The sequence below is a fragment of the Mirounga leonina genome, unplaced genomic scaffold (genome assembly GCF_011800145.1).
Source record: "Mirounga leonina isolate KUSES-001 unplaced genomic scaffold, KU_Mleo_1.0 Mir_174, whole genome shotgun sequence".
NCBI classification, from domain to species: domain Eukaryota; kingdom Metazoa; phylum Chordata; class Mammalia; order Carnivora; family Phocidae; genus Mirounga; species Mirounga leonina.
The window spans coordinates 2040159-2184337 of record NW_023270451.1 but is presented as its reverse complement, the minus strand read 5'-3'; the positions used below and the strand labels follow the sequence as shown (position 1 = coordinate 2184337).

At 43.7% G+C, this 144179-nt stretch overlaps 1 protein-coding gene, 2 long non-coding RNA genes and 1 pseudogene across 5 annotated transcripts; 1 reads left to right on the top strand and 3 right to left on the bottom strand.

The window, feature by feature from the left end:
* The first annotated feature begins 26750 nt into the window (after window positions 1-26750).
* Window positions 26751-60123, top strand: PIK3CG (phosphatidylinositol-4,5-bisphosphate 3-kinase catalytic subunit gamma). 3 transcript variants are annotated; one of them, XM_035020367.1, is made up of 11 exons: window positions 26751-26912; window positions 29217-31223; window positions 34156-34221; window positions 34328-34553; window positions 35996-36099; window positions 39922-40068; window positions 41830-41920; window positions 43123-43253; window positions 44239-44350; window positions 45556-45731; window positions 58854-60123. In XM_035020367.1, the coding sequence occupies exons 2-11, from the start codon at window positions 29229-29231 to the stop codon at window positions 59130-59132; spliced, it is 3327 nt and encodes a 1108-aa protein (XP_034876258.1). In that variant the 5' UTR covers window positions 26751-26912; window positions 29217-29228; the 3' UTR covers window positions 59133-60123. The 3 variants fall into 3 exon arrangements, with proteins under 3 accessions (XP_034876258.1, XP_034876260.1, XP_034876259.1); XM_035020369.1 differs by having other exon boundaries at window positions 26754-26912; window positions 45574-45731; XM_035020368.1 differs by lacking the exon at window positions 26751-26912 and adding an exon at window positions 26933-27108.
* LOC118020628 lies at window positions 44027-89366 on the bottom strand. The gene is made up of 3 exons (XR_004681966.1): window positions 89183-89366; window positions 88359-88494; window positions 44027-44052 (listed from the first exon to the last, which is right to left on the bottom strand). It is a non-coding gene; the product is annotated as an uncharacterized LOC118020628 (long non-coding RNA).
* On the bottom strand, window positions 77868-87725 carry LOC118020627. The gene is made up of 3 exons (XR_004681965.1): window positions 87629-87725; window positions 81156-81207; window positions 77868-78090 (listed from the first exon to the last, which is right to left on the bottom strand). It is a non-coding gene; the product is annotated as an uncharacterized LOC118020627 (long non-coding RNA).
* A 41579-nt stretch (window positions 89367-130945) lies between the features above and the next one.
* Window positions 130946-144179, bottom strand: part of LOC118020626 — a 38151-nt pseudogene continuing 24917 nt past the window's right edge.

The following is a 144179-nucleotide window of genomic DNA, read 5'->3' as shown; positions in this document are numbered from 1 at the left end:
ATATTGGCAACACTTATATACTGGCCCTTAGGAATATCTATCTAGTAATATTAGCCAGTTCATGTTACTCTTAAATTATATACATGCAGGTTTGGGTGTGACATTCATAAAACATGATGCTATTTTTTTTTTAAAGATTTTATTTATTTATTTATTTGAGACAGAGAGAATGAGAGAGAGCACATGAGAGGGGTTAGGGTCAGAGGGAGAAGCAGACTCCTCGCTGAGCAGGGAGCCCGATGCGGGACTCGATCCCGGGACTCCAGGATCATGACCTGAGCCGAAGGCAGTCGCTTAACCAACTGAGCCACCCAGGCGCCCATGATGCTATTTTTTAATACTGCTGCATGACTCTAGATATTGCTTTAGGAGACTCATAACTCACAATTATGTGTGACAGTCACTTGTATGACACAGAATGTGATATTGTGTGAACTTTCGGCCCCCCCCAACCAAAAAGTATTTCAAAAGAGTAGACTGTGACCGTAAAGAACTTTTAACAATACCTTCGACAATTTATTTCACTTCTATTTTTTTCACGTGTACAATCAAATGGCGCCCTCAAGGTGTGCCTGCAACCACCTGAGAGTTCCAAGACCCTTTCCAGAGACCCACAACTTCCAATTTATTTTCATAATAATGCAAAAATATTACTCTTTTCACTGTGCTAACATTGGCCCAGATGGCGCAGGAGCAGTGATGGATATGACTGCTGGGGCCTTAGCACAAATCAACTGATGGCAGGAAATAGTAGTAATCGCTACTGAGCACCCAGGTGGCTCAGTCAGTTAAGCGTCTGCCTTCAGCTCAGGTCATGATCTCAGGATCCTGGGATGGAGCCCCACATCGGGCTCCCTGCTCAGTGGGGAGCCTGCTTCTCCCGCTGCCTGCCCCTCCCCCGCTGCTTATGTTCTCGCTCTCTCTGTCAAATAAATTTTAAAAATATTTTTAAAAAGAGGGGTGCCTGGCTGGCTCAGTTGGTAGAGCTTGTGACTCTTGATCTTGAGGTTGTGAGTTCAAGCCCCATGTTGAGTGCAGAGATTACTTAAAAATAAAATATAAAAAAAAGGGGGGGGTGCCTGGGTGGCTCAGTCCGTTAAGTGGCTGCTTTCGGCTCAGGTCATGATCCTGGGGTCTTAGGATCGAGCCCCACATCCAGCTCCCTGCTCAGCGGAGAGCCTGTTTCTCCCTCTCCATCTGCCTGTTACTCTGCCTACCTGTGCTCTCTCTCTCTGTCTCTCTCTCTGTCAAATAAATAAATAAAATCTTTAAAAAAAAAAAAAGAACACAGGCAGACCTCAGACCACCACAATAAAGGCAATATCATAATAAAGTGAGTCAAATGAATTTCTTAGTGCATATAAAATTTATGCTATTAAGTGTGCAATAGCATTATGTTTAAAAGAACCAGGTACATAGCGTAATTTAGAAATCCTTTATTGCTAAGAAATGCTAAACATCATCTGAGCTTTCGGGAGTCGTCATCTTTTTGCTGGTGGAGGGTCTTGCCTCGGTGTGGATGGCTGCTGACTGATCGGGGTGGCGGTGGCTGGAGGCTGGGGTGGCTATGGCAAGTTCTTAAAGTAAGACAACAGTGAAATTTGTCACATTGGCTGACTCTTCCTTTCAAGAAGGATTTCTCTGTAGCATGCGATGCTCTTCGATAGCGTTTCACCCACAATAGAACTCCTTTCAACATTGGAGTCCATCCTCTCAAACCCTGCCACTGCTTTATCCACCAGATTTCTGCCATATGCTCAACCCTTTGCTGTCATTCCCACAGTCTTCTCAGCATCTTCTCCAGGAGAGAGTCCATCTCAGGAAACCACTTTCTTTGCTCTTCCAGCAGGAGCGACTCCTCCTCTGTTCAAGTTCTATCATGAGACTGTAACAGTTCAGCCACGTCTTCGGGCTCCACTTCTCACCCTAGTTCTCTGGCTGTTCCACCCTCCTGCAGTTCCTTCCTCCGCTGAAGCCTTGAACCCCTCAAAGTTTTCCATGAGGGTTGGAATCAACTTCTTCCAAACTCCTGTGAATGTTGATATTATGCTTCTTCCCATAAATCATGAATGTTCTTAATGGAATCTAGGCTGGTGAATCCTCTCCAGAAGGTTTTCAATTGACTTTACTCAGATCCATCAGAAGAATCACTATCTATGGCAGCCATAGCCTTATGAAAAGTTATTTCTTAAACAAGAAGACTATAAAGTTGAAATTACTCTTTGATCCATGGACTTCAGAATGGATGTTGTGTTGGCAGCATGAGAACAACATTAATCTCATTGTCCATCTCCATCAGAGCTCTTGGGTGACCGGGTACATTGTCAATGAGCAGTCATATTTTGAAAGGATTTTTTTTCCTGAACAGTAGATCTCAACAGTCAATAGGCAAATATTCAGTAAACCATGTTGTAACGAGGTGTACTGTAATCCAGGCTTTGTTGCTAGAGCACAAGCAGAGTAGATTTAGCATCATTCTTAAGGGTTCTAGGATTTTCAGAATGGTAAATGAGCACTAATTTCAACTTACAGTCACCAACTACATTAGCCCCTAACAGAAGAGTCAGCCTGTCCTTCGAAGCTTTAAAGCCAGGCGCTGACTTCTCTCTCATAATGAAAGTGCTAGATGACATCTTCTTCCAACAGAAGTCTACTTCATCTACACTGAATATCTGTTGTGTATGTAGCCACCTTCATTCATGATCTCAGCTAGACCTTCTGGAATAACTTCCTGCCGCTTCTACATCAGCATCTGCTGTGTCACTTTGCACTTTTATATCATGGAGATGGCTTCTTTCCTTAAACCTCTTGAACCACCTCTGCTGGCTTCAAACATTTCTTCTGCGCTTCCTCACCCCTCTCAGCCTTCACAGAATTTAAGAGAATTAAGGTCCTGCCTTGGATTAGGCTCTGGCTCAAGGGAATGTTGCGGCTGGTGTGATCTTCTATCCAGACTGCTAAAACGTTCTCCAGGTCAGCAACAAAGCTGTTTCTCTTTCTTAACATTCATGTACTCACTAGCATAGCACTTTTAATGTCCTTCAAGAACTATTCCTTTGCATTTGCAACTTGGCTAACTGTTTGGTGCAAGAGGCCTAGCTTTTGGTCTATCTTGTCTTTGGACATGCCTTCCTCACTAAGCTTAATCATTTCTAGCTTTTGACTAAGAGACATGTGACACTTCCTTTCACCTAAACACTTAGAGGACATTGTCAGGTTATTAATTGGCCTGATTTCAATACTGTTGTGACTCAGGGAATAGGGAGGCCCAAGAAGAGGGAGAGAGATGAGGAACAGTCTGCAGAGTAGTCAGAACACATACATTTATCAGTTCCGAACTCCATCTTATATGGGCGCAGTTCGTGGTGCCCCAAAACAACTACAACAGTAACATCAAACATCACTGATCAAGGATCACCACAACAAATATAATAATAATGAAAAAGTCTGAAATAGTATGAGAATTACCAAAATGTGGTACAGAGACACGAAGTGAGCAGATGCTGTTGGAAAATGGCACCCATAAACTTGCTCCATGCACGGTTGCCACACTTACCACAATGAATTTCCCCACGGCTCTGTTGAATATAAAGAACCGTATCTGTTCTGAAATGGTGGTGAAAATATTAAGCCCTGGTGCCATTAAAAATTTCCTTAATATTAGATTATCCTCAATTTTTACAAAGAGTAGAGAAACAAACAGTAACAATTCCTAAGTCTTTTTTCTTTTTTTTTTTTTTTTTAAAGAATTTATTTATTTATTTGACAGAGAGAGACACAGCCTGAGAGGGAACACAAGCAGGGGAGTGGGAGAGGGAGAAGCAGGCTTCCCGCGGAGCAAGGAGCCCGATATGGGACTCGATCCCAGGACCCTGGGATCATGACCTGAGCCGAAGGCAGACGCTTAACGACTGAGCCACCCAGGCGCCCCTAAGTCTTTTTTCTAACACAGTGCAGAAAAAAAGCAAAGGTCCCAGGCTATGGGACTGCACCAGACCTTACCTGCCCATCCTGATAGCATAGACGGCTGGGCTTATAAACTGGTAGAGTGGGCCTTGAGGACCCAGGAGGGCCCTTTTAGCCCCTTTTCCCTTGCCACACCTTCAGGCCTAAAATTCCAAGACTAGAGATTGATTGGCTTAACGTTAAAATAAGAATCCCCCTGAGAGAGGTGAAACATTTGAGTTCTTCTGTCCTTTGTAACTAGTGCAACTGAGTTTATTGGCTTCTCTCCCAAAGACGTGGGGCCTAGGAACCTTCAAGAGGGTGCCTTTGCTCCCTCTGCCTGGATATCCCGAGCAGTTTCACTCTGGGGTCCTGTTGCCTCCCCACACACTTCCAGGAAGCTGAGTCTAGGCCCTTGTACTCTGTGCACCCACTTCTCTCTTCCCACCAAGCACTGGGGTTGGGAAGAAATGGGAGGCTGTATTTTTAGTCTAGGGTTAAGTCTTCCCTGCTATTATTTCTGACCTAGACAAGTTGTCTTTCCCACAATCCACTTCATAATCTACTCATAAAGTTATGGGAACAAGATCAAGAATTTTCGTTCTCAGGGCCCCTGGGTGGCTCAGTCGGTTAAGCGCCTGCCTTTGACTCAGATCATGATCTCAGGGTCCAGGAATTGAGCCCCGCATTGGGCTCCCTGCTCAGCAGGGAGTCTGCTTCTCCCCCTCTCTCTCTCCCTCTTTCTCTCTCTCTGCCCCTCCCCCCACTCATACACACACTCTTTCAAATAAATAAAATCTTAAAAAAAAAAAAAAGAATTTTTGTTCTCTTGTCTTCTATATCCTTTCCCTGAAGCAATGGGCACAAAACAAAAAATCCATAATAATATGCTCTATGATGTCATAATTCATCCATAATATGACTGCCATGAACTCCAGTCCTCTACCTAGCCCCCATTTTCAAACAAGGAGAGGTTAATTGTGGCAGCCTCCTAGGAGGGGCTGAGGAATGACATGGAAGTAAGAGCAAGGCTGAATGGGAAGATGGCAGGCAACCCCAGATCAGAGAGCAGGCGGGAAAGTTGACTTCCACCAACAAACCTGGAAATTTCTGCCATCACCATTGTAGTCCCAGAAGTCCTAGCCAGGAACAGGACTCAGAATGGCCCCCACTGATAGGTCAGCTGTAGTGAACTGCTACCATCAGGATGTATAGGCAGTCCCATGGAATTCCTGATGAGCTAGCCATGCAGACTTACCCCAGGTATTTTACTAGTCATGAAATAACCCAACCCCACAGTCTGTTACTGATGTTTTTAGCTCCTGCTTTTCCTATTCTTTGTGGATATTCACTGTAGATATTACTGATCCTGCCTCACTGGGGAAAGGGAAAGGAAAGATACAGGAATAAAATAAATAAATAAATAAATAAATAAATAAATAAATAAATAAATATATTTATCTCAAGTAATATCCTACTGCAAAGGATGTAGGGTGTCAAGTAGCATTAGGTCACTCAGCTACTACATGGATGTATACCGAGCATTACTTTGGAGTTAGACTCAGCAGAACCTGAGGTTGGTTGGATACAGTTTATGAGAAGCAGGAAGTATCAAAAGAACCCCCAGGTTTCTGGCTTGTGCATCTGGGCAGATGGTGGTGTCATTTAGTGAAATAGGGAGCACAGGAAAAGAGGGGGTTTCAGCTGGGAGGATGATATGTTCCACTTTGGACCATTGGTTTTGAGATGCCTGTGGGCCATCTTAGCAGATTTCGAGGACACAGTGGCAAATCAGAAGAGGAAGCAGCCAGCTGTGTCCGGAGTGGCAAACGGGGCCATCCTGTGTTCTCTGCAACCAGGGGGAGGCCTCTTAAAGACAGGCCTGGCTGACTGGTAATTAAGTACATCAGAGTGAAGGCATACATCTCCATTAGAGTGGCTGCAGGCCATTAACACCCTCTGCAGCACTCTTTACTTAATGCTACTCTCAAACAAATAGCACATCTGGCAAGTTAATGCCAATTCCATGGCCATTAGTGTCTGCAAATCAAAACTTGTCTCTCAGTAACATGCAGAGTGAAACAAAATGGCATTCAAAGGGACTAAGTGATTATTCCATGCTAAGTGATGCTATTCATGAACCTCATAAAGTGTCTGCTTGTCATTGTTCTTTAACCAACCCACCTTGCTCAATCCATAATCTGAAACCCTGGGTGAGGTTTGCCAGTGTCACATTCCAGGGGAAATCACAGAAACAATTTAGCAGGATGCTGATTAATAAACTCTTGGCAACATATTGTCTATCACATCAACAGCAATTGCCCCCAGGTGACACAGGGCTTGACCAAAAAAATCTTTTTCCCGAAACTGAAACCCAGCGTAAGCTGAAAAATATTTTGATCCCCTTTATAAGACAGGGATACCAGTCTGTCTGTGTTGCAAACTAACCTAAGCTAATTTGATCATTCAACAGATTGTCAGATTAGAAGTAAGTAAGGCTGTCACTCTACAAACTCACTACCAGGTGGATGATACAACAGAAATCTCAAACCCAATGTTGCCACACATATGAATTTAGGAGCAAATCAGGAGCAAAACCTGGCTACCCTAAGAGATCCTGGGATCGAGCCCTGCATCGGCCTCCCTGCTCGGTGGGGAGTCTGCTTCTCCCTCTGCCCCTCCCCCTGCTTGTGCTCTCTCACTCTCTCTCAAATAAATAAATAAAATCTTTTTAAATTTTTTAAAAAATAAAACACTAGTGCTAACCTTCTTGGAATGTGGATTCCCAGTTAGAGGGCTCAAAGTGTTAATTAAGCAACCCTACCCAAAATGTGTATTCTTGATTAAAGCATCTCAAAATGTTAGTTTAAGGCCCTAGGATTTAGATTAATGTTAACTTACATCCATATATATATCATATACTGAAATTTTTTGAGAGAGAGAGAGTGCAAGCGAGGAGGGGCAGGGGGAGTGGGAGAGAGAGAGAGAACCCCAAGCAGGCTCCATGCCCAGCATGGAACCCAATGTAGGGCTCGATCCCATGACCCTGAGACCATGACCCAAGCAGAAATCAAGAGTCTGACACCCAACCGACTGAGCTACCCAGGCGCCCCTCACATACTGAAATATTTTAAAGTAAAAATCAAACATAAAACCAAAACTCATAGCATGGGCTATGTTCCAATTATCTTTTACTATGTAACAAACCATCTCAAAACTTAATAGAATCTACTGTCGAGCATCGTGATTACAGTTAATAATACTGTATTACATACTTGAAAGTCACTAAGGGAGTAGATCTTAAATGTTTTCACCACAAAAAAAAGTAATGGTAATCATGCAGTGTGATAAATGTGTTAGCTAACAGCTCCGGTCGTGACCATTTTGCCACACCTCAGTGTACCAAATCAACATGTTGTGCGCTATAACCTTACACAATATCATATATCAGTTATAGCTCAGGGGGAAAAAACTTTAATAAAGTAAAACAACACTAATCGTCATCTATTTTGTTCACAAATCTACAATTTGGTCATGGCCAGTTGGAGGCAGTCCACAGGAACAACAGGAAGGGGAGTCAGGTCTAGAACCACAGGAAGGCTTCTTGACTCACCTATCTGGTACCTGGGCTGGGAAGACTCAAACATGGGCTCAGCTGGTGCCTTCAGTCTGAGGATCTATAAGTGGCCTCTCCACTTATCAATGTTTTGGGCTTCTGACAGAATGGTGGCGGGGTTTCCAGAGGGAGCATCCCCAGAGTGAGTGTTACAAGAGAACCAGAGAACACAGCCTTTTCAGATCTCTGCTCAGAAATCACACAGCCTCACTTCCACAATGTTCTGTGGTGACAAGCCACTCCCGACTCAAGGGAGCAGAATGAGACCTCACCTCTAGAAGGGCAGTGGTTGATCACACTGCAGAAGAGCATGGGGGTGGGAGATGGTGGTGCGGCCAACCATCTGAAAAAGCAATCTGCCACAGGCTAGGACTAAAAAATGAATAATATGTGGTCCCTGGGTCTTTATCCTGAAAGAACTCATAATTTAATTGTGGAAACAGAAATATAAACTAATAATTACAATACAAGATGGCAGTAGATCAGGGATCAGCAAACTGTAACTTGCCTCCTGTTTTGTAAATAAATTTTCTTGGAACATAGCCATGCTTATTCATTTACATATTGTCTATGGCTGCTTTCATGCTACGATGACAGAGCCGAGTAGTTATGACAGACACCATATGGCCCACAAAGCCTAAAATATTTACTTTCCAGTCCATTAGAGAAAAAGTTTGCTAACCCCTACAATAGAGTCTAGTAAAAAAAAAAAAAAAGCTTTGGCAGTGTTGAAGAGAGGAAAATTAACTTTTTATAGGAATTTCAAAGATATGGAAAAGGTAAAATTTAGACTGAATTTTATTCAATGACTTATTCCTATTTGCCTTGTCTGAGAGAAGATTTAGGGTGGTTGACAAGGATGTGGAAAGGATAAACCAGGCGTTCTCCCAGCAGTGGTGTTGGAGAAGGGAACTTCCAGGCAAAAGGAGTGACACACATACAACATGTCTAAGGAAATAAAAGGGTGGTCTGTTCAGAGAACTATAAAGAATCCAGTGCAGTGGACCATGTGGTGGACGCTCCAGGGCCAGAAAGGAGTGAGAGGTCATGTGAGACCAAGAAATATGAAGTCTGGAGCCCGAAAACTCTCAGGAGACCATGATGAAGACTGGACCCGGACAGAGCCAGTAGGAACACAGAAGGAGGGTTATGTCCAGACACTCATGGGGATCATTCCCTCACTTACTCAGCTGTCTCTTCGTTTGTGACCTCATCAGAGATGTCTTCTCTAATCAATGTATCTAAAATGGCAACTCCCTTCTATTAACCTGTGTTCCCTTACCTTACTTTATTTTTTTTCCTAGCAATTAATACCAGCTACCATTATGCACTTATTTGTCTGTTTCCCCCAACCAATATAAGTTTCAAGAGCATAGTCTTTATCTGTTTTTTTGTTGCCATTACCCCAGTGTCAGGCAGCAATAGACTAATTTGTTGAATGAGACTAATTTGTTGAATGAATGAATGAACAAATGAACGAACGACCAAACAACTAGGAAAATATCAAAGAGCAGAGTGACCATAATTCAGAAACAAACTGGATGTGGGAGGTGGGAAGTGGGAAGGGGAAAACATGAGGGTCACTCCAAGATTTCTAGTTCAGTTGGCTAGGTAGATGTTGATGCCATCAACTAAGGGAAGTAGGACAGGTGTCAGGGGGAATGAGGCATTGGGTGAGGAGACTGCAAGTTTGGTTTTAGACCGTTGAGGTTAAGGTGCCTCATAAAACCATTCAGAGTAACTATTAAGTTGGCAGCTGGGAATATGGGTATTAAGTTTAGGAGAAAGGAACCGAGCGTGAAGATCTGAGATCACCTGAGTATAGGTGATAGGTGATACCATGGCAGGATATGAGATTTAAAAAAAAAAAAAAAAGGCAAAAAGAAGAAGAGAGCTGGTGACTGTATTTGGGAAGAGAAAACATCCTTTAAGAGGTTGGTGGAGAGGGGCGCCTGGGTGGCTCAGTCGGTTAAGCATCTGCCTTTGGCTCAGGTCATGATCCCAGGGTCCTAGGATCGAGCCCCATATTGGGCTCCCTGCTCCCTCCTTCTCTCTCTCCCTCTGCTGTTCCCCCTGCTTGTTCTCTCTCTCTCTCTCTCTCTCTGTCAAATAGATAAATAAAATCTTAAAAAAAAAAAAAAGAGTTTGGTGGAGAAAAAGGAACCAAGGAGACTTAGGGGACAGTCAAAGAAGAGAACCAGAGGAGTTAGTACCAGGTGAGCCAAGAGAGCACATTTTCAAGAAAGAGAATGGCCAACAAATTCAGATGCAACAGAAGGCTTGTGATAGAAGGACCAGGGAGGGGATACCCAAGGAGATCCAAAATGTTCCCATGGTGACTCTTCCTGTTGGACATTTTTCTCATTTAGAGATTAAATTTCTCCTGCTACCCTCAGAGAAATAAGATTCATCGATCTAGAGACCAAAATTCTACTTTTGGTCTGCAGTTGACAGCCTATGTTGTCTCTGTGACCAGGTAAATAAATCCCTGGTAAAGGGAATGTTAATCTAAATCATGTTAATAATACCACAACTCCAACTACATGGGCTAATCATCAGGGTGTCCACTCACTGGCTAATGAACTCCTGTCTTGGGTAATTAAAAAAACAATATGGAGTCATCATTTTGAGTATGAATCACAGCCACGAATAGATTTGCTTCAGTCATTAAGTGAAGTAAACAAGGCATTGCAAGGGAGCCAGCAGTGAATTCTTGGTGAAAGGTGGTAATTTCCTCTCTGAATCTCAACCTATGTTTTTATTTACTTTCCTCTTGCTCTTTCAGATCCACTCTCACCTCAATATGACATCTATTCTCCCCACCCCCCAAAACTGTTTTCTCCACATCATGACCAAACACTTCCTGATGAAGTCCAATGATCTGTCCAGCACCTTCATCTGCTGCTTCTTACCTGGTTGGTCACCAGCCACTTTTACCCTCTCTTGGAAGGCTCTCATCCTTTGGTTTCTCTGCTATCAGGTTCTCCTGGTTCTTCTATTTCTCTATGTATTTCTTCTTATTTCTTTGAATGGCTGGATTTCCTCCTTCTGCCCCTAAACCGTAGTTGTCTCCTAAAATCCAGTCTTCATTCTTCCAGCCTTCTACTACACTCATCCCTGTCTCCTCCAATTCTCTGTCCTCCTTCTGCTTTCTAGCTGGTCATATAGTTTATATTTCCTGTGATTGTCATCAATACATGGAACATCAGCATATGTAGTTATATACAAAATATTACCTACAGTGTATTGGTAAGAGTGCTGCCTGTTTAAGACAGTGGCCAGTTCAGGTCATCTTTTTTTTTTTTTTTAAGATTTTATTTATTTCTTTGAGAGAGAGTGAGAGAGAGCATGAGCTGGGGGAGAGGCAGATGGAAAGGGAGAAGCAGGCTCCCCACTAAGCAAGGAACCCTATGTGGGGCGTGATCCCAAGGACCCTGAGATCATGACCTGAGCTGAAGGCAGACACTTAACTGACTGAGCCACCCAGGCGCCCCTAAGGTCATCTTTTTATATTAAAGTCATAGATGATATTCTGACTTATGATATAAACAAAGCATTTTGAGACAGAATATCCTCTCATCTGAGGATGAGATTGGGCAGAGTTTAATTCAAACTGGGGACTAGACTAGTTCAATTAAGAAAACACTGACTCAGAGGGAAAATTATATTAAAATTAAATAACTTTATGTGCAGAATAACAAAAGGTGTCATATAAGTTTGCTGTCGTGAATTATTGTTTCCTGGACAGTGTGTTTCAGAGGCTCTCTATTGCCTGTCATATAAAAACCAAACTAAGAATCTGGGCTTCACATTCTTCAATTATGAAATGGCCATGCTGGTCTTGAAGAGTGGTTTTCAAAATTTTGAGCAGTCCAAAACATAAACCAGATTAAAGTAGAGCCATCAGATGAAAGCATTCACAAGAACCAGATCCTACCAACTCCCACCATGCCCCTTCCCCCTGCCCAGCAGCCTCCACAAATAAATCACTGACGTGGAAGATCTCCAAGTTTCTTCCTTGCTGCTTGGATTCTCTCCTGAACTTAGACTTCAATGTCCTCGATTAAATGGTCTTGCCTTCCTTTACCAAACTCAGTTTTCTCCATTCCCTCTCAGGGTTCAGGATACAGACCCAAATGCCCATAGACAAGGTGGAAATTGAGGCAATCCAGAAGTCCATCCCTCATCTAAAGGGCTTACCAGTCCAGAGTTGCCAGATCTTCCCATTTGTCCGAAGAATCTAGAAATCTGACTCTTCCTTTTAAAATCTAGAGATTTTTAAAATGTTGGTAGCTATGATGGTTAATATATGTGTCAACTTGCTAGGTTATGGTCCCCCATTGTTTAGTCAAACAGTAGTCTAGGTTTTGCCGTTAAGCTATTTTGTACATGTGGTTAACATCCACAATCAGTTGATTTGAAGCAAAGGAGATTACCTTCTATAATATGGGAGGGCCTCACTCAATCACTTGAAGGCCTTAACAGCAAAAAAACTGAGATTTTCTGGAGAAGAGTGAGGGATCCTATCTCAAAAATGTAAATAGAGGGGCGCCTGGGTGGCTCAGTTGGTTAAGCGACTGCCTTCAGCTCAGGTTATGATCCTGGAGTCCCGGGATCGAGTCCCGCATCGGGCTCCCTGCTCAGCAGGGAGTCTGCTTCTCCCTCTGATCCTCCTCCCTCTCATGTTCTTTCTCTCTCAAATAAATAAATAAAATCTTTAAAAAAAAATGTAAATAGAAATCCTATTTGAATTTCCAGTCAGCCAGCCAGCTCCAGAGATTTCAGACTTCACACACACACACACACACACACACACACACACACACACACGCTTGGTTCTGTTTCTCTGAAGAACCTTGACAGATAAAGTAGCTAACTCAAACTTTTGTGAATCTCTGTAGGCCAAACAAAAGACATGCACGAACCCAGACTGTACTGACAAACCACCAGTATGTGGCCTCAGTGCCATGCCATCCAGCCCATCTTCTTGGGAACCCCTATTTTTATGCACACCTGGTCATGGTTACCACTGAGCCCTTTCCCCACCAGGAAAGCCTTCCCCATTTTACATTCCCAGTCAAATCCAATGCTACCCAAAGGCACTACGCTCAAGGCTCTTCTCTTTCAGGAAGATTCTATAATAATTTGATGCCATGATGATCTTTATGCATTACTTTTAATTCCATCTACATTTAATGTTCATAGATAGAATGTGCTATGTGATGCCATCTTTGCGACTTTTTAAATTGCTCTCAAAACATTATTCACCTTGTCTCTCAAGAACTAATAAAGGTCTCACCTTTAGTGATTGTTTCCCATCATTCAACAACTTGTACCAAAATCAAATTGCTCTAGAAATTAGAAAACATGATGAGCTCCAGTCTCAGCTCCATCACAAGTTAAGGGCATTATCTTGGAAAGGTCTCCAGGCATCTCTGTGAAGGAGGATAAAACTAATTAATGGCTAAAATTTACCCACTGCTCACCATAATCCAGTACTATGAGCTTTAAGTGCTTTGATCCATTTAATCCTTAAAATTATATGAGGTAGGTACTATTGTATAGAATAAACTAAGACACAGAAATATAAAGCAATTTGCCCAAGGCTAGCTTGCAAGCAATGGAACCAGCATTTGGACACAAGCAGCCTGGTTCCTTAGCCCACATTCCTAACCCCTACACTAAGGAGACTCAAAATACATATTGCATAATTCCCAGCAGCTCTAAAATTCTATGATTTTACTTCTAAGATCATCTTCACTCAGTATGCTCTTTATTATAAGACACAATAAGGACTCACTAAATGTTTGTTAAAATGAGTCAACTACTTTTCAGTTAATTTCAGTTTTATTACCATGATGCGGGTCAGGTTGTATGAGTGTGGGGGACTAGGTTCGACTGAGCTCATAAGTCACCAGTAATAGGTTCTGATCATAAGGACTGATTTGGCCATCAAATGCCCCATCTACACTTCATCCTATTCTTAAGACTTATAAGTCCCATGAGGTTAGATTATACTGAACATCATTTGTTTCCTGCAAAGCAAGATGAACAGATATCTCCAGAATTAGTTTGTAAGGCAAGCCCTTACCCAAAGAAAATGAAAACACTAATTCAAAAAGATGTATGCACTTCTATGTTCACTGCAGAATTATTTACAATAGTCAAGATATGGAAATAAGCCAAGTCTCCATAGATAGATAAATGGATAAAGAAGATGTGGTGTACTGGAATATTACTCAGCCATAAAAAAAGGATGAGACCTTGCCATTTGCAACAATGTGGATGGATCTAGAGGGTATAATGCTAAGGGAAATAAGTCAGGCAAAGGCAAATACAATATGATATCACCCATGTATGGAATTTAAGAAACAAAGTAAACAACAAACAAAGAAAAAGGAAGAAAACAAACCAGACTCTTAAATATGGAGAACAAACTGGTAGTTGCCAGAGGGGAGGTGGGTAAGGGGATGGGTGATAAATAAGGGAAATTAAGAGTACACTTACCACGTTGAGCACTGAGTAATGTACAGAATTATTGAATCATTATACTGTATACCTGAAACTAATATAACACTGCATGTTAATAATAGTTAATAATACTTCAATTTTTTAAAATAAGTAAATAAATTTTTTTTAAATTTTCAATCAGTGGCACACCTGGGTGGCTCAGTCAGTTGGGCATCTGACTCTCGATTTCAGCTCAGGTCATAATCTCAGGGTCGTGAGGTCAAGTACTGCATCGGGCTCTGTGCTCAGCCTGGAATCTGCTTGAGATTCTCTCTCTCTCCCCCTCTGCCCCCACCACTCACACTCTCTAAATAAAGAAACAAACAAACAAATAAAATCTTTAAAAAAATAAATAAATAGGAGTGCCTGGGTGGCTCAGTCGGTGAAGCATCTGCCTTCGGCTCAGGTCATGATCTCAGGGTCCTGGGATCGAGTCCCGCATCAAGCTCCCTGCTCCGCGGGGCATCTGCTTCTCCCTCTGCCCCTCCCCCCGCTCATGCTCTCTCGCTCTCTCACTCTCAAATAAATAAAAATCTGTTAAATAAATATATAAATAAAAATCTTCAATCAGCCAAAAAAAAAAAAAGTACATCACATGCTATGACTGATCATAGAGTTGAGGTCAAAATAGGCAGTTCCAGCTGGTGGCACAACCACAGAATAAGAGTTAACTATTTGCCAACAGGGCCAGAAACAATGACCTTAAACAATGGGAGTTAAGCTGGTTATAGCAGATGCTGTCAATAATCCACTCATGTCCCCTTGGCCCAACACCACCTGCCCCAACCAGGTCTTCAGGAAATGGTTCCCACAATACCAACAGCTTCCAGCCTCAAGCACCTGTGTCTCTCTGCCGAAGGACATGCTCGGGCCAAGCCTAACAAGGACCAGAAGTGTGGAAGGATTTATGTGGCCAGGAGCAGCCCCCGACCAATGAAGGGTAAGTAATCAACTTTCTCACCCGTCAGTAGGATGTTCCTGGGGCTGCTACACAATTTTTTTTTGGGGGGGGGGAGCATCCCAAAGGGATTGAGCCCCTGTGCCCACAGTGGTTATCAAAATAGCCTTTGTTGATCTTCCCCCACTCGCTATCTCTCCATCTAATTCTATCACTATGCTTCCCGGGATCATTTCCCAAATAAACTCCTGGCACCCAAATCCTTGTCTGTTTGGAGGCTGTTGTTGTGGAGGAACATAAACTAAGACACCAAACCTTCCATTCCCAGTTTGTTCACTCCTACATCTCAGTTTCTAAAGCTGCGATCTTCAAATCAGCATGGCAGCATACTTCCCAGAGCAGCCATGTAATGGTCAGTGCTTTGAGTCTGCCATTTGGGAAAACCACAAAACTGTGCATGATGATGCTTTGTAAGACCGTGTAAGTATACATGTATACACGTGCACAGAGAGAAGCAGCAAAATAATGTGGGTCAGCATTTCCCAAAACATATTCCAGGGAACGGTATTTTAATAAATTTTGCTAGAAAAATCATCTTAATGTCAAATTAAATTTTTTAATGTCAAATTAAAGGATAGAGAGGTATATTGTACGTACCATGATTCTGTTGTGCAACACAAAAATGTGTCTATTTGCTATAACTGAATCCTCTTGTCCTTGAGCTTCTACTCTCACCAACAGGGAAAAACCAAACTTGCCAATTTTTAAAAGTCTGTCAGTCTTGTCATTTCTAGAAAGTCACTTCTGGGGGCGCCTGGGTGGCACAGTAGGTTAAGCGGCCAACTCCTGGTTTTGGCTCAGGTCGTGATCTCAGGGTTGTGAGATCGAGCCCCGTGTTGGGATCCCCGCTCAGCGCAGAGTCTGCTTGAGATTCTCTCTACTTCTGCGCCTCCCCTCCACGGTCTCTCTCTCTCTCTCTTTAAAGAAAACAAAAGAAAAGAAAAAAGTCTCTTTGGGGTACATATTTAGTTAACTCAAAGTTCAAACTTTCTATCAGAAGTTTCTCTCCCTCCAAGGATCTCACCATCTCACATCCTAAGGTGGTTTAGGGGCTCAGAGGCACGTGCACAAACCTCATGGCCAGGAAAGGATGGAGAAAACACACTGCCCTCTGGGGGGTCCCCTATGGTCTTGGCCGAGCTGGACCCAGCTGCCCACCAGAATTAACTGGAGAGATTAAATGCAGATTCCCAAGTCCTCTCTCTGGATGTTTTGATTCAGGGAGAATGGAGTGAAACCAAAAAGCTATGTTTTTGACAAGTTTCCCAGAGGGTTCCGACATAGCCAGAGCAAAGCCTGGCATTTGGGAAATGCTAGGGTAGCCTGTCCCATTGCCCCCCGAGTTTTGAGCTTCCTGCCATACTATAAAATAGGAAAGACTTACAACCTGTTGTCTCACACTGATGTGTATGATTTAGCACTGTCATCATCTTTATTCATCATGAGGCATGTTGGGGCAGAGGATATAAGCTTTCCTTGTGCATGTTGGCACCGGTGGTAAACATACTGATACTGTAATTTAAATATGGTAATCATAGCATTTTAAAAGCAGAACTGAGGAAATGAAAGGAGAAAAAGATCCTTTGGTATGAATTCCAGTTATTTCAATACCATTAAGAAGGAATAAGTTCTGGGTTGTCTAAGTGGCTCAGTCAGTTAAATGTCTTTGCTCTTGTGTTTGGTTCCGGTCATGATCTCAGGGACCAGATATAGAGCCCGGGCTCTGTGTTCAGCTGGGAGTCTGCTTGGCAATTTCTCTCTCCCTCTGCCCCTCTCCCCGCTGCTCACATGCAGGCTTACACGCATGTGCACACACTCACTCTCTCTCTCTCTCTCCCTAAGATCAATTTTTAAATCCTTTTTTAAAAAGTCATCAGTTCTAAGAAAAGCCACACAAAATCCCTGAGGGGAAAGAGAGACAGTTTTATGAACAAAGACCAAAAAAAAACTATGTATAATTTACTTAATAAAATCTACATCTAAAACTGAAAATTACATCTCATTTAAAAACTGCTGGAGAAAGAAGTTAGATGTTATTTTTCTATAATTGTGTACTTTAAAAACATCAGATAAAGTGCTGTTTCTGTGGTATTCTTTATGATAGAGAAGTTTATAGCATTACTTTTGAAGTATTTTTAAGTTGGGTATTGTATCTTAATGAATACATAGGACTGGTCTATACCACCTAAAGTTGATATCAACAAAATCTTTCACCCAAAGCAGCTTTGCATTTCAAATTCCCTAGAGTGAAATTTAACCTTCCAAAATCTGATCCAGAATATTATGTCAGCCGGCTTTTTCAAGGAGAATCTTTCCCTGACATAGCAGTCAAAACATGCTAGGCTGGATTTTGGTTATAAACAACTGCAAGATTTCAGTAGGTTCACCCACCAAAGTGCATTTCCTGCCCATATGAGTGCTCATCGTGAGTGAACTAGGTAGCTCTGCTGGTCCCAGCCTTTGAAGGGCCGTGTTGACAAGGCTGCATCTCAACACATACTCATGTGCTTCCAAGTTTTCCACAGCAGAGGGGAGGAAACATGACAGCCTGTGACACAATTCTGCTCACCTTTCATTGGCCAAAGCAAATCACTGATCATCTTAACTTCAAAGAGGGTGGGAGAATATTGTCTGACCACCCGCCTTCTAGGAGAACTGGAGAATTTGTCACTAGCCCTACTGACTATCACCATGGCTTTGCTTCTTACTCCTCTGGACATTGGCACCAGATAACAATCCACACTATCTATCCCTCTGTTTTGGACTCATATTATCAATCCAACGAACTTACATTATCAATCCAACAACAAAATATTTCATCCTTTTAGACCCATCATATTAAAAGCAAAATCTCCTTTTTTCTTAAAACCAGCATCCCTAGTATATCACAAATAGAGCCACAGTACGTAGGTACATTTTAAAAAAAGAGAAGTTGGTAGCCCCGCTGTGGCAGAGATGACTAGTTGTTCACCAGAGATGATGACCTTCACCATCACTACCAGTGGGTGGTCACTGGTGAGTTGCAACAGAGGCTATATTTCTCAGACCCCTGCAATAGGCGTAGTTACATGACTCAGTTCTGGTCAATGAAATGTAGATGGAAGTGTCATTTCCCACTTTCAGGCCCAGCCCATAAAAATCTCCTGCGCCATATGCCTTTCTCAATTTCTGGCTGGATGCTGATGCCTGCGGCAATCTAGAAAGCCACATGTTGGAGATAGTAGAGCCTCTGTCATCCTGGTCTCCAAAGGACCACGTGACCCAGACCTTCCCTCAATCCCCTACCCTGCTGATGATACATATAAACATTTTACTATAAATAGTTTTATTTTTTAAGTTTATAAAAATAAACTTGGATTATGATAGATAAACTTTAAGATGGGGTAGTATAATAATTGACAAAATACTCTAAAAGTGTGATTTAAGAAATGGTTTGGTTGGCCTCGACAAGGACAAGATCAACTAATGTAATTCCTTAGCTATTTAGGCATCTCTCTCCAGAGATGCATATTCTCTGGATAACTGCACCGCCTGATTAGAAGAGAACGTTCCAGCAAATGCAGGAAGAACTGCACTATTCTCCACGGTCCCGGGAAGGCTACAGAGGGGGCAGCCAGTTTTATAAAGGTTTTATAAAAGCCTTTACTTATCTCTGATCTCCACATGGAGAGGAGATATAATCACAACATCAGTGATGGTCTAACGCTGATGGGCCACATTCTAGTGTCTCATGACAGAAATAATTCATAACACATGAACTTAGATACATGATACTACTTAAATTTTATCAGGCTCCTCAAAGCCCTATCAACGCTACTATGTTGCTGCAAACGAATGCTCTGTTTCTTTTCCCCTGGGGGGCACACAGAGAGGCTGTATCCCGCAGCCGCCCTTGCGGGTTAGGTGGGCCACGTGACAGAATTCTGACCAATGAAGTGATGGTACAAGAGACGTGAGCCCTTCTCGGACCCATTGGAGGCCTCAAGGCCTCGCAAGGGGAGAGCGGAACCTCTAGTGGGCAGGAGCTGGTTCCTGAATGAATGCTCAGAACAGCACGGTCCCCACCCAGCCAGCTCGGGACTATCACGAGAGAGAGCAATAAACCACGGAGATCTCGTTACGCAGTTAGCACAGTTAGCAGACCCTCCTGAATACATTAGGACTGTTGCCTTTGCCCCAGAGAACCCCGCGCAAGGTTAAAACTAAAGGGGACGGTATGTCGAGTATACCTCAATAAAGCTGTTAATTTTAAAAAGAAAGTCCAGGGGTCCCTAGTGATGTATTCCAACCCCGCCTCTACTCCCACCCCCCACCCCGTTGAGTTTGGCTCTTCCTACTTGTTTCACAACTCCTACAGAATGCTTCTTGCTGCGGCTGTCAGGAATACCCAGACTTGGCCACAGCCCACCCTCTCTTGGCCTCTTCTTGCATTCTAGGGTACTTAAGGAAATTTCAGTCTTCTGAACTTCGCCTGCCCATACTATGCCCTCTGCTAGAATGCTCTGCCCCCCTCACCTCTGCCTGCCCAACTCCACCCGTGCTCCCTGCCACCCCTACTGAGGCCTTCCCTCTGGAAGGCTCAGATGGGAAAGACAGCTCTGAACTCCTACAGCCCTTTCTCTGGACGGCTCTGAGGGTTCACCTATGCCCCCCGCCCCCACCTCATCTATGTGTGATGACAATAGGTAGACATCTCTGCCCTGCTAAGGGGCAAGCTCCTTGCAGACAGGGACTCCATCTGTCAGCACACGGATGATATTCAATAATAAACGTTAAACAGGGCGCCTGGGTGGCTCAGTCGGTTAAGCGACTGCCTTCGGCTCAGGTCATGATCCTGGAGTCCCTGGATCGAGTCCCTGGATCGAGTCCCTGGATCGAGTCCCGCATCGGGCTCCCTGCTCGGCAGGGAGTCTGCTTCTCCCTCTGACCCTCCCCCCTCTCATGTGCTCTCTCTCATTCTCTCTCTCAAATAAATAAATAAAATCTTTTTAAAAAATAAATAAATAAATAATACTAATAAACGTTAAACGAATGCATGCTTCGTGAGAAGCAGACATGATGGTCCAGCACCCTCCCCCACCCGGAACACCCAGATTTACAAGGCAAGGCAGAGGAGGCAGAGAGAAAAAGAAGAAAAACCCTCTTAGTTAAGGACGTACGAAAAGTTGCTTAAATGGCAGACATTTTTAAAATAAAAATGCCTTTAGGTAAACACTATTTTTGATCTATATTGATGTATAACACACACACAGAAAAGTGACCATCGAGGGCTTGATGAATATTCAACAAAGTGGTCACCCCATGCAGCCCGCACGTCATCAAGAAACAGAGTGTTCTCAGCAATCCAGAAGCCCCTCCCCCCTGTCAGTAAAAACTATTTTTAAAGAAAAGGAAGGAAGGGGAGGGGGGCAGGCATCCACTTAAAAAGAAAATTAGAAACACTGCGACAGGCAGGGGGCGGGGGCAACTCACGCCCTCGCGGACACACGCCCATGGGGCTTTTCCGGGCCCCGCGGAAAATTCTCACGGGGTTAAACAGCCCCACCAAATGGGTAATCGCAGAGCCAGCGGGCCGAGCTTTGTAAGCGAAGAGGATTTCTCCTGGGCACCCAGACGGAGCGAGGCCGCGGGGTCCGCTCAGCCCGGGCGCCCAGCGGGGAACCGAGCGCGGAGGGGCGCCCGGGAGGCGGGCAGGTGGCGCCGAGCCCCAGGTCCCGTCCTCCGCCCAGGAGGGCGGTGGGTGCAGGGCGGTGGCCTCGCTGTGTCCCCAGCCGGGGAGGGCTTGGCTCAGGGTCAGCGCTCCGACCCCACTACACACACACACACACACACACACACACACCCTGCACTCCTGTGCTCTTTTTCTGAACCTGGAGAGGCAGGGCATCCTTTGGGCTTCCTTCCAATGGGATGTGCCTCCGCCAGACTCCAGGCAGAGAACCCTGGGCTTTGGAAGGAACAAAGTCCCATATAAAGGCCTGAGAAGCAGCTTCTGTTATAACGTCACTCCAGGCCTCGACCAGTGCTCTGAGAACAGGCTCCATTCAAGCCTGTCTACCAACTCTCTACTATGTGCTGGAACAGGGAAATCAGAAACCATCTTTGGTTTCGTTGCAGTTTTGTCTCTGTCGGGATCTTGGTATGAGATAGAGACAGGCACATGATGAGAGAGTAGATAGGTGTGTAGGTAGTTAGATAAAAATTCTAGACTATGCAGGGAATTCTGCAGGTAAGGTCCCAGAGCTGTGGCTGGGCATCTATGATATGGGGGGATTTCTTGTTTATGGGTGGTACAGGCAGTTTGGGGTCTTATATTTCAGTTCCTTATATTAAGAGAACAACAAAGAGAACTAATAAATTGGATCAGGCAGAAGGGCTATAAAGGGGATATTTCTAAAGCATTATATAGTTCCTTATAATCTTAAACTTAATTCTTCCCACCTTCCACAGTCTGCACACCATTTTCCTCCTGTATTTCCTGTTCTGAAGTTTCCAGAGGAGGCAAACTGCAGGGCTTTGGGTTACATGGTTAGATGGGAGGGAGGGGGTGCCTGAGTTTTGGTTGATCTGGGAGATTTCAGGAGGATCACCCAATATTCCTGTTGCTTCCTGTAAGTGCAAGGGAATCCACTGATTTTCTTTTTTTTTTTTTTTTTAAGATTTTATTTATTTATTTGTCAGAGAGAGAGAGAGAGCACAAGCAGGGGGAGCGGCAGGCAGAGGAGAAGCAGACTCCCCACTGAGCAAGAAGCCCCACATGAGACTCAATTCCAGAACCCTGGGATCATGACTGAGCTGGAGGCAGACGCTTAGCGACTGAGCCACCCAGGCGCCCCTCCACTGATTTTCAAAACAGATATTCTATACAAACTATCCATTCCACAAATATTTATCAAGGCCCTTGCTTTGCATGGGCCAAGCACTGTGTTAGGCCCTGGGGAATCCGGTGATGAGCAGAGCAGTCACTGTCCCCGAGGAATCCCAGTCTGATGGAGGAGACACCCCAGTAAAAGAGCTATCCTCCCCTGGAAGAAGCACTAGGACAACTGTACTTCCCAGCTGTGGGATCCAGGGCAAGTCACCTAACTTCTCTGTGCATTGTTTTCATTATCTGTGAATGAGGATAATAGGAGTGCCACTCCTTGGCAAGTTATGAGGATTAAATAAAGTAATGTATTTAAAGTGCTTGGAACAATATAAGTCACATAGAAAGTGCAATGGGAGAGTTTGTTCTTGTGAGTGGTGATAGTATTGTTATTCTTGGAATGGTTACTGATGGAGACAAAACTTCCCTCACCCCGTGCTTTCCCAAACCAGAAGGCCTTCCCCAAGGAGGTTAGGCAAATGGAGTATTGAAGAAGAGGAGTCGGTCAAATGGCTGAGGGGCCCAGGGAATGGGGGAAGGGGAAAGGAGAGAAGACTAAGGGGAGAAGATGGAGCAGAAAGAGGAGCCTACGGAGGCACAGAGGTGCGGACAGCACGGAGAGTGGGAGAGTAGAAAGCGGTTTCATTCAAACTCACAGAGGTGATTTAGAAGATAAGGCATCAAGTTAAGGTTAGACCATAAGGGACAAATCACAAAGGGTCTGGTGCATCATGCTAAGGAACTGGAGTTTTACAAAACCAATTCACAGAAAAATCTGTTCTAGAAATGTGTGAAATGCTTACTCAGCTGTATCAGCAAAAGTGCCCTCCGTGACTGATTACTGATAATAAGAATGGAAAATGCATGGAAGGGCCCACAGGTACCTGGCTCTGCCTGTAGATCCTTGGGTTTGTGTTGACTGTGATGATTTCCTGTAGCTTCTTTTCTCTAACCCTGGAGTGGCTCCCCTCTACCCACACGGCATGGTGGTAATAGCCTACCACCCTAATGGCATTCGAGGCTCTGACAAACTCTTCTGCCGTCCTTCCCAGCACCCTTTTGTCAGAGGCCTGACATTTTGTTCTGGAGTCCACACTTCTCTGCCATCCAGGAACTCAGCAGAGAAAATCCTGATTAGTTGAAATCACTCATGTACTTCTACCCCCTTTCCCAGTGATGGGCTGAGGGATAGGTGTGCACTTGCCACAGTTCTGGCCAGAGACAAGAGGGAACCCAGGTAGCTTCTGGGAAAGTTCTCTCTCTGAAAAAGCAATGCAGAAGCAGGCATACCTCTTCTTCTTCTTCTGTATGTGGTGTTGGCTGAGTGACATCTGGAATTGTATGTCCTCTAGAACATCCAATGTCTTGCATAGTATAGTTCAATAAGTTTATGTTCCATTGAAACATGAAGATTTTTTTTTTTAAGATTTTATTTATTTATTTGACAGAGAGAGACACAGCGAGAGAGGGAACACAAGTACGGGGAGTGGGAGAGCGAGAAGCAGGCTTCCTGCTGAGCAGGGAGCCCGATGCGGGACTCGATCCCAGGACCCTGGGATCATGACCTGAGCCGAAGGCAGACGCTTAACCGACTGAGCCACCCAGGTGCCCCGAAACATGAAGATTTAGAACGACTTCCTGTGAGACAATTAGGGTGGTTGTTATCCCTTTGGTAGATTGGGAAGCTGAGAGAGATGAATGAGCAAATATTAGGTCCAGAGAATAAGCAGAAATAAACCTAGGTCTCAGGATTGCTAGTGTTTCTACAATACCGGGATGCTTCTCTTTCATCTATGGGCCAAAAAATTTCACAAAGATTGGGATTTGTGCCCAGACAACAAAGCAAGGTATCAAAGTAAAGTAAATTGCTGGATTAAAATGACTTTTGCATTTTTGTTCACATTGGATAAGCCATTGGAAGCTAAACTAAGACATACGAAAAGAGGGGTTCTAGTGCTTTTTCAAGTCAAAGATATACCCAGATGTCTCCATCAGATAGCTGCCCCAACCAGGAACAACAACCAATAACAGAGCTTGCCAATGAGTGTGCCCCGAAAGCACTGGGGCCCTTGGGGAGGCAGGCACTGTCTCATGGTTTGAGGAGCCTCTTCACTTGACCTTGGTGGCACAATCAGTTTGAGCTTCTATCACCAAGTACTATAGGCTGGATGGCTTATAAACAACCAACATGTATTTCTCAATCTTGCGAAGGCAAGACATCCAAGATCAGGGTACCCGATGGTCAGGTTCCAGTTAGGGCCCTCTTCCAGGCTGCCATAGTCTCGTGTGTCCTCATACAGCGGAAAGGGGGCCAGAGAGCTCCGTGGGGTTCCTTTTACAAAGGCACAAATCCCCAAAGGCCCCCACCTAATACTACTACATTGGGGGTTAAGATTTCCATATCTGAATCGGCTGGGGGACACAAAGAGTCAGTCCATGTACCCGGTGCGCCATACAAATGTTACTATTCACGGGTGCCAGGACATGAAATACATTTGGGAAGCACATGCCAGTCTTCCCATGTCTTTCCCCGAATCTCCGTATCTCCCACTGCTGTCTTTCATAAACACTCCATTTCAGCAAACTGATCTGCTCACTGTCCCCCAAATACTTTGAGGCTTGGAAACCTTCCCCTCTGATTCCTCCTCCTACCTTAAATCCTAGGCCTTCCTCTGCATATTAAATTTTTTTTTAAATTCCACCCAAAGTGATCTCCTCCCTCAAACTGTTGTATTTTTGTAAAAAACATTATATAATGGAATCTGACCTATATGTACTATCATATTGTACATCTTAGCTTTGCTTCTGCACATCTCATCTCTCCAACTAGACCATAAATAATCTCTCTGAAGGCTATCACAATGAGCTTTCCTCATAGCAAATGATTCATTTTTAATCTGTTTATTGACCACTGACAGATCTTACTGGGTCATTTTCTCATCTGTCCTACCTTGTCATTCCTGCAATGGTTGAAAGTGTATGTCATGTATGTCTACTGATAATAAAACATGGTGCTAGATGCATGGAGATCCACAGAAGGGAGGGTGGAGAAGAAAAGAGAAACATATCAATAAAGCAGGTAAATGATGAAGCCTAGAGGTCTTCTAACTGAGGATGAAAGAGGCCCTAACTAGTAAAGGCTTCTTCTGCATGGAAGAAGTATCCACAGAAAGGAAGGAGACATTGACCATTACTTCTGCCTTGGAACGCTTATGACATATAGTCAAATTTTAGTGGCTATATTAGGATTTGGGGAAGGGCAGGGTAGTTTTAATCTCAAACCACCAATAAAGCCTGAACTGTTTGCAAGTTTAGTCATAGAACAGACAATATTTGCATAATTGGACTTAGCTGAGTAGTTCCTTCAGCAGCAAGGAGACCCAAGAGCCAGCGTCTAGCACTTCAGAATAACTAATGCGTATGTATGGGCAGTGCAGGGTGGGGAGGTGATCAGGTTGGGATGTGGCCCCCTGAGTGTGTCTGAGCCAGGGCTAGGAAGGGATCTGTTGAATGGTTTGGGAACAGAGCTGGCCAAGCTCATGGCCCCTCTATGGTCAGCTCATCTGCCCCCATTAGCCTCCCTTCAACACGCTGGGGTAAGCACAGCTTGGCCAACTCCTCCAGATGGTTCCTTGGCCCCTCATTCAGAATCAACCAGGAGGGCCAGCTCTGAGGCTTCTAAATCTGCCAGCCTCCTAAGGGAGTATTCCTAAATAGGAATATACTTTGGGAAGCTGATGAGGCCCCTCTAAATATTTGGGAGGCAGTCTTCGAATCAAATGGTTCGCCTGCTGCTGCCAAGGATTATAGGTCCCATTTGACTGTCAAAACTATTTGCAAAAAGTTAAGACCCAAGGGCTCTATGGGAAAGGAGATCGATCAGATCAACAAAAATTTATCTTGTCAGAGTAATTCAGAGAACCTATCAAATATATACCTCTAAGAAAGCTGTCAGCACCATGCTAACCTGTTCTTCCTTGGGCTCAGCTGGGGTCCAGGAGAGCCCAGATTGGGGGTGAACTCTAGTACAGGAAACCCTGGGCCGGAGGGGAGGGGACACTGGTTGAGGATCTGAGTGGGTTTGGGGGTTCCAGAAGGAATTGAGGTCACCTGGAAAATACAGAACTACTCTAAAAATTATTTAGGATGGCTTTTCTATAGATTCTCTACTCCCATGGGACTCCAGCCATCTCTCAGTGACAGTCTATCTGATGGTAAGACAGTGCTCAGCTCCCCAATTCTCCCATGACACCAAGGAACCTTCTATTTTTTCTGCAGCCAATCATTGCTCACAGTAAGTCTCCCCCTACAATACACATGGACATACCAGTGATATTTTGGACCCTCAATGCTCTGAAAATATAGAGAAATGTCTCAGCAAGGTAAAGAAGCAAGCTCCCAGACCTTGTCTTTGAAAATATTCAGCGTGGTAACTCAGGTCCCTGGATCACTAGGTTTCTCTCCCCCCATCCCTCAGTTACAGCGTATGAACAAGGGTTCATCTGAATTACCGTGGAAAAAAAAATTAATTCACTGAGCTTTGCAGGACTAATGGGTTTAATTTGGCTCTTAAAAATCTTCCTACCAGGCTGTTTGTCTAATATTGTGGCTGTTAGGCCTTTTCTTCTCAGAACTGTCTAGAAAGAACTATCTATTTCTGTCTCGCGTGTTTATGTCTCATGAGTGTGTATTTTAATTTGTTTCAGCCTCTCCCCTTCTAAAAAATTCATTCAAAGAGGAGAATATATGTATGGTAAACATTGTTCACTCTCGTGCTTCACTCTGGGCTATAACAGGAAATGCATTTCTGACACTTTTAAAATGAGCAATCACACGTATAATCAACTTGGTTAAAACTTCCTTCCTGGTAACTGCAACACTTCCTCTGCATCTGGATATGCAGGGAGACCCAGAAAAGCGGAAGAGTTTAGAGGCACACTGGGTAGATTCGAATTTGTTTTGTTTTCGAAAATTAAACAAATGATCCTTCAGCATCATCACCTCCGCTGCTTTATCAGGTATTACTTCCTTCTATTTTTTGCCCTTTTGTTGGGTCTGACTCGGACTAGTGACACTTCCGTCTCGGCTAGAATATTTTTATCTGGAACGGCTGTCGGTTCTTGAGATGATACCACCACTGAATGTCTCCTTGTCATTGTCTAGTCCAACCTAGACGTGTGGATATCCGCAAGGCTCTGGCAAAACCTTTTGCAGGTGCATCTGTCCTTTTTTGTTGTTTTGTTTTTGTTTGGGAGGAAGGGGGAGGGCAAGGGGCTTGTGCCAACCGGGCTTCACGCTCTTACAAGTGCATGCTTAGTGCCTACCGTGCCTAAAGTGTTTCTGACGCCTTCTCTTAAGAGAAGAGAGCTTCGTAGCCTCAGCCATGAAGGAGAGCAGTGAGTATTTAGCCAGACCGTTTTCTTCTGCGTTTTGTATCTTGTGAGATTGTTTGGTATCACAGAGGCAGAAGTGATTGCTGTGTATTTGTCTTTTGCCTCAACTTGGACCTATTTTATTTCAACTTGGTGTCAATATAAATGTATCTTATGGTTCTCTTCTTTGGCAGTTAATCTATAATGTAGCCACAGAGCAAACAGTGAATTAAAAGCTGCAAGAGGTAGTCCTTTGGGACAGTTGATTTCATGTCTCTACTAAATATAACTTCATCATATTTGAAGAGAGGGAATGTTGACTTTAAAAGTAAATTGAGGTCAAGATTTGAATAGAAGTTTGGATCTAATGAAACTTGTCTTGCTCTCCTTTTTGGTATATATCAAATGGTCTGCTATTTCTTAAGGAAATAAGCAGTTATGAGTCTCACTAACATTAGTCATTTAAGAGAGTAAATGATATTTTCTGAAACATTAATTTTTGTTTTGATATTTGATTCTTATTTAGAATATAACTTACAATGCCATGATACTAAGTATGAAAATCAAAACCCTCCTTTGTATTTCAATTTTAATATTTTCAGTATTTATTTGAAGTGTTTCCTATTGCATTCTGTCACATTTATACTGAAATGTTTTGTGAAGGGTAGGTACTTATTAAAGATCTAGGAAAAGAGGGGCGCCTGGGTGGCTCAGTCGTTAAGCGTCTGCCTTCGGCTCAGGTCATGATCCCAGGGTCCTGGGATCGAGCCCTGTATCGGGCTCCCTGCTCAGCGGGAAGCCTGCTTCTCTCTCTCTCCCACTCCCCCTGCTTGTGTTCCCTCTCTCGCTGTGTCTCTCTCTGTCAAATAAATAAATAAAATCTTTAAAGATTTAGGAAAAGAGTGAACTGATGAGAATAAATTTGTGAATTCTCATTATAGAGATGAAAATATGAGGGCAAAAAAGAAGTTAAATTATCTCTTGGGGTCCAAATAGCAGGTCACCGGAGTCCAGAAATCCTTCCTTCCATCCTGTGGCTTCTCCACTATGGAAGGCAGAGCAGATGGAATGAATTGGTGCAAAATTAAACATCTGAACATTCCTACCAGAAGAGCACAGCCTTGGGGGACTCTCCTAAGATACTGCTTTAGTGGAGCAAACACATTTCACAATTCAAAAACTTAAATACCTGCAAATGTTCTTGCTTTGCAACTTCACCCATTCTGATGGTTTTGAATATTATCAATGAAATTACTACCTTTCCTAACTAGAAAGGGAAAAAATGAAAAGAAAAAGACAGACAGGAAGTTGGCTAGGGAGTAGACACCTGATCCAGACAGCTTGAAAATCAAGAATGTGCAGCGTGGTTGAGTGAGGTGTCTGGATCCCAAGGAGAAGTGTCAGACTGAACAAAGGTGAAACAAGTCAAAGACCTGTTTTCAAAGTGGGGGGTTTCAGCATCTCACACTGCGCCTTGTAAATTAGAATTCAGCCCTTTAAGTGGATGATTTTACTCCTCTATCCATTTCAGTATGCTTAAGAACAACAGTTACCACCTGGAGCCATTGTAACATGTCAGGGACCGTGCGAGATGAGTGCTTTACATCTCTCTCTTTTTAATTAAATTTTCAGACGTAATGAAAGTACACAATAAATGAACTCCCATATACCTATCGCCCATACTGAACAAGGATATTACCTTATCTAATCCTCACCTCCACCCTCTGAGGTATTCCTAACCCCAACTGACAGGTGGGAAACAGACGCAGAGATCATTTAACTAGCTCAAGGCAGCCAGGTGCTAAGTGGCGGGATCAGGATTCATGGGCCCCGATTCCAAAACCCCCCGTATCTTCGTGCGCACATCATTGCCATTCCTCGCCCTTCTCCTTCTGCCACCTCGTGGAAAAATGTAAACAGAAAGTGCCTTCCCTGTGTCTGCGCTCCCAGGTCACGTCGGGCATGGAGCTGGAGCATTATGAACAGCCCGTGGTTCTGAGAGAGGACAACGGCCGCCGGCGCCGGAGGATGAAGCCGCGCAGCTCCGCGGCCAGCCTGTCCTCCATGGAGCTCATCCCCATCGAGTTCGTGCTGCCCACCAGCCAGCGCAACAGCAAGACCCCCGAGACGGCGCTGCTGCACGTGGCCGGCCACGGCAACGTGGAGCAGATGAAGGCCCAGGTGTGGCTGCGCGCGCTGGAGACGAGCGCGGCGGCGGACTTCTACCACCGGCTCGGCCCGGACCACTTCCTCCTGCTCTACCAGAAGAAGGGCCAGTGGTACGAGATCTACGACAAGCACCAGGTGGTGCAGACCCTGGACTGCCTGCGCTACTGGCAGGTGCTGCACCGCAGCCCGGGCCAGATCCACGTGGTGCAGCGGCACGCGCCCTCCGAGGAGACGCTGGCCTTCCAGCGGCAGCTCACCGCCCTGATCGGCTACGACGTCACCGACGTCAGCAACGTGCACGACAACGAGCTCGAGTTCACGCGCCGCCGCCTGGTCACGCCGCGCATGGTCGAGGTGGCCGGCCGCGACCCCAAGCTCTACGCCATGCACCCGTGGGTGACCTCCAAGCCCCTCCCCGAGTACCTGCTGAAGAAGATCACCAACAACTGCATCTTCATCATCATTCACCGCAGCACCACCAGCCAGACCATCAAGGTCTCGGCCGACGACACCCCAGGCACCATCCTCCAGAGCTTCTTCGCCAAGATGGCCAAGAAGAAGTCTCTGATGGATATCCCCGAGAGCCAAAGCGAACAGGATTTTGTGCTGCGCGTCTGCGGCCGGGACGAGTACCTGGTAGGTGAAACGCCCATCAAAAACTTCCAGTGGGTGAGGCATTGCCTCAAGAACGGAGAGGAGATTCACCTGGTGCTGGACTCGCCTCCAGACCCAGCCCTGGACGAGGTGAGGAAAGAAGAATGGCCACTGGTGGACGACTGCACGGGAGTCACTGGCTACCACGAGCAGCTGACCATCCACGGGAAGGACCACGAGAGCGTGTTCACCGTGTCCCTGTGGGACTGCGACCGGAAGTTCAGGGTCAAAATCAGAGGCATTGATATCCCTGTCCTGCCCCGGAACGCCGACCTCACGGTTTTTGTGGAGGCAAACATCCAGCACGGGCAGCAGGTCCTTTGCCAGAGGAGAACCAGCCCCAAACCCTTCACGGAGGAGGTGCTCTGGAATGTGTGGCTTGAGTTCAGTATCAAAATCAAAGACTTACCCAGAGGGGCTCTACTGAACCTCCAGATCTACTGCAGCAAAGCTCCAGCGCTGTCTGGCAAGGCCTCTGCAGAGACTCCCGGTTCCGAGTCCAAAGGCAAAGCTCAGCTTCTCTATTACGTGAACCTGCTGCTGATAGACCACCGGTTCCTGCTGCGCCACGGGGAGTACGTGCTCCACATGTGGCAGATCTCCGGAAAGGGGGAGGACCAAGGGAGCTTCAGTGCGGACAAGCTCACGTCGGCAACCAACCCAGACAAGGAGAACTCCATGTCCATCTCCATTCTTCTGGACAACTACTGTCACCCAATCGCCTTGCCTAAGCATCGGCCCACCCCTGACCCCGAAGGGGACCGGGTGCGAGCGGAAATGCCCAACCAGCTTCGGAAGCAACTGGAAGCGATCATAGCCACTGATCCACTTAACCCTCTCACCGCAGAGGACAAAGAATTGCTCTGGCATTTTAGATATGAAAGTCTTAAGCATCCAAAGGCCTATCCTAAGCTGTTTAGCTCCGTAAAATGGGGACAGCAAGAAATTGTAGCCAAAACATACCAACTGTTAGCCAGACGGGAGGTCTGGGACCAAAGTGCTTTGGATGTTGGGTTAACGATGCAACTCCTGGACTGCAACTTTTCCGACGAAAACGTAAGAGCCATCGCAGTTCAGAAACTGGAGAGCTTGGAGGATGACGATGTCCTGCATTACCTGCTGCAGCTGGTCCAGGTAGGGATGCTGCTATGCTCCACAGAGCACTCTCCTCAAAGGGTTTATTTGGGTGTATGCGGGCACCCCATCCAGTTGTCATCAAATGCCCTTTGTCCCTGGCGTCACAATCAGTCACAGTAGATCTGATGAAGCCATGTCAAAAAATAGTGAACTGTCCCATTTACTTTTTTACTCTCTTGGAGGGGTTGCCAATAAGCATTTTGAAGACCTAAGTAATTTTGCTTTTTAGGAAAACTGGCCCTACAGGAGTACTTTGTTCTCATTTACTGTATGAGTGACGGATCCGATTTATTGACTGGCTCCCTTGTGCCCAGACTCTGAGACTCCAAGTGATTTGCATGCTTTTCTTGTATTCTCACATTGAACTCTCCCAACAACTAGGATGGAGGTCAAATTAACATTTGCATTTTATGTGTAAGGACACAGGGGCACGGAGAGTCTAAGTAGCGTGCTTCAGGTCACATATTGGGAAAGAATCAGACCAGAAATCCAAACCAGGAGGTCTGACTCCAAGCCTTACTCTTTTCACTGCCTCCAATATCCTGCATCAACCCCGTGTCAGGATAGTGTGTCCTAGAGAAAAAAGGTCAGCCTCTCTGATCACGCTCATCACCATCCATCGAATAACATCTCCTCTCTGGGTGGCACCTCGAAAGCCCCTCTCATCAGACAGGTCTGGTCCAGGATTTCCACTCGGGGTTCTCACATCTTTCCCTGTAGTCCAGAGGGGCTCAGCGATTTGACTGCGCTTTACCTAGGAAGTTGGAAAAAAGGAGGCATGGTTCGACACACCACGGCAGTTCCCAGGTGGTATTGTGCTGCTTAAGAAGGAAGAGGAAGTAAAGGAATTGGAAGAGAAATGTTTATTTTAGAGGGCAGCCATGTCCCTTTATTAATTCAACAACACGTACTGAGTGTTTCCCCCGTTCTGGATGCTAGATACAGAGTGGTGATCACAAGCGAGCCAGTCTCTGCCCGCCTGCCCCCTTATAGCTTGCGGTGCAGTGGAGGAGATTGACAGCAAATGCATACACATACAAACAGATCTTTAATACCAAATTGTGCACATGCTTTGGGGGAAAACTGCAGTATTGTGAGAAAATAGGCAGGAGTCCTGGGGATACTTAATTTAGCTGGAGGAAACCAGGGACAGTTTTGAGTTAAGTGACGTTTGACCCGAGAGCCCGGGCTAAGTGTTAGAGACTAAACGGCCAAATCATTGCTATCGTTAGAGGAAGGCCCCGGAGTTTTCTGAGGAGCATTTTGGATATTCTCAACTTCAACTCTGAATCTTCACCTTCTCATTAGGCAGATACTTGAAACATGACACTCGACCTTTGCTTTCATCTATTAAATGTACCTAATATTTTTCTCTGCCGCTTAATTCAGATACTGACATAACACAAATGATAATTAATGAAATTTAATTCACTGATGAATTATTTTTCATTGTCATTTTCACAAGTCAATTTTGCAGAATTGGAAAATGAATAGCATTCTTCTTGGAACTGTTTTAAATGAAAGAGGTCAATAAGTAACACTAACATTGAATTTGTGGTCGTAAATTTGAGAAAGAGTCGTCATTTGTAAAACTATTTGAGACATTTTCAGATATGGCAGAATGACTCATTCCTGATGAAAATGGTCTCCTGGTTGAGATCTGCATTGTGTTTACAGAAGTGAAACACGAATAAGGTTGAAAAGACTCACGTTCGGGGTAGAAACTTACAACTGATTCTGAAGTCAGTACCGTGGCTACATAACCACATTTTCAGAATTCAGACCTTCACGGCAGCTACAGATACCTACTGGCCCACACCCATGAGAAGCATCTTTGACGGCATGGGGATAAGAGAGAGATTATCACTCAGTCTTGATCATTTCCAAACTGGAAAACCAGAGTAGAACTGGAAATTGTACCAAGAATCCCACAAGCCTGCAAACATAAAGTGGAGTGGGAATTTCTTTGGTTCCTTGGGGAAAAAAAGATAGGCCACTTCTATTTGTAAAGGAATACTCTCTAAGAGTATTTCTAATTTCATGTTAAGCCTCTCGTTATGCATACACATGATACCCACCCTCTAACTTTTTGTACACATCTTATTTGCTAGTCTTGCGGCTGTTAAAATGATGAGCTATTGCAGACTTACTGTAAATACAGAGAATGGTATAACAAATATTCATACACCCACCATTCTTAATTATTTTTTCCACTTTATTGGTGCTTTTCCTTCAGTCTTAGAGCTGTCTGCCACCTGAGTCAATATCTCTGTGATAGCCAAGGCATGTGAAAACTATGAAACCTGAAGGAGCATCTAAAATCAGAGACTTTTCAGACAAAAAGCTCTGTCTACACTGCAACATGGCAGGGGGTAGTGATCACTCTGTGTGGACAGTCCAGGCCTGCTATTTACTTGCAGGAAGGGCCCGTGAGGCAGCTTGATGACTTGACAGTGAGATGCCAAACAAACAGCTTGAGCAAAAGGGGAGCAATAGGATATTTAGGATCTTCACATCTAACAAATACTTTTCTCCTTATATGTACTGTTGTCTCCGCTGTCCATTTTCTTTCCAACAACCTCTTTTCCATTCCACTTTTGTGGATTTGTTATAGCCATCCCCGTGTGTCCTGTCTGTCCTTCCAGTAAATCAAGTAAGCCCTTAATGGGAGCTAAAGCCTTACCGCTTCACCTTTGAAATTATCAAAAGCACATAACGGTGAGTCAAGGGTTCTGGCTTCTAATCCCAGGCCCTAAGCAAGTGATTCACTCTGGCCCCAAGTGTCCTCGAAAAGAAGGGGTTGACTTGAGTGACTGGTAAGATTCTCATCACCCTCGCCCTGAAAGACCCAGGAAGGCAGACCATTTCCCCTCCATTCCCTTTTAACACAGAATGCAATTCTACAAGTGCCCATGTGTTCTTCCCTCAGGCTGTGAAATTTGAACCATATCATGACAGCGCCCTGGCCCGATTTCTGCTGAAGCGAGGCTTAAGAGTAAGTCCTTCCACCTTGATCATAGTGGGGCATTTCAAAAGTTAGCGAGAATTGACTGCCAGAGCATGAGTCGCAATAATTTCATCCTTCTCGTTCCCACCCTCAGAACAAAAGAATTGGTCATTTCTTGTTTTGGTTCTTGAGAAGCGAGATAGCCCAGTCCAGGCACCATCAGCAGAGGTTTGCCGTGATCCTGGAAGCCTATCTGAGGGGCTGCGGCACGGCCATGCTACACGACTTCACCCAACAAGTTCAAGTGATCGAGATGCTGCAGAAGGTCACCATTGATATTAAATCGCTCTCTGCTGAAAAGTATGATGTCAGTTCCCAAGGTACAGTGGCTGTGTTCTCGGGATTCCCTTTCCAAAGGCCTTCATTTCCAAATGCCATCATCCCTGTGATTCTTCTCCTTCAGGAAGGCAAGTCGCACCTTCCGAAAGGGAGCCCCAAGGACACATTTTTTAATCCTCTGTCTCTGTGGAGTAAGCAAATTTAAAGCTCTCCTTTTACACATTCATATTTTTTTGAACTATACACATATACGTGCTAATGATGAATTTATAATAGTCATTAAACTCTTTGAAAAATTAAAAAAGCATTATGCCGATGTAAGATGTATTAAGAACAATTGCATGCATGTACACAAAGATTAGATCTTTGCAAATATTTACCTGTTTCCTCCCTTTCAATATATGTGTGTAATTTTCAAATTTTCAGTCTTTTAAAGAAATGAATTATTGAGAAGCTAATTAAAAATTGGTGTGTAGGTATATTTATATATATATATTTATATATGTCAGTGTACTTGTATACATACGTAGATACCTCCTCTCTGAAGTCATTTCCAATATGATCTTCTTATCCCTAAGAAATCCTGCTCCCGCCCCTGCCCCTAGGAAAATTAATCACTCTTTCTCTGTATTCCCATAGGTTTGGGTTGATACTGTATTAAATTGTAGTTATTAACATGTCTTTCTGGTCTGGTAAACTGCATGAGCCTTGAAACTAGGGGATATTTCTTATTCATTTTTGTGTACCTAGACCCAGCACTATGGCCCCTAATGGACACACTCTAACATACTCAGCCAGTATTTTAAACGTTTAAATATTCTGAATTTCCACCTTTTCCCTTTCTTTTCCAATACACCCATAGTGCGCTCTCCTAAAAAATAATAATGGTAATAATCATTTACTTTTATTTGCTTTGTATAAAAGAAAGGGAAACACTTGCCCTGGCCTCCAGTATGGTATCCAGGAAGTCATTTTTAACCTACATATTTTGCCTTAGAATTTAGAATTCTGAAGAACTCTTGAATTTTGAGGCTATCATGTTGTCTTCACATAACCTAACTTCCTCTCTTGAAAAGAATTTACAGAACCCTAACCGAATGGCATTTAATACGGTCTTCAAATGTCTGTTCCCCAAACCACATTGGCAGTTGAGATTTTCACACTGGAATGATAACTACAGTGTTCATTCCTTAGCCTTACCCTCAAAATTCCCTCCCCTACCTGACTGGCTTGGGATTCCACGGACACAACGCACCCCCACGCTTCTATCCTCTGCTGTCTCATGCGTCATGGCTGTATTGCTTACAGTAAGCCTGACTTATCATGCCACCTCTTACGTTAGTTCCTCAAAGACAGAACCCTCCCCCTGCTCCACACCAAATGGATGGAATGTTATGAAGAAATGTGACCTCAGGAAATGTTCTAGATAATGTCGGTGACTTCTCGAATTCACGTAACTTTTGTGTGCTTTCGACAATTACAGTTATTTCACAACTTAAGCAAAAGCTCGAAAACCTGCAGAATTCGAATCTCCCAAAAAGCTTTAGAGTGCCGTATGACCCTGGACTGAAGGCAGGAGCATTGGTGGTAGGTATCACGCTGAGGTCTCCAGGTGGTCTTTGTGTCTTGGAGCTGTCTGTGCGTGCTTTACAGGGTCCCGTGGGTCAAAGCTAACATGTATAGAGAGACAGAGAAGCTGGAAAGTCCCCGAGAGGGCTCCTATCCAGGATTTCTCTTAAGCGCTAGCTGCTCAAAGCCTCCACACCAGGCAATCTCCCAACCACTTGGTTTTAAATCAGCTCTCTTAATGAATCATTCACGTACAATAAAATTTGTTCATTCTAAGTATACAGTGCAATGAGTTTTGACAAATCATATAACCACCACCACAACCAGGATAGAGAACATTTCCAAGGAGATGTCATAGGAAAGGCACATTTCTTTCATGTGCTTTGCAATTAGTCCTTCCCTCCTTCCATCCCCCGTCCTGGACAACAGATCTCCCTCTGTCACGTTATTGTGCTTCTCCTAGAATTTCATGAAATGGAGTCATACGGTATGTGGTTTTTGTATCTGGATTCTTTTCCTTAGCATAGTGCTTTTGAGATCCATCCACGTCGCTGTGTGTGTCAGCAGGCTGTTCCTTTTTTTTTAATGACTGAGTGGTATTCCCCTATGTGGATATACTACTATTTGTCTTCCATTCACCTTTTGAGTAAATAATTAACAGCGAGCTAGTGGAGTCATGTATAATTTTATAAGACACTGCCAAACTGTTTTTCCAAAGTGACTGTACCATTTTATATTCCCACCAGCAGTGTATGTGAGTTCCAACTGTCCCACATCCTCATCAACACTATTACCAATCTTTAATTTTAGCCATTCCAGTGGTGAAGTGGTTTCTCACTGTTGCTTTTACTTGCGTATCTCTAATGATGTTGAGTATCTTCTCATGTGCTTTTTTTTTTTTTTTTGAGAAGTTTCTGTTCTCATCTTTCATTCATATTTAATGTGGGCTGCCTTCTTATTTTTGAGTTATTTTTATATTCTGGATACAAATCCTTTATGCTTTCTCAGGTATACATTTTACAAATACCAGTCCATGGCTTGCCTTTTCATTTTCTTAGTAGTGTATTTCAAAGAGCAGAGGGCTTAATTTTGATTAAGCCCAACTTATCATTTTTTTTATAGTTTGTTTTTTTGTGTGTGTCCTACGATACATTTGCTTTATCCAGTAATTCTCACCCAGGGCTGACACCCCCCAATACACACACACACACACACACACACACGTGGTAATGTCTGGAGCTATTTTTTATTGTCACAACTGGGACAATGCTACTGACATCTAGTGGGTAGAGACCAGGGATGCTGCTAAATATCCTACAATGCACAGAACAGCCCCCCAACAACAATAAATGATCTAGCCCAAACTGTCAACAGTGCCGAAGTTGAGGAATACTGCCTCATTCAATGCGACAAATACTTTTCCTAGAAGTTTTATGGTTTTCACTTTTATATGTAAGTCCTTGATCCATTTTGAGTTAATTTTTGTGTACAATGAGATCAGGTGTGGGTTTTTTAGAATTGAATATCCAACTTTTCTGGCACCATCTGTTGAAGACTAACCTTTTCCTGTTGAAATACCTTGGCCCTTTCGTCAGGTATCAACTGACCATATATGTGAGTGAGTCTATATCAAGATTCTCTAGTGCACTTCATTGATCTAAATATCTAGCCTTGGGGCGTCCAGGTGCCTTAATTGGTTGAGCTTCCGACTCTTGATTTCGGCTCAGGTCATGATCTCTGGGTCGTGAGATCAAGACCCACATTGAGCTCTGCACTCAGTGGGGAGCCTGGGATTCTCTCTCTCCCTCTTCCTCTGTCCCTCCTCTCGCTCACTCTAAACTAAATAAATTAACCTTCTAAATAAAATAGATAGATATCCTTACATTAATACCACATGCTCTGGGTTACATTCAGATGATAAACCACTTCATGTTTGCATAAGAATCTTACAACAATATACTTCCATTACCCTCCTCCCATCCTTTGTACAATTTTTATCACGCCTGTAACTCCCACATGTTATAAACCCAATAATAATAATCATCATTATATTGCTTTAAACAGTTAAGAATAGATTTAGCAGATTTAAGAGATTAAACTTTTTTTAAAGATTTTTATTTAGGGCGCCTGGGTGGCTCAGTTGGTTAAGCGACTGCCTTCGGCTCAGGTCATGAGCCTGGAGTCCCCGGGATCGAGTCCCGCATCGGGCTCCCTGCTCCGCAGGGAGTCTGCTTCTCCCTCTGACCCTCCTCCCTCTCATGCTCTCTGTCTCTCATTCTCTCTCTCTCAAATAAATAAATAAAATCTTTAAAAAAAAAAAAAGATTTTATTTATTTGACAGAGAGAGAGCGCGAGAGAAGGAACACAAGCAGGGGGAGTGGGAGAGGGAGAAGCAGGCCTCCCGTGGAGCAGGGAGCCCGATGTGGGACTCGATCCCAGTACCCTGGGATCATGACCTGCGCCGAGGGCAGATGCTTAACGACTGAGCCACCCAGGTACCCCAAACATTCTTTATATTTACCCACACACTTAACACATTTGGAACTCTTTCTTTGTATCAGTTTGTGTGTCCATCTGGCATCCTTTTCCTTCAGCCTTAAATATTTCTTATAGTGCAAGTCTTCTGGCTAGAAATTCTTTCAGCTGTTGTTTGTCTGAGAAACCTTTTTATTCCACCTTCATTTTTGAAAGATGTTTCCCCTGGATATTGAATTCTAGGGTGATTTTTTTTCTCTCTTTCAGTAGCATTTTCTTCTGGTCTGCCTATTTTCTGACAATAAGTCTCCTGTCATTCTTTTTTTTTTTTTTTTAAAGATTTTATTTATTTATTTGAGAGAGAGAGAGAGAGAAACAGCATGAGAGGGGATAGGGTCAGAGGGAGAAGCAGGCTCCCCGCCGAGCCGGGAGCCCGATGTGGGACTCGATCCCAGGACTCCAGGATCATGACCTGAGCCGAAGGCAGACGCTTAACCATCTGAGCCACCCAGGCGCCCAGTCTCCTGTCATTCTTATCTTGGATTTCTGTACATGTCTTTTTTCCCCGGGCTGCTTTTAGGATTTTCTTTTTAGCACTGTGGTTTCTAGCAAATTGATTATGATGGACCTTGGTATGGTTTTCTTTATGTTTTGTCTACTAGCATGTGTTGAGCTTGGATAAACGTCAGAGTTGCTCTGTATTGATAGGCATGTGGGAGTACCAGGGCCCTGTAGGAGGGGGGTGTGCCGAGGATGGGACCTGCCATTGCCTCTTTTTTTTTTTTAATTTTTTTATTATGTTAATCCCCATACATTACATCATTAGTTTTAGATGAAGTGTTCCATGATTCATTGTTTGCATATAACACCCAGTGCTCCATGCAGAACGTGCCCTCCTTAATACCCATCACCAGGCTAACCCATCCCCCCACCCCCCTCCCCTCTAGAACCCTCAGTTTGTTTCTCAGAGTCCATTGTCTCTCATGGTTTGTCTCCCCCTCCAATTCCCCCCCTTCATTCTTCCCCTCCTGCTATCTTCTTCTTCTTCTTCCCTTTTTTTTTTTTTTTTTAACATATAATGTATTATTCGTTTCAGAGGCACATTGCCTCTTGGCACCTCCACAGACTCTTAGATTTCCCCGGAACACAGTTTGAGAACCCTTGCTTTTGGGTGTTGTGACTTGCTCTCATAGAGCATTTCCAGATTTGGTAGGAACACTTTGTGTATTTTCACCCAAATCATTAAACATCATTTTCCAGCTAGGACTTTGTACTGGTTGTTTGTAGTGATGCTTTGCAAGAGGATTTGTGTCTCCGCATTATGCATTCATTATATGTAGGAGCCATGTGACCGTTTCCTTACAGATTGAAAAATGTAAAGTGATGGCCTCCAAGAAAAAGCCCCTGTGGCTTGAGTTTAAATGTGCTGATCCTACAGCCCTATCCAATGAAACGATTGGAATTATCTTTAAACATGGTGACGATCTGCGCCAAGACATGCTGATTTTACAGGTATGCTACCGTTAAGGAATTTTTTGTTCAATTACCTGAAAAAATAATTCCATGTTAGACCGAAAAAAAATGTCTCCTACGGATTCTGTTCCCATTCTCCTACTCCGTCCACACACGGTGATCAAAGATTCCGTAACAGAGAGTTTTCACGGGGGGGAACGTGGCTGTGGACTATGAGATGTGCAATTAGTGAGCATCCCAGTTCTGTCTGTCCATGAGAAGATGCACAGCCAGATAGGTCTCCCTCCCCTAACCCCTCTTGTACACACCCCATTCCTAATAACATAAAATATAGACGTATTTGGCCCCCTGGCATCCACTTTATTTGGATTTATAGACATAGCTGTGCACCCACAGGTGCTCTCCTTAGATACATCACTTTGATATACATCCATATCCACAAACTCAAGTGAAGGATTTGACAGGAAGGAGAGAGAAGATGAACAGGCAGGTGATTTCAGAAATCGTGCAGTTAAGTAGAAAGAGTGAATGGATTACTAGAGCAGAAGGTGGATGGTAATCAATGTTCATCATCTTCCATATTCTCTAACATTTCTGGATCAACTTTAGCTTTGCAAACTGGTGTAGTAAATCTCCATATTCCAGCTCACCACTGTAGAAGTAACATAATTTCTCATCTTTTGTGTGGTTTATTTAAAATAGGCAAGCCTTGGGGCGCCTGGGTGGCTCAGTCGTTAAGCATCTGCCTTCGGCTCAGATCAAGATCCCAGATCCTGGGATCGAGCCCCGCATCAGGCTCCCTGCTCTGCCTGCTTCTCCCTCTCCCACTCCCCCTGCTTGTGTTCCCTCTCTTGCTGTGTCTCTCTCTGTCAAATAAATAAAAATCTTAAAAAAAAATAAAATAGGCAAACCTCATTGATTTAAATGTGGCCTATTTAAAAACTGGTCGTGTTTTCCATTCTTTCCATTTCTGCTTGTACTTATTTCTAATATGGAAACAATAATACCTTTTGCTCTCTTTTCAAGAATCCTATGTTTATTGTCCCAGAAGTATTAAAAAGAAAGAAAGGAAAAGAAATCCTTCAAACCTTTTGAAGGTTTATGGCACTTCCCATAAATCTGTAGACTCCTTTGAATTATCCAAAGACAAGAGCTTCAGAAATGCAAAGCATCACTGTGCATCACTGTGTCCTTCCTCTCACTTTGCAGGGAGGTTTGCACTTGCCTTTTATGTACTTGTTTTGATGCTGAGGCACACTTCTTGGCAGGTGAGGGCAAGTTACAAAAGCTCATGAAGCCTTAGTCTCTCCACCTGCAGAATGGGAATGATAATCCTACTCACAGGATAGGGTAAATGCAAAGGATCGACATAAAACAGACTCAGTAAAGTAGCCAGCATTCTCATCACTGTTAGTGTGGCCTTGGGTTAACCCAAGAGTGCCTTATGGGTTTAAACTCATAAGAACGTCAGAGTGGAACATTTTTTGTTGTGGTGATAAAATACACATAACTGGAGTAGAACCTCTGAACAGCTGAAACGTGATTACCACCTCTCCCCGCACTAAGTCCATTCATCTTCTTCCCCAGAGTACATCTCAGGGACCAAACTTAAGAGGCTCCCAAGGAATGGGAACTTCAGAGCACCCCACTGATAAATAAAGTACAGCTGTTACTTACAGAGTGTACGTTAACGTACATATTTCACGTTTCCAGTTAAGATTGTCGGGTTTTTTAAAGGAGAAGAAAAATACATTAAATATGTATTTCTAATGGAAACATTTTTTTGTGTCCGATGTCTAGATTCTACGAATCATGGAATCCATTTGGGAGACTGAATCTTTGGATCTGTGCCTCCTGCCATATGGTTGCATTTCAACTGGGGACAAAATAGGTATGTGGTCACCTCGGGAGGTGAATGTACTGCTCAGCTCGCTTTAAAGGATCCTAAGCCCTTTAGTGCAAGCATTTAATACCTGGAAAATTACAAACATAATCCATATAAAAAGGAAGGCAGTGTTCCAAGGCTGGTGCATGTGTCTCTGTGGATCTGTTGAAAATATACAAATGTGGGATTCCAATCCTGTGACTATACATGGCAATGATTTTAGTAAGAACTCATTCCCTCCTCTCTACTTCTCCACGTCTAAACTGTAGCTTGTTTCACTGCACATTAAACTTCTGTCTCACAAATAACATTTAAAAATAGATGGTAAGATCTGTCACTTATTTCAATATCTTAGAATTCACATTATTGAAGCGATTATATACTCGACTCTTAGGTGCTTTTATAGACATTTAACATTTTTGTTTCCACCACAGATATTTTTATTTGAGCTTCTGATCTGAGAACTGTATAAAACCACTTCCATTTGACCCTTTGATTAAAAAAAGGAAAAGGCACAGTTTGCCAAGCACCTATGCTCAGCACATACATGCTTTTACTTACTACTTTTTCTTTAATATTTTTATTTATTTGACAGAGAGAGACACAGTGAGAGAGGGAACACAAATGGGGGGCGGGGGGGCGGAGAGAGAGAAGCAGGCTCCCCGTGGAGCAGGGAACCCGATGTGGGGCTCGATCCCAGGACCCTGTGATCATGACCTGAGCTGAAGGCAGACACTTAATGACTGAGCCACCCAGGTGCCCCTACTTACTACCTTTTAAAACCAACCTTTCGGGGCGCCTGGGTGGCTCAGTTGGTTAAGCAACTGCCTTCGGCTCAGGTCATGATCCTGGAGTCCCGGGATCGAGTCCCACGTCAGGCTCCCTGCTCAGCAGGGAGTCTGCTTCTCCCTCTGACCCTCCCCTCCTCCCTCTCATGCTCTCTGTCTCTCATTCTCTCTCTCGCAAATAAATAAAATCTTAAAAAAAAAAAAAAAAAAAAAAAAAACCTTTCATCTTTTCATTCAGGGATACTGAAAGCATGTCCCACCAAACTTCCTCCATCCTCCTCTTCTTTCTCTCCCTCCTAAGAAAACCAACAGCACAAACCTGGACAACAGCCCCCTCCCATCAACAGTGACACAGCCATTCACCCTCTGGGTCAGGCATGAGGCCCCAATTTACATCAGATTCTGTGCCTCCTCCCATAGGCATGATCGAGATCGTGAAAGATGCCACGACAATTGCTAAAATACAGCAAAGCACAGTGGGCAACACGGGCGCATTCAAAGATGAGGTCCTGAATCACTGGCTCAAAGAAAAATGCCCTATTGAAGAAAAGGTGAGCTCCTGCTTTTCCCAGTGCCAAAGGCTCCTTACACGCTCGTCATTTATGTAGCAGTGACAGGTTCACGTTTTCAAAGGATCTACCCGTGTCATGCCTCCTGATGTTGGGTGAAACCTTTTCCTTGTGAGGCCGCGGGGGTTTTAAGTGCCTTCCTGGGGGACACGGCAGATCTGTGTAAAACGCAGGCGCTCCGTTCAGAATGCTGTGAGCATTTGTTTCTCCTTTGATGATCAGGCATGCTTGGCATAAAATTTGGCTCTATGAAATAATGTGTTGGTAGTTTTTAGGATAGTCCATTTTTGTTGTTCAGTAGAAAAATGTAGTCACCGTGTACCTCCCTACCTGGGAAATGCCACCTATCCTATCAGCAAATTGCTAATTAACTGCCCCCCCCCATCTAAACGGTGAATTATGGATGCGGCAAATGTCAGTTCCAGCATCCTTCTGAAGGACATATGCTGCATCCTTCAAGCTGCGTGCTTGGGCTGTTTGGCTGTCGTTTCAAGTTCTGCTGCACAGGATTAGCACTTCTCATTTGCATGGTTAGCAGCCTTTTGGGGAGGAAATATAATTAGCAGCATTTATTAGCCTGCTATACATGTGGATTTGTGAACCTGTGCATACTTGAAGCGGTCACAAGCAAAACATATGTTCACTGATGAAGGAGAAACAATTATGGGTTCTGTGGTGTTGTCGGCAAGCGATGCATGGAGCGGAAATGAACCCTTTGATCAACTGTTGCTCTTTGACTTTTGTTTCCTCCGCCTGCTCTTGTGAGTCACTGACTCTTCACCTAAAACATAAGGAGAACGATGAGAAAGTCGGCACCCAGTAGATAGAACGTGAATGAAATCAGGCACAACCCACCTGCTCTCTGAAAATGGTTCCCAGACGGTGCCTTTTTGGAAGTCGTCTGTACTTGACTTGGGCTGTTCTTTGTAGTTAGAACACAACTGATATTCGGACGCCTTCTAATTAGTTTCAGGCAGCCGTGGAGAGATTTGTTTATTCCTGCGCTGGCTACTGTGTGGCCACCTTTGTTCTTGGAATAGGCGACAGGCACAACGACAATATTATGATCACAGAGACAGGTGAGTTTATTTATTATTGTTTTTTACTGTGGTAAAATATATATAACAAAATGTACCACTTTGGTTTTAAGTGTAGTTAAATGGCTTTAAATGCTCACATTGCCATGCCGCCATCACCACCATCCCCCAGAACTTTCTCACCTTCCCCAACTCAAACACTGTCCCCACTGAACTAGCACTAACCCCCCTTTCCCCTTCCCTCTGCACAGAGTGATATTTACACAGGGTTCAAGGTGGGAGCACACATCTAGAAGTCATTACTGGGCAGGGACATAGACGCTGTGATCACCCGAGAGAGGACCCGGGAGAGAATAATGGAAGAAGATGCCAAAAATGAGACTTCACAAGGAAAAGCCAGAGAGCAGCTAGAAAGTTGGGTAGGGGCATATGCCAGAAGCTGGTGAAGGCGGGTGTGGTCAGTGGCGTCCGACGCGGCAGAGAAGTGACGACAAGGACTCCCAGATGTCCTTACATCGGAAACGCTCTGCCTTCCTAACCTACCCCCCATCACTAGTTCACTGACCGCCCCGACAGTGGTCAGTACTGGCTACCGTGCCAAGAAAGGTTTCTCTAAGAAATCTGGACCAACTGAGGAGTAGAGCCTGGAAAAAGCACCAGACTGGGATGAATTGCTTACTCTCTGTGAGAGCAAAAGACGCCAAGTATTTATGGACCATACGTGTGATATGGGCTATCTAAACAGGAGATGATGGTAATCATGGTGGTAATAGTGACAGGGGTGGAAATGGAGTCAAAGGGGATTCAAAAGGTTTATTTCTATGGCGCCACTCAAAAGTAAAATGTGAGTGCCCTTCCCCCAAGCAGCGCCAACCATCCGTGTATCCTGAGTCACATAAAGGGCGTAAGAGAGTCCCGGGCATAATGATGACAGATTAGCCAGAGCGTCTGGACTTAACAGTTCTAAGAATAATTCTGAGACGAGTCGAGAATTTTCTTTTAATGGCATTTGGCTGTCATTTAAAGAACACCAGAAGGATATCAAAAACACACTTGGTTCAAAGAGCGCTTTGTGGTTCCACTACACACACCTGCTAAGCTGAAAAATATCACAAGCTGATAAAACAGGGTAAAAATAGCTCTCGCACCCAAGATAGCTCATTTTCAGGCATCTTAAAAAAAATATTTCAGGAAATAAACAAACCAAAGTGTTGTTACAAGTGATTGGGCCACTATAATGATGTCAGGCATTTTCTCCTCCGAAGGAAACCTGTTTCATATTGACTTTGGACACATTCTTGGGAATTACAAAAGTTTCCTGGGCATTAATAAAGAGAGAGTGCCGTTTGTGCTAACCCCAGACTTCCTGTTTGTGATGGGAACTTCTGGAAAGAAGACAAGCCTGTACTTCCAGAAATTTCAGGTAATTGGCCTCCTGCTTCCTGGCCTCCGGGAACACCAACCAGAGGGTGCCTGCCGGGCACAGGAGCCCCCCCACCTCCGGCTCCACTGAGGCTTTGCTGCCCACCCTCCCTGGCAGACACCCTCGGTCCTCCCTGTTTCCTCCGTTCCATCCCCAAGTGCAAAATGCCACTCCTCTGTCACCTCCCACCTCAAACCAAATGGCAAGCGAAATGAAAGCATTCCGTAATCAGTGGGACAGGCAGATACAGGACACTGGGATGGTCCCTGTACTGAAGAGGGGCCTGACCGAGGAGTGCCTCCAAATACTTCTTTCTCTAGTCAAGCCAGGGCCTAGAACAACCAAATTTTACCTGTTCCTTTCAGGACGCTCAGACAGGTGGGAGCTTCTCTTGGTGTTTGCTACAGGTGTGTCCTTATCAAATTACCGGCAGAGGGCATGGTGGCAGCACCACTGGACTCTTGTCTCCCGTGTGTGAAGGACAGTCCCTGCTCTCATTTGAAATCCTGTCAACATGTCTGCAGGTGGTAAAACCAGCTCTGACACGACCTGCTTACCAGCCCACGAGCTCTGACATGGGCAGCCCATCTCCCCGGGGGGCTCACGTCCTCCTTTCTTTTTCATTCCTTCCTGGTCTCCATCCACTTTTGACTACCAAATATTTCAAACACCCGAGGAGTAAAATTTTCACACTTGCAAATTTAATAACTGTGAATGAATAGAACTGAAAATTACTACCTAATTGCCACATACAATACCTACATGGTACCCCTACAAACACGAAACAGATCAGTGGAGGCGAAGAGTGAGCACTTGATCTGTACCTGCGCCTTGGGTCCCCATTAAGGACTCCCCCCACCCTGTCCCCCAGCCTTAGGGCCTCTTCAGCACACTTTGGTTTGCAATTAGCGTTTCAGAAACAAATCTTTTTTCCGGAGTCTCTTCTTGAGTCGCCCGTGATCCTTGGGAGGTGGCCCGGGCCCTGCAATTCAGTGCAACAGGAACTGGGAGATGTGTATCGTTTTGAAAGCTGTCTGTTCTTGTTTGTTCTCCTGGCTGATTTCGATTTGATTACAGGACTTAATCCTCCCACGGTTCCGGGAGTGTTATCAGAGAAACTGATATCTCTGGGGCCAGATGGTCTTAGGATTTTTGGGGTGTGTGTGTGTGTTTCTGTGTAAACTCAACTGGGTTTCAGACTACTTCCAGGGATTTGACACATTTCAGTCCTGTTTTTCTTTAAAGTTAAAAATCACATATTTTGACAACTTCCTGGAAGAGAAAAATGGTTCAAAAAAAAAAAACCTGAAGAACTTTACCATTTAAAGAAGAGGGGGACCCTCAGTTCTCTCCCAGAGGAGGGGGTTCATCCGCATAGCCTCATGCATAGCAGCAGTCGTGCCATTGGGAGTCGGGCATGCAGGAGTCCGTCCTCACCGACAGGCTTTCCTGCTGTCTCTGTGTGTGTTCTCTTTCTCTCGCTCAGTGGTTTTCCCCAGAATGACTGCCCATCTCTCCTGTTCCTGTAGACCCCCACAGGGCCCATGCCACCCCTAAAATCCCAGCAGTATTTCCCCCTTTACTCTTCTTTGTTGTTAAGCTTCAAAATATTCTTTAATGAAGATTTGGACGTGGGAGGCCACGTCCCTGTCCCAGGCAGCTTCGACCCAAAGCAACGACCCTCTGCAGGGAGCCTTTGCACTATTCTCTCCGTCTGGGACCATTGCTCTGTCCTTTGTGACCAAAGCTTCTTTCCCAAACCGCTGAGACCTCCCTCACCAAAGTGACCTCTAGGCAGTGTGCACTGCTAAAAACACACCTTCGTGAATTTTACTGTACTTACGTGTCTGGGTTCTAGAGTACAGGCCTGCAGTTTCAGTATCTGTGAATATATGGACTTTGAGCCTTAAGCCCAGATCCAGAACAGCACTGTGGCTGAAGGATGGGCTTTGGAGCAGGCAAATAGCTTGATCCTGGCTCGCTACTCAATATCTCTGCATGTGATACAAAGTACTCATCTGTTCAGAACCTTGGATCCCTCTTCTGTAAAAAATGGCAACAGGAAGACCTCCTTCATGTGGTATTTTTCAGGATTATCTGAACAGAATAGGTAGGATGCTCATCCTAGTGCCTAGAGCACAGCCGAAATCCAATACCCAATGGCCTCCGTTGTCACGTATATGGCAATGGGTCTTCGAACTTTGAAAACTTTTAAGTTGAGAAGCCCTCTTAGAAATGAGAGCACAGGGCGCCTGGGTGGCTCAGATGGTTGAGCGTCTGCCTTCGGCTCAGGTCATGATCTCAGGGTCCTGGGATCGAGTCCCGCATCAGGCTTCCTGCTCCTTGGGAGCCTGCTTCTCCCTCTGCCTCTCTCTCTCTCTCTCTGTCTCTCATGAATAAATAAATAAAATCATTAAAAAAAAAAAAATGAGAGCACAACAGGGCGCCTGGGTGGCTCAGTCGTTAAGCGTCTGCCTTCGGCTCAGGTCATGATCCCAGGGTCCTGGAATCGAGACCCACGGGCTCCCTGCTCAGCGGGAAACCTGCTTCTCCCTCTCCCACTCCCCCTGCTTGTGTTCCCTCTCTCGCTGTGTCTCTCTCTGTCAAATAAATAAATAAAATCTTTAAAAAAAAAAAATGAGAGCACAACAGCAATATACAAGCAATATACAAAGCATAAAAAAGTAGAGGTGTTCTGGTGAAAGAGCAAGGGGAGGGGGTCCAAGCTCTGCTTGCCCCGCCATCCTGCCCCCTTGTCTGCCCCCCCGCCCCGATACTATCCCCACGCTCCTCACTCACAACAGGAAAAAAGCTGACCACATACCCATGTGTGTATACAATTATACATATACAGGCTTTCTAAAGTTTCATCCTGACAAAGATGAGTAGCAGGTTTTTCATCATTTGACTCAGACCTTGTGACAATTTTTTTTTAACATACTACCAAGCCTTCCAGAAGTTTTCCTGTTTCTTAGTTTTATGTTCCTTTTTTGAGATGAAAAGTCCTTCAAGCTCTGGGAGTATGTTTCTAAACTCTCTAAATAGCGCCACAGGATCTTGTATAATAAAGCTGCCATTTTTAAGTAGGCTGGGAAATGTTGTATATATTTACATTTTGAATCAAAGGTGTCCTCATTTCCAGCAGACCGCTAATTTGGAATGATAAGGTTAATTAATGCACGCAGCACATTTGAATAACCTGTTAGGGAGGGTGAAGAAAAGCTGACCCACTTTTCATTAAGGGTGAGGTGAGCCTTCTCCACAAAGACATGAAAACATACCCAACTCCTGGCCAAAGGCTCAAAGGCTGGAAACTGAAAGAGGAAGGCACTGCTTTATCTCCCCTCTTCCTTTTTTCCAAAATACTTGTTAAGCCCAGGACCATCTTAATAAATTATTTCCAAATGGGGTCGACTTTAGGAGCAAGCTGTAATCAGACAAAAAGGCACAAAACCAAGGCATGCTTACTATTTGAAACCAAGAACATCCGTTAGCCTTCAGAGCAGCATCCTGGACACCAGGTGCTAAACAGAAACATGTCGATGATGATTTTGATAAATAACGTCTCCTTTGAAAAATCTCTCCCTTACCAAAAGAGTGAAAAGACAAAACCATATTTTACCCACTGACAATTGATTTTAGAACCACTGTGCTTTAAATTTCACTAAATGGTTTTAGAACCTCTATGACATACAAACACATATCATTAGCAAAGGAAATTTGGCTCCCCCTTTTTTTAATCTAAGAACGTGGGGCTTTTTCCTAATTTTAAAAGCAGTAAATGTGTTTTAAGTCAGTAAAATATTAAAAATATCAGGAAGATACTAAAAACCCACCTTCCAAAAATAATACTGTTAACATTTGAGTGTTTTTCCTTCATTCTATTATTTGGCCTTTGAGAAGGTTGTAAATTAATCAGGATTTGGTTAAAAACTGAACTGAAGCAATAGATACAGTGTTACCCCCTATAAACTGTTCAGTGGCTTCTCACCTCACTTTGAAGCAAACTCGAGTATCTAAGCTTGCCCTACAAGGCTCCACTCAGGGGGCCCCTGCCCTCTCCAGCCGGACCCCATGGCACTCTCCCCACACTCTCTCACTCGGTCAAGGCCATGGTGGCCTTCTTCCTGGAACACCCTTCAGGTCTCCGCTTCCATGTCATTCCTCCGAGCAGTCTCCTACGTGGGGGCCCTGGCGTTATCCTTTGCTCCCCCTGCACCTGGGACAGCATATCACTGTCCGTGCAAGTCTGTGGCAGTTGCGCCACTTCTGACCTGAATCCCTCCTGTGGGGCCTGAGGCATAGTGAGCGCTCAGTAGGTCGTGGAGGAGAGAGGGCAGAGAGGAGGGGAGAGGGTGGAGGGGCAGTTCCTGCCTGTCCTTGGCACACAGTAGGCACTGAGCAAATGTATGTTGCATAAAGCGAAAGAAACCAGGGAAGCCAAATAACACCTTCCCGGGCACATCTATGCAAAACAGGTGGCTCGATGAGCACACTTAAAAGGCATTTGCCCCAGATGTCACTCTTTTTTTTTTTTTAAAGATTTTATTTATGTATTTGACAAGAGAGAGAGACACAGCGAGAGAGGGAACACAAGCAGGGGGGAGAGGGAGAGGGAGAAGCAGGCTTCCTGACGAGCAGGGAGCCTGATGCGGGGCTCGATCCCAGGACCCCGGGATCACGACCTGAGCCAAAGGCAGACGCTTAATGACTGAGCCACCCAGGCGCCCCTAGATGTCACTCTTAAGCGTTTTATAGGAGAGAGTTCTGGCACCCATTCGTTGTGCTACTTTAACCTCGGGGGCCAGCTTTACCAGGCCCCACCTGGGGTCCACCACTGGCAGTGCGGGCCCCATGCCGGGGAGGCTCAGCCCCGCGCCCGCTCTCCGAGCGGAGTCCTAACTTGGGTTGTTAAGAACCGTCTCCGCTGTCATCTTGCTCTCATCTTGGATCCCAGGTTCTTTCAACTATTTCTGCCTCAGTTTCTCCAGCAGGGCCCTGCTTGTTAACCTGCCTCTAGGACCGGGGCCCTGCTTCCTCCTGCCATTTGCCTTGCTGGAACCTCAAGTACTATCCTAACGCCCGCCACAGGGACCCTAGCGTCTGACACTTCTGAGGACTGCGGCCCCCTCCCCGGTATTCCCCACTCCTGCCCTCTGACCGCCCTTCCTCATGCTGGTAACCCTGCGTTCGTCTACACTGAGAACTCGCTGTACTTACCACCTGCCCGGCTGCACGCTCTCAGCCTCCTGCTCCGTCCTCTGGTAGTCATCAGGCCCTGTTTTTCCGTATCCAAGAGAGCACACTAGTTCAACACACACGTACTATCTGCTACATGTCAGGCACTGGGCCAGGCCCGCAGAAGGCTCAGGACTGGGCTCGCAAGATGCCTTTACGGTTGAGTCCCCCTCCGGGGTGACGTTCCCTAATCCACCCTCCTCTTAAAGCAATGACTCTTGCCAAAATGGCCTGCTGCGCATTCAGCATTGATTCATCCTGGGTTTGCAGACTAGCTACAGTGTGCCAGACTCTGTGCTGGGCCCGGGTGACAAGGAGCAGAGAGGCACAGCCCCAGCACACGGCGGGAGGCGAGCGCGTGCATGCGGGCGTGCACGAATGAACACACACACACACACACACTCACACAGAGCTTTGTTCCAAGGATTTCAAAAGTGGTTTGCAGACCGAGCCATGATTCCTGCCCTGAGGGTTAGTTAGAAAGGGACTGGGAATGAAGGATTCTTATCGGGCATTGATGGATAAGATCAGTTCCATTCTGCGAGGCAGATACAGGGAGGGAAGGAACATCCAGGCAAAAAGAGTAACATTAGCCAGGGCATGAAGTCAGTATTTAGTATCAGTATTTAGGAACAAAAAGTACAGTTACCCAGTATGGATGGAACACAGGTATAGCTGGGAATGTGTGGTGAAATTTGGGTCAAGGAAGGAAAACTGCATCCAGTTTGAGGCAATGCAAGGGCTGGATGGGGGGGAGGGGCGGGTAGAGAGCAAGCAAAGGAGTCGTTTGGAGCTCAATTGATGAAACACAAATGACTGTAATAGAGGCCTATTATAGGTCAACAGGGAGATGACAAGTTTATGTGTTGAACTGTCCATAAAACACTGAGTTGAGAAAGGATTCCCTCTTGGGATCTGCACCCTGGACCACTAACACGGTCAAGCTCCCCCGCCTCTCTCCAGGCCCGAATCAGATGCTCAGGACTGTACTATCCACTGGGAGATAGCCTCAGAGAAGGGTCCAGCATCTGTCATCTGTAGGCGCTGGAATCCACTGGTGTGGAATCTGCCCCAGACACAGCCTCGGAAGATGGCCTTGAATTGGACTGATGTGTTAATCCGCCAGCACGCAGGGTCACTCAGTGCCTAAGATATTGGACCCCTTTGACTGTTAAACATCAAGAATAACTTCCCAATTGGCATCTTCTCTCAATGTTTAGTTTCTTGTAGAGAATTGTTTTGTCTCCCCAAAGAGTATCACTGAGGGTGTTTGTTATTCCCTATGTTTCAAAAGGTGTACTCTTTATGGAGATCCTCTTGCGAAATCGCTATTAGGTCATAGTCTCTAGAAAGTCTGTGTTTCTCCTAAACAAATAGTTTCTTAAAATCCTCTGAACACTGGATGAAGTAAGGGGTTTGATTTTCCTTTTGGTTACAGATATATTTAAGATCGTCCATAGCAAGTATATAGTGTTTGTGAAGTATAAGCGTTGAACTGGTCTTTGTCCCAAACCCACTGTGATCATTTCCTTTGTCCTTCCTTTCCTTTTTCTACCCACTTCAGATTAATGTTATTTTGACTTCTGGGTACCCATATAATTCACCTTCAGTCCTTTCTGGAACAGGCTAGAATACACACACATACCCCTACAGACAGTCCATTTAGAATACCTGACTAATGAAGGACAGTGTAATTGTAACCTGTAGGTTTCTAAGAAGTTTCTAAGTACTTGAGAACATGGCAACACAGCCCTTCCCCTGGTAGACAGAGCTGGTCTGAGAATCATTTTTAAGAGGTCCTTAGAGAGAAGGTTCCTAATTCAAACACAACAAATGCACAGCCAAGTGTCAGACACACTCTTCCTTTAGATTTACCAGAAAATGCTTCCTCCTGCATTATTAGGTCTGCTAACTGGTGTCTCTCGGTTTTGCCAAAATAACTTCTAAAGGCATCGCCTAAACCAATTCATTGATTTTTTTTTTTAATACAAAATAAAACCCTCTCTGACAGAAATACTATTTCTCTCCACTGCCTCCTTCCTCTAGCAGACGGAGGCAGCCTTACTACTTAGAAAAAGTCAGTGGGTGCGGACACTGCTTTTCATTGATGAATCTTTGGGAGTTTTTCTCCTTTCTCCCTCTCGGCCCTGGGGTTCCTGTTTTGTAGTCCTGGGGTTACTTCCTCATTTTTGTCGATATGTGTGTGCAGTAATATTTCACTTCCACTTGTTTCTAGATGAGAATGGAGGAGTTTGGTTTAAGAAAAAGTAGGCCTATTCCCTATGACCTTGGACAGTCTGAAGTAGCCAGAGCTCATTGGTGGCTAAGAAATTAGTAGACTGGGGCCCCTGGGTGGCTGAGTCGGTTAAGGCCTTTGGCTCAGGTCATGATCTCGGGGTCCTGGGATGGAGTCCCATTCACTTCTCCCTCTGCCTCTGCCCTTCCCCCCTGCTCGTGCTTGCACTCACTCCCGCTCTCTGTCCTGTCTCTCAAATAAATAAAATCTTTAAAAAAAAAAAAAAAAGGAAGAAATTAGTAGACTGTATATAGAAAGCTTTCTGTTTAATGAACTACTTTCGGCCCAGTTAACGAAACAAGTTTTGACCCTGAAATGGTAATGAATTCCTTGGTTCCCAAGACTTACAGGAGTGGTAGCTTTGTGAAGACAAGCCTTTCCTTTGGTACTAGATGCTATAATTAAGGCATTTGAATCAACTATGCAATTAAGAGCTGATGTGCTGTGTAGGCTCAATCTATTTATTAACTACTCCTGGTAGCGTTCCGGCTAACAGTAACAATATTTCAGCGTTCCCAGCATTCACGCTCATTAACAAGTACATTGCACTGAGTTCCTGAAATCGGATTCTTCCTTTACCCCTTCTTCTCCACTCCATATCATACAGCCTTCCCCAGGCAGCTGAGAAGGAGAGGAAGAGGATGTTTGAGGTCAGTGCCAGGCAGTCCTGGCAGAAGGGAAAATTCTGCTGCTCCAGCCAGTCACTTCTGTGTTCTGTGATTCCCCCTGAGCTCCCCAAGCCACATCCTCAGTCCCTCAAACCACAGGCCTCCGGCCCAACGCAGCATAGCCAGGGTGCTCTCACATACACCCTGTGGCTGAGTACCAAGGGCAGAAATGAAACTTCTGGGGCTTGAGGGGGCGGAGAACCACCTGCAGATGCAGCCAGGCCACTATCCGCTTCCAACTTGCTCCCCACCTCCGCATCGAGACGTGTATGTTCAATAATGCAACTTTGCATTCTATTAATAATCATTGCCAACCACTCACACGGCACTTGAATCTCACCACCACCCTATGAAACGGGTCTTATTCTTCTTCTTATTCTACAGATGAGGAAACTGAGCTCCAGAGAGGTTAAGTGATTTCTCCGATGACAAGCAGCTTGTCCATAATAAAGCCAAGAGCTGAATGCAGGCAGCGAAGTGTGACTGCACTTCTCACCCCGACTCCGTACTGTCGCTGAGCCAAAGAGAATTACATCTCTAATGAAGGCTCCAAGTCTGCGCTGCCAGTCGGAATTTACACATTGTGCCTGACTGGTATGGGGTGTGCAATTTGAGGATGAAATTTCTTCCTCACAGACATGACCCTTCACACACAGTGAAAATCAGAACTGAATAACCTCAAGCCTTAGGTAGATGAGATGTCCTGAGAGAGGGAGAGAGACAGAGACACAGGACAGTTCTTTTCCTTTAATACATTTCCGTGTGCTACAGTGATGAGTGAATCCATGGGTTCCACTTAAAAATATACACTGAGCACCTACGGATTGGTATTAAAATACCTTGGCCCCAGATTCATTTTCCTTCTCAAAAATTTTCTATTAAAGAGTTTGACCACACAGTGAGCTCAGACAGCAAGGGGTGTGCCTGGAGCCCCCAGTGCACAGAAGGCTAGAAAATAATCAGAAATCAGAATGCACTCTAATTCAAAATCAAAAGGCATCTCCATCTATGCCCTTGTGAGAATCGTGTGAGCTGACCAATTAATGAGCCAGTTGCCCCACGGTGAGGTCTGCCCTTGTGTAATTACCAAGAAATGAGAGCGACTTTGGTGGGTCCTCTGGATGAGCAAAAGGTAATGATTTCCGGCCATAAGTGGAGTCATTAAGGATGTAAGAGCCCGAATGCACTGGGGCCACGGCAGGAACAGCCCAGGCTTTTGGGTCTGGAAGTCTCCAGCTCCAGGGCAAGTAGGCAGAGAGGAGATACAGAGCGATCTCCCCTCCAGGCAGGGAAAGGAGATACGATCTCTTATTGAACGCTCACCATGTGCCGGCCCCAGGGCCAGGCATTTTATATATATTGTCTCGCTTAATGTCAGAATAGTCCATGGGCTTTTCTACTTGCACAGGGTGATGCGTCCATGGTCCAGCCTTGCCGTACAGAATAACACAGGCATAACCACCATTACTGCGACTCTCAGCCGGCCACGTGCAACTGATACAGACAAGATTATCCAAAAGCAAAAAGGAAACTCACTACCTCAACATTTGGCCTGTTAACCTTATAGTCTTTTTTCTCTATAAATATTTTGTGTTCGTTTACCAACATGGGCTTACGCTACATGTGTTGTTTGATGCCCACTTTTTAACTCAGACAGTTACACAGTCATTCCATATTCCTGTCCAATCTCACTCCAGCAGTTAGAAAGCACTTGGCTGGAGGGACTCTCATTAATCCTTTTTATCAACCCCAACTTGTAGGATATCCAGGTTACCTTCAAGGTCCTGCATTTTTAAACAACGTTCTGCTGAATATTCTTGTAGACCAAGTACTGCAAAAATGACCCAATTTTTTTTAAAGGTGAATTTCTAGCATGGAAATTGCCGGGTAAAAGGATATAGACATTTTTAAAATCCAGTTTATTGAGGCATAATTCACCTACAGCAGAACTGGGCCTTTTTGCGTGTACATTTCCTTGAGTTTTGATGAAAGGCATTGGTCACGCAATGAAGTTCTAGAACACTTATTAGTAACTTAAAGCTTTTGATGCATGTTATCAAATTGTCCACTAGTAAAATTATACCTATTCCCACCTTCTGTCAGCCCATGAAAAGTGAGCATTGGATATTATTCTTTTAAAAAAAAAAATTAAGATTTTCCAATTTGGTAGGTGAATGTTTCCATCTCGTTTCGTTACATTTATTTGTTTACTAATGAGGTAATGTATTTTTTCATGTTTATTCTCTGTTTTTATGTCTTATAGTGTGAATTCGCATTTATATCCTTGGCTTATAGGTCTAGCCAACTATTTATCCACTCTTTCTTACTGATTTGTAAGAGCTATTGAGGGCCGGTAATGGAAGAGTGATTTGTCGTGTTACAAATGTTTTCTCTTGCTGTTTATCTCTTCTATTGTTGTTTATAGCTATTTCTTCCCCCTCAGTAATGTTTCCATAATCTCTCCACCTTTGCCTTATAGCTTGCACCTTGGAAAGTGATCTTCATAAAGGCCTTTCCCACTCTACGATTATTTAAATGTTTGCCAATTTCCTAGGAAAGAAATTGACGTAAAGGCAGAGTAAGACAAAAGATGAAAGGTAGCGTATTTAATCTTTAAAGCATCGGGAATTTATTTTCACGTATTACACAGGGTAAGCTTTATTTGTCCCCCAAATGATGAGCTGATTGTACCAACCCCATTTATCCAATAACAGATCTTCTCCTAATTGGAGAAGTCACCGTTGTTATACCCTACATGTGGCATGTAGTCAGATCCGTGTGCTGAACTTTCCATTCTCATCTACAAAATGTGTTATCTTTTTTGGGGGGGGGGCGGTAAGAGTAGGTACTGTTTCCCACAGTTTCAAATACTGTATGTAGTTTTATAATATGTTTTAGTATCTCACATGCCAAGCACTGTTTTTCATTACTGTCCTTGTTCAAAATGTTCTCTCGGGCCCTAATGATTCCAGACAAACTTAAAACCATATCTGGGTTTAAATATCCAATAGGAATTTTTGTTGAAATTTCATCATAGATGAACTTAAGAAGAATTTGCATCTTTATAATAGTCTTCTCTCCAAGGATCATGCTATATCACTCCACATGTTCAAGTTTTCACTTACATTTCTCAGTAAATTTTTACATGTTTAAAAAACGGGCTCTGCAGGGTTTGTGTATGTATTTATCCCAGGAATCATGGGGTGTTTTGTTGCCATTATTCACAGCATCTGTCTTTTCACTATACGTTCTAACTGGTGGCTCTGATTTATAGCATCCTATGTATTAATTTTATAAAAAGCTAGTTTAATGAAAACTAGTTACTATCGTATTTTTGTTTTTTCCCCTCGGTGTTCCAGGAGACAGTGAAGTTATTTGTAAATACTAACAATCAGGGCGCCTGGGTGGCTCAGTCAGTTAATCATCTGCCTTCGGCTCAGGTCATGATCCCAGGGTCCTGGGATTGAGCCCTGCATCGGGCTCCCTGCTCAGCAGGGAGCCTGCTTCTCCCTCACCCTCTGCTTGCTGCTTTGCCTACTTTTGCTCTCCCCCTCTCTCTGTCAAATAAATAAATAAAATCTTTAAAATAAATAAATACTAACAATTTTACCTTTTACATTTTAGTTACATATTAAGTAACATGTTAATTTTAAGAAATCAGAAGCGGAGGCACCTGGCTGGCTCAAGTCAGTAGAGCATACAATTCTCGATCTTGGGGCTGTGAGTTTGAGCCCCATGCTGGGTATAAAGATTACTTAAAAATAAAATCTTAAAAAAAATAATCAGAAGTGGGTTTTCATACAGTACCTTATGATGATCTGTCCTTGCAATTTTGGAATAAACTCTGGTGATAGTGTATTATTCTCTTAGTATTTTACTCCGTATTTTATTTGAAATATTTATATCTGTAATCATTTTTTTAAAGATTTTATTTATTTATTTGACAGAGAGAGAAAGAGAGCATAAGCAGAGGGAGCAGTAGGAGAGGGAGAAGCAGGCTTCCCACCGAGCAGGGAGCCCGATGCAGGACTTGATCCCAGGACCCTGGGATCATGACCTGAGCCGAAGGACAGACCCTTAACCATCTGAGCCACCCAGGCACCCCTATATCTGTAATCATTAACTTCAGTTTTCTTTAACACGCAATCTTTGCCAAGTTACGATATTAGGGTTGGGTTGTTCTCATGCTGTAAAATTGTGAACCTTGAAATTTCTTCTATGCTTTGGGACCATTTAATTAGCATAAGCATGCCTTGCTTCCTAAGTGGACTTACTCACCTGTATCATCTGCTCAAAGGCTTTTGGAAGAGGCACCAGCCAAAGCATTTGCTTAAAGCTCTCTGTCTCACTCAGTATTCAGAATTTATATTAAAATTCCCAAGTTTATTCAACCGTTTTGTGTGTCAGCAAAACGCTAATACATCTGTTTTCTTAGAATAGGACAAATTGTAAAATAAAGATGAAAACAAAATCTCCAACACCACATTTCCATCGTTTCTCTGGATTCCATTAGCCCTTGGCAAACATTTACACTTACATAAAGTTTATTGCTTCCAGTATGGTGTTCAAAAACTGACTCATCCCTTTTTAGAGACTACAGAAATTTCCACCCTCAATTTCCTAGGAAAGAAATGGACGTAAAAGGTCGAGTAAGAAAAAAGATGAAACATAGAGTATCAATTAGTTCTCCTTGAGCCCAGCCTGGACGTAGGTGACGACAGTAATGTGCTCCAGAGAGTATAAACACAGTCTTACGTTCTCATCAAGGCTTCCATCTGAGGCCGGCGACCTGCCCTGTTGGTGACAGCTTCCACCCACGAGGACAGGATAACGCCATGTAAATTTCAGGACAGCCCCATGGTCTTCAGCCCACTTAGTTAATGCAACAATGGTAACAGCACTTCGTTTTCCTTTATGCAGGACGTCTGCGTCAAGGCTTACCTAGCCCTTCGTCACCACACAAACCTGCTGATCATCCTGTTCTCCATGATGCTGATGACGGGAATGCCCCAGTTAACAAGCAAAGAAGATATCGAATATATTCGGGATGCCCTAACAGTGGGGAAGAATGAGGAGGAAGCTAAGAAGTATTTCCTTGATCAGATCGAAGTTTGCAGGGACAAAGGATGGACGGTGCAGTTTAACTGGTTCCTGCATCTTGTTCTGGGCATCAAACAAGGAGAGAAACATTCAGCCTAATTCTCCGGGCTAGAACGCAAAACTAGTTCGTGTCCTAAAGCTCTAAGTCAGCATGTCTGTCATCGAACTCGGATCTAAAATGTCACAGGACATCATGAAGGCTGGCACCTCAGAAAGACAGCCCTGTTCCTGGCTGAACTCTTCACTGGAAGAAAACACTGGCATGTCAGATTAAGCCACATTCGGTTTTAGGCTTATGCGCAGGTTTCTTTTTTTCTCATTCGCCTCGGTGATGTTGGAGAACATTCTTAGTTTGAACACATTACTTCCTCATTGTGCCTGCTGATTTGACTATCTTATTATTGAGTGCTTCTTGAGAATAATTGGTGACATCTCTTTTCATCTGGGTTTACTCTCAATTTTGGTTATTCTTGGGTTCCTCAAGCCCTTGAGAGAAAAAGATGTCATCACCGTAACCTTTCTCTCATTCCCGGAAAGACACTTCCAAACATCCCCCTCCATGTCTGGAGAGGTTAGCGATTTGCTAAAAGCAAAGGAAGGAGACTTAGCCTTTCCATTGTCTTTTGTAATTAGGGTCTTTTACAGTATACAACCAAGACGTACAAACACACACTGGAAAACCTGAACCTTTGTGCCCTGACCCTTCCCTGCTGGTCTGGCTGCAGGATTACAAAGAGGAATAGCAGAGATGAGACCATTAGTCTCAACTCTGCCCAAGAGTAAATTGTCAAGTACAGTTACCCCAGCCTTTTCTACCGTGGAAACAGGAGGAAACTAAAGGGACTCTTTTTTTCTTTTACCTTTTTATCTTCCTCCCTGCCTCCCTTCTTCCTTAATGGCTAACCCTCCCACAACTTTTTACCCAAGTTGTGAAATCCTCAAGAACACATCGACCCTAGAATTCAAACAGCAGTTGAAAAACAATTTCTCCTCTAGGGTTACTGGAATTTTAGGTACTTATTTGTAAAAATGTTTGGTGGAGTTTTTTTTTTTTAACTGTATTATTAAAGAGGACATTCTAGGAAATATGGATTTGTTTCCAAATGCCTTAATTTTAAATTTTAGCCTAAGCAGTTTTTTCTTTCTTTTTCAATGGAAGAAGGTCTTTGAGATCTAAACAGTACTTCAAGTTAGGAAGAACACTACGTGCCCTGGCCATCTCTCAGTTTAAAGGACTTTGAAACTCTGACATATTCTTCAGATTTCCTAGAAATTGAAATGTCTTCTTTAAAAACTATTTTCATCTCCTAAATATTCTGCTATTTATTGGAAGCGTTGTTTAACCGTAGAGAAAGATCGTTACATTATTTATAAAGTATTTTAAAATTACGTATAGTTACTACTTTACCTAGAAATAACTCTGTTAACAGTGTCTACGTTTAAACACAATCAGATATAAATAGATATTTAATTTAAAATTTTTCTAAATAGATACCTGTTTGACTTCGGTGTAGCCCAAACCCTTCATTTTGTATATGCAAAAGCCCTTTGAAGGTATAGGTAACTCTGCTTCCTTGCCTGCTGAGCCTTTCCCCCGGCTCGTAAGGGGTCTAGAAAGAACTCTTCCTTGACAACTTGTCCTTTTAAAATCACACTCTGTCCTCCTGTAGAGAGGACCATGCCCTGTAATGAAATGTTTAATCCTCTGTCCTAATGGAAGGTAGATGTTTTATGGCATTTTTACAACAACTATTCCCCACCATTCTTTTGAAGAAGAATAGGAAGAATGATGCTTTCTAATTCAGAAGAGGATGTATTCATTATTCTTATAAAGAGCAGTGGAGCGTGGCCTTGCACAGATTTGAATTGCTGAAATCATCATCTTTGATAGAAGAATTACAGAGGAATGTATTTATATTTAGCTTATTGGCACATGGGCATACCTATTTTCTCTTCAAACGAACAGGTTCTTAGGCTGGTACACATCACATTGGGCTTCATTCCTCCATATTTCACTGAAGGTAGAACATTAACTCTTCAGATTTGCCGATAAAAATCACCTTTGTGTGTTTCCTTCCTTCATTACTCCCAGGGAATCACATGACCCACAACTTTTAGATCTTTGAAAACGTTCTAGAACCAGGGTCATCTCCTCCTGGGAGGAGATTTCGGGGAACTACCCACAACTCAATCTTCACTGCCAGATGAAAACAGAGATTACAAGTCAGATGATTCAGGTCAAAGCAGATTTTGTGTGTGTCCAGGACCAGCTCATAATTTGCAGAGTCCAATGCAAAATGGAAATGTGGGGGCTTGCCATTCAAAAATTATTAAGAAACTCAAGATGGCAACAGCAGAACATGAAACCAAGCACAGGACTACATAGGTCACAAACCCATGAAGCTGGAAATGTATGTATCTGAATAATGGCTTTGGTGCTCAGTTTTACATTTGGACTATGCATGAGTTCAGATAAAGTGCCCAGATCAAAATGTTATTTCTGTTCTAATTAAAATACCTCATCTCTGTGGCCGTACATTAGGACTTAAAACACTGGCCCATTGTTTTTGGACTAGAACCATGGCCGCTCAAAGTAGAGCAAAGCAGGTGTTCAAGGCCTAGCCCCAAATGACTGTATTTGACTAGCTTTGGTGAAAGTGTGAGGGAGTGGAGACATTATAGATAAAATATAGAAATCCCTAGAGAAAATGCTTAACTTTTAAAAAAGTAACAAGTATATATTTTATAGGAGATGAATTTTTTTTTAAAGAAAGATTAGATATAGGAATTCTGCAGGATAACTTGGAGGCTGTGAGTCCTCTGTAAATGGAAATTATTTTTGGAAATGAGCCAAAAAATAATTTAGAAAGTAAGTTTCTGGAGCAAATTCTGGCATTTGGTAAACTAGGCTCTATTTGCCATGGTTATGAAATAAATTGTCAATTGTGTTTTATGATACAAAGAAAAAAATGGAGGGATTTTAAGTGTTCTGCTGTCTTATTTCTGTTTAACCCAACCTAATAATTCTGGTCAATAAATGTGGTTCTAGTCTATGTACTTGTCTGCATATGTGCAAAGACTCATTTTTAAGACAGGTGCTAGGCGAACCTAAAGCACACTCCTTGGCAAACATACTCCTTCGGTGGCTAAAATTAACAAGTCAGGAAATGACAGATGTTGGCAGGGATGCAGAGAAAGGGGAACCTTCCTACACTGTTGGTGGGAATGCAAGCTGGTGCAGCCATTCTGGAAAACAGTATGGAGGTTCTTCAAAAAGTTGAAAATAGAGCTACCATACAACCCAGCAATTGCACTACTGGGTATTTACCCCAAAGATACAAATGTAGGGATCCGAAGGGGTACGTGCACCCCAATGTTTATAGTAGCAATGCCCACAATAGCCAAACTGTGGAAAGAGCCAAGATGTCCATTGACAGATGAATGGATAAATAAGATGTGGTGTATACACACACACACACACACACACACACACACTGGAATATTATGCAGCCATCAAAAGGAATGAGATCTTGCCATTTGCAATGACGTGGATGAAACTGTAGGGTATTATGCTGAGCGAAATAAGTCAAACAGAGAAAGACATGTATCATATGACCTCACTGATATGAGGAATTCTTAATCTCAGGGAACAAACTGAGGGTTGCTGGAGTGGGGGGTGGTGTGGGAGGGATGGGGTGACTGGGTGATAGACACTGGGGAGGGTATGTGCTCTGGTAAGCGCTGTGAATTGTGCAAGAGTGTTGAATCTCAGATCTGTACCTCTGAAACAAATAATGCAATATATGTTAAGGAAAAAAAAAAAAGAAGATAGCAGGAGGGGAAGAATGAAGGGGGGGAAATTGGAGGGGTAGACGAACCATGAGAGACGATGGACTCTGAAAAACAAACTGAGGGTTCTAGAGGGGAGGGGGGTGGGGGGATAGGTTAGCCTGGTGATGGGTATTGAGGAGGGCACGTTCGGCATGGAGCACTGGGTGTTATGCACAAACAATGAATCATGGAACACTACATCTAAAACTAATGATGTATAGTGATTAACATAACATAATAATAAAAAAAAAAAAAAGAAAACATACTCATTCAGAAAGTTGAGACATTCCTTCTTCTGGATAGTCCAGGTCTCCCACTTGTATTTGCATCTTAATTGTTAAATGTAAATTCAAATGAAAGAATTGACATCTTGTGTTCTCTGTACACATCTTTTAATTTCTGAAAGGCCATCTTGTGTTCTCTGTACACATCTTTTAATTTCTGAAAGGCCATCTTGTGTTCTCTGTACACATCTTTTAATTTCTGAAAGGCCAGAGATTCCTGAAAGTCAAATTCTTTAAGAAACCTGTGGAGTTCCCACAACCTGCTGGACTCTGTACTGAGGACCAGGGATTAGAATATAGAGCAAAACTGACCCAGCCTCAGTCCTTACAGAGTCTATAGCTTGCTGGGAATAGCAGACACTTCATAACGGGTGTCTCTTCTGGGTTGAAATGTGTCCCCCAAAAAGATATGAAGTCCTAATCCCGGTATCTGTGAATGCAAGGTTTTTTGGAAATAGGTTCTACCGGTGTAATAAAGTTAAGATGAGGGCATGACGGTGGGCCCTGACCCAACAGGACTGGTACAGTTGAGAGAGAAGGTCACAGAGGTAGAGATTATAGTGTCTAATGTCAGGAACACATGGGCTACCAGAAGCTGGAAGAGGCAAGGAAGGCAAGGAAGGGCCCTCCCCTAGAAGCTTCCGAGGGAGCACGGCCCTGCCAACACCTGGACGTCAGATTTCTAGCCTCTAGAACCGCGAGAGAATAGACTTCTGTTTGGAGTCATCCAGTTGGTGATATTTTGTTATGACATCCCCAGGACACTAATAGAGCGTCAACAATCATCAGTTTTGTGGGGGGTTTCTTTTTTCGGGGGGGGGACAGAGTTTATGTAAGTAAACTGTTGGATATTTTCTGCTGTTACCAGAAAGATTTCATTGCATGCAAAATATGTGACAAAGTGCTAGTATACTTAATATATAAAAAGCTCTAATAATTCAATAAGTAAAAAATAAATACCTTATCAGAAAAATATCGAATTCACCAAAAAAAATGCATGTGGCTGATAAGCATTTGACAGTGGACCCAAAATCACTGCTGATTAAACAAATGCAAATTAAGATAAGTTTCTTTTCACCATCAGATTAGCCAAGATCTGCAAAGCCCAGAGTTAGTGATAATTTGGGAGAAAGAACGCTCTATCACACTGTTGAAAGCAGAACAAGCTGATAAATTTATGCATGGCATTTTGTCAAATTTTACCAAATTAAGAAGATACCTGTTCTCCAATCCATCAAGTCCACATCCAAGAATTTATCCCTTAGAGATTATTGGACAAGTGTGCAAAGAGTTCTAGGCAGAACCAGTTACCAGAGTTCTCTGTAGTACAACCCCAAATTGGAAACAGCCTAAAAGTCCCTCAACAGGGGATTGGTTAATATAGTCATATTCATACAATGGACTACAGTGAAGCCCCTGAAAAGATAAGAAAGATGAAAATGTATCGACCCATGTAGATCTAGGACCTATTGAGGAGTGAAAAAAGGTGGTTATAGGCCAGTATTACGGTACAGTCCTAGTCAAATAAAAATGTAGGTTTGTAGCAACATTAAAAGGCTGGGAGAATATATTCACACCAAACTGTCAATCGTGATTTTTTTTGACTTCACATTTTTTTTGTTTTTTTTTTCTCTTGAGCCTTGGGAAATAGGACTTTATATTATTTGAGTTTTTTAAAAAACAGAAAAAAAATACTCTTTTAATTTTGAAAAAACAATGCAATCTGCATGATAATCCTATCCTTTCGCTTATATCAAACCTCACTAAAAGCTCAGAAAATTTTCTCAAAGGGGAAAAAAAAAATCATGTGAAGTCAATAATTATCATGTGACATCCGAGCTGTTGTCAGAACCTTCTGGCATATAAACGACTACAGTAAGGTTTCCTGCCTTACCCAACCCCACCTGATTGTGATCTTTTGTACACTAAGGCGGGCCTGATCTGTCTCCCAAGATGACAATGCTCTTAGAGAAGGGAGACCTCTCGGGATGCTGTCTATTTAGTCGGTAAGGGATGCCTTGCTGGGTCCAGCTCTTCTCAGCTCTACAAATCTTCCACAGCCCATGTGCCCACACTGAACTGGATAGTCCAGGTCTAGCTCACACGTGACATCCCCCTTGGAGGTGCAAACCGCCTCATTTTCACTTCTCAGGAGTGTCAGGTTTTTTCCTATCCATGCGCTCATTAGTATAAATCAAATCTCCCTGTCTGCTGCTTCAACAGGACTTTTTCCTTCTGGGAACCGGCCTCTGGGTCTGGCTGGGTTCATAATGCACTGGTCACCTGATTGGGAGGATATAATGGGGGACAGGGGCACAGCAAGGAATACAGAGCCAATGTGGGCTCGATCCCAGGACCCTGGGACCACGACCTGAAGGCTACTAACTCCTACTTACCTTTCCCCCCCCATCAACTTTATGGAAAGTTAATTTATATAAAATAAAATTCAGCCATTTAAATGTACATTGTGATGAGTTTAACAAATGTATACACACCCATGTATCTACCACCACAGTCAAGATGCAGTCTGGTCCCATCTCCAGAAAGCTCCCTCAGGCCTCTGTGTAGTAAGTTTCTGCCTTGTCTCCACCAAAATGCTTTGGGTCACTATAGTCTTGGCTTTTCTAGAACTGCATAGAAACGGAACCATGCCATATGTGGTCTTTCGTGCCAGCCTACTCTCACATAGCATAATGCTTTGCAGATTCATCTAGGTTGCCTAAATAAAGTAATTTAGGAAGGCTCACTTGCTGGACCAATTTGCTCTAGTTCATTCCAGAGCCAAATGTCAACTTTCACGTTTGTCTGCCATCTGTCACAATGCAGGCCAGGGGTTCCTGTTCTACCTAAGATTGCGGAGAGAGACCCTTTGTTCCTCTTCCCTTGTTGGTTACACAAGACAGTAGGTGACAAGAAGCCTTCATTTCAGGGGCTTCATTTCCTCTGGTTTTCAAATTCATGCAGCGATACATGGTCATATTCCCCACTACTGCTGAAGGGCAAGCAACGAGCAGTGCCAGCAGACAGAGGAGCGTGGGAACACCTGCGGTCATCAGACAACCTAGAAAAGGGACCTTCTGGAGCAGCATTTCTCCGACTTTAATGTGCACGCAGATCACCAGGCATGCAGATGCTCATTCCATAGGTCTGGGACAAGGCTTGAGGTTCTGCATTTCCAACAAGCTCCCAGGCAAAGCCAGTGCTGCTGGTCCCCGAACCACACTTCGCATAGCAATGTTCTAGAAGACACAGGGGCAGATTCTATGGGTTGGTAGGGAAAGTCAAACCTCCAAGGAGGCTGAAAACATGTACCAACCTACGCTTGAGAAATACAGCTCAGAGACATGAATTTTCATCAATACATATACATACATCATCAATCATCTCTGTTTTTCTAATGGCATCTCAATTTTCTCATCTGTAAAATGGGCTTTAAACTATCTCTGTCATAGGTAGACCTCCAATATGGTCCCCAGTGATCTCTGACTCCTGGTGTCACACCCTTGTGTGATTCCCTCCCCTTGAGTACGAACTGGGCCTAGCAACTTGCCTCTAACAAATAAAATACAGCAAAGATGATGCGACGTCACTTTCAAGATGAGGTTGCAAAAGCCTGTGAGTTTCACCTTACTAGCATTCTCTAGCTCGCTCTTTCCCACCTGTTCAGCTCAATGAAGCCGCCTGCCATGTCGTGAACCTCTCTCTAGAGAGGTCTGTGTGGCAAGGAACCCAGGGAGGCCTCTGGCCCACAGGGAGAGATGAAGTGAATTCTGCCAGCAACCACATAAATGAGCTGGGCAAGAGGTCTTTTCAAGTCAAGCCTGTGAGAGACCCAGAGCCAGAGGACCCAGCTAAACTGTGCCTGGATTCCTGATCCACGGATACCGTAAGATAATAATGTTATGGTTTTAAGCCACCAAGTTTGAGTCATTTCTCATGTGGCAATAGATAGCTAACACACTTCAGAGTTGTTCCAAAGATTAAAAAAGACAAATGAATTCATGTAAGAACTTAGCACAGTGCAGGGCACAGAGTGTCCCCTTGGCAATGTTAGTTGAATCTAAAAATAGCAGAGTCCTAAACATTGCCAGGATCTGTAAACAGCAGTGGCGGCCACTAATCTAAGAATAATCCATGTGTATAAAGCCTGCTACTTTCAGCCTTGTCAGGGAACCTGCAGACCAAAAAGTTGGACGCGTCCCTATAAATACAAAGGCATAACTCATGCCGCGCGTGTTTTACATATTGATGCAGATATCCCACTTCTTAAACGTAAGCTTGCTGTTTCGTGGATCTTAGGGCCGTGCTCACGTAGCCCAGCAGGGAGGAAGAGGAGAGAAGGGGCACAGGAACACCTGAAGTCATCAGAGGATCTAGAAAGAGACCTTCTAGAGCAGCATTTCGCTCTAGAAGAGGAGGAGGAGGAGGAGAGAAGCGGAGCGCCCACTGAACCCTGGTGCGTCAAGCGGCATTCCCACTTTTTCTTCTCATTCTCTCCCTCCTACCGTCTAGTTGATTCAAAGAGGCAAGTTCAGCAGCAATCATCAGGCCAAATGGAAACTCTAAGAACCACGTCCGGGAAGTCTGTCCACTCCAACAGCCGTTACAGCCCTTCACCAAAAGTGGAAGCCCAGATCTATATTATGAAAATCACTGTGAAGAGTGTGAGAGCATTTCAAAGGGAGACCAAGTCCCCCGTTTAACAGACCCTTATTCAGCGTCCACTCTGTGCCGGGCATTCAGCCCTCCTCGGCGATCCGGGGAAACAAAAATAAGTAAAGCGCCATCTGGCGGAGGGGACAGGCACATTCACACCGGACTGTCCGGGAGACCCCTGGTGGAGCGTCTTCATCTACTGCGCCTGCTCCGTTGCAGGCTTGGGAGTAGGGGCGAGGACGTAAAGCTGACCTCTCAAGTAGAGAGCGAAGACAGGTTGGGACGTGTTGTAATAGAGGTATAAATACAGAGTCAAGAAAATACAAAGATGCCACAAGTTAGTTCTGACTCAGGGCCCAGGAAAGGCTTCCTAATGAAGGTAACATGTGAGTGTGGCTTTGAGGAATACATAGGATCTCACCATGCGGGTAAAAGCATTCCACATGGGTGAGGGCAGGAGAGGTACAAAGGCAGTGAGGTGTAAAAGCGCGAGGTACATGAGGAAATGCCAACGAAAACACCACCACAGGAGTGTCAGCTGTATGGCAGAAGAGTGGGAAGCGAAGGCTAAAATGGGGAAGATCATAAAAAGCCTTGAAGCCAAAAAGAGGCTGGATTTATTCTGCATGTAACAAAAAAGCATGAGTACCTTTTAAGGACAATAGTGATTTGGCCATGCATTAGCCAGTACGCTTGAGGTTGCTAGTGACTGAAACCCAATTCAAACTGGCTTGAGCGAAAAAGAATGTATTGGTGCACTCGACTGGAAAGTAAAGAGGTGCATCTGGCTTCGGGCTCAGCTGGTGCCAAAGAATAAATGATACCATCTCTCAGGACTACCTTCCCCTTCTTGACTTCTTTCTCATGGGGATTCTCTCCACACTGTAGCAAAGATGGCCATCGACAGCTTAAGACTTACATCAGGGGCTTAGTCTCCCCTGTGCAAACAGAAGGCTTCTTCCCCAATAGTTCCATTAAAGGTCTGGTAGCTACAGCTTTCTCCATAATCAACATCACCCATTACCAACGTAAATGCTATGACCAGTGGAATATAGTGTCCATCTTTGTGGGGGGGGGGGTCGGCCCTACCCAAACTCCACTCCCTGAACGGGGCTGGGTCCTCAACGGAAAATCCAAGGGCTGCTTTCAAAAGAAAGAGAAATGGGTGCAAAGCTGACAAAAAAACCCACACACACCCAAAAACCAATACCCTGTCCATTGCAAACTAAAAGAGGAATTCTAGAGACCATCTTTTGGAGCAAATGCAATACAGGGGTCCCCCCAGAGGCCAGAAAGCCTCTGCAACAGACCAGGCAAGACAATGGTGTGAACCAGAACACAGCACGGGCATGACAGGAACAAAACAGTGGCTCATAATCTCACACAGAGTACTGAAGGGTCAAGAGAGAAACATTTTAGGAAGTAAATATGGAAATCATGTGTGTAATCAATGTGATTTAAAGGGTCCTGTGGTACAAAGACAAAACTTAGATTTTATCATGGTTCTACCCATGGGAAAAAAGCTCAGGTTATCATGGCTTATTTGCCGTCAGAACAAACACAGGCTAAGATAACTTAGGTTGAAGTTAGACAAACACCATGCATAGAAGTCTACTGAAAAAAAAAATTACTCATTCACTTTACCTGGGGACTCATATTTTTCTTCAATTTGCTTTAAAATTTAAAATAAGTATCTAATTTCGTTACAAGCACCATAAAAATTCCTAGCCATATATGTGGTATAAGTACTTTATTAGATATATTCCAAAAAACAGTGCAGAAGGCAAGATCTCAGGTGAAGGAGTTCAGAACGTGCCACCTCAAAATATGCCGCTTTGGCATATTGACTATTTTTAACTGAAAGCACTTAAGAAACAGCAGATGCAAGAATGGTCCGGGCTCCCCTTTTCTATAAAAGCTTCCATGAGAGAGGTGCCCGCCCTCCCTGTATCAGGAAGAAAAGCACATCCTTATCACCAGAGACTTGGATTCACCACCGAAATGGATCTGTACAAATACACTAAAATAACTCTCCTCCTCTTACACTAACTTCCCTCACCAATATATATCTTAGTAACCTCCCCACAATTTACTGCCCCTAACCCAAACCCCTTTGCCTTGCCATTTCTCCCCAAATGTACCATTTCCTTATCTAGAAGATCCAAAGCTTTCTGTTCTGGTCACTTCTTTGGGACCTCATTCTCTTGTGAAGCCCTCCACGTACACATAAAAATTTAATAAAACTTGGATGCTTTCACCTGTTAATCTGTCTTATGCCATTGTAATTCCTAGGCCCAGCTGGGAACACGCAGAGGGCAGAGGATTTTTTTCCTTCCCTACACAGGAATCTAAATATTCTTTTCATGAAAAAAGTGCTAGAGGCAGAATGGGGTTGGGCAGAGAACACGCTGCTGCAGGTGGGGAGTCCTGGTTCCACCCCCTGGCAAACCAATCAGCCCCTCAGGGGGTCAGGATTCTCATCTGGAGAAAGAAGAGGTAGAGCTGGACTCTGCCTAAGGTTCCCTCTCCATCTACTATTCTGTGTTTTTTGAAACAAAAAGTCCCCCTAAACCCAGAAGTCTCCCTCGCAGGGACAGTTCTGAATCTCCTCAATTCTAGCCCTTTTCTGGTCAGCCTGCTGGGTGGCAGTTCTATTAAAAGCCTCACTGACGCTTCCACCAGAACCCATCACATGAGTGTGAAGCAGCATTTCTGTGCAGATCACCCAACCACCCCCCGTGTGAAGCGCATGACTAAAGCCACACACCCACGTCAAATGGCCGGTGAAGGAGGTCAGTGTCCTTGCAATACCAGGAAAAGTACACCTACCAGAGCACCCAGGCAGTCAGAAATGACAAAACCCAAAACCCGGACCAGGGAAAGACATGTGCTAAAAGCTGATTCTAGCAGAGCTGGGTGTTTTACGAGAGGCCTTTTAATTGGAAGTAACAGAAAACCACTCTAACTTAAGAACAAAGTGGGATTTATTTTAAGGATCTAAATCTGGCTCATAAAACCTTAGATCAAGAAGTACATCCAAGCTTCCCAAAGAAATGGGAACTAAAAACATCAAAAAGTCTTTCCAATCTCTCTCCCTCCCCACCTCTGCCTTACCTTTCTCCTCTGTGTGCTAGTATCTCTGTGTGCGGACCCCCTCTCCTCTCCTTGGTTGAGCAGGTCGCTAAGCACGGCCACGTCTCAGCCCTCCTCTGGTTGGAACACCTAATTTAAACCTCCAGCATCTTCAAGTTCCAATTAAACCACACTGAAGGTTGTGATTGGCTCAGCTTGTCCACCTCTAGGCCAATCAGTTACGATCAGGGAGGCGGGGCCACGTGCTGGAAACCTGGCTGCCAGGACCTACCCCTACTACCCTGGAAACCTGGGCAGGGTAGTACACCAAGCTCCTGAAGGTCTTCGGCCATGAAAGGGGCTATGTAGGTGTGGAAACTCTTCGGGCAAGTTTTCTGTGATGTTTTTCTTGCTTAAATATTTCTTTACATATTAAACGATATACAGAAAGACATTCTATTGTCTACATAGTCTAATGTACAGAGGATCTAACTCGTAAGACACAGCTGCTCAATCTGAACATGACTATCATTTCTTCGTACCCATCATACTAACAGGGAAGAAAAGCAATTCAAGCAACTGGAGTTAATCTTCCCTATCTTTCACCCCAGAGATAAACCCAGGTCACTTAATTCTCCCCAGCTGAGTATGCAGCTGACATTTTAGTGAAGGAAGCATAAAAATGATTTCTGGCTATGTAGGTGTGTTTCATGCAAACACTCTTCTTCAGCAGCTCCTGACTTCAAAGGAGAACTCCAAGCCCTAGCAGGCACGTTTGGTGCTTAATACATTTAAGAAAAAAGAATAGAAGTTATATGGTTTCCCTGGAAACCATTTTCTAAAGAAACTCGCACAAGCACCTTCTCCAGAAGCAGGTGCTGCTGCCTGAGGATTCTTCTCCGCCCCCCCCGCCCCCCCGCGGGGCCATTCATTAAAGGGTCAAGGCCAAGGTTCTGCTGGCTGTAGCTCCAGGAGCAATGGTTGAGCTTGTTTTACTTAAGAGTTATTTAGTATCAAGTCTCTCTTTACTACCTGGTTCTAGGAGAAAAATAAGCCCAGGTGGCTTTTGGCATCTTGAAAACCATTGGCAAGTACTGGCTTATCCAAGGGAAGTGGAAGAAGTCCCATGGTGTCTATCAGAATGGGTGATGGGGATTCCTCAGGGAACAAGAGGCGACAGCTCAGTAATTATTATAAGTGATTTGAATCTGAATTCTCAATGCAGTCATGTTCAGATTAGAATAAAAATGACCTGGGAAAGAGCAGTGGAGATCAGTACCAGGTCCAGGGCCTTTCTCAATACCTGTGGTCTTTTAGAGTTTTGGAGTAAGGTTACCAAAAAAAAAACTATCAGGTTTGTTTGCAGAATTTTCTGGAAATTATTGATACCTTGATTCCCAAAGTGCCATGGGAGCCAGGTTGAGAATGCTTCCTACCTAGCTTAAAGGGATATATTATGAGCCACCAGCTTATATAAGTAACCCCTTCTTCCACTGCACATTTCACAATCCTCCTGTTTCCTCCCCCTCCCATCTCCATAACAACCGGAATTGGTATCAGAAAGAAATCAGCCTGCCTCTTTGACTTTTGTCTCTAATTTAAGGACGCTTAACTTGGGAGGTCTACTTTATTTTGTCCTTGGGAACTCTTCACATTTTAAGGCATCAGTTCAATATCTTGGTTTCAAGATCCTCCCCCATGTCCAACATCAATAGAGAAGATGAAAATCCAGCAAATCACATTGGGAAAGGGGATATCATTCTAAGATATGGAAGAGACTGTATGATTCCTTTTAATAGATCAGGACAGGCAGTACAATTATAATACTGACTAGTCTGGTATAGGCAAGAGAAAGAAATGTAAGTCAGAAGAGCACTCACTCCAGACTCCTTTACTAAGCAAGGCCTCCAAAACTGTGTCCCATTTCCACTTGAAGTCATCCTCAACACTAAAGATCCCATGAGGTCAAGACTGAAAGTACCCAATCTACTTTAAGATAATGTCCTTTCTTTTTCAATATGATTATCAAACATTTATATGTCAGATACCATGTGAAATCTTTGGAATTCAGAATTAATAACACACAATTCCTTCAGAGACAGAGTCATTAAGTCTCTTACCTGTATTCTTTCTGGTTCATGTTTAGGGAAAAATCATGTTTCCTAATTAATCTGGGTAAAATATTAGATAGGAAAAACTTTTTTGAATCAACTGGTTTTCTAAATTTTCTAAAACATAAGAGCTCAAGTTCTTTAAATGTTTATCACATCAGTTTATCGCTGATGAATGATTCTTATCCTTGCCCCTCTTAAAAGGAAAATGGAGCCAGAAATCCAAATTAACATGGATTTGTATAAACAATAACTACCATCAGCCCACCTGCAAAGCTCAATAAAGGCTCATCATTCTGTTTGTGGCCCTACCCTCTAAATTCAGCCCTCTGTTTCTGCAATTAACATGAAATATGCTGTTGATTGATAACTAAAACTGCACTTCCTTTTCCTCAAATTTCCTGGAACTCTCTTAAAATGTTATATTTATCTTAGTTAAATATGTAAGGCATATTTTGAATTCTTGTAGTATTTTGTCTTCACCAAGCACGTCAATTGACTTGAGAATATTTTGAAGTTACACAAATCTGGATGGATATAGAAATTGCAGAATAGAATGAAAGATTTCAGGACGTCTAACTAGACTAAATAATCAAATGAATAATATTGTGACAACTAGAATTGCTAGAATCTAAATGTACTCAGATTAAAAGAAAATCCTCTCATGGACTTTTCCCAGACAGCCACAAAATATATCATGGACACTTGCAAATCTAACATCCAAGAGTTCAACTACTGAAGGGCAACTCCAAAAGTCCATGGTGTATACAACTGATCATTTTGTGTAGGAAGCCGACTTTGAACCCAAGCTTTGAGGCTCATGTGAGGAGTTGGGGCACTTAGCTAATGAGTGAGACTTTCTGACCCATCTTATTCATATCTCTACAATTCTTTGGGGTGTACATAAAAGCATTCACAAGTGCAATGTCAATGCCATTTGTTTATTGCTTTGCATGGTTGGTAGTTATCAATGCTATGCTTTTGTAGTTGGAAAATCCATTTATTCCCTAGTGCATCAAAAATTAGTGTTAATCATTAGAAATTCTGTAGTGAGCAAATACACGAAAAATCCCTGTTCTCATGGACTTACACTATGTAGTACAGACAGACAGTAAACAAATGAGATAATTACAGATTGTAATAGGTGTGATTAAGGCAATAAATTTGGTGATGTGTTACCAAGTAAATGCAGGAGGACAACCATACACAGATGGGTCAGGAAAGACCTTCTGAGGAATTGACATCTGAGTCAAAATTAGAAGGAAGAGAATTAGGGTGCCAGTACTTAGTTAATTATTAGCTGTTGCTGGAGAAAATTAAGTACAAATAGAAATAGACAATGCTATTTACCTGTTCCGGGAGATACTTAAGTATCAAAAGCCCTCTATGGGATGGATATGATACATTTAAATGCCTTTGCATTATGCAACTGCTTTTTGATGGGATATTTCATTCCTCAGGATGAAACAGAACCCCTGCTTGGCTATAATGTGTTATTTCATTAGGATAATCTATTCTAAACCTTATTTCTTGTAGGTGTTTTCTGTTACCAGCATAAGTGTTACCTTAGAGCAAAAGTGAATCAAATGTACAAAATTCAATTGTATTTCTATACCCTTGCAAGGAACAATCTGAAAATGAAATAAAGAAAAAAATTTCCATTTATAGTAACACACGAAAGAATAAAATACCTAGGAATAGATTTAATAATAAAGTGCAAAACTTATACTCTGAAAACTATGAAATGTTGTTGAAAGAAATTAAAGGAGATGTAAATAAACGTAAAAGTATCCATATTTATGGATCAGAAGACGATATTGTTAGGAAGGCAATACTCCCCAAATTGATCACAGAATCAACACAGTCTTCATCAAAATCCGTTGGCTTTGTTGTAAAAATTGACAAGCTGATCCTAATATGGAAATGCAAGGAACCCAGAATAAATAAAACAATTTCAAAAAGAAAGAAGAAGGTTGGAGGACCCACATTTCCCAATTTCTAACCTGACTACAAATATACAGTAATGAAGACCATATGGTACTGGCAGAAGGATAGACATATTGATCAATGAACTAGAACTGAGAACCCAATCTGAAAATGGACAAAGGATCTGAATAGACATTTCTCCAAAGAAAATATTAAATAGTCAATAAGCACACAAAAAGATGCTCAATATCATTAGCCTAAATCAAACTCACAGTGAAATACCACTTCCTACCCACTAGGATGGCCATAATCAAAAAGAGAATAACAAGATTGGTGAGGAGGTGGAGAAATTGGAACCCTCATACACTGCTGGTGGGAATGGAAAATGGCACAGCTGCTTTGGAAAACAGTCTGGCACGTCCTCAAAAGACTGAACATTGAGTTACCATATGACCCAGCAATTCAACCCTTAGGTTAGAGAAATGCAAACCTATATCCACAGAAAAACTAGTACAAAATGTTCATAGCAGCATTATTCATAATAGGCAAAAATTAGAAACAACCCAAGATTCAGCAGTTGATGACTGAATTAAAATGTACAATGGAATATTATTCAGCAACAAAAAAGAATGAAGTATTAATACATGCTATATTAGGGATGAACACGGCAAACAGTACGCTAAGTTTATGTGAAAGAAGCCAGTCACAAAAGACCACATACTATATGATTTCAGTTATATTAAATGTTCAGATTTGGCAAATCTATAAAGACAGAGATTAGTGGTTAGCAAGGGTTGAGGGGTGTGACGGGGCATGGGATTTCTTTTTGAGGTGATGAAAATGTACTAAAATTGATTGTGATAATGGTTACACAACTCTGTGAATATACTACAAATGTACACTTTAAATGGGTGAATTGTATGGTATGTGAATTATATCTCAATAAAACTTTTATATTAAAAAAAGTAAAGAAAAAAAAAGCCAGAGACAATACCAGGAAACATCAATGGTCCAGAAGATCAGAAGAGTCAACAAGAATTAATTAATTATGTATTTCTTTAATTAATTAATTAAATTTTTTTTTAGAGAGAGGGCATGAGCGGGAGACGCAGAGAGAGAAAGAGAGGGAGAATCTCAAGCCGACTTCCCACCCAGCAAGGAGCCCATGCCACGACCCTGAGATCATGACCTGAGCTGAAATCAAGAGTCAGACCCTTAACCAAGTGAGCAACCCAGGTGCCCCAACCAGAATTTCTTAAGTCAACTTATCTACCTTGCTTTTAGGTACAACCTCTGTGTAATAACACTAGATGAAAATCTGTTGTTTTTAGGCCCTAAAGTAAAGGAGCTTTTATAAAGTAAAATATCTAAATATCTAAAGTAAAGTATCAGGCACTTCAATAAACCATTCCAGTTGTGACAACAACTCCAGGAATCAACAAACAAGAGTGTTTTCTAAGACCAACAGCATGTTAGATTTTAGGCTAAGATTAATCTCCCTAGAGGAGAAAAGATTAATATAGTAATTACTGTGTTTCCTATTTTTCTGGGTGTTTCTCTTCTAGAAACAAGACCCTGGTACTAATCTACTATGCCTCTGCTCTACTGGTCTCATCTCAGGCTTGATTCCTTACTGCAAAGACTGAGTGGAAGTCTCCCATAGTAATTTAGGATAAGAAAGATATCGTACAAATGCATTACTTTCTCCCAGCTTTCATGTCTCCCTGTTCCTATTGCTAAAATGAGGTTATCTGAGTCCATCAATTTCATGGGCTACTGTGTGATGACTGAGCTTATATACAAAAGGAAAAGTATGACCCAATAACAATAGCATCATTTTAAAAAATGGTAAGATATTGGTTACTATTTTACAGTTTTCCTAAACCAAAAGGTCGTTTTAAAAAATGGTAAGATATTGGTTACTATTTTACAGTTTTCCCTAAACCAAAAGGTCCTTTTTCTTTTCCCAAGCGTGCTTTAAAGGGCCTTAAGTTAAGGTTCTTACCTTCTCTTTGCCTGATGCCTTAAGTACATTAGTATCAGCAGTTTTTAAATATACCACAACCTGGGCGCCTGGATGGCTCAGTTGGTTAAGCGACTGCCTTCGGCTCAGGTCATGATCCTGGAGTCCCGGGATCGAGTCCCGCATCGGGCTCCCTGCTCGGCAGGGAGTCTGCTTCTCCCTCTGACCCTCCTCCCTCTCATGCTCTCTGTCTCTCATTCTCTCTCTCTCAAATAAATAAATAAAATCTTAAATAAATAAATAAATAAATAAATAAATATACCACAACCTTACGAAAATCTGAAACCAGCGGCTGGAGAGTGTGCAGAAAAGAGCTACAAAGACAACAACGAAGAGCTCTCCAAGAAGACAGAAAGGAAGAAGTGAAGGGCGGAGGTAAAAAATAAGGAGGATTTTAATTTGGGGTTCTGCCAGTTTTTCTCTCTTCGACCCAACATATTTAGACAGTAGCCTGCGCTCAGGTTATACTCTCTGCAGATGTCTCCAAAGCTGCCCTAGGGAGTTCTGGCTGAGCTATCCTTCATCTCTAAAGTTCAATAACGGGGGTTGGCCAGTTAGCTCAGCTGGTTAGAGTGTGGTGCTGATAAAGTTCAATAATGGAATAATTTTATATTATTTTAATATATATTATTTTAATGCAGTAAGAGCTTGTCACACTGAGAGAGCCTTTTGCCCCGATTACGTTGTGTTTACTATGTTCTTCTTTCAGAGTCCTCTGCTGATAGCATCCTAATTTTTCCAAAAGGGGAAATTTTTGTCTTCAAATGACAGTCTGTTTCAGCACAGTGATTACTAAATACTATATGAAGCACCATGGGGGCTCAGAATATAACTTAGACACAACTCTCAAGATCTTAGAGTCTGAGGAGTTGAAAAAGGGCACAAATAACTCGGATACAAAGCAGAGCAGGACAAGTGTCATCCATCGGCATTGGTATTTAGATGGTGGTTTCCCAAAGCTTTCCTCCTGTGTTTATTTCCAAGAGTTCCTAAGAATTTGAATAAAATGCAAATAATAAACAATCATTTAAATACAAAGTCTTCTGTTCACGATTATATATCATTTTCCTCCAGCTGGATTTCCTGGTAAAAACAACACTCAAGTCTTCCAGTGCTCTAGCATTTAGATCTCTCCTCAGTGGGAGATTTGCATCCTATAAAAGAAAGGACAATGATAAGCCTGAAAAGCAGAGGAAGCTTTCAAAAGTAAGCTGGAGAGATTCTGATGGAAAACTACTTAATTCTTTATGATCTTAAAAGATCCAGGTGTTTTTAGGTTCCCTCAACAGTTGAATGTTCCTGCAGACAGCTCTCATAAAAACACAAGTAACACTAACACCTTAAAATTCGCAAGTGTTATGCATAAATATTTGAGACACTCACAGACAAATGCAAAACTCCCAACTCCCTTTCTATACCGCAGAACTAATGGAGTGTTCTCTTAAAACAAACAATGAGGTTTCTCCCTGGCAGAGTTACAGAAAAACATCTCCTTTTAGGAGATGGGTAAGTGGGGGATGGGAGAAAAAATGGTTCTACAAACTCTTCATCCTCTGGGTGTGAATGCCACCTATTTGCAGCGTACATCCTATTCATTATATTTTCTCACCTTCCTCTAATGCGTCAACTACTTAACCCTAGTAGCATACCCACTATGAAACCTGAAAGTTTAGTCTTTGATAGGCCAACCAGACAAAGCTTGCTGGTAAGCCGAGCAAATCTCGTGAACCTCTTAAATATTTTTTAGTTGCACTGGTATGGCAAAAATCCCTGAACCCATATGAATTCACCTGTGTCTCTTACGGCAGGTTGATTCTACCTCCAAGAAGTTTTATTGACGTTCGTTTGCTCCTACCCAGAACCCCAAAGTGGACATGGGTTTCTTGTCCAGGAGCAAACATCAGAGGAAACCGAGAAAGCACGCACACAGGTATCATTGGGAGGATGTACCAAATGTACCAGCCGTGGTGCCTGTCCCACCACCACCAGCCTAGGGGACTCTCTGCTTTGTTCTAAGAGACTGTGACCTCACGGGACGATAGCTGAATATGAGCCAATCCATAGCTTGGTTGGTGACCTATGATGGGTCCTGGTATAGAAAGTTGATGACTCTTTCTCTTGAAAATGTAAACTAAGAAATATTGAGAAGATAAGGGAGTAAGCACCTCACTCTCTCAGTTTCTCGTGTCCGTAACGGGAATGGTAATAAAAGCATTTACAACATAGCGGAATTTAATGAGTAATATTAAAGCACTTAGAACAGGATCTGACATAATAATAAACATGCCATAAATGCATCATCACCATCATCATCATCATCATTTTGAGTAGTTGTGTTCTATTCAAAAACCTTCCATGAGAATGCGCATGTAATAATATATGTGTAATAAGCTAAAAAATGAAAGTAATGAGGGATGACTAGCTTTACCAGATATGAAAATAAAAAATAAAGCCACTTTAAAATGATAAGGGAGTCATGCAGAAAGAAGCAGATAGAAATTCTTCCTGAGATTGACCCAAATACATACGGGAATTTAGTATATGATAAAGGTGGCATTTCAAATTAGTGAAGAAAATATATGTTATTAAATTATTACTAAGGATTTCTGGCACAGGAAGGCAGCTACTTGGAAAAATAAAATCTCTAACTCTCTGACCTGAGCAGAAATCAAGAATCGGACACTTGGGGCTCCTGGGTGGCTCAGTCATTAAGCGTCTGCCTTTGGCTCGGGTCATGATCCCGGGGTCCTGGGATCGAGCCCCACATCAGGCTCCTTGCTCAGCGGGAAGCCTGCTTCTCCCTCTCCCACTCCCCCTGCTTGTGTTCCCTCTCTTGCTGTGTCTCTGTCAAATAAATAAATAAAATCTTAAAAAAAAATTTTTGTAGTCATGTATTTGATTCTTTCTTTAGACTATGAGGTCCATTAGGGTTAGGGTCATGTATCCCTAAAATCTTTGTCTGCACATATTAGGTACTCACTGGAAAAAAAAAAAAAAGTTTAAAGATTGTTGCTGAATGAGCCACGGATAAACTCTGCTTCACTGTTTCGATCACGGTCTTCTGGGTTGTTCACTAATTATGGGGGTCAAGCCAGAAAACAGAAAATTCCCTGGTAGCAATACTAGGAGGCTTCTACTTCTCACAGTTGTATTCAGACTAGACTGGAGAGTTTCCCTCCCACTACTCTCTTTGCACAAATGAGACCCTAGTCATCAAATGCCACTGCTTAGGAAGGGTTCTATGCTATGGCCGGGATGGTTCTATCAACCAGTGGCTGAATATATAAAAGTAACAGGCAAATACTCTGAAGAGTCGGAGAAGATGCTCCCGTGCCAAGACCCTCTTTCACACAATCTGATTATTGAAGATGATTTCAAATTAATGTCGTTAATTTCAAACAATGAGGCTCTTAACTGTATTTGGGCGACAGGCATTAGTAGCAATTCAACTCCAATTCTTTCACGGAGCTAACGATTTAGCTTCTGTCGTTCCTCAGCCTTTTGGCTAAGATGGAGTGTAAAGAAGTAGCTTCTGAGGCCTTACATTCTATTATCAGGTTTTCCGAGAAATGAGAAAAACACTGAATTTTTTGAAGCTTAGGCCCATATTCTGAATCTGTTTTTCATTCCCACTTAACTTGCCTTGTTAAAAAAAAAATTAGAAGTTAAGATTTTGACATTGACTAATTCCAACAATTACCAGTATGATCTTCTCCAGAGCTAAAACACCATCCTTCTTCCCCATGTTACATGGGCCATTTGACAATATTTTTAAACATTCAATGCTTAATAAATCTTTAATGAAGTACTGCTGTTTACCAGTCATTTTGTCTTTATGAAGAAAACTGACACACAATGACATTTTCATGATTTGTTAAATCATTTTTCTAAATCCTTTTCTGGGTAATTAGAAGAATTGCCAGTAAGTTCCCAAGTCCTTTGTTTTATTTTTTAATGAGTTCACCTTTGCATTCAGGTGCCTTATAATACCTTCTTTCTCTTCCGTTTGGTAATAGATGGCTCCACGTTCTTGGTCCCCTTCAGTGACAGGGCTTTTTAAAGGCAGTGCAAGCCAAAGTTGTGTGTCCTGCCCCAACGCGCAGGTGCATTTGCAGAAACCAACCCCCAGGGGTCAGAATTCACAAACTAGAAGTGGCCTCAGGCTTAGTTATTAGCTCAAGAACCCTCAGCTCTGTTCCTCTGGAGAGTAAACTCTTACCTGTTGTGAGAGAAGTGGGGTTTTCCCCAGAGGACTTTTGACTTCTCTTCACCTGGTGATATAGCAGTAGATAACAAAAAAAGAACACATGTCAAAACCATTGCGGGTAGACTAACGAACCTTTTGTATATTGCACAAAAATGTTCCTGACTTGACAATTTGGTAACCATTTTAGTCTTTCCTAATCCTTTAGCAACGAAGAACATTCTTTGCTGATGTGCCAACTTGGACCAAATAGACCCTATGTTCACACTGACGAATTCTTACTCCTTGTTATGAGACCACTAAATGTATCTTCTTAGAAAGAAAAAAAAAAAAATGTTTTAATATATTTTTTTTAATTATAATTGAGGGGCACCTGGGTGGCTCAGCCAATTAAGCCTCTGACTCTTGGTTTCGGCTCAGGTCATGATCTCAGGGTCATGAGATGGAGCCCCACGTTGGGCTCTGTGCTCAGCACGGAGTCTGCTTGAGATTCTCTCTCTCTCTGCCCCTTCCCCCCCTGCCTTCACTCTCTCTCTCTAAAATAAAATATATAAATAAAATATTTAAAATAAATAAAATTATAACTGATAAAAACTTCAGAAAACCATCCTCACAGAAGTACATTTGTAAAAAAAAAAAAGAAGTACATTTGTATGTGACGTCAGTCACAGAGGGTGGCAAATGCAAACAGTTGAGAAGTGCTTAATGTTTAAAATATTCATGGTATCAAAATTTCCGATTAACACTTACTACCTCTAGGTGGGTATTCCTGTTAGAGAGAGAGTTGCTTCTTTAGCTTAAAGTGGGAAATGACTCCTTTGGGAGGAAACACAAGTCCCAGAGTTTCCCGCATCCCAGGTGACTTTTGCCCATGGAAGGCCAAAGAGTGGGGGAAGCCGTCGTTGCGGGCCGGGGGCTGGGGGGTGACGACCGGGCCTAAGGCACCAACCTCTCTGGACATCATCAACATGGCAGACCCCTCTGATCATCTAGCCCCTTTCTGCTCCGCTCCTCAGATCCAATTTCCCTCCATTCTCCTCCTTCTTAGCACTTACTGCTAACCAGTCATGCCCTAGTTGATGGTAAAACAAAACCAAACCAAACCACACTTTCATTATTCTGAACCTAGTCAAAGAGGTTCCCTGCCTTCTGTATCATCTACTTTCCTTGCACAGAGGGAAATTCTGCTCTCCCAGAGACGACCACTTTTCTGAACTTATCTGGAATAGAAGCTGCTCTGTATTTTCAAGCTCTGCCTCTGAGCAGAAGTCTCCCTTTTGCACTTCCGGGTCATTAACACTTCCCTCAGCCCCTGTCATCCTCACCTCTGACCTCATTACACACTCGCCTCAAACTCAGGCACTTGTGGTATGGCTCCCTTCCAGAGGACTTTCATCTCCTTGCAGAAGGCCATCCATAAACGACCTCAGCCTCATAGTACCTTGACCTTTCAAGCCCACACCTGAAGTTTAATTGCTCCCTAGAATTGCTCCATCTCTGAAATCTTAGACTCAAATACCCACCCCCTGACTGCATCCTATTCTTCCAGATCACCACTCAACCAGACTGGCCCCTCTGGTTCCGAATCCCACCCACTCTCTCCATCCTCTCAAACCCCTTTTGTTTTCCCTTCACTCTTTTCTGCCCCCCAGATTCCATGCTCAGTCCCCTCACTCTCTCACCCCTTGACCTACTTCTACTATCTCTAACTCCTCACCTGTGCGGGCTACTTACCTCCCCCCAGCTCTTCTTTCTTGGATTTTCAGGTTACCTACTCTTCCTGAGTGACCTCATCTACTCCCACAGTTTTAAATGTTACTTACAAGCTGATGCTTCCCAAATATCTCTCTCCAGCCAGATATTTTTCCTAAATTCAGGAGGAGGCACATACCTGAAGGTCTACGGAATATTTCCATTAGCATTTGCAAACTCACTTTGTAAAAGCTGAGCTAATCATCCCTCCCCCACAGTTGGGGTGGGAAGCTGATCCTATCTCAGTGAATGGTACTTGGTGTACCTAGTCTCTCAAATCTAAAAGTCAAGTCATTCTGGACTTCTCTCTCTTCTTTAGCCTCATGTATTCTTTCAATCACAAATCAGTGACTTATTCCCAAGTACCGGGGAATCCACCCATTCCATATCCTATGAACCCTATTCATTTCCTACTTGAATATGGCATCAGGATTCTTTAGTTGCAAGCAACGGAACCTAGCTCTGGCTGATTTGTTATGAGGGATGTATATATATCAGAAAGATACTGGGTAGCTTCCCAAAATGGAAGGAAAACCGACTAACTAGAACTTTGGAAGGATAGGAACCAATGGCTTACAGAGGTAGGAAACCTCGTAAGATGTGCCATTAGCTGATGTAGCTCCAATCATCTTGTGTCTCATGTACCTCCTGACTAATCACCCTGTCGTAACCCCTCCCACACCACCTTGATGCACTGCAGTCAGTAAACTTTCTTTCTATAACAGAAATCGGATCAAGTCCCTCATTCTTAAAATCCTTCACTGGCTAATCCGAGCTTTCAGAATAAAATCCCTTAATCCTTAACATTCATGAATTGGCTTCTCTTGGCCCCATCCCTGACCATTCCTCTCCCCTCTTTCCCCCTCACACCCGATTCCTGGGTCCTACTCCCTGCAGGTGCCAAACTCGCTCGTGTTCTGGTGCCCACTTCAGTAATGATGATCCTAGCAGAAACAGAACTCACCTGGGATGGTTCAAAAGAAGAATCGCGAATGAAAGAACCACTTTCAGAGGTATAGGAAGGGTTACATGAATTGAGAAAGGAAGATGGAACGCCTATAGACTAGCCATGGTGGGAAGCCATTACCAAACTGGGGCTGAAAAGACAACAGAGGTATCAGAGCCCAGGGAGAGCTGAAGCCCAGGGGAGAGGATCCAATCCTTTGGAAAGGGTAGTGTAGTTGTTGGAAGTGTAGTTGTTGGGAGATGCAGCTACTACCATGGGGTTGGAATGACCGCCTGCATCCCCAAGTGATCCTCTGCTACTCTGTATAATGCTTATCACAGAGGTTTTCACACAGCAGTGTAGTGGCTCGTTTACCTGTGTGGCTTCTACATTTTCAGAGGACAAAGACTCTCCTTGCCTCAGCATGCCCCAAACATCCACAGCCCAGTATCGGGCACATAGACAGTGCTCCACAAATGTTTGCTGAATTAATGAACAAATTAATTGATCCAACTAGTTTCACATTTTTCCTTTTTTGGGGGGGGGAGATTTTAACTATTTGAGAGAGAGAGAGAGAATGAGCGAGCAAGCAAGAGAATACAAGCAGGGGGAGAGGTAGAGGGAGAGGGAGAAAAAGACTCCCCCCACCCCCAGAAGGAGCTGGATGCGGGGCTCGATCCAGGGACTCCAGGATCATGACCTGAGCCGAAGGCAGATGCTTAACCAACTGAGCAACCCAGGTGCCCCAGTTTCACATTTTTCAAAGTGGAATCTGAAATCAGCAGATTTATAGGCAAGAGAAGGAAAGTGAGAATTGCAGGCAGAGTTTGGGGATATGTTTCTTGAGAAAAGAAAGGTACCACTCAGTGTTAGGCTCCTTCTGTCTCCAGGATTAGGTCTCCCAAAAAGTGTTTTGTGTTATTAGATTAACATATTATTATTTGCTGAGTCTGACCCTCAGTGGAAACAATGAGCAAGAACCCTACATTCACACAGTGCAGAAGGTGAGGGATGGGCTCCGTCTTCTCTGATTCGAGAAATGAAGGGTCCATGGGTATGAATGAGATTCACAAAATAGTAGGACAATCGGAGCCAAGAGAAAAGAGATTAAGCTTAACCGAGAGTGAGGGGACCTGTCTTGTTCCATATAGCTGGTGCGTGGAAGTGACAGTAAGGTGTCCCATAAGAAACGGAAATAAGTTGGCTCTCTGAGAGTAAATATAAACCAACACTTAATGGAAGAGATCGGAGATAAAGTTGCTCCCTCTTAGGCCTGCAATTAGTTTACCTTAAGAAACGTATAACTTTGGAGCTGGGGTCAGTTATGTCAGCAACCAATGTCTGAGCCCAGGCAGGGCTGAGCTTGGGGAGCTCACAGTTCGGAGAACCTGAGAACCCGAGGTCCTTGGTCCAAAGTGAATTCACTAATTTGTAACAGATGGTAGAAGCCAGGCTGATCTCTCCTAGACACATCTGCTATGGGCTGAATTGTGAGCCCCCAAAATTCGTATGTTGAATTTCTAAACCCAGCACATATTTCTGACTATATCTGGAAATAGATCCTTTTTTAATTTTTTTTTAAGATTTTATTTATTTATTTATTTATTTATTTATTTGACAGAGAGAGAGAGAGAGAACAAGCAGGGGGAGGAGCAGAGGGAGAGGGAGAAGCAGACTCTCCACTGAGCAGGGAGCCCAACGTGGGACTGGATCCCAGGACCCTGGGATCATGACCTGAGCCGAAGGAAGACACTTAACCTACTGAGCCACCCAGGCTGGTGGCTCCTGGAAATAGACTCTTTAGGAGCTAAGTAAGGTTAAATGAGGTCATGGCAGGCCCTAATCGGATAGAACTGTGGCCTTATAAGAAGAGGAAAAGGGAGAGAGATCGCTCATGTGAGACACAGGGAGAGGCCACAGAGAGAAGGCAGCTGTCTGCAAGACAGGAAGAGAGCTTCTGCCAGGAAGCAGATCAGCTGGCAAACCTTGAACTTGGACTTCCCAGCCTCCAGAACTGTGAGAAATAGATTTCTCTTATTTAAAGCACCCAATCTGTGGTATTTTGTTATGGTAGCCCAAGCCGACTGAGACAGCACCGGATATCAACTTGGGCTCTATATTTGAACTTTTCTATACTCTGAAACAAAGGTTTTTCTTATGCAAAATTGGTCGTTTAAGGCCAAAACTTTAAGTCCAGTGACCCTCGATAAACCACCTTCTGTGATCCTCTGTTTCTGCCTCTGTAAAATGGGCATGACCATCCCTGCTCTGCCAGCCTCACATCATTGCTGTGATAACCAAGTACACAAGAACACTCTGGAAACCCCGACGTGCCAGGACGCGCAGGGATCCCTAGGAGCCGCCCTAGGAACATTGGCTCCTAGGTTTCCTTCTTTTTTTTTTTTTTTAAAGATTTTATTTACTTATTTGACAGAGAGAGACACAGCGAGAGAGGGAACACAAGCAGGGGGAGTGGGAGAGGGAGAAGCAGGCCCCCTGCCGATCAGGGAGCCCGATGTGGGACTCGATCCCATGACCCGAGCCCAAGGCAGGCGCTTAACGACTGAGCCACCCAGGCGCCCCTCCTAGGTTTCCTTCCTAAGCAGAACAAAAGGTTATTATAATTCCCACTCGGAATAACTAAATGGGGAAGCCTTCAGAAGCCGCAAGAAAATGTCAGGCAGCGAATGCAGGGCAAGTCTCAAGTCCGTGCAGGAGCGAAACTTGGAACAACGGAGACAGGGGAAGGAAGAGTAAAACAAATGTGCAGCTCAAAGAAGAAAAAAGAGCCAAAAAGCTAAGAGAACTCTGGCTTCTCTTCCCCAGGCACCAGCCTGTTCCAAGGGGAAGAGAGAAGGTTTTTCGGAGGCTGCGATCTTCTGCGGCTGGCGGGGCTGGCGGGGGAGGGAAAGTGGGCCACGGTTTGCTCGCGGAAAAGAGAAAGCAGCAATGAGAGGAAGAAGGCTAAAGGCCTGAATGTGGGCTCGAGTAAGTGCCGTCAAACGTGATGAAAGGCGCGCGGCATAGAGCAAAGTTCGCGCACAGCGGCCCAAACTCCAGTCTCTCGGCGGAGGAGCCAAGACCCACACCGCCCCGTCGTGCACCTGCCCAGGGGGACGGGGGGCCTGGCGACAGGGCCGACCGGCTGCTGGCGGGGGTGACGCCAGGAGGGCACAGGTCAGGGCGCCGGGGCCGCCGGAGGCCGGCAGTGGGCAAACAGGAAAGTGAAAGTCGGCGCGCACGAGCTCCTCCCCCGGGCCCACCGCCCGCAAGGCCGACTCTCCGGTACTTGACCTCTGGGGACCCCGGTCTCCTCCTCTATCCAATGGGGTGGGTAAAACTGGCTCAGCTTGCCCTCCGGGGTTGCCGGGAGAATCAAAAGAGTTCTACGAGAAAATACTTCCTAAACGGAAACGAATCCTACACCCGAACGGTAATCAGTGCAGGTATTTCTACGGAGCCCACCTCCCCCCCCCCCCCCCCCCCGACGGAAGCACCCTGGAGCTTCGGTCCGAGCTCCTCCCGCTGGGGCCTCAACCCTGCCCTTCTCGGGAGCGCCGGGCCTCCTTCCTGGCGAGCGTGGGCCCAGGCTCCGCGGTGGCCGTGGGGGTGGCACGCACGCCGCCCGGGGTGCCCTTTTCTCTCCTTCCTCTCTTGTCTCAGAGCCCTGCCCAGCGACGGCGAAATACAGACCCCTGCTCTCCCCACCTACTTCCTCCTGCTCAAATCCCTCATCTCCCTGCTTCCCCATAAAGGGCCGGCTGCAGGGGAAGCGCTCCACCGCCCCTACCTTTGAGTGCGACAGAACGGTGCCCCTGTCTCCTGCCAGTTGGGGGGGGGGGGGTTGCTTGCCTTCGCCGGGACGGGGCAGGGAGAGCACTGGGGGTCGTCCTGTGACACTCTAGAGAAGCGCCTCAGACCCATAGGGAAATTTCAGGGGCCCTCTCGGAGCTCCCTGAGGGGCACAGAGGCAGCTGGGGGGTTCTGTAGGGTCGCAGAGGAGGCTGCAGCTGGCTGGCATTTCCTCCCCACCCCCTCCACTTGCGGCTCCCCCTGCCACCACATGGCCGCCTGGCCCTACCCTGGGAAGGTTCTCCCCAGTCCCTAGCCTCCCGTGGGCCCCGGTGGTCTTGAGCCCTGCCGATCGCTGAGGGGCTGCAGGCCCAGCTTGCTCCAGGAGTGGCTACCCAGCCATGACCGCAAAGCCAAGTGGGCAGTGGGGGCAGGGATCTCTCTACTCCTAGAGTTGGCTGTCCCCCAAATGTGCCAAAGACTGCGTCTTGCCTCTGGGAAGTTTCCTCCTAGGTGAGTGAGAAGTGACTCCAACTAAGTGCTCAACTTTGTGTACATTGGAGCTGCCTGGAGACCTTATTAGAACTTGCCCGATGCCCCTACAGCAATTGAATCAGATGTGGCTGAGTGAGGGGCCTCGGCATCTGTGGCTTTTTACATTTCCCCACATGCTTCTGCTGCTCGGGATGACTTAGAACTGCAGTTCAAGATTCTCAAATGAGGGAGACCTGGGATGAGAAGAAGGGGGCATCACAGAATGGGGGTACCCCAAATTCGAGCCAGCATCCCGTCACTCCTCTTCTTCACCCTCCTCAAACCATCCGTTCCCCTGTTCTTGAATTTCTGGGTCCTGCTGGGGTGTCTCTAAACATCATAAGAGAGGAGTGCTGGGTTGGTCAAGACTCTCAACTTTGTACAAACCCGCTTGCCCTGCCCGGAGTCTCAGTGCCCAAGAGCACACCCTCCCCACCCCCACTGTGCCTTCAGCTCAGATTTGAACCGCAGACAGCAGCTTGCCCAAGGCTACTCTAAAGACACTCCTATTCCAAAGGGTCCCTCGCTGACAGAGAGGAGTGGCAAGAAGTGGTGGCTGGCGAACCGAGGCCGTGATATGAGGAACTGACTGTACTGGGACACCGGCTACAACTCAGCACTTTTAGCTGGAGACTGAGGCACTCAGGGTCCGTTATAGCCATTAGCTTTCCCTTCAGGCATTTATTTATCTAACAAACTCTCAGAGCCAAGCTTCTGTCAGACCCCCTCACTGCTTCCTGCCTCCCTGAGGTTCAGGCAAGTAGCCCCCTTATCCAGCACCATAGTCAGAAGCACCCCCAGAACCTAGGATGCAGCTTAATCGGAACCCTTACCACCCCGGACAGCCCCAAGCCCAGACCACACGGCAGGAGCAAGGACTTCCTGCGTGGAGGGGGGCAAGGTACTTCATGCAGGAATATGCAGAGTTCTATTGCAGCATATGTGATACAGAGAGGGTAGATGCTTTTATAGCTGTTTCAGTAGTCTTCACGACAACCTGTGAGATAATGATTCTTACCTGCTTTACCGCTCAGTAGAAGCCCAAGGAGGACACATACCCAGGACGTAGGAGGCAGTAAATGCAAAAGCATTTGTGTGCAGGCCTCAAGCTTGGGGGCTGGGGGATGTTGACTGCTCATCAGTGGCAAATGTGTGCAGAGAAGTAGGTGCTACAGAAATCCCCTGATGCCTGGTGCTCATCACATCAAAGGGCGGGCGGGAAGTCCTGATCCATGCAAGAACATAGATGGCCCTTGAAAACATTAGCTTAAGCGAAGGCCACACGGTGTATGATTCCATTTATACAAAAGGTCTGAGACAAGCAAATCCATAGAGACAGAGTGTAGATTTCCTGTTGCTGGGGCTGAGGCCAAGGGTGAATGCTGAGTAAGTGTGAACGGGTAAGGGTCTCTTTCTGGGTGAGAAAAATGTTCCGGAACTAGATAGTGGTTATGGTTATACTGAAAACTACTGAATTGTATACTTTTTATGGTATGTCAAAAAGAAAAAAAAATCCAAGCGTGAAGAAGGTCTTCAAAATCTGGAAGCTTCCCAGGATTCCCTGAAGTTCCTAGAATAACTTGTGCAAGGTCCTCCAACAAGTAAGGGGCAAAGGCAAAATTTAAGTCAAAACCTGTCTGGCTCTGAAAAGCCTGAGGGTTCTCTTCCATCCAATGTCAGGTTCAGCCCATCCCTTAACTCATCAGCAATGCCTGTTAGTGCAGGCTGCCAGGTCCTGCCCTCTTGACATCTCACGTGGGTCCTTCCGCACTGAGGAGTCAGGGCTGGGGTTAGCACAAGATCAGACTGGAAGAGTATATTGGCAATGTGGATTAAAGACACCCCGTGGGTGGTTGGGAGAGCCAGGCTGGGGTGCAGGTGGGGGTGCCGCCCTGGAGGGCTGAGGGAAACTTAGAGGCCTGGGGAGAGAGGCAGGACAGGGCTTTTGCATGATCCTGGTACCTGGAACAATGTGCCACCCACGTCCCCCTGGGCACCAGGTCAGGCCTCTGTGAATGGCAGCCACCAGCGAACACCAGAACAATGTGCCTTGGGAACCGGAGCCCCGCCCTCCCCTCAGACACCATCCGGCGTCACGGGCCTGTGAAGCTCAGTCCCCTCCACAGGTCCAGCTGCCCAGCCCCTCATTACCCAGAAGCCATGCTCCCATTTCTGGGCCTTCCTACTGGCTGTTCAGTCTGCCTGGGGCCCTCTTCCCCAGTACAGCTAAACCCCTCACCTCCTTGAATCTTACCTCTTACCCCGGAATGAAGCCTATGCTGACCACTCTATTTCAAATCACGCGCACACACACACACACACGCATGGGCACGCTTGCCTCTGTCTTCATACTCCTCACTCCCAGCTCATCCTTCACTACCGACCTTGGACATCATTTACTGGGGTATGACTTTCGTCATTTATTTTCCATTTCTCCCACCTAGAACATAAACTCCACCAAGTAGACATGTTTGTTTAGTTTGCTGATGTAGCCCAACGGCCCAGATCAGGGCCTGATGTGTGTAATGCTCCATAACACATGCAGACGGACAGAAGAATTAATAGATTTGCCTTTGGTTCTGTAGGTCCCTGATCTACCAGACACCCAGGGACCCACCACATACACATACTTCCCTGAGCACCCTGGGACACCTGCTCTGAGCTCAGCACCAGGACCAGAGTTTGGTGTCAGAGTTTTTCAAAGTCTTTTTTCACCTCTTCATCTCAACCCACACCTGACTCTTTGCTGAGAACATCACCTGAGATTATGACCTCCCCTGCTATCCCCTTACAAAGAGGTCGGCTTTTCTCAGCTTAAATGCACCACCCTAGCGGCTCCTTGTAAAGGAGCACCCTGACTCCGTTCCACTATTTTCCTTCAGCCCCTTCTTTTTTCTTCGAAGCACCTGTTATAACATGAAATTATTGTTTTGTCCTTTACCTGGTTGTGGACTTTCTCCCTCTAGGATATAAGCCCCACCAGGACAGGAACCAGGTCTGTCTCCTTCATTAACCACATCACTTAGCACTTAGCACACACGACAGGCATGCAGTCAATGTCTAAGGAAGGGAGAACGAGATGAAGAAGTGAGGGGACGGGAGGCATCAAGGAGTTCTCGATATTAAGAGGGCCAGGTCCAAGATCTGCTGAAGAGGTTCTGATAATGGAACCTTGGTGTGGAGGAAAGCGGGGGGTCCTGGTCCGCAGGAAACAGGAATGGCAAGAGCAAAATCCAAGCATGCCGTCTCTTGCTAGATGAAGGGATTCATGATGGCTAACCAGGGTCCACCCTGTGGACACAAGATGGCAGCCAGAGAGCAACTCTTCCAGTCCAAAGGGTGATCACATGGTTTCCCTGATCTTCCAAATAAATCCAAGCTAGTCCATGGAGTGATATCAAAGGCAGCGTTTTCTCCACGTTTAGCATCGCGAACTTGTACTGAGCACCAGCCCTCCACTAAAGGCTCACCGTGCACTCCCAGTCTCCGTCTCACCGTAACCATGTGACCTAGCACTCACCGTTCCCATTTCGCAGATGAGGAGCCTGTCGAGTACTTGGGGAGTGTGGATCAGCACTCGGGCGGCCTGGTTCCAAAACCTACAGGCTTAACCACTGCATTTTACGGATTCCTTCCCCTGCCACTTTCTTCGTAAAAGAACTCCCTGTAGTTCAGTTGACAAGGATAATATCCCAGCATTTCTGTGCTCAGAGCCGTTTATAAAGCCAGCCCTGCGGTCCATGCGAGGGAGCTTCTAGCTTGCAACAGTGAGCAGGGATTCTTAAAAAAGAAAAAAGCTATGGTCGACAATTGCCTATACGTTACTTTATTTCTAATTTTCCTCCCGTTGGAAACGTGTCCTTTTCTTCCCATTCTGTGAAAATGGGAAAAGCCACAGAGTGTCAGCTCTGGTCACCAGCTCCTCTGTGTGGTTGGGGCCCCTCCTGAGCCACCTGCTGTAAGGAAAGTGAAGTCGACGAGGATGAGGTCGACGAGGATGAGGCCTTAGGAAAGGGTTTTCACATTGCGAACATCTCCCGGTGCATCACTTACTTCTCCTTTCCAAAAATAGGACTTTTATTCAGATCTACTTTGTTCTCCTTCAAAGAGAAACTGCATTTGAATAAAATCTTAAGTACCACCTGCGGCGCTTTGGCCCATGCACACTGGAGTTATTTCTGCACCAGAGGACAGTGGGGTTGGGGCAGGGGGAGCAGCCTCCTGCAAAGTTTTACTTAAGATGTTCTGAATTTCAACTTGAGCCACTGTGTGTGACTCCCGTCCACCTTAAGTGCTGGCTCTGCGGGAAGCTTTCTAGGATGTGCCAAATTCTTTTCCAAGGCCATCGGAGGCAGGTGCTTGTGGGGACTCTGTATCTATTTAACAAACAGAATATGGTTAAAAGAAGCATCTAGAGCAACCCAGAAATGGAAGAAAAAAGGGGGCAGGGAGAGACGAACTTAGCACATCTAAAACCTAGAGGCTGGAAGAACTGGTTGATGGAAGAGGGTGCGACAAGACATCTCCAAGGTGTGGGGGCCTCACATTGGCAAGAATAGGAAATCAAAGGGACACCTACTTCCTCTCTGAAGCTGAAGCCCACACTGACCCTTATGAGAAAGGCAGAAGGTGATTCCAACCTCATCTCTTTGCCTTGAACTTGGAAGTAACCGCTCCCCCTGCTTGTTCTCGGAACCCCCCCCCCCACCAGGTGCTCCAGGAGAGTGGTTCCTGGTCTTCTCCCTAGATGACAAAGCAGGGTAGCTGGACGCTACTCTGAGGGAGCCCTGCAACGGAACTATAATGAACCAAGCCCCCAAAGCAAGCCATCTAAAGCCCAGGCCTATTCTAAAACCACTCTGCCACCTGACCAAAAGCCACATGGCCTGAATAGATCCAAAGCAGATTCCTCATGGAGGAAATCCTCTGAGAGTGAACGCTTCTCTTTAAAATCTTGATCTTCCACGAAGGGGAGAGTGTCCTCGAATATCCAAAACAGGGCTTCTCAGTGTGGTCTCGGGACCATCTGTATCTGAATCAGCTAGGGTACCTATTAAAAATCCTGAGTCGTGGGCCCACTCTCAGACCTACTAAACCAAATTCCCCAAGGGCCAGACCTGGGATTTGCATTTTGCGGATTTTCGGGAGTCCAAGGCATACTAGAGTTTGGGACTCACTAGATTTGAGAATTCAACACTCAGACTCTTTCTTAGAAAAATCTGGCCCAGGTGAGAGCCAAGCATTTTTGGACCAGTATTTTTTTTTCCAAGCTCCCTCCTTGTTATGCTAACAGGCACCCGGGAAGTGGCAGGTTCATTACGGAACAAAAGATCTGTACACTGAGCCCAGACTGATGGCATCCAGTTCACCGAAACACCTCTGCCTTGCTCACAGTGCCCTTGGCCGTGTGACGGTAGCTTGCTCTGAACAAAAGGAGCAGAGAGACAAGGTGTGCAGGTGAATCTGAGTTGTGCTTGCGATTGCCGTGGAAACCGCAGCCTTCATCACTAGACAGGATCCCTGCTGGTCCATTTTAAAAGCCCCTGCCTCTGCTTGCTTCACACTGGAAATCCTGCATTCCTGGGACACGGCTCTGAGGGTTTATAAACGTGTATCCACAACAGAAGCAAATAGGCAATTGTGCTTTCTCTACCGCTCTGTGTTCTCGGTAAGAATCCTCCAAAAGCATCTCTGCGGAATCCAAACAGGATGGAAATTCTTCTCATCTCTTGGCGCCCATCTCATCTTGCCTCTTGCTTGGAGGGGAATAGGAGGGGCTGAGTGTGGGACTGCCATCATTCATTTGCCTTCCTCCCTGCCCTTCTTCGTTCACAGGCCTAATAAACGCATCCACACTGGGATTTTAATTAGGTTGAAATTTTAAGGCATTGTTTATTTTGTAGTGAGTGGAGAACTTTTAAAAGGCTGCATATGAGGGAAACAACGCCACATTTTTGTTCGAGGAGCCTAAATGTTACTGTTGACTGGGCCATGCACAGTGAGCACTGTATCTTACATTATGAATCAAACGTTCTATCTTTGCCTAAAAATGGTAAAATCACAGTAGCTAGAAGCATATGTGCTTATCACATAGGAAACAAGGCTCAGTGGTTGTGTTCTTTACCAAGGGGAACTCTCCACATTCCAGAGTCAGGAGGGCCTTCCCCCTTCCAGGCTCAGAAACCTGAGTGCTCCCTGAGTATGTTAACCTCCTCAGAGACAGACTCACATCCACTAAGCCCCCAAAACTGAAGGCCAGCTTGCTCATTGGCAATGAGAAATACCTCACAGGAACAGGAACATGCGTATTACATAACCAGTCTTTTCTCCCCCAGTGGCCAACCTACAGGGGAAGCCAAGGAATACAGTGGTCAGAATGCCATTTTGTTCATTTATAATCAGGAAAAAAAATTTTTTTAAACCACTATATGGAATGGAATACTAAAAGCCCTGGTAGTACATCCATTTCTGTAGGCAGCACTATAGAGGAAGTCAGATAATAATCAGAGATTGCCTGAAGAGCAGGAAGTCAGAACAAAGAGAGTTGTTCAGATAAAGCCAATGCTTAATGGCATCAGGCTAGGATAGCCTGATGCTTCCACCTACATGACGGACCGGCCCAGCCAATAGAAGGGGGCTAGTCTCTTTCCCCTGGACAATGCTTGGAAGAACCCTGCCAACTGGCCCCGGTGACTCAGTTTTCTACACTTCAAGCTCCTGATGTTCACATTATTTCTTCAGCTCTGATTAATGTCCATCGTTAGCGTCTTGCAGGCTGGGCAGCAATCGTCTTTCAAAACGGCTTTGAAATGCATACACAGTGTTCTATATTCTGTACCCTATTGTGTTGATGTCACAGTTGAACTCTGTGCCAACTACCGTAGTTCAATTTCTTTTTTTTTTTTTTTAAAGATTTTATTTATTTGGGAGAGAGACAATGAGAGACAGAGAGCATGAGAGGGAGGAGGGTCAGAGGGAGAAGCAGACTCCCCGCCGAGCAGGGAGCCCGATGCGGGACTCGATCCCGGGACTCCAGGATCATGACCTGAGCCGAAGGCAGTCGCTTAACCAACTGAGCCACCCAGGCGCCCCCACAGTTCCATTTCTTGAGGGCAACCTCTCTGGAGCTCCAGATGGGTGGGCAACATTTCTGAGTACAACATTCTATTTCTTCTGAGTTGCAAGTGGCTCCAGCTGCATTTGAAAAGATGGTAATAAAGTCATGATCCATCTCTTCCTTTGCATGGATTTGGTTCAGACAGTGAGCAGGGCTGAGCCACCTCTGAATGCCAATGTAGGGACATCAGTAGTTGCTTTAGAGATGCTCCCTTCCTTATTGCACTGGTTTGCCTTCTCCCCCAGTCACTGTCTGTCCAACACAGTTACCCATTTGGCAAATGCTTGTGTCTTTTTTTTTTTTTAGAAGGCACACAAGTGGGGGGGCAGGGCAAGGGAGACGAGGGAGAGAGAGAGAATCTCAAGCAGGCTCCATGCCCAGTGTGGAGCCCAACTGGGGGCTCAATCTTACGACCCTGAGATCATGACCTGAGCCAAAATCAAGAGTCAGATGCTTAATTAACTGAGCCACCCAGGCGCCCTAGTGAATGCTTGTGTCTTAAGGGCTGGGGTCAGATGGGGTCATTCGGGGTGGGTAGGATAAAGCAGAGGGAGTGCAGATGGGGACATAGGTTCCCTGGGGCCCCTCTGGGGAGGCTCAGTAAAGAATTTTTTAAATTCAATTTGTTCTGTTAATTTTTGTTTTAGTTTGTTGGACTGAACATCTATTGCATGAATATAAGTGATTTTGCACATAATTTATTCACGTTCAGGTAAATTCTAGTAAGCAAAAAGAAAGGGGGAATACACGTTATATAACCCCTAGGGGCCATTTGCTCTTTTTAGCTTACTGGGGGAAAGAAGCTAGGGACTCAAGTTCTTCTGAAAACATTAGCCTGGAATGAAGCTACCACTCAAAAATGAAGGATTAGGCCAGGGCAACAAATGGAATGTAAAAGACAAACAAACAAATAGACAAACGGGGTTGCTCAATCCTTAGATTTCAGAGATGGGTGGGGTGGGGACAGTAAGGGATGGGAACCTATTTGAGGGGTCCAGGCTCTACTTTCCTCTGGCCTTTGATCCTTTACTTAAGCATGTGGGTCTCACATTGTGGAGCCGAGCCCTCTAGTCTTGGCTGCAAGGGCACCATTAGGGTTTCCGTATGGAAAGTGTGAACACAGTGTTCAGCATTCACCTTAGAGAGACAGCAGACCCTGGAGTGGCCCTTGCCTCTTCTGGAGGGTATTGGCGAGGCGCTGTGGCAATCTAAAGGCATGAAGAATTCCAGCCTAGGCTGGTGTCAACTCCAGAAAATTGGGGATCCAACCTGAATGAGAACAAAGGAGTCTTAAGATTCTACTGAAAAGGTTTGGGGTTGGTGAACCTGATCCATTCTCTGTATTGAGAGCTGTGCTGGGGTGGGCTGATGAATGAGGACATGACCCCAGGGACCTCTACCGAGCTGGTGGGACCTCTCCAGCTCTGGAGTGAGCCAGAGAAGGAGAAGATTTGATATGCCGCAGGATCTACCGAAGTTAAAGCCTAGGAGTTAAGGAGAGGCATCCCAGATAAGCAAAAGGATAATTTACCAACTGTAGGCCACAAAACATAAAGATCCCAGAATCTTAAACTTTGCCATCTAGAAACACGATGATGCTGCATTGGCTTCAGGATTCCTATAATGGATGTTAAAAAGAACTGAATTAATAAGTATGTTCTGAACCATTACTAAACTTCTATGTGGGGGTGAAGGAGAAAGTAAGGTAAAATGCAGAGACTGAGAAATTTTTATCATGTGGATGTACCAGCGTTTTATTTCTTTTTTAAGCAGAACCGTTGGAACTACCCAAGTTATATATATATAAACACAGCAGAAGAAAGCTACACTAGCTACTCAGTCTTTCCATCTTACATATGAAAAGACAAGTTAGGATTGCCAAGCGTAGGAAGAAAACCAGCGATAAGAAAGAGAGACCAAGATAAATAATTGGAAAAACAGAATAATTCAGGAAACAAAGCAATGAAAATCCTCAGAGCGATTAGCTATTCATAAGGCAAGGTTAAGGTACTATAAATAAGGAGAAAACGGAGAACAGAAAGAACCATTAGAAATTATCGGTTGCTGATGTAAAAAATGCAATAGAAGAATGGAAAAGTTAAGAAAATCTCTCAGACCTTAGAGCAAAAAGACACAGAGATACAGAAAAACTGAAATTCAAGAGACAATTTTATGTTTCATGTATTTTACCACAATTAAAAAAAAAAAAAAAGATGAGACAAGACTAATTCAGCAAGCCCAGCATGCAACAAATGAAACTTCAAGAGAAAACAGAGATCATACAGAAGAGAAAACTAAGCGAAGAAATAATGAAAATCTTTTAAAGCCAAGAGGTCACAAATCCACAAGTTGAAAGGAGCTATTAAAGCCTCAGTTCAAGAATTTAAAAATATCTGGGGGCGCCTGGGTGGCTCAGTTGGTTAAGCGACTGCCTTCGGCTCAGATCATGATCCTGGAGTCCCTGGATCGAGTCCCGCATCGGGCTCCCTGCTCGGCAGGGAGTCTGCTTCTCCCTCTGACCCTCCTCCCTCTCATGCTCTCTGTATCTCATTCTCTCTGTCTCAAATAAATAAATAAAATCTTTAAAAAAAAAAAAAAAAAGAATTTAAAAATATCTGTTCCTAAACACATTACTATGAACTTTACACCAAACATAAAGCGAACATCTTAAATCTTCCAGAAAGTAAAACCAAGTCAGCCACAAAAGAACAAGCCAGACTAGCATCTGATTTCTCATTAGTAATAGTGGCTGCTGGAAAACAATGGCCTTATGCTTTCAAATGTCAAAGGGAAAAGACTTTTTGACCTATTGTGGTAAGATGATATCTTGAAGTATTCATCTGTATGTTTCCTGTGTGTTTCTTTCCCCCTTTACTTATTTGAATCCCTAGGGCCTGTTTTTCTACCACTCAGTCCCACTCAGAGAGTCATGAGTCACCCACTTTGGAAGCAGCAACAAAGAGTATAAATTAAAAGGAAAAAGCCTTTAGACAAAGGATCGGACAGAAAGATAGATCAACATGCTTGCAGAGCTAGCTTTTCCACTCCAAAGACTAGGCAAAATATTAACTGGAGAAGGGAAGAAACAGGCAGAGGGACTACCTCACAAAGGAATGAAGAAAACTCCAAATTTAAGAAGGGAATTGGTAGGATGGGGAAAGCCTCTCATCACAGGTATCAATCGGCTGCCTGGAAACTGATTTGGTGCTGAGCTGTCCACACCGGTTGCAGTCTCTGGTGAAGAGCTCCGCCACCCTTCTCATCTAATGGCTGGTGATCACCCACTGAGTGTCCAGTTGGGGATGGGACACTTATTAGCACAAGGGACTATCCACTGTCTAATGGGGTACACCTGAGACATTTTGTGGGGTTTTGGTGAAGTGAATAGAAAGCATTTTCCTCTGATCAAGACAAGGCTGTCCAAAACCAGTTGAAAATTGCCCTATTCCAGTTACACTTGAATACTATACCCAACCAAACTATCAAATGCACTGACAAAACCGAGATATTTTGAGATATTTCATATCTCACTTTAACACCATTGTTAGGAAATTACTTGATCTCTTTTAGCAAAATTGGGAGGGAACTGAGAAAGAGGAAGTTATGGTGTTCAGGAAGTAGTAGATGCCACAGAAAGCAACGGTGAAGGTAAGTTCCAGTATTCCAGAGTCGTAGCTGCCATTCGGGCCTAGAAAATAAGCCATTTTTTTTTTACTTTTTTTTTTTAAGATTTATTTATTTATTATTTGAGAGAGAGAGAGTGAGCATGGGCAGTGGAGGGGCAGAGGGAGAGAGAGAATCTTAAGCAGACTCCATACTTAGCGCAGAGTCCAACGCAGGGCTCAGTCTCACAACCCTGAGATCATGACCTGAGTTGAAACCAAGAGTCAATGCTTAACTGACTGAACCACCCAGGCGCTCCAAAAAGAACCCATTCTTAAAGGAGCAGAAGGATGGAGCCCTCTGGAACAGAGGGAGCTCTTTGGGAGGGTGGTCTCTATTAAAAAGGTGATCTTGATGAAAAAGGTGGTAGATGCACTGAATTTTTGTGTCCCCCTGGAAATTCATGTGTTGAAACCCCATTCCCCAATGTGATGGTATTAGGAGTTGGAGCCTGTAGGAGGTAATTAAGATTAGATAAGGTTGTGACGGTGAAGCCCTCATGAATAGGGTTGGTGCCCTTATGAGAGTCACGAGAGCTTGCTTCCTCCTCTCTGCTCTCCATCATGTGAGGACACAACAAGGACAGTCTGCAACCCAGGAGAGGGTCCTCACCAGAACCCAGCCATACTGGCACCCTGATGTTGGACTTCCAGCCTCCAGCACTGTGGGAAATACGTTTCTGTTGTTTAAGCCACCCCGCCTATGGTGTGCTATTACAGCCGCGTGGACTGACAAGACAGATGGTATGATGGGATAGATGGTATAATGGAAAGGATCAGCCAAAGTGAGTGCTTTAAGGGGGCTGGGGGGAGGGCATTTAGAAACTTAAAAATAAAACTCCACAAGAAAAAGATACCTAAATATACAGCAAACTCAAATGCATAATGGTTTTAAGAAATTTTTAAATTGTAAGAAAAGAAAATCCATTTGACTTTGAGGAAAAGAAATCCTCCTGCTGATCCTGAGTTTATGTCATTTGGCCCAGTACAGAACTGAAAGTATTTCAGGCACATAAGTTGGGCCAGCATTTGCACGGGCCGACTCACACAAAAACTGCTTTTCTGGCTTGCAAGGAAGACTTGACTGTGGTAGCAGAACAGAATGCAAATTGGTAATCATGATAATGTAAAAGGATAGTTGACAGAAGGAGGGCCATGGCAGGAGAGGGGAGAGCCAGAGGAAAGAACGGGGCACCGATATATTTTACTAAGCCGGAAGCAATAGAAAAATGCTAAGAGTTGGTGACACAAGAAACAGAGGTACAGGTAAATTGCCTTTAGTTACAAAGGAAACCAATGGAAAAAGAATACAAGCTAGACATCCAAACGTTGACTGTCTTAGTCAGTTTGAGCCGCTAAAACAGACTCTTGTACACTGGAGAGCTTAAACAACAGAAATTCATTTCTCACAGTTCTGGAGGCTGGGAGATGCAAGATCAAGGCACTGGGAGGTCCAGTATCTAGAGAGTGTATTCTTCCTGGTTTATAGAGGGCCATGTTCTTGTTGTATCCTCATGGTGGAGAGAGGGAGGGAAAGAGCAAGAGAGGAAGGGATGGAAGGAGGTGAGAAGAGAGAGAAAGAGAGAGAGAGTTCTTTTGTGTCTCTTCATCTTATAAGGGCACTAATCCCAACACGAGAGCCCACCCTTATGACCTCATTACCTCCCTAAAGGCCCCACCTCCTGACACCATCACATTGGAGATTAGGATTTCAACATACGGATTTGGGGGAACATAAATATTCATTCCATAGCACTGACCCCTGAGGCTGGAGAGAGGTGGAGAGGCTACTGTTTTTTACTATAAACCACTCTATGCTCTTTGTTATTGCGAACACATATTCTTTTGATTAAATATTTTAGATGCATCGGGAATCACCTCCTCCATGAAGCCTTCTCTGACCTCTCCCCACCAGTAGAGTCAGACACTTTCATTTATGCCCTAGTTGTACTTATACCAGGTGTTATGGCCTGGATTGTGTCCCCCAGATGCACATGGGTGGCCCTAACCATCCATGTGACTGTATTTGGAGATAGGGCCTTTAGGGAGGTAATTAAGATTAAATGAAGTCCTAACGGTAGAGTGCTGATTGAACAGAACTAGCTAGTGTCCTTATAAGAAGAGGAAGCCAGACCAGAGCTCTCTCTAACCATGTGTGGACACAGATAAAGGCGGCTGTCTGAAAGTCAGGAAGACAGCTCTCACCAGAACCTGGCCATATCGGTACACTGACCTCAACTTACAGAACTCTCTGGACTTGTGAGAAAACAAATTTGTGTTGTTTAAGCCACCCAGTCGATGGTATTTTGTTATGGCAGCCCAAGGTGACTGGTACACCAGGTACTACCACAGTGATCTGATACATGTCTATCTCTCCTTTTAGAATCTAGACTTCTTGAAAGCAAAGACCCATATTCACATAACTGCCATATATTGAGGGCTTACTAAGTGCCAATCAATGTAAGAGACACAACACGATCTCATTTAATCCTTATAATTTCTCAAGGTCAGAACTATTATCCTCATTTTATAGATAAAGAAACTAAGGTTTGGAGAAATTATAGGGTTTGTCTAAATTCATTAGAACCCATTCCCACCTGGCTCCACATCACCATAATACTGCCTTCCTCGTCATCTGTGTTTCTTTGCCTCCTCACTGTTCCCCACCCACAGCTGGCTTTGAGAGGGTGTTAGTTTCCTGAATAAATGCATTCTAATCTCATTAAAGGAAAAGGACACTGTTTCTCTTTACAATAATGAAATTCCTAAGCTCAATGTTCTTGAACATTCCCACCTCCCACGATAATCAAATAAAATAACATAAAATAAAATAAACTTAAAAGCTCCTCCAGACAGTTTTATCTACATAATTTGTGGAGCTTAGTGCAAATTGAAATTGCAGGGCCTCTTGGTCAAAAGTTATTAAGAATTTCAAGAGCTTCCGGGTTGGTGAACACATGGAGGTGCAGGGAGAGTGGCGAACCCAGAGAGCATGGCAGATCTGAACTCTGCTCCTTCCCACATACCTTGCCCTGTGCATCTCTTCCATCTATTCCTCAGTTAAACTCTTATAATAAACTGGTAAACATTTGCCCATTTTAGACCCACCTTGCATTATTCACAGAACAACCCAGCCTGGTGATCTCGCCCCAGTAATATGTTGAGATATTCTTTTTCCTTTTGCAGCCTCAGTATCCTCCATTGTGTGGTTTATTTAACCAGTTCCTGCTGATGTTTCCAGTCTTTTATTACTACCATAGAGTTACAATGAATTAAAAAAAAAAAAAAAAAGAGGAGGAAGAAGAATTTCAAGATGGCAACAGCAAAGCATTAATAGAAGGGCAGGGCCCTTCTACACACAGGACCTTGGGTAACTGTACAGTCATATGCTCACGAATCCAGCCCCACCCCATGACATCTTCCTCTACCTTTCTTCTGAGATCAGTCTTAGACCCAGTTTCTAGCCACCCCATATGAAATTGTTATTCCCATAATTGTATAGGTTCAGATGGGGTAAGAGTAATTTGGATAGGAGTTCATCGCACACTCATTTCTCTTTTGTTTTTCTGTTCCCTGGAAATGTTTCATTTGCCCATCAAGAACCAGCACTTGAGAAACAGAAAATTCTTAACAGACAATGCAGAGCTGCATTGGTCAACAACAACAAATATTTGTGGAATGTGATAACCTGGTGAAGGGTCTGAGTGCCTATGATCCACATTTTAGAAATTTTCTCCTTTAGAACAGGCAAATACCTAAAACTCCACATAAATATATTACAAAATGAGAAGACATATTAATTACAGGAGATTAGAACATTTGGTCCATTGCCTTACAATCTCCTTAATCTTTGAATATATTTAAGAGTTGGCATCAAAGTTGCCAACCCTAGCAGAATTATTTCATATGGAATACTCCATTTTCGTCTAGTGGTTGTGGAGTATTAAACCAAGAATTGCAAATCCAGTGCCTCTAGGAGCCAGATAAGGACTGTGGCTCAGTGAGATCTGCCAGCTGTGGCCTCGAGCCGCTGGGGAGCACATCCAGATCTCTGCTGCAGCTGGTCCCCTAATCCAGCTGGTTCTTACCCCATAGGAATATGGGCTAATGGGGTCAAATCTTCTGAATTGTCAAGCACAGTCAGAAATGAGTATATCCCAAACTGCATGTGTTAGCAACTAATTTTAATAATTAAAAAAAATATTTTCTGGTCAAATGAAAATTGCCTGGGGGCTAGAAATGGTCATGGGCCCTTAGTTTGAGTCCTATATGACAAAAGACTTCTTTTATCATAGAGCCCTAAGAAACCTAGAGTCCCACAAATTAATCCATCATTCACAAGAATGAGTGGCTAAGATGTCTGAATTGGGAAGAACGAAATTTCTAAGGCAGTGGCTCACAAATTCACCACTCCAGGGGACACTTGGCAATGTCCGGAGACATTTTTGGTTGTCATAACCCAGAGGAGAGTGGGAATGCTACTGTCATCTCATGGGAAGAGGCCAGGGATACTGCTAAACATCCTACAATACAGAGAATAGCCCCACAGCAAATACTCATCCAGCCAAAATAGCAAAAGGGCTGAGGCTGAGAAACCTGTTCTAAGGCAATGATTTACCCTCAGAATGTGTTTCTCAGTCCACAGCTTAAAATGCAGAACCTTGAGGGGAAAGACCTATGCTCTGAAAACTATAAAACACTGATGAAAGAAATTGAAGATGATACAAACAAATGCAAAGATATTCCATGCTCATGGACTGGAAGTACAAATATTGTTAAAATGCCCATACTACCCAAAGGAATCTACAGATTCAATGTAATCCCTACCAAAATACCAATAGCATTTTTTTTTTTTTACAGAACCAGAACAAACAATCCTAAAAGTTGTATGAAACCAAAAAAGACCCCAAATAGCCAAAACAGTCTTGAAAAAGAAGAACTAAGCTGGAGGTATCACAATTCCAGATTTCAAGCTACGTTACAAAGCTGTAGTCATCAAGACAGTATGGTACTGGCACAAAAATAGACACATAGATCAAGAGAACAGAATAGAGATCCCAGAAACTAACCCCACAATTATTTGGTTAATTAATCTTTGACAAAGGAGGCAAAAATACACAATGGGAAAATGACAGTCTCTTCAACAAATGGTGTTGGGAAAACTGGACAGCATACGCAAAAGAATGAAACTGGACCACTTTCTTACACCATACACAAAAATAAACTCAAAATGGATTAAGAACCTAAATATGAGACCTGAACCCATGAAAATCCTACAAGAGAGATCACAGGCAGTAATTTCTCTGACATTGGCTGTAATAATATCTCTCTAGATATGTTCCCTGAGGTGAGGGAAACAAAAGCAAAAATAAACTCTTGGGACTACATCAGAATAAAAAGCTTCTGCACAGCAAAGGAAACAATCAATAAAACTAAAAGATGACCTACTGAATGGGAGAAGATATTTGCAAATGACATATCCAATAAAGGGTTAGTATCCAACATATATAAAGATCTTATACAACTCAACACCAAAAAACAAATAATCCAATTTTTCTGCCCAAAAGTGGGCAGAAGACACAAACAGACATTTCTCTAAAGAAAATGTCCAGGTGGCCAATGGACACATGAAAAGATGTTCATCATCAGGAAAATGCAAATCAAAAACACAATGAGGTATCACCTCACACCTGTCAGATTGGCTAAAATCAAAAACACACGAAACAACAAGTATTGGTGAAGATGTGGAGAAAAAGGAACCCTCGTGCACTGTTGGCGGGAATGTAAACTGTTGCAGCCACTGTGGAAAATAGTACAGAGGCTCCTCAAAAAGCTAAAAACAGAAATAACATATGATTCGGTAATTCCACTGCTGGGAATATGAAAAGAATATTGAAAACACTAATTCAAAGGGATATATGCATCCCTATGTTTATAGCAGCATTATTTACAATAGCCAAGATATGGAAGCAGCACAAGTGTCCATCGATAGATGAATGGATAAAGAAGAGGTATATATATATACAATGGGATATTATTCAGCCATTAAGAATGAATGAAATCTTGCCATTTGCAACAACATGGATGGATCTAGAGGGTATTATGCTAAGTGAAATAAGTCAGTCAGAGAAAGACAAATACCATAGGATTTCACTCATATGTGGAATTTAAGAAACAAAACAAAAGAACAAAGAAAAAAAGAGACAAACTGAAAAACAGACTCTTAAATATAGAGAACAAATGGGTGGGGAATGGGTGAAATACGTGATGGGGATTAAAGAGTATATTTATGGTGAGCGCTGAGTAATGTAGAGAATTGTTAAATCACTCTGTTTTGCACCTGAAACTAATATAACACTGTCTGTTAATTATGCTGGAATTAAAATTTTTAAAAAACAGATGTGAACCAATAGAAAAAAAAAGGTGCAGAACCCTGGACCCTAACCCAGACAATTCAGTTATAAGCTCTGTGGGTAACACCCAAATATGTGTATTTTAGAAATCTTCCCAGGTGATGTTAATACATGCTAAAATTTGAGAGCCACTGAACTGAAATAACAGATTTTAAAGAACTCATTTAAATCTACAGAACTACCACTGTATGCTTAGCAAGGACACATGTTTGATAATAATAGAGAAAACTTTCGCTTTTAAGTTGCAAAACCCTGCACACAACCAAAGCAATAGTATCAGAATAATCCGCCCACGATCACAACCTGTTCCAAAAAGATAGGAGGAGTTATAAAGAAGAACTATTATCACATCCTTACCCTCCAAGCACAGAAGGTAATTTCTTAGATTGCTAAAAGTATTTTTTAAAGTTTATCAACAAGAAAAACAAAACAGCTATAAAAATCACAATTTTAAAAGCAGTCTATATTCCTTAAGCATTGCAAATTCGAGCATTTGAAATTAAAGAGATACAATGAAATTAAAGAGACTACAAACATCCTTACTACCACTTTCGGTACGCATCACAACAACTAGGAAACGAGTTTAAGCTTCATAAAGCAATCTATGTTGTAAATTTGTTTGTCATTTCCCATGAACACTACAATTGTATATTTTAAAGGAAACACTGCCTGGAGCCCTCTCTCTCATGGGAGAAAAGCCAATAGCTACTCTTCTCTTTCTGGCCAGCCAAGTTCCCACTGGTCACAGAAGTGTGTCCCAGCCCTGAAAGATCAAGCACGCGTGGTCACCATCATCCCTAGTGGACATAAATGGAAAACTCAGCCCAGAAGCATAAGCACAGATAAGGGGAGATTTGTCCCAGGGCTGATGCAACAAGACTTTCAAGGCTGTGAACTCAGACAGGAGGTCTGAGAGATGGAGCTTCCTGTGCAGAAATCATTGCCTCATGTGCTAGTGTAAATCTTTTCTGATTTGGAACATAAAAAGCATCTTTGCAGGCCGGCCAGATCACCAAACTCTACAAAGATCTCTAGAAGACCAAGGGAGACAAAAGGGAGCTGTTCCATGCTCCAGCAAACTTAACCTTGTTTATAGACTTTGTGGTGTTCTTTTTCATTGCTTTTGAAGCAAACCAAAGGAAAATCGGTCATGCCTACACCAAATTGTCATTATTGCCTATCTACAAACCCAGATGAGCTTCTGCAGTCTGACCCAACCCAGGGTAGGGGGAAAGGCTGAGAGACACTGCTTACCCTGGGCAGTAGGTCCACGGGGGCTCACTTCCAGAAGCAGCACTATTACCAGAAGTCCACAGAGGAGGCAGAGTCATCAGAGTCTTTAGGACAGAAAAGAACCCTCAGGGGCCTCTCCCTATCTCCCAGCCTCACTCTTAATGACATCCTGGTAATCACATGGGGCCACCCAGCCCTTTATTGGTTTTGGGGACTCTCATAACCCCTTTCAATGCCTATCCTGCATATCTTTCAAGGCTCTCTGCCTCCCTCTCCAAAAGATAAATATTCAGAGCTCATTCTGCCCAGTTCTTTCAGGTAGAGGAGATTGATGCGATAAACTCCCTACCTCTGTAAGGGTTCAGTATATGTTCCCCCAAAATACGCCACTCTGGCATATTGATTATTTTGAATTAAAGGACTTGAGAAACAGCTGGTACAAGGACACTCTGACCCTCTCTGTGCCCCTGAAAGCAGGAAACAAGTCTCTCACATGAAAATATCTTCCCTATACCAGGGGGGTAAAAGACATCCTTATCACCAGAGATAGGGAATTTAGGGCCAAGAATACTGTGTAAACAAACCTTGTCCGACCTCTTTGTCTTATCAATTCTTCACAAATTTATTGTTTGTCTAAAAGGCATACAAGCTTCCTGCTTTGGTTACTTCCTTGAGTCTCATATCTGTGTGGCTCCCATCACATACATACATAATTAAATTTGTTTTTCACCCAAAAACCTAGAAAGGTGGAGGAAAATTATTTTTCTTCCCCTATGCCTCTTTCCAGAAATTATTTACATTATAGATGTTAAAAAAGGTAACACTCCAAAATAATTGATCCCTAAAGGTAAATTTTCAAGGAATAAATCTCCCAAATGGAGATGATCTTATACCCCTCTAATCATCATGGGTAGTCAGAAATGTGAGCCATGGAGAGAGGGAAGGAGAAACTCATAGGGAGATCTTGTAAAGACAGGTCAAGCTGGTGAGTAAACAGTTCTCCATCAAGAAATGGAGATGCCTGGTGGCTCAGTCGGTTAAGTGTCTGGCTTCAGCTCAGGTCCTGATCTCAGGGTCCTGGGATGGAACTCCATGTCTGGCTCCTGCTCATTCTCTCTCTCTCTCTCTCTCTCTCTCTCTCTCTCTCTCAAATAAATAAATAAAATCTTAAGGGAAAAAAAAAGGAGATGCCTTTTCCCAAACTTATACTTGAAAACAAAAAAGTTGGATAGCTTTCTACCTGGAGCTTATGGTTGTAGAGAGCAAGATGGAGTCACTCATGTCAAGCAGAGACTCATGTCAAGCAGTGACATAAATAGCCAAAGGCATTGCAGCTAAGACCAGATATTGCCAAAACCAGTACAGGCTGATGATACCCAGAACTGATTCCCAGCAGAACCAGAGGAGGTCTGCAAAGAGCCGAGAGTGATTAAACTTCTTTAAAAAGGGAGGTTTTTGCAGCAAACTGTCAGACTCTCCGGAGGCTGACCCTTTCATGTCTCACCACACTGAAAAGGCAACTACCACCGAAGGCTCTGCCAGATAGATGTCTGAACACAACAGACAGTCCCCATAACAAGCAGCGCATGCTGCGAGCTGACCCAGACTGGACTATGGCCTCATCTCAACCATGCCCTCATGGACTGACCTCATGTTTGGTCCCTTAACTTCTTACCCTTTATTGTATCTTGTTTGTGTTGTGACTTTGAATTGTGCTTTGCTTTGTGTGACGTGTATGGGGCCAAGTTAAATGCTTAGTGAAATGTCATTGAGTTTGGAATCCCGACCCTGCTTTATAATTATGTTAACCTTGCTTTAGGATTGAACAAAACCAACATTATGGAAACACACAACTCATGTGCTTACCTTCATAGTGTATTCGCGACAACAGTACAAATTCCTTTATCTTCAAAAACAACAATGGCAAATTTTGAAGGAGAGTGCACCTCTACCTGAAAAGGCAGTCAGTTTCCATGACCTTTGCTGGCAGGATGAGGGGAAATCAGAAAATCTGTACATCTCTTGACCTCTCTATGAATCCACTTGCTCATCTATAAAGCTGAACTGCTCCTGCGCACATACCACAGAGATCAGTGGTCTTGTTCACTAATTGTACCTCAACTAACAATCATGGGCTAGGGGCACCTGGGTAGCTCAGTTGTTAAGCGTCTGCCTTTGGCTCAGGTCATGGTCCCAGGGTCCTGGGATCGAGCCCCACATCCGGCTCCCTGCTCCGCGGGAAGCCTGCTTCTCCCTCTCCCACTCCCCCTGCTTGTGTTCCCTCTCTTGTTGTGTCTCTGTCAAATAAATAAATAAAATCTTTAAAAAAAAAAATCATGGGCTGTTCCACAAGGAAGAGTTGTTGTTGTTGCTGTTGTTGTTGTTGTAATAAATATTAAGTTACAGATCTAAGAATGTGGCAGTGTTTGCAAAAGCATGAAGAGAATGATCAATGGACAAGAGCTGTAGCTCAGAGTGAAAATCCAGTGGAGAACCTGCTCTGAGTGCCATTTCCTGCTCTCCAGGTGGTGTGATCCCAGCTAAGACAGGGGAAGCTAGATCCAACATCCCAGGGTGGTTTACAATTGACCACCACTCAGGTGGCCAAGCATTTCCTCAACAGAGAAGGAGAGGAACCCCAGCCTGTTGGGGAGAGTCATGGGTCAAAGATCAACTTTAATCTGAAGCCAGAGACTCATAAGAAAGTTGAGCCTTGAAATGTGTAAGAATGAGTGCTATGCCTGCCATTCAGGAAACAGGTAGAGTGAAAAGAGGAATACAGTGACAAAAGAACTACTTCAGAAGACGAGAGAGATGTAGTAGTTAGGTCACAGTTCTAGCGCTAACTTACCATTCACTGGAAGCTAAGCTGTCTGTAGGCAAGTCTTACTCACGGCCATCTATACCCAACACCTAGAACGACGTGGAGCACGTAGTAGGCACTCCATAAATATCTACCAAATGAATAAATAAATGATTATAGTCTTGAAGAAGTCAAACAATCCTTAGGGACTACCTCTTCATTGATTCTTTCCCTATTTGCCTCGCTGCGTTGCTGCCCAAGTGATGAGATCCTGAGCAGCCCTGGTGAAAGGTGCTGATGACTTCATCAGTGATGATGAGCGTGAGAAAAGGCATGCAGTGCGGCCGTGTGGATGGGGCGCTCGGGGGGCAGGTGGACTGGCCGGCAGTTGAGGCAGAGCCTGGGCTAACTGTGAAGGGACGTACGCCCATGCTGAAGGAGGAAAGGAGAGTTGGTTGCAAGGGCGACAGCGGCAGCAGCCTGACAAGCAGCCAATTTGTTTAAGCGGAGCAGGAAAATGCTATAAGCAGCCCGGTTTCCCCTGGCGTCAGCCTAGGGGCTCGGGAGGGTGAGCTATGAGCCTCAAGTGGAAACACGAGGACAGAGGTAGCAGAGGAAAGCTGCAGAGCTAGGACAGATGGGTCAAAAAAGAAAGCAAGCTGGTGCGGGACTAGCTATTTTGCCTTCCATAAAAAAGAAGAGGAGGAGAGGGTCAGAGAGCAAAAAGAAGAGAAGAGAATCTCCTCCCCAGATCAGACATCCCGGATTTTCCATGACGTTCTCAATTTTGAGTCATTTTATTGTTTTCATCAAAGATTATCTTAGCCTCGGTTCTCTGCAAAATAGACCTTTTGGAATTTGTAAGTTGTTTATTTTTGAATGTGATTCCTGGAGAAATAGGGCAAGACAGGTAAAGGGAACAGGGAAGGCGGGAGAAACCATATACAGGAAACTGAGCCAGCCATTGCTAAGGGCAGCTGGTGCTCCATCCTGCCAGGACCTCCCGAAGAGCTAATGAAAGGCACCTCCAAACTGTCTACCGAGGGGATAATGTGTGGAACTGTTATTAACTTACCCACTCTTCCAGGCTGTGCATGAATAAGCCCAGGGTGGCTTCCTACAGGTAGGTGTGCCTTACCTCAGCATCAGCGAAACCCCAGGCCAAAAGTGAGAGGTTCACTGCCCAGGCTCAAGTGCATCTGCACAAGGCCCATCAAGGCCCGCAGGAAACTGGTCAGTGCAGCAATGGCTGGAGTAGGAGGTGGGGCCAGGAGATGGGGATGTGGGCCACAGCCCACACCTGGATCCTCTCTGATCTGCAGGTGTCCCACTTGTCCAAAGTCCAATCCTTCACAGAATCCCAGTCAAGGTCATGGCTGGCTGCAATCTTTGCAAAGGCTTAATACACAAGGGCTAGTGGGATAAGCTGCAGCTGGTCCCCAAGCCATTACTAATATTTAAGACTTCCCTTCTTATGATATAGATCAGTGGTTCCTAAATTTTACACATTAGAAACATTCGAGCAACTTTTTATTTTTATTTTTTTTAAAGACTTTTATTTGTTTATTTGAGAGAGAGAGAACAAGAGAGAGAAAGCACAATTCGGGCGGGGGGAGCAAAGGGAGAGGGAGAAGCAGACTCCCCACCGAGCAGGGAGCCTGACTCGGGACTCGATCCCAGGACCCTGAGATCACGACTGAGCCAAGAGTGGCAGATGCTTAACCAACTGAGCCACCCAGGCGCCCCTTGAGCAACTCTTTAAAACACTGATGCTGGCGCGCCTGGGTGGTTAGTCAGTTAAGCGTCTGCCTTTGGCTCAGTCATGAACTCAGGGTCCTAGGATCGAGCCCCGCGTCGGGCTCCCTGCTTGGTGGGGAGTCGGCTTCTCCCTCTCCCTCTGCCTGTCTCTCCAGATTGTGCTCGCTCTCTCCCTCTCTCTGAAATAAATAAATAAAAATCTTTAAAAAATAAAAAATAAAATAAATAAAATAAAACCCTGATGCCTAGGCTACAATCCAGATGGTAAATCAGTAATTATCTAAATTAGAAAATTAACATAGTGACTATACTTAACAATACTGTATTGCATATTTGAAAGTTGCTGAGAGAGATCTTAAAAGTTCTCATCACAAGAAAAAAATTTGTAAGTATGTGCAAGGATGGATGTTAACTAGATTTATTGTGGTGATCATTTTGTGACATATAGTTATCAAATCATTATGTTATACACCTGAAACTAATATAATGTTATATGTCAATTATATCTCAATTTTTTTAAAAAAAACCACAGTTAGGAAAAAGAAAACTAACAACAACAATAACATTACTTAAGCTGCAGATAGTACTCAAATTTCACCAGTTGCCCTCTACTGTCCTTTTCTTGTCCAGGATGCAAGTCAGGGTCAAGTACACTCAGTTGTCCACTGTCCTTAGTCTCCTCTAATCTGTAACACTTCCTCAGTCTTTCCTTATCATGACCTTGACACTTGGAACTTGTAAGTAAATCATTTATTTGGGAATGTGATTCTGGGAATATTGATTAGCTATTCTATGGAATGTTTCTCGATTTGGGTTTTTCTGATATCTCATGATTACATTGAGATTATACATTTCTGCCGAGAACATCTTAGAAAGAATATTGTAAGAATCTCGTGCATCATACCATGGTTATATGATGTTGCTGTGTCTTATTGGTGGTGATGCTAACCTTGATCACTTGGTGAAGGCAATGTCTCCTAGTTTTCTCTAGTGTAAATTTATAATTTTCCCCCTTGTAATCAATATATTTCTTGCAGGGAGATTCTTTGAAACTATGCAAATATCCTGTTTCTCCTTATACTTTACCCACAGTTCTCAGCATCCATCAATGGTTCTTCTTTTTTTTAAGAATTTATTTATTTATTTGAGAGAGAGAGTGAGTGAGAGAGAGAGAGAGCACAAGTGGGGGGAGGAGCAGAGGGAGAGGAAGAAACAGAGGGAGAGGAAAGCAGACTTTCCACTGAGCAGGGAGCCCAATGTGGGGCTTGATCCTGGGACTCTGGGATCATGACCTGAGCTGAAGGCAGATGCTTAACCGACTAAGCCACCCAGGCGCCCCTCCATCGATGGGTCTTACCTGCCACACTTATTACTGTGGTGTTTGTCACATTCTTCATTCCTTCCACATTTATCAACTGGACTGGTAATCTAAGCAAGCACTGTATGACTTGCCTTTAAATAACTATAAAGTTTTAACAGCCCTGGAGAAAGGGGCTGGTCTGAGGCTTGAATTAAAGGAATAAGTGAGAGGGGCACCTGGGTGCCTCAGTCGGTTAAGCATCTGGCTCTTGATTCAGGCTCGGGTCATGACCTCAAGGTCATGAGATCAAGTCTCCTATCTGGCTCCACACTCAGTGTGGAGTCTGCTTGTCTCCCTCTCTCTCTCTTTCTCTCCCCCCCCCCAAATAAATAAATAAATGAAATCTAAAAAAATAATAATAATAAAGTGAGAAACAGAACTGCTGGCCTGCTGGTATGAGAAGAACGAAATCTTTGCCAGTGGTTTTCATTTAGGACTAATACTTTTGCTTGATATGGGGGGCAGCCAGAGACGAGGCATCAATCAACCATAAGAGTGAAATGCGTAGTCTGGAAGGGTTTGGGGTATGAAACGTAACAGAGCAGTGTCTAATATGGCAACAAAACAAAAACAGGCTGGCAGGGTGCGGGATGGTCGGTATGTGATCTCTGTGTCAAAAAGGAACACATGTATACAAATGTCCCAACATAAGACCAGAAAGAGAAGGAAGACATAAGGGTACCAGCTTCAGAGTCACAGAACAAAAGCAAAAGAGAAAAAACTGAACTTGATACATCTGCTCAAAAGAAAACAGAGAAGTCATCCGAGGTGATTGAAAAAAAAGTGGGGGAATAGCTGTGAGGAGAGACTCAGGAAGAAATGAAGAAATAAGAATTTTAGGTCACAGTGGGTGAACCTGGCAAAGGACACTAGGAAAATTGGCCAGAGGTGGAAAACTCCTGAACCAGGAAGAGAGGGGTAGGTCCCGCAGCTTAGGAGTCTGGCTGTGCCGATTCACTCAGGAGTCTAGAAAGGGGTCAAAGGCAGAGGAGGAATGGAAGAAGGGCAAATGTACTATAAAGGGCACCTTAGCCATGAGTCTTTTAGCTACAAGGATAACTCAGTTCAAACCACCCTAAGCAAACACAGAGGCTCTTTTGGCTTCCATAACTGGGAAGCTCAGGGCTCACCAGCCTTCAAGGCTCCCCGTTCCCAGGCCTTTGTCTCTGCTTCTCCTCCCCAGCCCTGTATCTCTCGCTTCTTCTTTCTTCTGGGGCTTGGCCACGTGGCCTCCCAGCTCAGGTGGGCCTCCTCTGTGCAGACAGGAAAGATGGCTGCCCGCATCTCAAAGCTTTCATTGAGCTTTTCAAAGCTTTTCAAAGAGAATGCCTATAAAAAGCTTTTGAGGCATTTACAGTAGTGGAGACGGGCCAAGCATTACTGCTCTCCTAGGAAAGCAGTGGCTCGCAGACTGTTGCAGAGAGCGAGCTTCAGAAGAGTCAGTGGGAGCCTGCCAGCCGGGCAGCAGGGGCCCCGGGGGCTTGGCAGCCAGCTGTCCTTCTCAAGACGCTGCCCTCCGCCCTTGCCACCAGTGGCTTAGAGCCCCGTTACTCTTCGCCCCGAGTTCTGTGTTGCAAGATAACTCAGACATACACGTGCCCTCTACCTCCCCACGATATTGCCACAGCTTTGAACTTGCACCCGATTTGCCCTTCTATTTGTCGTCTGTAAATTTCCCTTGGTATTTTCTGGGTCTCCTCTAGGCCCGAGGTCTCTCTGACCTCCTTAGGGGCCATTGCATTTTCTACAATGACCCAGAGGAGCGTTTGGACAGCACGGTGCAAGCATACGACTCTAGCTGTAGCAATCCGCCCTGAGAAAGACCTTTAAACTTCCATTCAGTGCTGTTTTGTACACTTTGTCATTTCTGAATATAGACATTGGGCTGGGGCTGAGCACGAGCTGTCCCTTTGCTCAACCTATTTCATTACAAATGACAACTGTCCCATTTTAAGACACCTGGAGGCATTTCTCACATTCGAAAGTAACTGTGTTCAGCGACCCTTGAAAATTCTACGGTGATTCTTATCCGATCCCATATGCTGAAGTTGTAACCTGCTATTTGTTGAAGCAGAGATTGCTTCAATATTGGTTGTTCTCCAATATTTTTTCTCCTCTTCCTCTATAATGATAGAACCCTTGACTGGCAGACATTCACATGGACTTTGAATAGAAAGCCTGCATTGTTCAGTATGGCCATGTTACTAAGAGCTGACCAACTGCATACGATGGGAAAGCACTGGGATGGTCAGCGCCGGGAAGCATCTTAACGGAAGGTGCATGCCCATCATTCCTCCTCCTGCTGCCTGCACTGTGGATGTCATGTGATGGTGCAGCATAGTCACCATGTGGGCAAGGGCAATATCCTTTTTTTTTTTTTTTATGATTTTATTCATTGATTTGTCATAGAGTAAGCACAAGCAGAGAGAGTGGCAGGCAGAGTGTGAGCACAAGCGGGGGGAGGGGCAGAGGGAGAGAGAAGCAGACTCCCAGCTGAGCGGGGAGCCCGATATGGGGCTCGATCCCAGGACCCTGGGATCATGACCTGAGCCGAAGGCAGACGCTTAACCGACTGAGCCACACAGGTGCCCCCCCCCTTTTTTTTAAGATTTTATTTACTTATACAGCAGGAGCAGGAGGGGCAGAGGGAGAGGGACAGAGAGAATCTCAAGCAGACTCCATGCTGAGCATGGAGCCTGAGGCGGGATTCAATCCCAGGAACCTCAGATCATGACTGGACCTGAAGGCAGACGCCTAACCGATGGAGCCACCCAGGTGCCCCAGGACATCTACTTCCTGACTGTAACATGAGAGAGGAACACACTTCTACCTTAAGTCACAGTTAGTTTGGGTCTCTGATAAACGCAGCGGAACCTATATAACAATAAATATACTTGTTCTCGGTCCATGAATCTTTTCTTAAGGCCAAATCATCACACTCATTCTTTTGACCCTCTCAAAATAAATCTCTGTTTTCCCCTGTCCTTGTGACCTTCCTGTATCCTTCTCCAGATACCCTCTGTTCTTCATTTTGGGTGACCCCCAGACCTCTGAAAGTTACAAATTACGATAAAAGGATTAGCTTCCAAATTATTTACTCTATTCCTTTTTCCCTCCCTCCTTCCTTTCTCTTCCCTTCCTTTCCTTTCCTCCCTCCTTCTATCCTTTCTTCTCTCCCTCCTTTCCTCCTTCTTGCCAACCTGTAACACATACAGTTCTTCCACTGTATACCAGGCACTGGGCTGGCCACTGGGAGAGGATACTAAGGTCCAATATGTATCAGAGTTCTTAGTTGCCAGCAAAAGAAACCTACACTAGTTCATTTCAGAGGAAAAGACTGACAAAGAAAACCGAGGATCACAAAGTCACCAAGATGACTGGACAACCAGGACCATGGTTATGCAGCCAGGACAACAATCCTGAATCACACTGCGGAATGGGTCTGAAGAGGTTGCCTCCTGACCAGTACCAAACACTGGACGCCTGGAGGGCTAACACCACTGACTCCGCATCTACAGTGTCGCCCACTACAGGCCGTCACACAGCGTCTCACAGAGCGTCTCACAGGCCGTCACACTGCCCCCCATCCCCTGCCAGGGAGCCTTCCTCACCGTCCCCTCCTCCGTGTCTCCCAGTCCCAGTTCGAGGTCTGGGGCAGGCCCATCTGCTGGTCCTGCCTGCATCACGTGCCCAAGACTTGGCCACCAGGGAAAGTGAAATGGGAAGCAGCTCGAATTTTCAACTTGTCAGGTGCTAGCAGTCTGTCCATGACAGTAAAGCACAAAATGAAGAATTCCCCAACATAGGAAGGAGGTTCAGAAGCTGGGCTGCCAAAACTAATGGAAACATGCATGATACCTATCATGGAGGAACTTAATCTAGTCTCCCTATACCTATTGGACTGTTAATTTTGAATGCATCAAGAAGCTTGTGTTTTTCAGTTCTATACTTTTTAGGAGGCAAAACTTTAAAGAGAGAGATCTACCTCCTCACTTGTAGAAGAATGCAAGGAGTCCTAGAAAAAAGGACTTTTCTCTTCCTGCCTCTGGACTGATAGAGATGATCCTCAGTATGCTAGATGAAATGAAAATTTGTATGGAATTTGAAGGAGCCTTTGCCTATGTTTGGGGGAATTTCCCCATTACATAGGTCTGAGTGGACCATTCTGATTTTTGATTTCACCATCACTGGAAGTTTGGGCTCAGATATGTAAACGAATCATGGCCAATCAGGTGCCCCTGCCTGAGACTTTAAATCTGGAATGAGTGGAGCAAAGAAGCTGGAATGGTCAAGAATTCATCTGTGCCCTAGGGGGCCCACGGTACCTCAGCATTTAGTTCAAACAGCAGACATGTCCCAAGCATGTGTCTCTGGCATGATTTGGGCTCCGATTCTCACCTGGGTTTTGAGCTTGGCCTTCCTGGAGATTCTGTGACTTACCCCAAGACCCTTTCAATAAATTACCTTTTTGCTTAAATCAGTCAGAATTTCTCTTGCTTGCAACTAAGAAGGCTAACCTACATACCCACTACATTTTTTTAAAGATTTTCTTTATTTATGATGGAAGAGAGAGAGAGAACGAGCACAAGCGGGGAGAGGGGCAGAGGGACAAGCAGGCTCCCCAGTGAGCAGGGAGCCCGATGCAGGGCTCAATCCCAGGACCCCGGATCATGACTGAGCCGGAGGCAGATGCTCAACCACCTGAGCCACCCAGGCGCCCCTACATTTTTATTAGCACATTTTTTATTTCACAACTGCTTCACTTTAATAACATATTCACATATAAACCACTAAAAACTACTAGATGTTTTTCAGCTTTGACTATCATAAAGTTTTTCTTCATCTTCCTACGACCTAAAGACTAAGACTAGAAGGACCCCTGGGGACTGTCTAGTCCACTTCCTTCACTAAGGGAAACTGAGACTCCAAGAGGTTCTTTCTCATTTTGTGGATGAGTCTCATTTCTATGGACAGTCTCTAGTAATTTCTCCAACTAAATCAAAACCATTCCAAATTAAAGGCCTATCTCTTCTCATGCTGAAAATTTATTTTAGAAATATAATGAGCTACTTCTCTATTACACAAACCACCAAAGGAAATAAGAGGATTGGGCTCAGAACCAAACCTAAGGAAACATCACCAGTTTTGTTTGCTATTCAGCCCAGGTTTGGCACCTGTTTATCAATGTACTTAGTCAAAACCACATTTTCTGAATTCGTTAATGAACATGTTGACGGGAAGGACGGAATCAAAAGACTTAAGGAGGCAGCTGGTAGGGGAGCTGGAGGTAGATCGCAGTTCCTTAACAAGTTGGTGCTAAAAATGTAAAAAAGATCTTCCGAACCAATGTTAAGAATCCCTGTTGGGGAATGGCAGCACCACCACATCAAAGCAACCTGGGTTCCTGAGTAACTGCACGAAGCATGTCCCCTCCCTCCCCACCCCCACAGAGTTAGCACGGGCTGTGATAGGAGCCTAAAATGAACTTCTATTGTGTTAAGTCACTGAGACTTTGGAGCTACATTATTTAGCCTGCTCTTCTTAGTATAGTGCCTAATTATAGAAGAATACGTTTATACCCATCAAAGAAAGACTAACAGAGGGAGAGACTTCGGCAAGGACGGAAAAGTTTAGCCAGGCTAATATAAAAAGTTAAGAGTGCCTTGGGCGATTGTAACCTACTCCCCGGGTGACCCCAGCCTGGCACCTTGCAGCTTGGGAGTCCCACCTTGTCCGGGCTCCTGATGTAGACTCTTGGGTTCTAGATCTCTTCCTTGAGGCTGACACTTTACAGCCTCTAGGCTTCTTCCAGGTTCTCTGAGGGCTGGCTATTGCTCAGCCTTGACTCCCTGCTGCCTTCGAGTACTGGTCCTCGCCCCTCCTGGGCTCAGGTTCGTCTCCTCGGCTTCACCCCATGCCTCATTCTTGGCCGTGGCCTTCGGGCTCCTGGCCTGGCTCCCACCCAGCACCCAGAGTGCTCCCTGCCCACCCTCGCCCGATGCTAGAGTTAACCCAGTCACCCTTGGTTGAGTCACCTTCTGAGGGTTAGTCCAACACAATGTAATGATTTTTCCTTTCCCATAATTTCTGAGTGGATTAAGTTAGAACATCCATATTTATGCTCTTAGCTATTCATGTTATCTAAATTACATGAAAGGAAAAAAACCCTTTACCTTGAACACCTGATTATGTGTCAACCAATGTGTTAAACATTGGTGTGTTTCATTTAATCATTGCTAAAATACCCCTTTGAGGGAAGTAGTATAGCTGCACGTTTCCAGAGGGGGTATAAATTGAAGCTCTATAAAATTAGGGTATTGCTGAAGGTCACACAGCTAGCAAGAAGTGGGGCTAGGAGTCTGAACTAGGTTTATTTCATCCCAAAGTCCATTCACTCCCTTTCCATTCCCCAATGTTGACTGTGACCACATTCTGGGCTACGATGATTCAAACAGGCCTATAGAGTTCAAGGTGAGCCTGGGGAAACAGAAAGTACCAATGTACAGGGACGCCTGGGTGGCTCAGTCATTAAGCGTCTGCCTTCGGCTCAGGTCATGATCCCAGGGTCCTGGGATCGAGCCCCGCATCGGGCTCCCTGCTCTGCGGGAAACCTGCTTCTCCCTCTCCCACTCCCCCTGCTTGTGTTCCCTCTCTTGCTGTCTCTCTCTGTCAAATAAATAAATAAAATCTTAAAAAAAAAAAAAAAAAAGAAAAGAAAGTACCAATGTACACGGTATCTCCTGGCCATCAGAATAATTCATATTTCTCTTAGCAACGTGGATGATAAAACAGATAAGTGCCCATCATTTGCCAGTGACATTAAGGTGATTAGTTGAGCAGCAGTCAAAAATAATCAAGGTGGGGCATCTGGGTGGCTCAGTCGGTTAAGCCGCTGACTCTTGATTTCAGCTCAGGTCATGATCTCAGAGTCTTGAGATCGAGCCCCACATTGGGCTCCATGCTGGGTGTGGAGTCTGCTTAAGATTCTCTCTCTCCCTCTCCTTCTGCCCCTCCTCACTGTGCACTGCGTGCACACTCTCTCTAAAAAAATTTAAAATTTAAAAAAATCATGATAAAATTTAATAAGGATAAAACTTCAAAAGGTAAAGTACAAATGCACCCTCCGGAGGGATCAATTTTGCATAAGCTTACTTAAAAAGTATTCTCAGGCTCATAGTGACCCAGCAGAAGAACCCTACTGTTACATTTTGATGTTGATGATTGTGTTGGATATTGTATTGTTATTTTTTTAAAGATTTTATTTATTTAGTTGACAGAGAGAGAAAGCAGGGGGAGCAGGAGACAGAGAAGCTGACTCTGTTCTGCTGAACCGAAGGCAGACGCTTAACCAACTGAGCCACCCAGGTGCCCCCATTGTATTGTTATTTTTTAAAGCACACCTCCAGGAGTTATTACCAAAAGCATGGCATGCAGAAACCATGATGTAATCTTTCCATTGTGTTCAACCTTGGTCAGGACTTCATTGGATTATGCGGCCATTTTTGGAGGCACTCATTGAGAGTGATATGTGAGGATCTTGAACATGTCTCAGGGCAAAGCAAGAAAAATTATTAGCTTGGGGTAAAGAGCCTTATTAACAAAGCCCGGGGGGACCAGATTTATCGAGTAGCAGAAGAGATCTGTGATTAGGAGGAAAAAAATCAGGAATTTCTGTCACTGTAGTAGTATTTTTCAAAGTGTGAACCAGAGCCATATGCATTAGCATCAACTAAAATGCAAGTAAGAAATACAGATCTTGGGAAAATCCCAAACCTACTAAGCCAAATTTCTGTTGGGGGAGGGGGGAGCCCCCCCACCAAGGATTAGGCACACTGAAGTTGACAATCTTCGTACCAGTGATTCTCGGCCTTAGCTGCAGGTTGGAATCACCTGGAAACCCACCCCAGAGATTCTGATTAATTGGTCTGGGATGACCCTAGGGCATCAGACTTTTAACAGCTTTGGCAGGTGATTTTAAAGTCCTGCCAAAGTTGAGAACCTCTGCTCTGTGCTAATCTAGAAGGTATGAATGCCAGTAAGCAACTGTTCAACTTCAATTGAATAGTTGATAAATGGGCTTATTAAGTTTGTGGAACGGGAGGAGGAGCAAGATGGCGGAGGAGCAGGAGACCTGGATTTCGTCTGGTCTCAGGAATTCAGCTGGATAGGGACCAAACCATTCTGAACACCTACGAACTCAACAGGAGATGGAAGAAAAGAAGAGCAACAACTCTCTCATCAGGAAAGCGACCACTGTCTGGAAGGTAGGACGTGCGGAGAAGTGAATCCGAGGCGATATTCGGGAGGATAGACGGCGGGGGAGGGGCCTCCGTCGGCCACTTCTGGCAAGTGATAGAGCCGCGGAGCACAAAATCGGAACTTTTAAAAGTCTGCTCCGCTGAGGGACATCACTCTGGTGGCTAAGCGGGGGGTGCAAGCCTCCGGGACAGTGTGGTCTCAGGACCCTCGGGGTCACAGAAAGACCGGGGGTGCCTGAGTGTGGCAGAGCTCCCAGGTAACGGAGCAGGGAAGCCGGCTGCAGAGGCGGAGCCCAGGCGCGGGCTCTCAGCTCGGGGTCACCATAAACCGTGATCCGCGGCACAGTCGGGCCCCTGCGCCTCCAGCAGGGACCCAACAAGCAGCAGATCCGGGGAGACTCACCTTCCTCCCCGGGGAGGAGCGGCGCGGGAGCGCACCACAGGGATCTGCGGGGTTTGGAGACTCCACCCGGGGTCGGGTGCCAGAGATAGAAACGCGCGGTCACAGGCCGGGGGAGCACGAAGTGTGGCCGGAGAGCGGGGAGACGGGAGTGACTGACGGCTTTTCTCTGGGGGCGCACTGAGGAGTGGGGCCCTGAGTTCTGGGCTCCTCTGGGGTGGAGATTGGGAGGCCGCCATTTTCACTCTCCGCCTCCAAAGCTGGACAGAAAGCTTGCAGGGAACAAAAGCTCCTGAGAGCAAACCCGAGCAGATTACTTAATCCAGACCCGGCAAGGGCGGGGCAATTCCGCCTCCGGCAAAGACATTTGGGAACCATGGCTACAGGCCCCTCCCCCAGAAGATCAGTGAGAACAGCCAGCCAAGACCAAGTTTACCCATCAATGAGAACGGCAGAACTCCGGAGCTAGGGGAATACTGCACATAGAATCCACAGCTTTTTTCCCCCTGATTCTTTAGTCTTTCAAAGTTAATTTTTTTAATTTAATTTTTTTCTTCTTCTATTTTTTTTTAATTTTTCTTTTTCCCTTTTTCAATGAGCATCTTATCAATCCCTTCTTTAAAAATTCTTTTTTTCATTTTTTAGAGTCATATTCTATCCCTTCATAGGAGTTAACCTTATTTTTGGTATATATATAAGTTGTTCTCTCTTTAAAATTTTGTGATACAGTTTCTTCTAACAGACCAAAATATACCCTAAATATCTAGTGTATGGCTTTGTTCTAATCTCCTGCCTGATCACATTCTCTCCCCTTTTTTTTTTTTATTTCTCTTGTTTCTTTTTTCAACCAACTTCTTATCAATTCCTTTTATAAAATCTTTTATAATTTTCATCTTTACAGTCATATTCCATCCTGTTATCATGTTTACCCTTATTTTTGTACATATATAAGCTTTTCTTTCTTTAAAATTTTGGGAGCAGTTTCTTCTAACAGACCAAAATATGCCAAAAATCTACTGTGTGGCACTGATCTATTCACCAGCCTGATCATATTTGATCATATATTTTTTTTTTAATCTTTTTCTTTTTTCTTTCTTTCCCTTTGTTTTCCCCCAGTTTCAGGTCTCCTCTGATTTGTTCAGCGTATATTTTTCTGGGGTCGTTGTTACCCTGTTAGCATTTTGTTCTCTCATTCATCTATTCTCCTCTGGACAAAATGACAAGATGGAAAAAATCACCTCAAAAAAAAGAACAAGAGGCAGTACCGACTGCCAGGGTCCTGATCAATACAGACATTAGTAAGATGTTGGAATTAGAGTTCAGAATGATGATTATAAAGATACCAGCTGGGCTTGAAAAAAGCATGCAAGATACTAGAGAAACACTTTCTGGAGAAATAAAAGATCTAAAATCTAACCAAGTCGAAATCAAAAAGGCTATTAATGAGGTACAATCAAAAATGGAGGCTCTAACTGCTAGGATAAAAGAGGCAGAAGAGAGAATTAGTGATATAGAAAACCAAATGATGGAAAATAAAGAAGCTGAGAAAAAGAGAGATAAACAACTACTGGATCATGAGGGCAGAATTCCACAGATAAATGATACCATAAGATAAAACAACATTAGAATAATTGGGATCCCAGAAGAAGAAAAAAGAGAGAGAGGGGCAGATGGTATATTGGAGCAAGTTATAGCAGAGAACTTCCCTAATTTGGGGAAGGAAACAGGCATCAAAATGCAGGAGGCACAGAGAACCCCCCTCAAAATCAATAAAAATAGGTCAACACCCCGACATCTAATAGTAAAACTTACGAGTCTCAGAGACAAAGAGAAAATCCTGAAAGCAGCTTGGGAGAAGAGATCTGTAACCTACAATGGTAGAAACATTAGACTGGCAACAGACCTATCCAGAGACCTGGCAGGCCAGAAAGGACTGGCATGATATATGCAGAGCACTAAATGAGAAAAATATTTTGCAGCCAAGAATACTATATCCAGGTAGGCTGTCGTTGAAAATAGAAGGAGAGATAAAAAGCTTTCAGGACAAACAAAAACTAAAGGAATTTGCAAACATGAAACCAGCCCTACAAGAAATCTTGAAAGGGGTCCTCTAAGCAAAGAGAGACCCTAAAAGCAACATAGACCAGAAAGGAACACAGACAATATACAGTAACAGTCGCCTTACAGGCAATACAATGGCACTAGGGATGAAGGGGTAGAAAACCATTTACCATGCTAATGGACACCAAAAGAAAGCTGGGGTGGCAATCCTTATATCAGACAAATTAGATTTTAAACCAAAGACTATAATAAGAGATGAGGAAGGACACTATATCCTACTTAAAGGGTCTATCCAACAAGATCTAACAGTTGTAAATATTATGCCCCTAACATGGGAGCAGCCAATTATAGAAGCCAATTAATAACAAAAGCAAAGAAACACATTGACAACAATACAATAATAGTGGGGGACTTTAACATGCCCCTCACTGGAATGGACAGATCATCTAAGCAAAAGATCAACAAGGAAATAAAGACTTTAAATGACACACTGGACCAAATGGACTTCATAGACATATTCAGAACATTCCATCCCAGAGCAACAGAATACACATTCTTCTCTAGTGCCCATGGAACATTCTGCAGAATAGATCACATCCTAGGTCACAAATAGGTCTCAACCGGTACCAAAAGATTGGGATCATTCCCTGCATATTTTCAGACCGCAATGCATTGAAACTAGAACTCAATCACAAGAGGAAAGTCAGAAAGAACTCAAATACATGGAGGCTAAAGAGCATCCTACTAAAGAATGAATGGGTCAACCAGGAAATTAAAGAAGAATTTAAAAAATTCATGGAAACAAATGAAAATGAAAACACAAGTGTTCAAAATCTTTGGGATGCAGCAAAAGGCAGTCCTAAGAGGAAAGTATAGAGCAATACAAGCCTTTCCCAAGAAACAAGAAAGGTCTCAAATACACAGCCTAACCCTACTGGAGGAGGGAGAAAAAAGGAGCTGGAGAAAGAACAGCAAATAAAGCCTAAACCCAGCAGGAGAAGAGAAATAATAAAGATCAGAGCAGAAATCAATGAAATAGAAACCAAAAGAACAGTAGAACAGATCAACGAAACTAGGAGCTGGTTCTTTGAAAGAATTAATAAGATTGATAAACCCCTGGCCAGACTTATCAAAAAGAAAAGAGAAAGGACCCAAATAAATAAAATCATGAATGAAAGAGGAGAGACCACAACCAACACCAAGTAAACACAAACAATTATAAGAACATATTATGAGCAACTATATGCCGGCAAATTAGATAATCTGGAAGAAATGGATGCATTCCTAGAGATGTATAAACTACCAAAACTGAACCAAGAAGAAATAGAAAACCTGAACAGACCTATAACCACTAAGGAAATTGAAGCAGTCATCAAAAATCTCCCAACAAACAAAAGCCCAGGGCCAGATGGCTTCCCAGGGGAATTCTGCCAACTATTTAAAGAAGAATTAATACCTATTCTTCTGAAACTGTTCCAAAAAATAGAAATGGAAGGAAAACTTCCAAACTCATTTTATGAGGCCACCATTACCTTGATCCCAAAACCAGACAAAGACCCCATCAAAAAGAAGAATTACAGATCAATATCCCTGATGAACATGGATGCAAAAATTCTCACCACAATACTAGCCAATAGGATCCAACAGTACATTAAAAGGTTTATTCACCACGACCAAGTGGGATTTATCCCTGGGCTGCAAGGTTGGTTCAACATCCGCAAATCAATCAATGTAATACAATACATTAATAAAAGAAAGAACAAGAACCATATGATCCTCTCAATAGATGCAGAAAAAGCATTTGACAAAGTACAGCATCCTTTCTTGGTCAAAACTCTTTAGAGTATAGGGATAGAGGGTACATACCTCAATATTATAAAAGCCATCCATGAAAAACCCACAGCAAATATCATTCTCAATGGAGAAAAACTGAGAGCTTTTCCTCTAAGGTCAGGAACACGGCAGGGATGTCCATTATCACCACTGCTATTCAACATAGTACTAGAAGTCCTAGCCACAGCAATCAGACAATTGCACCCAAAACCATAAGATACCTAGGAATAAATCTAACCAAAGAGGCAAAGAATCTGTACTCAGAAAACTATAAAATACTCATGAAAGAAATTGAGGAAGACACAAAGAAATGGAAAAACGTTCCATGCTCATGGATTGGAAGAACAAATATTGTGAAGATGTCAATGCTACCTAGAGCAATCTACACATTCAAAGCAATCCCCATCAAAATACCATCCACTTTTTTCAAAGAAATGGAACAAATAATCGTAAAATTTGTATGGAACCAGAAAAGACCCTGAATAGCCAGAGGAATATTGAAAAAGAAAAAGCTGGTGGCATCACAATTCTGGACTTCCAGCTCTATTACAAAGCTGTCATCATCAAGACAGTATGGTACTGGCACAAAAACAGACACATAGATCAATGGGACAGAATAGAGAGCCCAGAAATGAACCCTCAACTCTATGGTCAACTCATCTTCGACAAAGCAGGAAAGAATGTCCAATGGAAAAAAGACAGTCTCTTCAACAAATGGTGTTGGGAAAATTGGACAGCCACATGCAGAAGAATGAAACTGGACCATTTCCTTACACCACACACAAAAATAGACTCAAAATGGTTGAAAGAACTCAGTGTGAGACAGGAGTCCATCAAAATCCTAAAGGAGAACACAGGCAGCAACCTCTTCAACCTCAGCTGCAGTAACTTCTTCCTAGAAACATTGCCAAAGGCAAGTGAAGCAAGGGCAAAAATGAACTATTGGGACTTCAAGATAAAAAGCTTTTGCACAGCAAAAGAAACAGTCAACAAAACCAAGAGACAACCGACAGAATGGGAGAAGATATTTGCAAATGACATATCAGATAAAGGGCTAGTATCCAAAATCTATAAAGAACTTATCAAACTCAACACCCAAAGAACAAAGAATCTAGTCAAGAAATGGGCAGAAGACATGGACAGACATTTTTCCAAAGAAGACATCCAAATGGCCAACAGACACATGAAAAAGTGCTCAGCATCACTCAGCATCAGGGAAATCCAAATCAAAACCTCAATGAGATACCACCTCACACCAGTCAGAATGGCTAAAATTAACAAGTCAGGAAACGACAGATGTTGGCGTGGATGTGGAGAAAGGGGACCCCTCCTACACTGTTGGTGAGAATGCAAGCTGGTGCAGCCACTCTGGAAAACAGTATGGAGGTTCTTCAAAAAGTTGAAAATAGAGCTACCATACAACCCAGCAATTGCACTACTGGGTATTTACCCCAAAGATACAAATGTAGGGATCCGAAGGGGTACATGCACCCTGATGTTTATAACAGCAATATCCACAATAGGCAAACTATGGAAAGAGCCAAGATGTCCATCAACAGGTGAATGGATACAGAAGATGTGGTATATATATACAATGGAATATTATGCAGCCATCAAAAGGAATGAAATCTTGCCATTTGCAATGACATGGATGGAACTGGAGGGTATTGTGCTGAGCGAAATAAATCAATCAGAGAAAGACATGTATCATATGATCTCACTGATATGAGGAACTCTTAATCTCAGGAAACAAACGGACTGTTGCTGGGGTGGTGGGGGGTGGGAAGGATGGGGTGGCTGGGTGATAGACATTGGGGAGGGTATGTGCTATGGTGAGCGCTGTGAATTGTGTAGGACTGTTGAATCACAGACCCACCTCTGAAACAAATAATACATTATACATTTAAAAAAAGGAGAAGATAGTAGGAAGAGAAAAATGGAGGGGGGTAATCAGAGGGGGAGACGAACAATGAGAGACTATGGACTTTGAGAAACAAACTGAGGGTTCTAGAAGGAAGGGGGGTGGGGGGATGGGTTAGCCTGGTGATGGGTATTAAGGAGGGCACATGTGAATGGAGCACTGGGTGTTATACGCAAACAATGAATCATGGAACACTACATTAAAAACTAATGATGTAATGTATGGTGTTTAACACAACATACTAAAATAAAATTTAAAAAAACAGTTTTTGGAACACTTAATGTATGGTGATTAACATAACATAATAAAATTTTTTAAAAAGTTTGTGGAACACTTTAGTTAGATAATTCCTTAACATGCACTGTGAGTTACCTTTCCAAGATAAATGCATTTTATTTTTATAGCAGTGATTTGTCTGCTCCTGTAATCAGAACCTGGGAGCCCAAGTCATCGTGAACAAAAGGCATGATTTTCTCTGGCTTTTGGTTCTTCACTCTCCCTTTGATACTGGTTTCTCTCACAAGGTGGCTGTGAGCGATGACAAATAAAAATATTACAGAGTGCTTTTAAACAATGGCATGTGTCAGACAATGACCTGAGGCATTGGGGCTCACCGTGGTCTTCCTCTTCTCTGTGGTCACGCGTTAGCTTCGACTCCAGGTACCAAATCTGGTCATTAGCATTGGAGACAATGAATGCAGGTATATTTGCAGATACATTTGATTAGGCCCCAGAGAACAGGTACTTTTCCAGTTGGGGAAATGTCCTAGTTAGTCATCAGGTACAGGAGGCAACTATTCCATAGCAGATTAGGGGTGATTATGCTGCCGATATTAGTCATTTGTGCCTTAGATTACATCTGAGTCCATCCATACCAGGGATCTTTGCATTCGGGACCTTATCTGATTGTGTAGTGACATTAATTGGCCCCTGAAGGGATTTGACTGAATTTCTAGTACTGGTTCTTCCCTTACACTCTTTTTTTTTTTTTTTTTAAGATTTTATTTATTTATTTGAGAGAGAGAGAATGAGAGACAGAGAGCACGAGAGGGAAGAGGGTCAGAGGGAGAAGCAGACCCTCTGCTGAGCAGGGAGCCCGATGCGGGACTCGATCCCAGGACTCCAGGATCATGACCTGAGCTGAAGGCAGTCGCTCAACCAACTGAGCCACCCAGGCGCCCTCCCTTACACTCTTGAAATTACATTTTAGGTAATAACCCTTTTTCTCTATTGAGCATAATTTTGCTCGTTATCTTTCTTTTAAATTGTGGTAAAATACACATAATGTAAAAGCTACTATTGCAACCATTTTTTAAATTTAAACTCACTTAATGTGTAATGTATTATTGGTTTCAGAGGTACAGGTCAGTGATTCATCAGTCTTATATAACACCCAGTGCTCATTACATCACATGCCCTCCTTAATGCCCATTACCCAGTTACCCCATCCCCCCACCCACCTCCCCTCCAGCAACCCTCAGTTTGTTTCCTATAGTTGAGTCTCTTATAGTTTCTCTCCCTCTCTCTCTGATTTCGTCTTGTTTTATTTTTTCCTCTCTTCCCCTATGATCCTCTGTTTTGTTTCTTAAATTCCACATGAGTGAGATCGTATAATTGTCTTTCTCTGACTGACTTATTTCTCTTAGCATAATACCCTCTAGTTCCATCCATGTCATTGCAAAGGGCAAGATTTCATTTTTTTGATGGCTGAGTAGTATTCCATTGTATATATACATATACCACATCTTTATCCATTCATCTTATTGCAACCATTTTGAAATGTACCATTCAAAGGCGGTAATACACTCACATTGTACAACTGATCTCCAGAATTTTCACTTTGCAAAACTGAAACCCTACTCATTACACAACTTCTTCCCATTCTCCCATCTCCCCAGCTACATACCATCTTTTGAACACGAGAATTATCAATTTAATCTACTCTTTAAAAAGTTTCCTAAAATTCACTGGCCTACGAAGTTGACTTGGTGTTAGCCACACGTGCCAATCCAACCTTATTAAATTAAAATGTTTCCTTTCTCTTTTGTAAGTCCACATATCACTGGGCTAAGACACCAGATGCTCCCAAAGCAAGTACATTATGGTTTTTCTTCAGGTAAAATGTCTGACCATTTAACAAAGAATAAAAGTGGAATACTATAAACTGAATTTCATTGGGTGAAAATTTAAAATTCTCACAATATCTGTGCTAGGGAAATAGTTAACTCTCAAATGTTGGGGGAAGAGAAAACTGATTCCACAAATTAGACAGTATCTATCAAAATAAAAAATGTAGAGGGGCGCCTGGGTGGCTCAGTTGGTTAAGCGACTGCCTTCGGCTCAGGTCATGATCCTGGAGTCCCGGGATCGAGTCCCGCATCGGGCTCCCTGCTAGGCGGGGAGTCTGCTTCTCCCTCTGACCCTCCTCCCTCTCATGCTCTCTGTATCTCATTCTCTCTGTCTCAAATAAATAAATAAAATCTTTAAAAATAATAAAAATAATAAAATTAAATTAAAAATGTAGATATCTCTTCATCGGCTATTCAGCTGTGAAGCCTTTACCTATATATTCAGAAAAATAAAATATAACTTAAATCTGAATCAACAGGGGACTGGTTAAATACAGTACACTATATAATGAATTATTATGCAACTGTTAAAATAATGTGAGAGTTCTATGGGTGCTGATATAAGATCTAAAATATATTATTAAATGAAAAATTCAAGGCATGTGGAATGACAAACTTTTTGTGAAAAAAAATATTTTACTTTTTTTTATTTCCTGAGAGAGAAAGAGAGAGAGAGAGAAAGGAGGGGGAGGGGCAGAGGGAGAGGGAGAGAGAGAATCCCAAGCAGACTCTGAGCTGAGCACCAAGCCCAACATGGGGCTTGGTCTCAGGACCCAAGATCATGACCTGAGCTGAAATTAACAGTCAGACACTTAACTGACTGAGCCACCCAGGCACCCCCAAAATCTTAATTTTATACACACACACACACATATCTCTTGGTGTCTAGAGATATAGTTCCTTTTCTGGAAAGATTCACAAGCAATTGTTAACAACTGCAGCTTGGTGGAAATAGGAAGGTGGTTGGGGGGTGGGGGAGGGGAGAAACACATTTAAACCTCTCAGTACTATTGGAATTTTTAAAAACATGTGCTTGTATTACTTTAAAATTGTTTTTAAATGTCAACCACATGGGGTGCCTGGGTGGCTCAGTCGTTAAGTGTCTGCCTTCAGCTCAGGTCATGATCCCAGGGTCCTGGGATTGAGCCCCATGTCGGGCTCCTTGCTCAGCAGGGAGCCTGCTTCTCCCTCTCACTCTGCCCCTCTCCCCTGCTCATGCTCTCGATCACATGCTCTCTAATAAATAAATAAAATCTTTTTTTAAAAAAATGTCAACCGTGTTATCTAGTCAGTGGAATTACAGGTCATTTAAATTTTACTTTTATCATTTTCTATAGATACAGAAGTACATTTTAAAAATCTCTATCCAGGGGTGTCTGGGTGGCTCAGTCGTTAAGCACCTGCCTTTAGCTCAGGCCATGATCCCAGGGTCCTGGGATCGAGCCCCGCATCAGGCTCCCTGCTCCGCGGGAAGCCTGCTTCTCCCTCTCCCACTCCCCCTGCTTGTGTTCCCTCTCTCACTGTCTCTCTCTCTGTCAAATAAATAAATAAAATCTTAAAAAAAAAAAAAAACTATCCATTTGAAAGGCAAAAAATATATATAAAGTTTTATTTCATGCTTTAGATATTTGGGCAAATAATTACTTTCATGACTAGTTTAAGTGATATAGTCTTCCATGGTTTATGTGTCTACAAAAAACCAAGCCACAATCAAATCAACCAAACAAACAAACTTGCTTTCTCTTTTTTTTTTTTTACCACAGCGCTTTATTTTCCTCACACAATGACACTTGCTGGGCCTAATGCTCTCACATGACAGTAGAAAACCTCAATTTGTTGTCATCTCTTGAAGAATTGAGAATTGTGTGCAAAAACTTTACATAAATTAAAAGGATGAATAAATTTACAGTTGTAAATGCAAACTGTTTTCCCACTCAAGGCAATTAGCAGCCCAGGGTGTTCTGGCAGGGAAACATCAGGTAAGAAAGCAAAGTGGGTCCTAAGGCTCTGACTTTCCCAACCCTGTTACCCTGTTAGACCTGCAAGACAGAAATGACAACTGGTTCAGGACTCTTGCCAGCCTCTAGAGAAATCCTGGAATAGGCAGCTCTTACACATTAATACCCTGCACAAATCAAGAACCTCATGGTCTTGCAGATTCTCCAATCAGTGGATTTCTCTTCTATAAACATGTTCTCAACCTCAGCCACGAAGTGACCCCCCCCCCCCACCGAGGTGCTAAGGGTTTAAATCAAAGGTATGTACTGGGTATTAAGCATATACCAAGGAAACAGTTAACTTGGATACAAGATCAAGATCAGCAACAAGTTCTACAATCCAGTGCTGATATCTGATAGAAGCTTCAAGGACAAATTTATTTTCAAAGGCTTATTCCAGTTTCATGAGGCTAGCATGAGGCATATACATTTACCAGAGCAAATTTATAGTCGGGAATTCACTCATGCAGCAAATGCTACACATCTGCTAGCAGTCCATGTAGAAGCATTTGCCGTGGACAGTGGAGGGGCCCGACTCATCACACTCCTGCTTGCTGATCCACATCTGCCGGAAGGTGGACAGCGAGGCCGGGATGGAGCCCCCAATCCACACCAACTACTTGCGTTCAGGAGGAGCGATGATCTTGATCGTCATCGTGCTGGGTGCCAGAGCTATGATCTTCTGCATCCTGTCGCCGATGCCGGGGTACATGGTGGTCCCGCCAGACTGCACCGTGTGAGCGTAGAGGTCCTTCCAGATGTCGACATCACACTTCATGATGGAATTGAAGGTGGTCTCACTGATGCAACAGGGCTCCATACCGAGGAAGGAAGGCTGGAAGAGCGCCTCCGGGCAGCGGAACCGCTTGCTGCGGATGGTGATCACCAGCCCCTCGGGCATCTCATAACTCTTCTCCAGGACCGAGGAGGACGTGGCGGTGGCGATCTCCTGCTCGAAGTCCAGGGTGACCAAGCAGAGCTTCTCCTTGATGTCACGCACTATTTCCCGCTCGGCAGTGGCAGGGAAGCTGTAGCCACGCTCCGAGAGGATCTCCATGAGCTAGTCCATCAGGTCCCGGCCAGCCAGGTCCAGATGGAGGATGGCGTGGGGGCAGGGCGTACCACTCGTAGATGGGCACAGCGTGGGTGACCCCGTCCCCAGAGTCCATGACAATAGCAGTGGTGCGGCCACGGCATACAGGGACAGCACAGCCTGGATGGCCACGTACATGCCTGGGGTGTTGAAGGTCTCGAACATGATCTGAGTCATCTTTTCACGGTTGGCCTTGGGGTTTGGGGGGCCTCCGTCAGTAGTATGGGGTGCTCCTTGGGGGCCACGTGCAGCATGCTATAGAAGGTGTGGTGCCAGATCTTCTCCATGTAGTCCCAGTTGGTGACAATGCCGTGCTCAATGGGCTACTTGAGGATCTTGCTCTGGGCCTCGTCACCCACATAGGAGTCCTTCTGGCCCATACCCACCATCACGCCCTGGTGTCGGGGTCGCCCGACAATGGACGGGAACACGGCTGCGGGGGTCATCAGCCCCAGCAAAGCCCGCCTTGCACATGCAGGAGCCATGGTCGATGACGAGTGCGGTGATCTCCTCTTCCATTGCGGTGGATGGAGGTGGATGCGGAGGATGCGCGGCGGTGGAACGCGTAGAGCTCGCCGGCTGCCGCCAGTGAGACCGCTCTATTCTCTTTTTTGACAAGAGAATAAATGACCTTTACTAAAAATCCCCTCAGTTTTCTCCTTGGTGCTCTGAAAGCAGTCTTTGTAGAAGCTTTGTAGTTTTATTATTTCTTTAAGCCTTCGTGCAGGATGCATCATTTCCTATAGATTTTGTTTAGACACTTTTGCTCAAAGATTGTGTTACTGCATTGAATAGAATATAACATCTGCAGATCCTTCAGGGTCTAAGGCACTTGAAGTTCCTGTGTTGCAATAAGATTGCCTTTTTTGCTTCTTGTAGTCCTGGGAGTTAAGCTTTATTACAAGTGAAAATATTCTGCTCTTCTCAGGTCAAAGAGATATAGTCTTAATATCCATACTCTGAAATTTAGTGCCATAGAAAAAACTGTCTTCCCACTTCTGAAAACAAGCTCAAGATTTCCACAGATATCATGCACCGAAAGTTAGGTAAGAAAATCGTTTCTTTTTTTCTGTTGGTGAAAAGACATATGATATTGATTTTCTGGTTATTAGAGTTAATATAATGTTTATCTCTGTGCATGAATAAACACATTGAGCAGTTACACAAAGCAATGCTGTAAGTCGACAAATAAGGCACACTGTTGTAAAATCAATTCTTAATGACTTTTTAAAAAAGAAGATGTTTTCATTTAAAATGGATTACTTTGAAAGACAATAAACAAAAGCCAAACTCACTTGTAGTTACCAGAAAATTAGAATCACAAAAGAGTCCAGGCTGCATTATACAATTTTTAATGGCATTCCTGACTGAACTTACCCCTACTATGTCCCAGCATAAAAAATGCAGAATGTACTTATTTAGAATTGAGTACTCATTGGAAAATAAGTTTCTGGCAAAAGCACAAACTATGTGTGGTTCCCATAGAATTAAACAAAAATAGATCTTGTTCAAAATAACAATAAGAATCCCATGGGACTGACTAATAAAAGATGGCTGGCACAATTTGAATTCCATTGCAAGGGCTACAGAGAACTTTAAAAATTGGTAACACAGTGGAATCATTTATCATTCTTTATAACTATGGCTGCCATCTTGGAACACTCCTGGGGACCATACCTTCAATAAGAGCTCAGGCTACTGACACACTGGGAAAAACAGAGGCTGCATCTTCTATATTTGGGGTTTCAACAGACCTATAGTGGGCTATCCAGGCACCACAGTCGTAGGCATCATGCCGATCACAGCAGAATCATACCTTAGATACAACTTCTTGTTTAATTTGTGCTAAAGTTTCTAAAATGTCATTCCACAGATCAGTTGCTTTTCTTGTTATCAGATTCTAAAATAATATAATCAGAATATACTGTTCTTTAAGGTTTTTCAGATAAGGATGAAAATTATCAGGACACCTGGGTAGCTGAGTGGTTAAGTGTCTGCCTTCAGCTCAAGTCATGATCTCAGGGTCCTGGGATTGAGCCCCGCGTTAGGCTCTCTGCTCAGCGGGGAGTCTGCCTCTCCTCTCCCTCTGCCCCTCCTCCTCCTCCTCTCTCTCAAATAAATAAAATCTTTTTTTTAAAAAGCATGAAAATTATCATGTCACATAACATGAGATTGCATTCATATGTAGAATTTAAGAAACAAAACAAAGGAAAAAAGAGACAAACCAAAAAACAGACTTTTATTTTTTTTAAGATTTATTTATTTATTTATTTATTTGACAGAGAGAGCAAGCACAAGCAGGGGGAGTGGCAGGCAGAGGAAGACGCAGGCTCCCTGCTGAGCAGAAAGCCCAACTGGGGCTCCATCCCAGGACCCCAGCATCATTACCTGAGCTGAAGGCAGATGCTTAACTGACTGAGCCACCCAGGAGCCCCCAAAAACAGACTTTTAAATTAGAGAACAAACTGGTGGTTACCAGATGGGAGGTGGGTGGGAGGATGGTGGAATAGGTGAAGGAGATTGAGTCCATTTATCATGATGATGAGCACTGAGTAACGTATAGAATTGTTGAATCACTATATTGTACACCTGAAACTAATATAACACTGTACATTAATTATAGTGGAGTTTAAAAAATAAAATAAATAAAAATTAAAAAACAAATTATCATATCAGATTTTGTTCACTTTGTATACTATAAATGCAGCATAGTCCCAAACCCCTTCCAGTGTCATGTAATTTTTACTGTATTCAATAAAAACAATTGATTTTAAAAAAGAAACAGCTAAATGGCTATTTAATTTTTTTTAAAGTAAACTCTACACCCAACATGGGGCTTGAACTCATGATCCCGAGATTAAGAGTCACATTCTCTACTGACTAAGCCAGCCAGGCACCTCTGTAGTTTTTATACCTTTGTAAGAATTTTTATATAATAAACTCAGTAATCAGGAAAGATCCTTCATTTATAATATGTATCTTACAAAATATGGTCATTTAGAATAAAGATTCCTGCGCCTATTTATTTTCTGGGAAGAGTTTTCTAAGAGACCTAAGAAGGAACAGGTCCCAGTGAGGAATGCATGAAATGCAAGCCATTTGTGTGTGTATAAGTGTTAGTTAGCTGGCTTGCCCTTGCCAATGGCTGGATGGGATTATTCCCCACTCCTGAGTCCTTTCAAAAGAAAAGACAAAAATCCCTGCTGTTTGTTGTTTACTAGATCAGGTGACCAGGTCCACACAAGCTCCACAGACTAGGGAGGAGTTCTCTACAGGGACCTCACACCTGCTGGTGGGCAGGGCTCCCATCTTCCCACCTCCATGGTCTTTGAATGGCCATGCAGGTAGGACAGAGTCATGGCTGCTATCAGGGAAACTGCCTCTCTAAAAGACTCAAAATTGGGGGCACCTGGGTGGCTCAGTCAGTTAAGCATCTCCTTCAGCTCAGGTGATGATCCCAGGGTCCTGGGATAGAGCTCTGGGTCAGGCTCCCTGCTCAGCAGGGAGTCTGCTTCTCCGTCTCCCTTTGGCCCTCCCCCCTGCTCATGTGTGTTCTCTCTCTCTCTCTCTCTCTCTCTCTCTCTCCCCTTCTCACTCTTTCTCTCTCTCTCAAATAAATAAAATCTTAAAAAAAAGACTCAAAATTATTTGGACGTCACTGTAATATGTTTGTAGAATGACATTGTTATCAAGGAGCGTGGTGGCAGAGCAGAAAGAATATGGATTCTAACCTCAAAATCTTGGTTCTAGCTTTCCAGCCGTGTCATCTTGCACACATCATTTTACCTAAGCCTCAGTTTCTGCTTCTATAAAACAAGGATAATAATTGTTTCATAGATTTTTTTTTGAAGGGGAGTAAATATGATATCATTTTTTAGTGTGTCTTGAATGTAAAAGGCTCTTTAGCAATTATTAGCTATTATTATTGTTCTTGTTGTGACTGTTGGCTATAATTTCCTTCTTTAATTGGTACACTTAAAATTTATACTCCCTCCTTGCCAATCCAGTATTTTTATTCTTAAGTCTCTCACGGTGCTGGAATGTTGATTAAACAACTGTCTCCCCCACCAGGTTGGAAGGGCCTTGGGGGCAGAGATCTGGTCAACTTCATCTTTGTACCCCTCCCTCTAGCCTCGCATTCCCAACCTGAGTTGTTTTCTGAACATGGCTGAATATACCAGAGCCTACTTAATGAAGCCTGCTTGAACCTTTTCCATTTGAAATTACTAAAAAATACGCCAGTGTTTCGGAAAGCCTAAATTCACCTCCAGAAATGCTTATGAAATGTATTTCAACACACGCAATCAATGCCAAGACATAATGGCAATGTCGAAGCACACAGCAGCCTCTTACTGCTGCTTACAGCTATTCATCAGGAAACAGCTGGGTGCATCCATGCATCTGTTCTCATCTGAAGCTTCCCCCATGAGATCTGTGATGCGCAAGTATCATCAGCCTCATTATGCAGGTGAAGAAGGTGAGACAAGTAAGATTAGTAAATGCCTTCCTGAAAGTCTGTTATTTAATCATTGGTGACACTGGCGCAGAACTAACATGTCCTATACTTCACCCCCTTTGAAATAGAACATTTATGTCTCGGGACTAAGCCCTGGTGTACATATGGGGCCGAAGCGGAGAGGTGAACAGATAGCTGCTACTATTATTACTATTGCCAATGTAATTTCCTTCCCTGGCTGGAATTTGTTGTTTCCTCTTTCTGTTCCCGACACTCTGTTGGTACCTCTCTAATGGCATGTGGTAGACCATATTCTGTCAAAAATAATGTGACTTTTTTTTTTTTTTTGAGAGAGAGAGAGCACATGAGAGGGGTTAGGGTCAGAGGGAGAAGTAGACTCTCTGCCGAGCAGGGAGCCCGATGCGGGACTCGATCCCGGGACTCCAGGATCATGACCTGAGCCGAAGGCAGTCACTCAACCAACTGAGCCACCCAGGCGCCCAAAAATAATGTGACTTTTAATTTTTCAACCTGAAGTACCCAAAGTGTCCTTTACAGAGTGCGGCTGATATTGTCACAAAGATTAGGGGTCCTTGATGGGTAGACTTTTCAGGGAAACAAAGGAAAAGCTGTGCATACTGCTCCATGGTTTGGGGAGAGCTCCCTGTGACATTAATCCACAAGCTTTAACAAGGAGGCAAAGTAAGACAATAAGTCCATGACGTACAAGGAGGGAATGTTACTGATTAAGAGACTTGTGTTTCCTGGGTAAAAGGAAGAAGGGTGGTTTCATACCTAATGTTGCTTTGGTATTTCTTACCATAATTGATTGCAACTGTGTAATAAAAATTTCCCCTTGCTTTCTTTATAAAAATCATCCTGAGAAAAGACAGTGACCCTTCTCAGCGCCTGGCTCCTATTTTGGGTACGATGTCTCCACCCTCACCAAAATGGGCTTCAGCTTGGAAACTTGTATAACTGTTGTAAAGTCACGTTAGGCCCAACTCTTGAGGCAGTGCCAGGCAGGACAGGAGGAAATGCCTCCTCCACTCAGCCATTTTCCCTGACACACACAAACACAAGTAGATTTCTGAAGGGCTGTAAGGGGACCATCCACCATGTTAGTGGGAACCCATTGGGGCTGGCCTTGCTAAAGGCAGAGAGACAACTAGGTAGGGTAGATGACGTTCTCGCTGCCATCCCAAATTCCTTTCCACTGGGCTAGCTGATGCCTGAAACTCTATGAACAGAGTTTCATCCCTTAGTTTCCTAATGAGGATACTTCTGAGAAAGGAAACAACATCAAACCTTGGTTTATTTTCTCTTTTCTGACTCTTTGGAGAAAGGAGTTGATCAAATTGTTTCTTGAAAGCAGTGTAATAGAGAATAAGGCTACTGGGTAAGGAGGTAAGGAGAAAACAGAAGAGGGAAAAATCTCTAGCCAGCTTCTCTCGGGCCATGCGGAAATGCTAGGTCCCTTCGTCCTGGGAACATCCTCACCATTTTTTTTTTTCTTTAAGATTTTATTTATTTATTTGAGACAGAGAGAATGAGAGAGACAGAGAGCACATGAGAGGGGGGAGGGTCAGAGGGAGAAGCAGGCTCCCTGCCGAGCAGGGAGCCCGATGCGGGACTCGATGCGGGACTCGATCCCGGGACTCCAGGATCATGACCTGAGCCGAAGGCAGTCACTTAACCAACTGAGCCACCCAGACGCCTGGAACATCCTCACCATTAAGGGAAGAGTAAAGAATCCTAGAACCAGTCCTTTAAAGGAATTAGGGTGTTAGCTAGACTTGGAGATGAAATGTCATTTTCTGCAAGTCCTCTACAACTAAGTTATCTTTTGCTCAGGTTCTGATATAATGACTCATAGCCTAGAGGTTTTGGAAAGATATCCCTATGAGATAGTCTAAATTCTGAGTGTGGTCATTGTATCTAAAACAGGAGTGCAACCCCCTTTGCTAGAAACACTGCAAAACAGAAGCCATTCATCTTCCATAGCCCTGATCAACTGTTCTTAAGAAACTGTACACTGATAAAGTCTTCAGCACTGCTATTTTTCTCTCTCCTGGTCGATCAAGGGTTTCAAGGTCCAAGATCTCCAGCAGCCTTGTTTCCTTCTGTCTTTATCAGGGCAACTGCAGCAACAGCTATGGTGGTGGTAACTCTGATAGCCCTCCCTATCTTTGCCCCTCTTTCTCTAATTCTGAACTTGAATGTGGTCACCCCTTTCCTTTCAGAGATACCCACGGGAACACGATAGCTCAGGGTATTACTTTGCCATAATGCAAAACCACGTTATAAGCACTGCAGTAATTCCAAAGTATTTGAAATTATCACTCAGACATGTGAGAAAGTTCACAAAAATGAAGGTGATACATACTTGCTTTAAAAAATAATCTGTTAGCAATATATACTATATATGCATATATATATCACATATAAAATAATATGTACTGTACTGTATACTTGAAAGTCGCTGAAGAGTAGATCTTAAACATTCTCACCACACATACACACACAAAAATGGTCAGGTGGGTGGGGGGAGTGGATGAAGGTGATCAATAGGCACAAAGTTCCAGTTGTAAGATGAGTAAGTACAGAGCAGGTAATGTTCAACATGATGACTATAGTTAACACTGTTGTATGCTATATTTGAAAGTCGCTAAGAGAGTAGATCCTAAAAGTTCTCATCACAAGGAAAAAAAATGTTTTTGTAACTAAATGAAGAGATGAATGTTAACTAAACTTACTGTGGTGATCATTTCACAATATATGTATGTTGAGTCATTATGTTGTATACCTTAAACTTATACAGTCCTGTACATCAATTATATCTCAATAAAACTGGAGGGAAATAAAGGTAACATGTGAGATGATGGAGATGTTAACCAACTTTCCTATGGTAATCATCTTGCAATTCATATGTATATCAAATCATCATGTCACACACCTTAAACATATAACGGTATATGTCAATTATATCTCAATAAAGCTAGAAAAAAATGCCTGGCTATTTATATATTGTCGGGAGCACAAACAATAATAATAATAACCTAGTTTATGCTTGGACAGTGGTCTATGTAAGATGTTCTTTGGCTAAAATATTTTTCTTATCTTGCTCAATACTTGTATATAAGCTAAGTTGACATGGTTCACAGGAAGCTGGAGCTTCCTTCTAGGCTCAGAGATGAGCCTAGAACAGACCTCCATTTTCCATGTAACCAAACATTTGTGTGGCTCCTATGTAGCTTAGTAGCTTCCTATTGACACAGGAAGCATGGCAGCTGAAGAAGCCTGTGTACCCCCAGGGCCAGTTCCTGAGAGCTCCTTCTTTCAAGTTCTTCCACATTGACTCCTGTTTTTTTTGAATTTTTATTTAAATTCCAGTTAGTTAAAATACAGTGCAATATTGGTTTCAGGAGTAGAATTCAGTGATTTGTCACTTACATACAACACCCAGTGCTCATCACATCCCCCATCTAGCCCATCTCCCACCCAACTCCCCCCTTCAACCCTTACTTTGTTCTCAGATGTTAAGAGTCTTGGGGGGCGCCTGCGTGGCTTAGTTGGTTAAGCGTCTGCCTTGTGCTCAGGTCCTGATCCCAGGGTCCTGGTATTGAGTCCCACATTGGGCTCCTTGCTCAGTGGGGAGCCTGATGCTTCCCCTGCTTGTGCTCTCTCTCTCTCTCTCTCTGACAAATAAAATCTTAAAAAGAAAATTTCACATATGAGTGAAATCATATGGTATTTGTCTTTTCTCTCCACCTTGATTCCTATTGAACCCTCTCCCTCAGTCACTTAGTTTATCCTACCCTGGCTCTCTAGAAATAAAGTCACTTCAGTTTATGACCTGGCTATCTCTAGAAATTCTCAGTGTTTTGTAGACATTTTCCTATTCAGCCTGCAACACCAAGAAAAGACCCACAAGAAACAGTTCCATTATTGCAACAGAGCAAATTTGGTGTCTACAGTCTAAAATATTTGCATACGGCAAGCTGATAACGCAGCAGTCACAAGGAATCAAAGCCTAATCCATTAAAATATGACTGCCTCATTCCTTTAGAACCCCAGATTTTTGGGGTGTGCCGTTGTGGTGGAAAATATGCAGAAATGTTTCTCAGTAAATAGAAAAAAGTAATTTAACCTTTCCGAGAAAATTCAGCAAGCGTGAGATTGTCACAATTAGAAGCAGTTGTCTTTTCCAAATTTAGGTGACCTTTTTTAAGTGGAGCAACTGAAGTCTAATTAAACACAAACAAGTTAAGGTTTCATTCAAGAACGAATATCTAAATTCCAAAATTATTTCAGTGCCAAGGCTTACTTTAAAAACTGAAAAAAATAACTAATAGAGGATTTTTTAAACACTGGACGTGCACACTTAAGTATTTAATATTGTCACAATGAGTATATTCCATGATTTTTTCAGCTACTTTCAGATGTCAAAGAAGTAGAAAAGACTTGAAAAGTAAAGTCATCGACAATGAGGGCTGCAATCAGTTTTGGCAGAACAGTGACCAGATTGTTTAGGGCAATAAAAGTATTCAGTACCAGACTGTCCCTTTCATCTGTGACTTAAGGGAGGGTTAGGGGATCAACAAGTGGCTTTTTAGCCAATTCCCTTCAGGAGCTCCACGGAGAGTATTAGCGTAACAAGAAGATCTGGGAAGGATCCAGCATGTTCTTTTCCCTGACCTGCTAGAAGAAAAGCCAAGAACCCCCTCAGGCCTGGTGTGTCCCCTATTCACCGTAGTTCCTCACCCTAGGACAGTTTACTAGGCTTACGGTTTACTCGCTTAAGAATAATAATAAAAATTCTTGCACCTAATGTGTTTTCAAAACACTTTCTTATCCTTTCTCACTTTGTCTTCACCCAGCCATCATCTCCATTTGCCAAATGCTGACCCAACTCATGCTCTCTGAAATCCAGGCTGCAACCACTCCTCAACCACCATGAGATGCTACGTTGAGATACAATCCATATTGGCGGCAGATCGGAGGAAAACGTCTGTGCCCCACACCATCCCTGGCCCTCAAAGCGACCGCCAGACTAGAGTGTGGTTCCCTCCGGGGGTGGACAATCCACTTGACCTCTGGGGTGGGGATAAAGGACAGAGGGTTCTGTGCCATCCTGCCCCCAGGTCCCACCTTCCCAAGCTGAGTCGCTGCTTCAGATGAAACAGAATGTGCACTGTTGTAAACTGGCCTTGTGAGTTCTCCCCATGTTTCAGCTGCACAGAGTGCATGCAATCAAGCTCACTGCAGAGTATGTATATTACAAGCATTCTAGCTCATATCTGATCGGTTGCAGTGCGCAGAACCCATTATGAGGTCTGGCATGAGAAACTCACATTCTGCCTTTTAAAACGTCCAATAGGGATTAGTTCCACCCTTGACCTAAGCTAAAACGAGACACATGAGTACATTTTATATCAAAGAATGCCAAGATAACTATGCAATGGGTTTCAGAGAAATATATCTCCACTTTGAAAGTGAGCCAGAATTACCCCCTGGAAAAAAAAAAAAAGTGCTTCTTTACCAAAGCCACATAAGAAACTTTAAAACTTTCTTTAGAAAACTCCTAGTTTTTGGTTGCAGTGGTGAAATATGAAACCCACATATCTATCGGAAATATCTATTGCTTCAGTAACCACCTTACTTTGGATAGTTACATGTCTCCCAAATGCCCCAGAGAAAGCGTTTTCCTGTTTTTTGAACAGGTGTAGATTTCTGCCTGCCACTATAGCAGTTTTCATGTTATAATTTCAGAATACTTTGAAATACTATTATTATCACTATATGTTTACAAAAAGGAAACTGTAGCAAAAAAGATAGACCAGCACTTATAGTCAGTGATTCTCAAAGTGTAGGCAGAGGGTCGCTGTGAGCCCAGAGATCTTTCGGAGGGTTATGTCAGGTCCTTCCTTTTCCAACCACAAATCTGGGTGAGGCAGGGTTTTCTTCATCTATGTACTTCAACAAAAACAACACGTGGCAATTGGTGTCAATGCAGAAGCAGATTGTTGAATCCAACTGCCTTTTGTTAGGCCAGACATCAAAGAGATTGGCAAAATGTAAAACAATGCCATTCTTCCCGCTGAATGTGTTTTTGCTTTGCAAAATACTGTTATCTGTCATAAAATATGTATTTGTTAATATGTTATAGGTTTCTATTGTCGCTTTAAAATGAAATATTAAGTATTTTTTAAATTTCTCATTTTTAATTTCTAATATGGCAAACAGCAATAGATATAACTCACATAACCAAAAGCTCTTTGGGGTCCTCAATGAATTTTTAAAGGAATCTTGATACTAAAAAGTTTGAGATTTGGGTGAAAGAATAAAAAAGCAAGTCAAATCATATTATCAAAAGAGAATAATAAGGTTGGATTTAAAATTAAAATGAAGATCACTGTTGTAGTTCACCGTTGTAGAATTAAAAAAGAAAAAAGATATTTTCAATAAAATTAAGAAAGAAAATAATGCTTTAGGCAAAAGATCCATATGCAAGGACCAAAGAATATGGGAAAACAAAACTCAGACAAGGGCCCTGTCCTCCTGAGACTTTCACAGCAATTTGTTTTTGAAGGAGACTTTGGATGTATTTGCACTATGGACTAATAGCAAAATGGAAAGGAAAAGAGTGTTGTTAGCAGTGGAAGTATTATGGGTGGATCAAAACATAGGTCTCAATCTGTCAGCTAAATTAACATGAGATCTCAGGTTGATACATGAATCGATTTTAATTAAAGGACAAGTCAGGATACAACCTAAATGTTTACTAACTGTGAATTGGTTAGAGTGATATACCCTTATGGTGCATATTCAGCCAATTATGTTCTGAGAAGAACATTTAATAACTTGGAAAAATGTTCACAAATATAAAGAGCAGGTTACAAAACAATATTTGGAAAAATATAAGTATGAAAAGAGGGGCGCCTAGGTAGCTCAGTCGGTTGTGTCCCACTCTTGGTTTCAGCTCAGGTCATGATCTCCTGGGTCATGAGATGGAGCCCCACATGGGGCTCCCAGAGAGTCTGCTTGAAGATTCTTTCCCTCTGTCCCTCCCCCATTCTCTCTCACTCTCTCAAATAAATAAGTTTATAAATAAATAAGTTTATTTATTTGAGAGCAAGAGAGGGAGCATTAGCAGGGGGAGGGGCAGAGGGAGAGGGAGAAGCAGGCTCCCCGCTGAGCAGGGAGCCCGATGAGGGGTTGATCCCAGGACCCTGAGATCATGACACGAGCAGAAGTCAGACGCTTAACTGACTGAGCCACCCAGGCGCTCCAATAAATAAATCTTAGAGAGAGAGAGAGAGAGACAGGAAGGCTACATACCAAAATGTTAATATTGGTTATCTCTGAATGATGAGTGATTATTATTACATTTTTTGTATTTTATTATATATTTAAAATTTCCCCCAAATAATAATAACAAAACTAATAATCCGACAACAAATTTGTTTTTGTAGAGCTATCTAATAACATTCTTGCTGTCTTCATGCAGTGGGCTAGCTA

Coding starts and splice junctions, on each gene's coding strand:
- PIK3CG (XM_035020367.1), top strand. CDS start 29,229: ATGGAGCTGGAGCATTATGAACAGCCCGTGGTTCTGAGAGAGGACAAC. Junction 34,222..34,327: donor TGCTGAAGCGAGGCTTAAGA/GTAAGTCCTTCC, acceptor TCCCACCCTCAG/AACAAAAGAATTGGTCATTT. Junction 43,254..44,238: donor AATGCCCTATTGAAGAAAAG/GTGAGCTCCTGC, acceptor CCTTCTAATTAG/TTTCAGGCAGCCGTGGAGAG.